Raw genomic sequence first — 144,179 nt, forward strand, 5'->3', positions numbered from 1 at the left:
TTATAAAACCTAAAACACCCACTTGCAATTTAGTTTTTGTCTTAAGTATATTTATACTTGGTATGCATCTCTAAGCAATTTTGTCAGGAATATATTTTTAGATTGCTGACAAAATCTCTTTCCTATGCTTAGTACAATTCAATATTCAAGTGACAAAAAAGAGAAACTTTGGAAACTAAGGATTTGTTTTAGACTAACATATTCTGTTGTACCCAAAACTGTCTGATGAAAATTTAAATTAATATTGATTGGTATTATACTGTTAGTTTCATTATCCTTGGAATAATGTAAAATTATTTGAAGTTTCATTTGAATAAGAAACATAGGTTTATGTATATATAAAAACATTAAATGATATTCTAAATGTGTGACAAATTTATGAAAAAATATGTAAAACATAGAGAGCAATTATGTATATTATAATGGTTATAATTTAAATTATTTATATATGGATATAAACACTAAACAATTTTTAGTGAAATATTTTTATTAGATATAGATGAGATTTTTAAATTTCAGATTAAATTACATGGCTTATAAAAACTCAGTGTAGGTCCCACTGTATAGCTCAGGGAACTATATTGAATATCCTGCTATAAATCATATAGAAAAGAATATGAAAAATAATATCTACATACGTATCATTGAATCACTTTCCTGTACAGTAGAAATTTACACATTATAAATCAACTATCCTTCAATAAAGTAAAATTTTAAAAATCTCAACATATACATAGTATTACATATTAATCAGTAAAGGCATTTGAAAAGTTCTGTTATATCAAGTTAGACAAATAAGATGCTTAAAATCCAAAATGAAAAACATGATATAGAAAAACTAATAAAATATAATTAATATAGGAGTGACAGGGGAGTTTGGATAGGGAAACTTTAAAATAAAAAAAAAAAACTGTTGGCAATGTATAACTACAAAATTGAAAACTATACAAATGCAGTTACTACATTTATAGGAACATGAGAGGAATATCTAAAGAAAATATAATCAAGAGATTAGACATAAAGGCATCACATGCTAATGCTTGCATGAGAAAGCATATCTTATTCTTCTTTTATTTCTAGAATTTACTGATCTGATGACTAAAAGAAAAGGTAATCAAAGGGTATCCTTTGATCAAAACAGGAATCCAGAGTTGACAGCTTGGATAATTCTAGATACTGGTACTGGTGCTCACGCATACATCACATCAGGGAAGCGTGCTTGCTGTGAGCATAGTGACATCATTTTGAATCAGATACTGAACAGTATCTAATTTGAGAAGTCAGGTAGGTAGAGACATGTACTGTTCTTGGAAAACAAGTCCAAGATACAGACAGACCTGGTAGTTATCAGAATATACAGAGATGAGAATGAATACAGAGGTAAAATGTCTCCCTTCTCACTACTTAATATGTGGTCCTTTGTTTACCAGCATTCATATCTGGGCTTCCCTGGTGGCTTAGAAGTTAAAGCATCTGCCTGGAATGCGGAAGACCCGGGTTCGATCCCTGGTTCGGGAAGATCCCCTGGAGAAGGAAATGGCAACCCACTCCAGTAGTCTTGCCTGGAGAATCCCATGGAGGGAGGAGCCTGGTAGGCTAGGCTATAGTCCATGGGGTCGCAAAGAGTCAGACATGACTGAGTGACTTCACACACACACATATCACTCAGGACAGAAAAGCAGAAACTGATCTCCTGGATCATAACTGTAGTTTAAGAAGTTCTACCAGTGTCCTGTATGCTCATTAAAATTTGAGAATCACCAGTCTAGAAAATAACATGAGAAATCAGGACTGTAGCTGAGGAAATATAGATTTTAAGAAGAGAGAGGAAAGAGATCACACATACCAATTTAAGGTATTCAGAGAAATTTAAAGAAGCAGACAGATGGGTTTAATAAACAAAAGGGAGGAAAGTTTTAAGGAAAGACCAACAATGCCCAGTGATTCAGAAGTGAAGTGAAAGTCACTCACTGTGACCCCACGGACTATAAAGTCCCTGGAATTCTCCCTTTCAGAATACTGGCGTGGGTAGCCATTCCCTTCTCAAGGGGATCTTCCCAACCCAGGTCTTTCATATTACAGGCAGATTCTTTACCAGCTGAGCTACCAGGGAAGCCCTGTGATTCATAAAAAGTCAGTAAGTAAACACTGATGTGTGTCTCTAAAACCTGTCCATCATGCAGTCATTAAGGATGTTTCTGGAACAATTTATATTGAATAATGTAGGAGGGAGTCAGATTTCTATGGCTTAGTTAAGTGGTTAGAATTGAGGGATTTAACAACGACAGCTAGAGAAGAGATCACATTAAATTCTTGTCAGTGAAGGCAGTGAAACATCTCACAGAAATGGGAGGAGTGGAGGAAGTTTTTTTCGTGTAGGAGAAGAAGTCAAAAAGGTGTAGGGAAAAGGAAACCCTCCAACACTACTGGTGGGAATGTAACCTGGTGCAGCCATTATGAAAAACAGTATTGACGTTCATTAAAAAAAAAAAAAAAAAAAAAAAAAACAACCTAAAAATAAAGCTACCATGAAAGTGAAAGTGTTGTTCACTCAGTCATGTCTGACTCTTTTCGACCCCATGGACTGTAGCCCATGAAGCTCCTCTGTCCATGGAATTCTCCACGCAAGAATATTGGAGTGGGTTGCTATTCTATTCTTGAGGAGATCTTCATGATCCAGGAATTAAACCCACATCTCCTGCATCTAATGCACTGAGGGTGAATTCTTGACCCACTGAACCACTGGGGAAGCCCTGAAACACTATTAGGCATTTTCTTATCATTTTAAGGACACGTTTATTCTATAACCCAGGAACTTCACTCTATAACCCAGGAATTTTTATTTTAATGAATAAAAATAGAAAATAAGAAGTTGAAGTAGAAGCAGCTGATTGCCAGACTGAAGGAACTGCAGAAGAACAGGAGCATAGAAACCGCAACTCATTTGTTCCTCCTGGCAAAGAGGACGACATCGCTTCCTGGGGATAGAAAAGAGGCATCGGAGATCGAGCGCCAACTGTGTGTGATTATGCAAAATATATCTGCCTTGCAAGAAGAAAAAAATAATAGAATAAGAATAATCCAGGAAATAAGAGACTTTCAATGAATTGTATTTATGCTTCTCTGAAAAAGAGTAAAATAAGTTTTGTGCTAAGAATTTGAACTCTAAAATCAGACTGCATAAGCTGAATTTCAGTTCTTCAAATTCAACTCAATCTCCTTTTTCTGTAGGATGGGAATCATAATCAAGTCTTTATATCAGAAGCAAACTACAGAAATTTTGCATAGGTGAATAAAGCAGAAACTGAGTTAAATAAAGGGAAGTGAACAGGTCAGAGGTTCCCAGAGGCTGGACAGCTGAGGTCAGATGGGCAAGATCAAAGGCAATCTAGTTAACAAGGCATTTCATCTTCTCCTCCACACCCTCTCCACCTCGTTCATTCATTCTCATGTCCCCTTTTGTTTCTGACCATGAAGGAGGTCAAAGAAATGGAGGAAAAGAAGAACCAGAGGCTGATGACCTGTAATATGTAAAAGCCTATGGTTAAGTAGCAACAGGAGAAATAGAGAAAGGTGGAACACAGATCATCAAGAGTATCAAATGTCTAAGAGGTCACATTAAATAAAGATAGTAGTAGTTTTGAGGGATGTCTATGGTCAGATGAAAAGAATAAATTTATATCTAAGATTTTGAGTGAAATTGCCTATTGTGGGCTGGAGTTTAGAATGTGAAACTCACATTCAAATGAATATGAATGTGTGTGTGTGTGTGTGTGTATATATGTTACAGCGGCTGAGGGACATGTAATTGGAAAATAGGGGGAAAAAAGTATTACCCATGCAGGTTAGGGCCTGATCACAAGGAATGCAAGTGCCACGCTAGGGAATTCTTATTTATTATGAGACATAAATTCTATAGAATTGGCAGTCAAATCTATAGAGGTCATCATTAAAGACACTGAAATAGGTAAATTCTCTGAGAGAAAATGCTTTTGATGCTTTTGAATTGTGGTATTGGAGAAGACTCTTGAGAGTCCCTTGGATTGCATGGAGATCAAACCAGTTAATCCTAAAGGAAATCAGTCCTGAATATTCATTGGAAGGACTGATGCTGAAGCTGAAACTCCAATACTTTGGCTACCTGATGCGAGGTACTGACTCCAAAAAACTCTGATGCTGGGAAAGTTTGAGGCTGAGAGGAGAAAGGGACAACAGAGGATGAGATAGTTGGATGGCATCACCAATTTGATGGACATGAGTTTGGGCAAGCTCCAGGAGTTGGTGATGACAAAGAAGACTGGCGTGCTGCAGTCCATAGGGTCACAAAGAGTCAGACATGACTGAGGAACTGAACTGAACTGAACTGAGAGAAAAAAAATGCCTCTTCCAAGAAGAATGAGGACCAAGCTTTCACAACTTACTCTTCTGAAAACGAATAATAAATATGAGACGGAATAAACAGCTGCCAGGAAAACATGTGGAGGGAAATCTCAGCACAACTGAGCATCTGTATTCCAGACTGTGCAGTGAGTTCTATGATTAACAATAGAAACATAAAGGAATGCCGAGCTGGTATGGTGTATAGATGCCAAAATGTCTATAGGAGGTTCACAGTCCTAAGAATTCTGTTGGCATTGGTGTTGCCAACTATAGAGAACAAACTGAGTGAAAATTCTTTTAACTAATAGTTGATATACAATATATGTTTCAGGTATTCAGCATCAGTTCAGTTTAGTTCAGTCATTCAGTCGTGTCGGACTCTTTGCGACCCCATGAATCGCAGCATGCCAGGCCTCCCTGTCCATCAGGGAGGTTCACTCAAACCCATGTCCATCGAGTCAGATGATGCCATCCAGCCATCTCATCCTCTGTCGTCCCCTTTTCCTCCTGCCCCCAATCTCTCCCAGCATCAGAGTCTTTTCCAATGAGTCAACTCTTCACATGAGGTGGCCAAAGTATTGGAGCTTCAGCTTTAGCATCATTCCCTCCGAAGAACACCCAGGGCTGATCTCCTTCAGAATGGACTGGTTGGATCTCCTAGCAGTCTAAGGGACTCTCAGGAGTCTTCTCAAACACCACAATTCAAAAGCATCAGTTCTTCGGTGCTCAGCTTTCTTCACAGTCCAACTCTCACATCCATACATGACCACGGGAAAAGCCATAGCCTTGACTAGACAGACCTTTGTTGGCAAAGTAATATCTCTGCTTTTCAATATGCTATCTAGATTGGTCATAACTTTCCTTCCAAGGAGTAAGCGTCTTTTGATTTCATGGCTGCAGCATAGTAGTTCAAATTTATGGAATGATCACCATGATAAGTCTAGTAACCATCTATCACCATACAAAGTTATCACAGAATTGTTGATTATATTCTCTACAGTATAAATTGTATACCCATGATTTATTTTATGTCTGGAAGTTTATACCTCTTAATTCCCTTTACTTACTATGTCAGTCTTCCCACCTCTGCAATACGGCAATAACCAGGTTGTTCTCTGAATGCATGAGTCTGCTTCTATTTTATGTTTGCTCACTTAATTTGTTTTTAGATTCCAAGTGCAATCATATGGTATTAATATTTGCACTTTTCTATCTAACATTTCATTTAGCATTTTACCCCCTAGATTATTCACACTGTTGCAATAGCAAGATCTCCTTTTTATGACTGAGTAGTATTCTATTACTGAGTGACTGAAATGAACTGAACTGAGTATTCCATTGTGTATATATATCAGTTCAATTCAGTCACTCAGTCGTGTCCAACTCTTTGCAACCCCATGGACTGCAGCATGCCAGACTTCCCTATCCATCACCAACTCCCAGAGCTTGCTCAAATTCTTGTTCATTGAGTTGGTGATGCCATCCAACCATCTCATCCTCTATCATCCCCTTCTCCTCCTGCCTTCAATCTTTCCCAGCATCAGGGTCTTTTCCAATGAGTCAGTTCTTTGCATCAGTCGGCCAAAGTATTGGAGTTTCTGCTTTAGTATCAGTTCTTCCAATGAATATTCAGGACTGATTTCTGTTAGGATTGACTGGTTGAACCTCCTTGCAGTCCAAGGGACTCTCAAGAGTCTTCTCCAACACCACAGTTCAAAAGCATCAATTCTTTGGCGCTTAGCCTTCTTTATAGCCCAATCCCATGAACAATGTGTATATATATACCACTTCTTCCTTATCCATCCATCTGTTGAACTTTTAGGTTGCTTCTGTGTCTTGAATATTGTAAATAATGTTGCAATGATGCATATATCTTTTTGAATTGGTGTTTACATTTCCTTTGGATAAATACCTAAAAGTGGAATTGCTGGATCATATGATAGTTCTTTTTTTAATTTTTTAAAGAGTCTTCATACTGTTTTCCATAGTGACTGTACCACTTTACACTCTCATCAACAGTGTACAGGGATTCCTTTTTTACCACAACCTCACCAACCCTTGTTATTTGTTATCCTCCTGCTAATAGCCATGGGTAGGAATTCTTAAGCTAATGTAGTATGCAAAGTGGGAGATATTCCTAGAATAGTGACTGTATTGTAGGTGGTGAAGTGATCAGTCAGAAAATTTATGCCAGCAGAAGAAATGCCAGTTAAAGAAACTTCAGGATGAAGATGCAGAAGAGACCAGGATATATCATTTTAGGCATGTAGCAGTGCTCCTTTATCCTACTATGGGGGGAGGTAGAAGTGTAAACAGAGGATTGCCTGTTACACATGTTGCTTTATTCCACTCCTCTCATGAATTGATCATGGTTTTCTTTCATTCTGCTAAGTCACTTCTTTCATGTCCGACTCTGTGCGACCCCATAGACGGTAGCCCACCAGGCTCCCCCGTCCCTGGGATTCTCCAGGCAAGAACATTGGAGTTGATTGCCTTTTCCTTCTCCAATGCATGAAAGTGAAAAATGAAAGTGAAGTCGCTCAGTCGTGTCTGACCCTCAGTGACCCTGTGACTGCAGCCTTCCAGGCTCTTCCATCCGTGGGATTTTCCGGCCAAGAGTCCAGACAAACCCTGGAATCTTTCTCCACTTAGTAAGCAATGCACACAATTTTTCTGTCAAAGGCAATTTGTCCACAAAATAAAACCTCATTGTTATTCATAGTTTGACTGTGAAAAATAATAAAATAACACAATAAAAAGTGGTCTGATAGATTTTACAAATATGGATAATTATATTAGGAAAGTTGCAAGGAGATAAATGTGCAGAGAGCCAAGCTGAGATGCTGAGATAATATAGGAAACAAGAAAGTAACAGAGGTAGGAGGAAAGCCATACGTGTGATGGTTTAAAGCATATTCACACCTTACTAGGTATTAGATAGTATAGGCTTAAGGGAATTCTTGTTTTACATTAGATTGGAAATGAAGAATTGCTAACTTGATCAAATTATGATGTGTTTGGTTTCTGAAAGATCGACTCCCTTTTTAGTGTGACAGATCACAAATCATTATCTTAGTAATTATTTGGCTTACGTTTGTTTTTTTGGTTTACATACAAATATCAGAAATTACTTTTTAAGAACACTTCCAATTTTCAAGGAACTTTTAACTCAAAGGTGTTGTGATAACATCTGCAACAAGAACATAAAACTAAAATTTACTATGAGAAAGTACTTCTCAAGGTCACTTTTAACATGATCAGAAGGAAAATCAAAATAAAGTCTCCCAAATCTCCCTTTTCAAACTAGAGAAGTTTTCTTTACACCTTTAAGCCTATTAATTGCATATCTAAGCCTTTTCCCCTGAAGTCCTTAATTATAACATAGGCTTTAGCTCCATTTCATCACATGGGGATATTTCTGAGACAATAGTCATATAATAATTTGGTTTTATTCTTAAAATAATTACAGGAATATATCAAATGCTATCAAATTACATAATAGAAGTGTAAGGACTAGTTGCAGATGATTAAAAAGAAAGATAGTTTCTAGAAAAAATATGATTATAAATTAGCCTTGAGGAAAAGAAAAAGGACAATAGCCTGGCCACATGGTGCTTTGTAATGGAATATCGCTTATGTGTGACAACTGGGGGAAAAGAAGGAAATGATGAGTAGATAAAGAAAAATATGCAAGTGAGCAACAAAACTCATATAATGGTCCAGGGTTTCACTCACTGTAAGATACAAGAAAGGTAATTCTGAATGTGATTTTATTTCTGTACCATTTTAGAAGAATAAAAATAAAAGCAGAGTGATTGATTTTATTATTGTATTCAAATTGGCCCTGTGCTACACCTAGCAAAATATATAAGATATAAAAACTGGCTGGCCAGAGGGAGAAGAGGAAGAGGCAGAAATTATATTTCTTAGGTAAGCAAACTTTCCCTAACCCCAAACACAACATTTATTATTAGTGACAACAGGGATACTGTAGGATGACATGACACAAGAGGTATACATTTTCTAAAATTCCAGGGAGGATTTTCCCTAAATCATTCCACCTGAGAAATATCTTCACTTAGCATTATACACACACACACACACACACACACACACACACACACACACACACGAGAAAATCAGTTGCTAAGAAACAGAAGGGAGAGAAAAACCATAACACTCCTACTCAAGATTTCTTGTAAAAATTAAGTTTTCTTTTAATTTCTTACAGCTTTAGCTGTATATGTATATATATTGGAATCAAGACTATATTTAGTGCAAAACAGTCATGACATTTCATGATAACGTCATAATTGAGAACTGTACTTCTATATGCAAACTTTTTTCATTTGAGTATAATTGCTTTACAATGCTGTGTTGCTGCTGCTAGTTTCTGCTATACAATGAAGTGAATCAGCCATATGTATAGATATACTCCCTCCCTCGTGGACCTCCCTCCCCACCCTTTAGGTCATCACAGAGCATCAAGCTGAGTTCCCTGTGTTAATTTCTGATTCCTACCAGCTATCTATTTTACACATTGTAGTGTATATATGTCAATCCTAACCTCCCAAGCAATGATGTCATAATTGAGAACTGTACTTCTATATGTAACCTCTTCTTTTTCTATCTCTTTATCACTTCTATTTAAAATTGTCTCTTTTATAACAGTGCTCTTAGAGACTCTGTGTTTTTGTTTTTGTCTTTAGGATGCATTTCACCTTAGGATTTTCCCCTACATGACTTTAACATTTTTGGAATGTGTAATTTGACTTTAGAAACTTTTTTTAAACTGAATTTATTACTAATCTGGTCTGCGTGTTTTGCCTTTTAATGCTCATTCACTAAACAAAAAGAATACTCTTTCTGTGTCAACCACTGTTTCAGTAGCTTGGGATACATCATGAATAAAACAAAATCCCTTCCCTCATGGAGTTTATGTTCTAGTGGGAAGAAGCAGATAATAAACATATAATATTTGAAGATTATTTTGGTATCAATAATATTTTGGGTATCTATAACTGGAAATGACAACCTACTCCAGTATTCTTGCCTGGAGAAGTCCACGGACAGAGGAGCCTGGCAGGCCACAGTTCATGGGATCGCAAGAGTCGGACATAATCTTAATCTTAATCTTTCTTTTCTTTCTTTACAACTGCTATGAAGAAACATAAATAGGGTAGAGAAAAGATGTGCATTTCACACAGGACACCACTGGAAAAAAGCCTTATGGGAAGTAGAGGAGGAACCTTCTAACTATCTGCTGAGAGAGTCCTCCGGGCCAAAGTTGCAGATGGGTGTGGACTTCCTACACAATCAAAGAAGCCAGAATGGGAAGGATAGAGCATGTGAGAGGAGAAATAGGAGAGGTCAGAAGAGCTGTGGGGTTCACACGGAGAAATAACTTGAGAACTTCCTTGGAGTAAGACAGAAGCTCCAAGGCAGAGAAGAACGGAATAGACTGGCATACTGAAGGTTACCTGGACTGCCCCATGGGGGTGGGAGAGGGAGAGCAAGGTCATTTATGAAGATGCTTACATTAACCCAGGTGAGATGGATGATAAATTGAACCAATGTGTTAGTGGACAAGATGGTGAGAAGTGGTTGAAATCTGAGTATGTTTCAAAAGGAAAGCTGTTGGGATTTGATCATTGATAGGATATATGAAAAACAAAGATCAAGACAGGGCAACTGGGACCATGGTTCGGAGAAAATATTTTCAAATCATATATCAGCTAAAGTATTAGTATCCAAGATAGATAGAGAATTCATATGTTAGTATCAACAATAATAACAACAATTTGATTTTAAAATGGGTGGAAAAACTAAAAGACATCCTTCCAAAGAAGACATCCAATGACCAATAAATACATGAAAAGATGCATCATATCACTAATAATTAGGAAAATGCAACTCAAAACCACAAGATATATTACCTCTCATCCAGTAGAAGAGCTATCACTGCAAAGATAGGAGTTAAAAAGTGTCAGAGGGGAGGTGGAGAAAAAGGAACTCTGTGTACTTTTTGTGTGAACGTAAAGTGGTTCAACCACTACGGAAAACAACATGAAGGTGCCCCCAAACATTAAAAGAGCTACCATTCATGTTGTTTAGTTGCTAAGTTGTGTCCAACTCTTTGTGACCCCATGGATTGCAGCAGTCCAGGCTTTCCTGTCCTTCACTATCTCCCAGTGTTTACTCAAACTCACGTCCATTGAATTGGTGATGCTATGCAACCATCTCCTTCTGTGTGGTCTCCTTCTCCGTGGTCTCCTTCTCCTCTTACCCTCAGTCTTTCCCAGCATCATTGTCATTCCAGTGAGTCAGCACTTCATATCAGGTGGCCCAAGTACTGGAGTTCAGCTTCAGCATCAGCTCTTCCAATGAATATTCAAGATTGATTTCCTTTAGGATTAACTGGTTTGATCTCCTTGCTGTCCAAGAGCTTTCTCCAGCACCACAGTTTGAAAGCACCAATTCTTCAGCATTCAGACTTCTAAATGGTCCAACTCTCACATCTGTACATGAGTAATGGAAAAACTATAGTTTTGACTTGATGGACCTTTGTTGGCAAGGTAATGTCTCTCCTTTTTAACACACTGTTTAGGTCGTCATAGGTATTCTTCCAAGGAGTAAGCATCTTTTAATTTTAAGGCTGCAGTCACCATCCACAGTGATTTTGTAGCCCAAGAAAATAAAGTCTGTCACTGTTTCCATTGTTTTCCCATCTACTTGCCATAAAGTGATGGGACTGGATGCCATTATCTTCATTTGGGAATGTTGACTTTTCAGCCAGCTTTTTCATTCTCCTCTTTTCACCCTCATAGTCTCTTTATTTCTTCTTTGCTTTCTGCCATTAAGGTAGTATCATCTACATTTCTGAGGTTGTTGATGTTTTTCCTGGAAATCTTGATTCCAGATTGTGATTATCCAGCCCAGCATTTCACATGATGCACTCTGCATAGAAGTTAAATAAGCAGGGTGACAATACACATCTTGACACATCCCTTTCCCAATTTTGAACCAGTCTGTTTTTCCATGTCTAGTTCTAACTATGGCTTCTTGACTTGCATGTAGGTTTCTCAGGAGACAAGTAAGGTGGCCTGGTATTCCCATCAATTTAAGAATTTTCCACGGTTTTTTTGTGATCCACACAGTCAAAGGCTTTGGTGTAGTCAATGAAGCAAGAGTAGATGTTCTTCTGGAATTCCCTTGCTTTCTCTACGATCCAACAGATGTTGGCAATTTAATTTCTGGTTCCCTGCCTTTTCTAAATCCAGCTTAAACATCTGGAAGTTCTCAGTTCATACACTATTGAAGCCTAGCTTGAAGGATTTGGGGATTAGCTTGTTGACATGAAATGAGCACAACTGAATGGCTGTTTGAACATTCTTTGGTATTTAATCCTATGTCTGGGAAGTCTTCCCCGGTGGCTCAGATGGTAAAGCATCTGCCTGCAATGCGGGAGACCCGGGTTTGATCCCTGGGTTGGGAAGATCTCCTGAAGAAGGAAATGGCAACCCACTCCAGTACTCTTGCCTGGAGAATCCCATGGACGGAGGAGCCTGGTAGGCTACAGTCCATGGGGTTGCAAAGAGTCGGACATGACTGAGCGACTTCACTTTCACTTTTCTGGGACTATATCCAAAGAAAAGAAAAATAGGGTATTAAAAAGATATTTGCACTCTCATGTTTATTGAAGCATTATACATGATAGCTAACATATGGAAACAATCTAAGAGTCTATATAGTAATTAATAAAGAAGCTATCATATCTTATACACATACACGTAGTGGAATATTATCCAACCAATGAAAGAAAAAGGAAATTTGTCATTTGTAACAATATGGATGAACCATGAGGCCAGCATGCTAATGAAATAAGCCAGACAAAGAAATACTGTATGATATTGTTTATACATGGCATCTAAATAGGCTGAACTTACAGAAACGAGTAGGATGGTAGTTACCAGGGCCTGGGTAGTAAGGAAATTGAAGAGATATTGTTAAAATGTGTAAATGTCCAGTTACAAAATAAATAATTTCTAGAGACCTAACATAGTCAACAGTACTGTATTATATACTTAAAAACTGTTAAGACACTAGATCTTAATGATAGTTGTATGACATGTTAGAGATGTTAACAAACACTAATATGGTGGTGATCATATTGCATACATAAATGTATCAAATCAATACATCAGTACTCTTGCCTGGAAAATCCCATGGACAGAGGAGCCTGATGGGCTGCCATCTATGGGGTCGCACAGAGTTGGACACGACTGAAGCGACTTAGCAGCAGCAGCAGCATACACATTAAACTTATACAATGTTTCATGTGCACTATATCTCAATTAAAATATCATAAAAATTAAAAGTTTGTGGAGTCTTCTTTGTCCACATGATTCTGACAAAGTTTCACTTGATGGGTTCTATTTTCATCCATAAACCATTTTTTCATAACCTGGCCATTCATATCTTCAATTCTGCATGAGTTTTGTAAAATATTTCCTTAATGATTTTCTCAACTCCATTTTCCTTTTAAAGTTATTAAAGAATTTTTACTCTCTGGCTATTGACCTTCTCTTTCAGCTTTCTTGTTGTTGATTGTAGTTTGCCTGTCTCCATTGCCTTGCTCTCCTTTCTGTAAGTTTCCCTCAAATTTACCTCCCAAACATCCTGAGTTTTTCATTTCTACTTTCCCTGTTGCAGTTTTCATGAGTTCACTTTTGTTCTATGATTTTTTTTTACAGTTTGTACTTGTTTAAATAATGCAGCATCTTTACTTATTTATGTGAAGCTATGATGCAAAATTGTTTGATGATTTCTCCTCCTACAGAACAAGAGCTCTGTTTTCTCAAAGTTACTTTTACTTACTTACTCATTTATCCTGTTCTCTTCTTCTTTTTTTTTTTTTTTTTTTGTTCTCTTCTTCTTAAAAGGGATTTTCCTCAGGTGTATGTTAATTTTCATTGTCTGCTAATGTTTAATATTTAAAAATGGTTATTGGAATCTTTGAGGATGTTGTGTCATTTAAATTAACTACATGGTGATTAGGTTAAAATTTTTGGCAGAAAATTCCCATGTTAGTAGGCAAATCAAGAATCTAAATACTTTTCAATGAATTTCAATGCATTCCTCTCTGTATTAATCCTGGTTTTCTAGGGACAACTGGAAGATGCCAGTTGCTGTGTTCTGTGAGAATTCTGTGGTGGATATAAAGCTAATTCTTTATCACACTATTGTTTATAGCTCAACTTCTACACAGTTATTAAAGCATTTATCAGTCATTCATTTGCTTTGTGGTGATCTTTTTTCTTTTCCAAAAATATCTGCTGTTCTTTCCATTCTTGTTTTTGAGTAATTATGGTTTTGTGTTTTTTAAAAATTGCCTAGTTTTAAATGTAGGTTTTAGAAATGGAGAAATGTTGTAGTGGATGGCCATTTTTAACTGGAATTCTTCTACAAATTCTAGTTCTACATGCGGTAAAACTTATGAAGTTTGAAAACATTATTTAACTTGTATTTCTCAAAATAATGAAGTAAAAATGAAATTGCAATCTTATGCCTTTCACATTTCATACACTCCATTCCACATTGCTCTACTCCCTCATTTTGGTGAATATGGTTAGTAAATAAAACGTGATGTTTGCTATGGGAATTATTACACTGATATGTTCATGTATTTCACAAAAAAATTCTACATTCAATATTTGGATTTTTATTTTAACTGGTTTTAAAATTTTGTTTAATTGAAAGATGACTACTTTACATTCTTTTTTACCTCATTATGGGTCTTTTAATAAGGCACGCCCATTTTTTAACTTAATTTCATCTGTCAACCTGGTAGAAGCCAACCTTCTGATTTTTAACAGAAACTCACAGGAATAGAATATTTCTTACTTTTATATTCACATATAAAAGACACCTTAGCTGAATATAAAATTATTGAGTCACTGTAATTTTTCTTGTTAAACTCATCAGACTTTCTCCATCATATTTTCACATTTAACTACTGTAGCAGAACAGTATTTGATTCATTTTCCTTAGTTTCTTGTAGATTCAGATATTATTCACCCTTTAATTTGGGCTTTCCTAGTGGCTCAGGCTTCCCAGGTGGTGCTATGTTAAAGAACCTGCCTGCCAATGCAAGTGGAGAAGGCAATGGCAGCCCACTCCAGTACTCTTGCCTGGAAAATCCCATGGATGGAGGAGCCTGGTAGGCTGCAGTCCATGGGGTCGCTAAGAGTCGGACACATCTGAGCGACTTCACTTTCACTTTTCACTTTCATGCATTGGAGAAGGAAATGGCAACCGACTCCAATGTTCTTGCCTGGAGAATCCCAGGGACGGAGGAGCCTGGTGAGTTGCCGTCTATGGGGTCGCACAGAGTCAGACACAACTGAAGCGATTTAGCAGCAGCAGCAGCAGCAGCCAATGCAAGAGACATAGTGAGATGCAAGTGAGATGCAGGCTCAGTCCCTGGGTCGGGAAGATCCCCTGGAGGAGGGCATGGCAACCCAGTCCAGTATTCTTGCCTAAGAATCCCATGTACAGTGGAGCCTGGAGGGCTACAGTCTATCAGGTCACATAGACGCAGACATTACTGAAGCAACTTAGCATGCAGAGTGGCTCAATGGTAAAGAATACGCCTACCAAAGCAAGAGACGTGGGGACAAGGGTTCAATCCCTGAGTCAGGAAGACCCCTGGAGAAGGAAATGGCAACCCACTTCAGTATTCTTGCCTGCAAAATCCCATGGACAGAGGAGCCTGGTGAGCTATGGTCCATGAGGTAACAAAGAATTGGACATGACTTAGCAAATAAAAAGAAAAACAAGCCTTTATTTATTTTTTGGTCTTCATGGATGAGTGAGTGACTGAGTGAAAGTCGTTCAGTTGTGCCTGACTCTTTGCGACCCCATGGACTATACAGTCCAAGGAATTCTCCAGGCAGAAGAGTGGGTAGCCTGGAGTGGGTAGCCTTTCCCTTCTCCAGGGGATCTTCCCAACCCAGGGATTGAACTCAGGTCTCCCGCATTGCAGGCAGTCTTTACAGATAATACTGTCCTAAGACCAGAGCAATAGGCATTCCTGCTTTAGATCCTTGTTCAGTGTAGAAAAAAAAAAAAATGATATTTGAAAGTTCCATAACGGGTAGAGTTTATGGGAATTATGAAAGAGAAATTGTTCATTTGAACAGGTCACTTCTGCCCGACTTTCTTTGTCCCTCATCAGCAGACCAGATCAAGTGGTGTTAAAAGCACCTTATTATGAGCAGAGGGGGGAAAAGGAAAAGATGGGAAAATGGATTTCTTTTTCTCTTTAAAACACACCACCACAAATCACCGAAAGTAGAAGCGTAGACAGACTGGGTCCACAGACAACAGTACTCCCTCCTGTCATCTCCTCATTGGTGTATTTAGGAGGTACTTGGAACTATCTGGGTGATCTCCAGACAGTGAAGTGGGGCTTGGGGAACAAGGAGCCTGTCTGACCTGGCTCACTGGGGAGCCTAACTTCCTTACGTGGGCCCCTCCCAAAAGAACTCTGCCCAAATCAGGTCACCAGGGGCAGGGCTTGCCTGGGGCTGAGTACACTTCCCTGGGCCTCCATATGACAAAAAACTTTCCCAGAGAACAAGCTGCCAAAGTTGGACTTTGGATATAGTTTGATTTATGACTTTTACATATTCAGACATATGATATGCAGTCTTTCTGCTCCGGGTGCTTCAAATGTTCAAAGAAAGACAGTTCATGAGTATCTTAGTTAACTGAACCTGTTATGAGGGCTACCAACCAAAGAGTATTTTAATGAACTAGTTCCAGAAATTTTGATATTTTTTGTTAAATGCTGCAAACATGCTTGCCACGATAAAGTAGAACAAGATACTCATTCTTTGAGTGCTATTTCACCTTTCCCTCTCATTCCTACCATACACCAACAATTTGGTGAATTCTTTCCATTCTTCTAAGAATTTAGTATCTAGATCATGTGACTTCTTCAAACTCTGAATGCTAGCTAATATTATGTTACACCAGTGTATATTTTTAAGATGAAATAATATAGCCCCTAAATTCTAACCCCATCTAATCCATTACCTCCTAAATCTACCCCTGGATTATATTATCTTCCACAATTATTCCTGCTCTAGAATCTTAAGTTTCAAATATGAGAATCTCTGAATGCTTTCCCCTACACTTTCAGTTTATTCTCACCCCAGTTCTCCTGCTCCTCCTCTCCTTCTCTCTTCCCCTTCTTTTCCCCCTTCCCCACTTTTCTCCCCTCTTCCTCTTTTTCCTCTTCCTCCCCTTTCTCCCCCTCTTCCTCTTTTTCCTCTTCCTCCCCTTTCTCCCCCTCTTCCTCTTTTTCCTCTTCCTCCCCTTTCTCCCCTTCTTCCTCTTTTTCCTCTTCCTCCTTCTCTCCTTCTTATTCTTCAATTTCAGCAAGGTATTTAGTTGGAAAAAAGCCTTTCTTTTCTTTCCCATTTTTGGCTTACTTTCATTCTCTATCCAATCTGAACAACAGGTAGGTAGTTTTGGCAGCTGAAATTCTGACAGGAGAGGCTTGTGGTGGAATCAAAAGCATAAAATTACAAGATCATCTAACAAAAAACATCAAGCAGAAAAGAGGAGTTGAGGGGAAGCAAACAGGTATGAAGCAATAGGACAGAAGACATCAGGGAAACTAAGACTAGAGATTCAAAGCCATAGAAAAGGTGGGAAGGGGTGAGCCTAGGTTTTTTTTGTTTTTTGTTTTTTGTTTTTTTCTCTTTCTTTTATTTTTTAAGGCATTTGCAGTCACGAGCATAGAGGGTAAGGGTAAGGTGGAAGTAAAATCCTAAATTCTGCTTCTATAGGGCTCTTTGCCTACTAGGAAAAGGGGATCCATAATCTTGAGGGACATGTTACCTAGGTATTACTAGATGAGCAAGTAATAACTTGCTTATATGTGTCATATGCTCATAGATTTAATGCAAGTAGTAATGGTAATCATATCATAGGCTTGTTGTTAACTAATTCAATTAAGTTTAAAGTGCCAGGAAAAGTTCTAGGCCTCATAAAGAGTGTTTAGAAGTGCTAATGTTTATTGTAATTATTATCCAAATTATGGTGAGTTCCTATGAACCATCCCTTTCCCACATAAAGTACACTCTGATGTTTGAGTATTTCTCTACATTTGATTAAGTACTAATATATACCTTGAAAGTGAAAATGAAGGGAAATCCCTTCCTGACATAGAAAATAATTTTGATCAGACTGTAAGTTTTATTCATAGTCAGGTAAGATGTCATAAGCTTTCTATGCTCATCCAAACTAGCCCCTCTTCTGACCTGGCAGACATTCTGACTTAGACTGACAGTGTATGTAGCCAAACTCATCCTCTCTGCCTTGATTTTATGCAAGATTCTTCTACATAACCTGGCAACATGGTGTGAATCACATGGTACAAGCCACATAGAAAAAGCAAAACATTATAAATGGAACCATACTTCAATTTGCTTAGTCATGTCTGACTATCTGCAACTCTGCGGACTATAGCTTCCAGGTTTCTGTTCATGGGATTATCTAGGCAAGAATACTGAGGTGAGTTGTCATTTCTTCCTCCAGGGGATCTTCCTGACTCAGGAATCGATGTCTCTTATGTCTCCTGCATTGACAGGGGGATTCTTTACCACTGAACTATCTGGGAAGCCCTACTTCAATTCAATGAATGTTAATTTATCAACATGTACTTAACTGTATTGAAATTCTCAAAAGAATTTTTTTCAGGGAAACTAAGAAAAACAAAATAGAACAACCCCCCCCCCACCCCCCCACCCAACACACACAGAATTTGGACCTCTACCTCCATGGTAGAAATGCATTTAAAAAATCTAAAAAGTATGATTAAAGTATTACATCTCACACAATGACTCCTACACACTATGTAAATATATTTTTTAAAAACCTAACAGAAAAATGGAGTGAAAATCAAAATTACAATGGAAAAAAGCCAAATGCAGCTAATTGAAGGTTATATAGAATTTTGTGTCATATACGGCATTATACTTCTCTGTTTGAATTTGAAAATGACATGGTAATAATATGAAAATATTAGATTTTCATGGAAGTTATTAACTTCAGTTTTTCAGTTTCTATCAATCTTGGTTTGCTAAAGGAAAAAAAAAATACCAAAAAATTGTATGATCACTTGCTTCAATGTGTTTTATTTCTCTTATATGTATGGAATATCTGTGCATAAAATTTTGCCTTCTCAAAGACCCTGTCTTTTTCCTGTTCTAAATACATGTCATATAAATATAATACACAAATAATCTAAATAGGTAAACATTTGCTTAACTAAAAGATCCAAAAGCAAATTGCAAGAATCCAGATGGATTTGTACATGCTATTCCCTGCATATTTCTGGTCAAGAAATAGAGAAATGCAAAGCTATCATTTCAACCACCCCAAAAAATTCATGCTATTGCTTTAAAATCTTCACTAAGCATGTATACTATTCACACACAAAACCACTGCTGATTATATTGAAAGAATCCTATGTATAAGATTATAAAATCAAATCATGTTCTGTGAAATCTTATAGAGCCTTTATTTAAGTCTGAGTCATAAAATTGCACCTGCATTTGAAATGGATTTTACCCATCATCCTAAGTACTCAGTTAAGTCAATGTGCGCATAATTGTATTGGTAACTGCAATACTGCATTTAGGAAAAAACCTGTCAGAATTGTAATGAGAAAACAATTTTCAGAAGTTTTCTGAGTTTGCTGTAAAGTAGCACATCATACTTGCTTGCATAGTTCATTTTATCTTACTCTAAAAATAAACCCATTATGAAATCTTAGGATATTTTCTCTTCATAGCGGTTATGTAGCTTGAGCACTATAACATACTTTTGCATAAAATATTAAAGTTTTATAGTTTTGTACTTTTATTTTGAATATGTCAAAAGTAAAGCACAAGTCCACTTCAAAGGAAGGTACTAATATACATCTATGACATTACAACTATATCATAAATACTACATTTAATTAATTTAAGGGCTTGAAAATCCACATATTTAATTACACCTATCATCTCTTTGGCTAGACAATCTTACCACTTCATATTATTGCCTGTCACAGGGATTAGTAACATAGAAAGTGGGTAAATAAAAAATATACAAATTGTCTGTTTACATCAATACGTAGATCATGGATAGACAGAAATCAGTAAGAAAACATTGGCTTTAAATGACCCATTAGATCGGATGGACTAAATGGATACCTATACAACATTCTATCTGCAACCAGTACAACATACATACTTTTCAAATGCACATACGTACTTTTCAAAGGCACATTCTCCAGGATAGATCACATACTAGGCTGAAAAAACAAACAAAAAAACCTATCAAAAAATTTTTAAAACTTGGGGGTTCATGTTTGGGAATGCATGTAAGAATTAAAGATTTTAAAATTTAAAAAAATAAAAAAATAAAAAATAAAATAAAAAATAAAAAAATAAAAATAAAAGTTTAAAAAAAATTGAAATTATGACAAGCATAACTTGCTTGTTATGCATAACAAGCATAATCATCAGGAAAATTAAAAAAAAAACATGTGATACTACCTCACACCTGTCAGAATAGCTATTATCAAAAGGCAACAAATAATAGGTAATGATGAATATGTGGAAAAAAGACAAACCTCTTGTACCATTGGTAGGAATGTAAATTTGTATAGTCACTGTAGAAAACACCATGAATGCTCCTCAAAAAATTAAAAATAGAAATACCATATGATCTAGCATTTTCACTTTTGGATATTTATCCAAATAAAGCAAAAACACTAATTCAAAAAGATATATGCACCCCAAGTTCATAGTAGCATTATTTACAATGATTGAGATATGGAAGCAACCTAAGTGCCCACTGACAAGTGAACTGATAAACAGTAAGACTGGTGGAATGTTACTCAGCCATTACAAAGAATGAAATTTTGACATTTGCAAAAACATGGGCAGATCTAAAAGGTATTATGCTTGGTGAATAAGTCAAACTGAGAAAGACAAAAATTGTATTTGTTCACTTGTATGTGGAATCTAAAGATAAAACCAAAATAAACTAACAAATAGAACAGAAATAGACTAACAAATATAGAAAACAGACTAATGTGTTGCAAGCAGGAGGGAGGCAGAGGAATGAATGACATAGTTGAAAGGGATTAAGAAGTACAAACTTCTACCTATAAAATAAATAAATCACAGGGATGTAATGTACAGCACAGGGAATACTGTCAATAATATCATATTTTTTAAAAACAATACAGATTAGAGCACCCAAAGGAAAAATAAAGATACACAATACCAAAGGAACATTAATATACATAACAAGCTTTGTTGGCTGTAGGTATACCAAACTTAGAGGATACTTTACAGTAATAAAAGTATATATTAAAAAGAGAAATATCCAAAATAAGGAATCTAGGAATTCATTTCAAAATATTAGAAAAAATAACAGAAAATTAAAACCAGTTAAAGTGGAAAGTAAACAATTTAAAATAAATCAACTAGACAACATATATAGGGGTCTTGTTTTTGTACCCATTCAGAAATAGAGACCAAAAGAAAGCAGGAGTAGCAATATTCATATCAGCTAAAATAGACTTTAAAACAAAGGCTGTGAAAAGATACAAAGAAGGACACTACATAATGATCAAAAGATCAATCCAAGAAGAAAATATAACAATTATAAATATATATGAACCCAACATAGGAGCACTGCAATATGTAAGACAAATACTAACAAGTATGAAAGTGGAAATTAACAATAACACAATAATAGTTGAAGACTTTAATACCCCATTCACACCTATGGATAGATCAACTAAACAGAAAATTAACAAGGAAACACAAACTTTAAATGATACAATAGACCAGTTAGACCTAATTGATATCTATAGGACATTTCACCCTAAAACAATGAATTTCACCTTTTTCTCAAGCACACATGGAACCTTCTCCAAGATAGATCACATCCTGGGACATAAATCTAGCCTTGGTAAATTCAAAAAAATTGAAATCATTCCAAGCATCTTTTCTGACCACAAAGCAGTAAGATTAGATCTCAATTACAGGAGAAAAACCATTAAAAATTCCAACATATGGAGGCTGAACAACACGCTGCTGAATAACCAACAAATCACAGAAGAAATCAAAAAAGAAATCAAAATATGCATAGAAATGAATGAAAATGAAAACACAACAACCCAAACCTGTGGGACACTGTAAAAGCAGTTCTAAGGGGAAGGTTCATAGCAATACAGGCATACGTCAAGAAACAAGAAAAAAGTCAAATAAATAACATAACTCTACACCTAAAGCAACTAGGAAAGGAAGAAATGAAGAACCCCAGAGTTAGTAGAAGGAAAGAAATCTTAAAAATTAGAGCAGAAATAAATGCAAAAGAAACAAAAGAGGCCATACCAAAAATCAACAAAGCCAAAAGCTGGTTCTTCGAAAGGATAAATAAAATTGACAAACCATTAGCCAGACTCATCAAGAAACAAAGAGAGAAAAATCAAATCAATAAAATTAGAAATGAAAATGGAGAGATCACAACAGACAACACAGAAATACAAAGGCTCATAAGAGACTACTATCAGTAATTATATGCCAAAAAAAAAAAGACAACATGGAAGAAAAGGACAAATTCTTAGAAAAGTACAACTTTCCAAAACTGAACCAGGAAGAAATAGAAAATATTAACAGACCCTTCACAAGCATGGAAATTGAAACTGTAATCAGAAATCTTCCAGCAAACAAAAGCCCAGGTCCAGACGGCTTCACAGCTGAATTCTACCAAAAATTTCGAGACGAGCTAACACCTATCCTACTCAAACTCTTCCAGAAAATTGCAGAGGAAGGTAAACTTCCAAACTCATTCTATGAGGCCACCATCACCCTAATACCAAAACCTAACAAAGATGGCACAAAAAAAGAAAACTACAGGCCAATATCACTGACGAACATATATGCAAAAATCCTTAACAAAATTCTAGCGATCAGAATCCAACAACACACCATGACCAAGTGGGCTTTATCCCAGGGATCCGAGGATTCTTCAATATCTGCAAATCAATCAATGTAATACATCACATTAACAAATTGAAAAATAAAAGGCATATGATTATCTCAATAGATGCAGAGAAAACTTTTGACAAAATTCAACATCCATTTATGATAAAAGCTCTCCAGAAAGCAGGAATAGAAGGAACATACCTCAACATAATAAAAGCTATATAAAACAAACCCACAGCAAACATTATCCTCAATGGTCAAAAATTGAAAGCATTTCCCCTAAAGTCAGGAACAAGACAAGGGTGCCCACTTTCACCACTACTATTCAACATAGCTTTTGAAGTTTTGGCCACAGCAATCAGAGCAGTAAAAGAAATAAAAGGAATCCAAACTGGAAAAGAAGAAGTAAAACTCTCACTGTTCGCAGATGACATGATCCTCTACATAGAAAACCCTAAAGACTCCACCAGAAAGTTACTAGAGCTAATCAATGAATATAGTAAAGTTGCAGGATATAAAATCAACATACAGAAATCCCTTGCATTCCTATACATTAATAATCAAAAAATAGAAAGAGAAATTAAGCAAACAATTCTATTCACCATTGCAATGAAAAGAATAAAATACTTAGGAATATATCTACCTAAAGAAACTAAAGATCTATATATAGAAAACTATAAAACCCTAGTGAAATAAATCAAAGAGGACACTAATAGATGGAGAAATATATCGTGTTCATGGATCAGAAGAATCAATATAGTGAAAACGAGTATACTACCCAAAGCAATCTATAGATTCAATACAATCCCTATCAAGCTACCAACGGTATTTTTCACAGAGCTAGAACAAATAATTTCACAATTTGTATGAAAATACAAAAAACCTCGAATAGCCAAAGCAATCTTGAGAAAGAATAATGGAACTGGAGGAATCAACCTGCCTGACTTCAGGCTCTACTACAAAGCCACAGTCATCAAAACAGTATGGTACTGGCACAAAGACAGAAATGTAGATAAATGGAAGAAAATAGAAAGTCCAGAGATAAATCCATGCATGTAAGGACACCTTATCTTTGACAAAGATGGCAAGAATATACAATGGATTAAAGACAATCTCTTTAACAAGTGGTGCTGGGAAAACTGGTCAACCACTTGTAAAAGAATGAAACTAGAACACTTTCTAACACCATACACAAAAATAAACTCAAAATGGATTAAAGATCTAAATGTAAGACCAGAAACTATAAAACTCCTAGAGGAGAACATAGACAAAACACTCTCTGACATACATCACAGCAGAATCCTCTATGACCCACCTCCCAGAATATTGGAAATAAAAGCAAAAATAAAGAAATGGAACCTAATTAAAAGCTTCTGCACAACAAAGGAAACTATAAGCAAGGTGAAAAGACAGCCTTCTGAATGGGAGAAAATAATAGCAAATGAAGCAACTGACAAACAACTAATCTAAAAAATATACAAGCAGCTCATGCAGCTCAATTCCAGAAAAATAAACGACCAAATCAAAAAATGGGACAAAGAGTTAAATAGGCATTTCCCCAAAGAAGACATAAAGATGTCTAACAAAACATGGAAAGATGCTCAACATCACTCATTATCAGAGAAATGAAAATCAAACCCACAATGAGGTACCATTTCACGCCAGTCAGAAGGGCTGCAATCCAAAAGCCTACAAGCAATAAATGCTGGAGAGGGTGTGGAGAAAAGGGAACCCTCCTACACTGTTGGTGGGAATGCAAACCAGTACAGCCACTATGGAGAACAGTGTGGAGATTCCTTAAAAACCTGGAAATAGAATTGCTTTATGACCCAGCAATCCCACTGCTGGGCATACACACCGAGGAAACCAGACACGTGTACCCCAATGTTCATTACAGCACTGTTTATAATAGCCAGGACATGGAAACAACCTAGATGTCCATCAGAAGATGAATGGATAAGAAAGCTGTGGTACATATTCACAATGGAGTATTACTCAGCCATTAAAAAGAATACATTTTAATCAGTTCTAATGAGGTGGATGAAACTGGAGCCTGTTATGCAGAGTCAAGTAAGCCAGAAAGAAAAACACCAATCCAGTATACTAACACATATATATGGAATTTAGAAAGATGGCAATGATAACCCTGTATGCAAGACAGCTAAAGAGACACAGATGTATAGAACAATCTTTTGGACTCTGTGGGAGAGGGAGAGGGTGGGATGATTTGGGAGAATGGCTTTGAAACATGTATAATATCATATATGAAATGAATCATCAGTCCACATTCGATGCATGATACACGATGCTTGGGGCTGGCACACTGGAATGATCCAGAGGGATGGTACGGGGAGAGAGGAGGGATGGGGGTTCAGGATGGGGAACACTTGTATACCTGTGGTGGATACATGTTGACATATGGCGAAACCAATACAATATTGTAAAGAAATTAACCTCTGATTAAAATTAATAAATTTATATTAAAAAATAATAAGAAATAAATAAAATAAAATAGCATCAAAAGAATAAAGTATAAAAAAATCAACTAAAATAGAAAATATACATAAAGAAAATGAACTAAGTCAAACCTGATGACTGAAAAACTCTAATAAAGCTGATAAATAACTGGCAATAAATATGTCTAAGAAAAATTTTTTTTTAATTTTCTAAAATGAGAAGTGAAAAAGAAGACATTGCTGGAGAACAGACATTAGGTTGTAAGAGGATATTGTGAAAGAAATATTGCCCATGAATTTGAAATCCTATAGAAAATATCTGTATTTCCTACAGAAAAAATATCTTCAAAGACTGTACTGTGTGGTCAGTCATGTCTGACTCTTTGCGACCCCATGGACTGAAGTCCCCCTCTCCATGGAATTTTCCAGGCAAGAACACTGGAATGGATTACCATTCCCTTCTCCAATCTACAAAGACCAGATTTACTAACACTAAAATATAAAGAAATAGTATGAAGAATGCCATATCAAAGAATATCCTATATCAATGAATAATTCTCTTCTAAAAATTGCGGTCAGTCCTAAATCTCTTCCTAAAAAGAAATTTCAGTTCTGGATGGCTTTACAGGTAAATGATTCTAGAATTTTAAAGAACAGCACCAATATTGCTAACATTTATCAGAGAATTAAACATCAGGCTCACTTCTAACTCTTTTTGTTAAATCAACACAACCTTGATACCAAACCTGACAAGGATATTCCAACAAAGAAAATTTTCAAACCAATATCTTTCATGAACATGGATGGCATACCCTAAATGAATTTCAGTAAAATGGATCTAGAGATATGAGGGAAAGAAATATAGTACATAAAAATCATGTTGGATTTTCTATGTGTGTGTGTGTTAGTCACTCAGTTGTGTTAGACTCTTTGTGATCCCATGGGCAGTAGCTCACCAGGCTCCTATATCCAGGAAATTCTGCAGAGAAAAACTGGAGTGGCTTGCCATTCCCTTCCTAGCAGATCTTCCTGACCCAGGATCAAACCCAAGTCTCCTGATTTTCAGGCAGATTCTTTACCAATTAAGCTACCAGGAGACCTAGGGTTAACTCTAGGAATCAAATTTTAGTTATCATTCAAAGATCAATAGTGAGTCATCATGGTTATAGAACAAGGAAAAAATAAAGCAATCATCACAATACATGCAAAAAAATTTGATAAAATTTAACACAAATTCCTTAGGATACATTTTTAAGCAAATAAGACTAGAAATACACTTTATCTAATTAAGAGTATCCACCTTAATTATACAGTGGAAGTGACAGATAGATTCAAGAAGCATCTGAATGCAGAGTTCCAAAGAATAGCAAGAAGAGATAAGAAAACCTTCTTCAGCAATCAATGCAAAGAAATAGAGGAAAAGAACAGAATTGGGAAGACTAGAGATCTCTTCAAGAAAATTAGAGATGCCAAGGGAACATTTCATGCAAAGATGGGCTCGATAAAGGACAGAAATGGTCTGAACCTAACAGAAGCAGAAGATATTAAGAAGAGGTGGCAAGAATACATGGAAGAACTGTACAAAAAAGATCTTCACGACCCAGATAATCATGATGACGTGATCACTAATCTAGAGCCAGACATCTTGGAATGTGAAGTCAAGTGGGCCTTAGAAAGCATCACTATGAACAAAGCTACTGGAGGTGATGGAATTCCAGTTGAGCTGTTTCAAATCCTGAAAGATGATGCTGTGAAAGTGCTGCACTCAATATGCCAACACATTTGGAAAACTCAGCAGTGGCCACAGGACTGCAAAAGGTCAGTTTTCATTCCAATCCCAAAGAAAGGCAATGCCAAAGAATGCTCAAACTACCTCACAATCGCACTCATCTCACATGCTAGTAAAGTAATGCTCAAAATTCTTCAAGCTAGGCTTCAGCAATACGTGAACCGTGAACTCCCTGCTGTTTAAGCTGGTTTTAGAAAAGGCAGAGGAACCAGAGATCAAATTGCCAACATCTGCTGGATCATGGAAAAAGCAAGAGAGTTCCAGAAAAACATCTATTTCTGCTTTCTTGACTATGCCAAAGCCTTTGACTGTGTGGATCACAATCAACTGTGGAAAATTCTGAAAGAGATGGGAACACCAGACCACCTGACCTGCCTCTTGAGAAATCTGTATGCAGGTCAGGAAGCAACAGTTAGAACTGGACGTGGAACAACAGACTGGATCCAAATAGGAAAAGGAGTACATCAAGGCTGTATATTGTCACCCTGCTTATTTAACTTAAATGCAGAGTACATCATGAGAAACGCTGGACTGGAAGAAACACAAGCTGGAATCAAGATTGCCGGGAAAAATATCAATAACCTCAGATATGCAGATGACAGCACCGTTATGGCAGAAAGTGAAGAGGAACTAAAAAGCCTCTTGATGAACGTGAAACAGGAGAGCGAAAAAGTTGGCTTAAAGCTCAACATTCAGAGAACGAAGATCATGGCATCTGGTCCCATCACTTCATGGGAAATAGATAGGGAAACAGTAGAAACAGTGTCAGACTTTATTTTTTGGGCTCCAAAATCCCTGCAGATGGTGACTGCAGCCATGAAATTAAAAGACGCTTACTCCTTGGAAGGAAAGCTATGATCAACCTACACAGCATATTCAAAAGCAGAGACCAAAAAAAAAACACACACACACACAAAAAAAAAGCAGAGACATTACTTTGCCAACTAAGGTCCATTTAGTCAAAGCTATTGTTTTCCCTGTGGTCATGTATGGATGTGAGAGTTAGACTGTGAAGAAGGCTGAGCGCTGAAGAATTGATGCTTTTGAACTGTGGTGTTGGAGAAGACTCTTGAGAGTTCCTTGGACTGCAAGGAGATCCAACCAGTCCATTCTGAAGGAGATCAGCCCTGGGATTTCTTTGGAAGGAATGATGCTATAGCTGAAGCTCCAGTACTTTAGCCACCTCATGAGAAGAATTGACTCATTGGAAAAGACTCTGATGCTGGGAGGGATTGGGGGCAGGAGGAGAAGGGGACAACTGAGGATGAGATGGCTGGATGGCATCACGGACTCGATGGATGTGAGTCTGAGTGAACACTGGGAGATGGTGATGGACAGCGAGGCCTGGCGTGCTGCGATTCATGGGGTCGCAAAGAGTTGACACGACTGAGAGACTGAACTGAACTGAACTGAACTGAGATCTAATAGACAAAGTGCCTGAAGAACTATGGATGGAGGTTTGTGACACTGTATAGGAGGTGGTGATGAAAACCATTCCAAGAAAATAAATTCAAAATGGAAAAATGTCAGCCTGAGGAGGCCTTACAAATAGCTGAGATCAAAAGAGAAGCAAAAGGCAAAGGAGAAAAGAAAAGATACACCCATTTGAATGCAAAGTTCCAAAGAATAGCAAGGAGAGGTAAGAAAACCTTGCTATGTGAACAATGCAAACAGATAGAGGAAAACAAAGAATGGGAAAGACTAGAGATCTCTTCAAGAAAATTAGAGATACCAAGGAAATATTTCATGCAAAGATGGGCTCAATAAAGGACATAAATGGTATGGAACTAACAGAAGCAGAAGATATTAAGAAGAGGTGGCAACAACACGACAGAAGAACTGTACAAAAAAGATCTGAATGACCCAGATAACCACGATGGTGTGATCACTCACCTAGAGCCAGACATCCTCGAATATGAAGTCAAGTGGGCCTTAGGAAGCATCACTATGAACAAAGCTAGTGGAGGTGATGGAATTCCAGTTGAGCTATTTCAAGTCCTAAAATGTTATGCTGTGAAAGTGCTGCATTCATTATGCCAGCAAATTGGAAAACTCAGCAGTGGCCATAGGACTGGAAAAGGTCAGTTTTCATCCCAATCACAATGAAGCGCAATGCCAAATAATGCTCAAACTCCCGCATAATTGCATTCATCTCACGCGCTACCAAAATAATGCTCAAAATTCTCCAACCGAGGTTTCAACAGTACGTATACCGAGAACTTCCAAATGTTCAAGCTAGTTTTAGAAAAGGCAGAGGAACCAGAGATCAAATTGCCAACATCCGTTGGATCACAGAAAAGGCAAGAGAATTCCAGAAAAACATCTATTTCTGCTTCATTGATTATGCTAAAGCCTTTGACTGTGTCAGGAAGATCTACAGGAGAAGGGGTAGGCTACCCACTCCAGTTTTCTTGGGCATCCCTTGTGGCACAGCTGGTAAGAATCTACCTGCAATGTGGGAGACCTGGGTTCAATCCCTAGGTTAGGAAGATTCCCTGGAGAAGGGAAAAGCTACTCATTCCAGTATTCTGGCCTGGAGAATTTCGTGGACTAAGTCCATGAGGTCACAAAGAGTCTGACCTGACTGAGCGACTTTCACTTTCACTTTGACTGTGTGGATCACAACAAACTGAAAAATTCTTAAAGAGATGGAATACCAGACCACCTTACCTGCCTACTGAGAAATCTCTATGCAGGTCAAGAAGCAACATTTAGAGCCAGAAATGGAACAATGAACCTGTTCAAAATTGGGAAAGGAGTACATCAAGGCTGTATACTGTCACTCTGCTTGTTTTTGCAGAGTGAAATGCCATCATGTGAAATGCCAGGCTGGATGAAGCACAAGCTGGAATCAAGATTGCCAGGAGAAATATCAATAACATCAGATATGCAGATGACACCACCCTATGGCAGAAAGCCAAGAGGAACTAAAGAGCGTCTTGATGAAGGTGAAAGAGGAGAGTGAAAAGTTGGCTTAAAACTCAACATTCAGAAAACTAAGACCATGGAATCCGGTTCCATCATTTCATGGCAGATAAATGGGGAAACAATGGAAACAGTGACAGACTTTATTTTCTTGGGCTCCAAAATCACTGCAAATGGTGACTACAGCCATGAAATTAAAGATGCTTGCTCCTTGGAAGAAAAGCTATGACAAACCTAGACAGTATATTAAAAAGCAGAGACATCACTTTGTCAATAAAGTTCTGGATACTCAAGGCTATGATTTTTCCAGTAGTCATATATGGATGTGAGAGTTGGACCATAAAGAAGTCTGAATGCAAATAACTGATGCTTTTGCACCACGGTGTTGAGAAGACTTTTGAAAATCTCCTGGTCATCAAGGAGATCAAGCAAGTCAATCCCAAAAGAAATCAACCTTGAATATTCATTGGAAGGACTGATGCTGAAGCTGAAGCTCCAATACTTTGGCCACCTGAGGCAAAGAGCCAACTCATTAGAAAAGACCATGATGCTGGGAAACATTGAAGAAAGGAGGACAAGGGGACTACAAAGGATGAGAAGGTTGGATGGTATCACCGACTCAATGGACAGAGTTCGAGAAAGCTCTGGGAATTGGTGAAAGAGAAGGAAGCCTGGCATGCTGCAATCCATGGGATCGCAAAGAGTTGGACATGAATGATACACTGAATGACTGAACAACAACAACAACAGCAAGCAACTATTGTACACATGAAATGTTTAATGTTTTACCCGAAGAACAAAGATGTCTATTATCACACTTTAAATGCAGTATTATAGTGGAACTCCTCATTAGTGCAAAAGTGCAAGTAAATAAAATTGATAAAAAACACAAGTATCAGAAAAAAATAAAATTGTCATTACTTGCAGGTAACTTAATAGGGTATATAAACAATCAAAAGTAAACTACTGATATGACTTATAACTAAGTTGATCTCAAAACATAGATAAATATGATATATTTAATCTACCAACACCATTTCAAAAGTGAATATTAAATATTAAATTTACAGAAGCATTACGGCTCAAATGTAAGGTCAAGTCATGTAAAAACATACAAGTTCTTTATAACAAAATAATAAATCTAATTAGTAAAATTGAAGAGACCTAAAGAGATGGTGATATGTATTATGTTTGTAGGTTTGAAAGCTCAGTTCCCAAATGCAGCTTAAGTCAAAAAATTCCTACAATCATTTCATAATGAATATTCAGGAAAAGATAATTTCTGGCATACACAGGGCAAGGATAGCTAAGATAATCTCAAAGAAAAGGGGAAAAGATGTTATATTACTCTCTCCTTGATGGCTATGGCTTCTTATACACAATTTGGAAAATGTAGTTGATTGCAAGCATCAGTTCAGTTCAGTTAACTCACTCAGTCGTGTCTGACTCTTTATGACCCCATGAATCGCAGAATGCCAGGCCTCCATGTGCATCACCAACTCCCGGAGTTCACTCAGACTCACGTCCATCGAGTCCTTGATGCCATCCAGCCATCTCATCCTCGGTTGTCCCCTTCTCCTGTCCCCAATCCCTTCCAGCAACAGAGTCTTTTCCAGTGAGTCAACTCTTCGAATGGGGTGGCCAAGGTACTGGAGTTTCAGATTCAGCATCATTCCTTCCAAAGAGTTGCCAGGGCTGATCTCTTTCAGAATGGACTGGTTGGATCTCCTTGCAGTCCAAGGGACTCTCATCAGTCTTCTCCAACACCACAGTTCAAAAGCATCAATTCTTCAGTGCTCAGCCTTCTTCACAGTCCAACTCTCACATCCATACATGACTACAGAAAAAACCATAGCCTTGACTAGATGGACCTTAGTCGGCAAAGTAATGTCTCTGCTTTTGAATATACTATATAGGTTGGTCATAACTTTTCTTCCAAGGAATAAGCATCTTTTAATTTCATGGCTGCAATCACCATCTGCAGTGATTTTGGAGCCCAAAAAAATAAAGTCTGACACTGTTTCCACAGTATCCCCATCTATTTCCCATGAAGTGATGGGGCCAGATGCCATGATCTTTGTTTTCTGAATGTTGAGCTTTAAGCCAACTTTTTCACTCTCCTCTATTACTTTCATCAAGAGGCTTTTTAGTTCCTCTTCACTTTCTGCCATAACGATGCTGTCATCTGCATATCTGAGGTTATTGATATTTTTCCCAGCAATCTTGATTCCAGCTTGTGCTTCTTCCAGTCCAGCGTTTCTCATGATGTACTCTGCATAGAAGTTAAATAAGCAGGGTGACAATATACAGCCTTGACGTACTCCTTTTCCTATTTGGATCCAGTCTGTTGTTCCACGTCCAGTTCTAACTGTTGCTTCCTGACCTGCATACAGATTTCTCAAGAGGCAGGTCAGGTGGTCTGGTATTCCCATCTGTCTCAGAATATTCCACAGTTTATTGTGATCCACATAGTCAAAGGTTTTGGCATAGTCAAGAAAGCAGAAATAGATGTTTTTCTGGAACTCTCTTGCTTTTTCCATGATCCAGCAGATGCTGGTAATTTGATTTCTGGTTCCTTTGCCTTTTCTAAAACCAGCTTGAACATCTGGAAGTTCATGGTTCATGTATTGCTGAAGCCTAGCTTGGAGAATTTTGAGCATTACTTTACTAGCATGTGAGATGAGTGCGATTGTGAGGTAGTTTGAGCATTCTTTGGCATTGCCTTTCTTTGGGATTGGAATGAAAACTGACCTTTTCCAGTCCTGTGGCCACTGCTGAGTTTTCCAAATGTGCTGGCATATTGAGTGCAGCACTTTCACAGGATCATCTTACAGGATTTGAAATAGCTCCACTGGAATTCCATCACCTCCAGTAGCTTTGTTCGTAGTGATGCTTTCTAAAGCCCACTTGACTTCACATTCCATGATGTCTGGCTCTAGATTAGTGATCACACCTCATGATTATGTGGGCCGTGAAGATCTTTTTTGTACAATTCTGTGTATTCTTGCCACCTCTTCTTAATATCTTCTGCTTCTGTTATGTCTAGACCATTTCTGTCCTTTATTGAGCCCATCTTTGCATGAAATGTTCACTTGGTATCTCTAATTTTCTTGAAGAAATCTCTAGTCTTTCCCATTCTGTTCTTTTCCTCTATTTCTTTGCATTGATCATTGAAGAAGGCTTTCTTATCTCTTCTTGCTATTCTTTGGAACTCTGCATTCAGATACTTATATCCTTCCTTTGCTCCCTTGCTTTTCACCTCTCTTCTTTTCACAGCTATTTGTAAGGCCTCCCCAGACAGCCATTTTGCTTTTTTGCTCTTCTTTTCCATGGGGATGGTCTTGATCCCTGTCTCCTCTACAATGTCACGAACCTCATTCCATAGTTCATCAGGCACACTATCTATCAGATCTAGGCCCTTAAATCTATTTCTCACTTCCACTGGATAATCATAAGGGATTTGATTGAGGTCATATCTGAATGGTCTAGCGGTTTTCCCTATTTTCTTCAATTTCAGGCTGAATTTGGTAATAAGGAGTTCATGATCTGAGCCACAGCCAGCTCCTGGTTTTGTTTTTGTTGACTGTATAGAGCTTCTCCATCTTTGGCTGCAAAGATTATAATCAATCTGATTTCGGTGTTGACCATCTGGTGATGTCCATGTGTAGAGTCTTCTCTTGTGTTGTTGGAAAAGGGTGTTTGCTATGACCAGTGCATTTTCTTGGCAAAACTCTATTAGTCTTTGCCCTGCTTCATTCTGCATTCCAAGGCAAAATTTGCCTGTTACTCCAGGTGTTTCTTGACTTCCTACTTTTGCACTCCAGTCCCCTATAATAAAAAGGACATCTTTTGGGGGTGTTAGTTCTAAAAGGTCTTGCAGGTCTTCATAAAACCGTTCAACTTCAGCTTCGTCAGCATTACTGGTTGGGGCATAGACTTGGATAACTGTGATATTGAATGGTTTGCCTTGGAGACTAACAGAGATCATTCTGTCATTTTTAAGATTGCATCCAAGTACTGCATTTCAGACTCTTTTTCTGACCATGATGGCTACTCCATTTCTTTTGAGGGATTCCTGCCCGCAGTAGTAGATATAATGGTCATCTGAGTTAAATTCACCCATTCCAGTCCATCTTAGTTCGCTGATTCCTAGAATGTCGACATTCACTCTTGCCATCTCTTGTTTGACCACTTCCAATTTGCCTTGATTCATGGACCTGACATTCCAGGTTCCTATGCAATATTGCTCTTGACAGCATGGGACCTTCCTACTATCACCACTCACATCCACAGTTGGGTATTGTTTTTGCTTTGGCTCCATCCCTTCATTCTTTCTGGAGTTATTTCTCCACTGATCTCCAGTAGCATATTGGGCACCTACTGACCTGGGGAGTTCCTCTTTCAGTAGCCTATCATTTTGCCTTTTCATACTGTTCATGGGGTTCTCAAGGCAAGAATACTGAAGTGGTTTGCCATTCCCTTCTCCAGTGGACCACATTCTGTCAGACCTCTCTACCATGACCCACTCATCTTGGCTTGCCACACGGGCATGGCTTAGTTTCATTGAGTTAGACAAGACTGTAGTCCTAGTATGATTAGATTGACTAGTTTTCTTTGAGTATGGTTTCAGTGTGTCTGAAGCATAGTGTATTGCAAGCATAGACACATAGAAAAAAGGAACAAGTAGAGAACCACATATGCACTGACAACTGATTTTGAAAAAAAGGTGCACTAGAGCATTGGCAAATTGATTAGCAGTAACTATACCCAAAATCACTGCAGATGGTGATTGCAGCCATGAAATTAAAAGACACTTACTCCTTGAAAGGAAAGTTGTGACCAACCTAGATAGCATATTCAAAAGCAAAGACATTACTTTGCCAAAAAAGGTCCGTCTAGTCAGGGCTATGGTTTTTCCAGTGGTCATGTATGGATGTGAGAATTGGACTGTGAAGAAGGCTGAGCGCTGAAGAATTGATGCTTTTGAACTGTGGTGTTGGAGGAGAGTCTTGAGAGTCCCTTGGACTGCAAGGAGATCCAAGCAGTCCATTCTAAAGGAGATCAGTCCTAGGTATTCTTTGGAAGGACTGATGCTAAAGCTGAAACTCCAACACTTTGGCCACCTAATGTGAAGAGTTGACTCATTGGAAAAGACTCTGATGCTGGGAGGGATTGGGGGCAGGAGGAGAAGGGGACGACAGAGGAAGAGATGGCTGGATGGCATCACCGACTCAATGCACATGAGTTTGAGTGATCTCTGGGAGCTGGTGATGGACAGGGAGGCCTGGCGTGCTGCAATTCATGGGGTCACAAAGAGTCGGACATGACTGAGCGACTGAACTGAACTGACTGATACCTAGGGCTGCTGGATATAAGTGTCTTCCCTAACCTGGACTCGTCTACTTCAAATCGTGTGCTTCCCAGGTGATGTTAGTGGTTAAGAATCTACTTACATATGCAGAATACACAAGAGACATGGTTCAACCCTGGGTCAGGAAGATCCCCTGGATTTGGAAATAGCAACCCATTCTAGAATTTTTTCCTGGAGAATTTCATGGATAGAGGAGCCTGCTGGGCTATTGTCCATGGGGCAAAAAAGTCAGACACATCTGAATGACAACATATTAAACATAAAGAGATGGACACATAAAGAGTCCACAAAGAGTTGGACACGACTGAATGACAATATATTTAAGACAGCATATTAAAAAGCAGAGATATCACTTTGCTGACAAAGGTCCATATAATCAAAGCTATAGTTTTTCCAGTAGTCATGGACTGATGTGAGAGCTGGACCATAAAGAAGGCTAAGTGCCAAAGAATTGATGCCTTTGAACTGTGGTGCTAGGGAAGACTCTTCAGAGTCCTTTGGACAGCAAGGAGAGCACACCAGTCCATCCTAAAGGAAATCAACTCTGGATATACATTGGAAAGACTGATCCTGAAGCTGAAGTTCTAATACTTTGGCCATCTGATGAGAAAAGCCAACTCTTTGGAAAAGACCCTGATGCTGGGAAAGAGTGAAGGCAAAAGTAGGATGGGGTGGCAGAAGATGAAATTGTTCGATAGTATCCCTGACTAGAAAAACATGAATCTGAGCAAACTTTAGGAGACAGTGAAGGACAGGGAAGCCTGCAGTCCATGGGGTCACAAAGAGTTGTGCATGACTTTAGTGACTGAAAAACAACAACTTCCAATCATATCCATTCCCTTCTCCAGGGTATCTTCGAGACCTAGGGATCAAATCTGGGTCCCTGCATTTCAGGCAGATTCTTCACCATCTCAGCCACCAGGGAAGTCCTCAAATCATATACAAAAATCAATTACAAGTAGATTGTAAATATAAACATGTAAGGAAAATGACTTAAGCCATTACAGCAAGGGATGCCAAGCTATGACCTATAGGGCAAACCCAGCTCACAACATCTGTTTGTATGGCCTGTGAGCTAACAATGCATTTTATCTTTCTCTTTTTTTAAATGGGAAACAAAAACCACATTTTCTGATATGGGAAAATTACATAAAATTCAAGTTTTAGTAAACTTGAATTTTAGTTTTTATAAACACTTCTTGGAACATACTTCTACCCATTAGTTAAAGTATAGTTTATGGCTAATTTTGTGCTACAACAGTAATAGTGAGCAGGTTACAGAAAGATCATTTAGCCTGTGAAGCCAAAAATATTTACTACCTGAATCTCTAAGGAAAGTCTTCATCTACCTTGGAAGTAGAGGATACTGTATGAAAATATCTATTAGCTTTGTGCTAAGGAAACTACTAAACAGGAAATAGGAAGCACTAACCAAAAAGAAAAAAAGAAAGAAAAGATAGACCAATCACTCCATGTTAAATTTAAAAGTTCTGTTAATCAAAGTTTTCAGGTTTTGTTTTTGTTTTTTTGCAATTCTGAATTCTTTAATATACACAACAGAATCAACAAGTTGTTTTTCTTTGGAAAAACGTCACCTGTTTGAGCATTTCTCTCCTGCCGTTAAACGATGGATAAAGCTTGCTAAAGGAGTAAAGAAGCATTAAATAGATGCCTACTTCTGAAAGCAATCAACTTTATTGAAATTTAAGGCTTAGTTCTGCAAACTGCAGACCTCTGCTAAACCTCTTCAGAAAGGACCCTAGCACACTTCACGCAATATCCTAAGAATTGGTAAATTAGCAAACTGCACAAGAGATTGCAAATTTGCCATCAGTCCCTTGAAGTGCTGTTAAAGCTGGAGAGCCCAGATACCTGGGAGGGTCAGTCAATTCCCAATGTCAGCTCGAGCTTGCAGGACAAGCAGGGGCTATGTAAATTTCTATAGAATACTGGCTTCTGTGATTTGAGCTTACTGTTTTACATCCCTTACACTAGAGTCGGTTGGGTGCCTCTGAACGGCACATAAACCAATCCCTCCTCAAGGGTACACTTCACAGAGAACAAAATTACCATAAAGCAAGTGTAAGGATTGGCTTTCTTTCATTATTTTTTCAAACCCAATACACTTGTGATCCAGGTTAAAATAACAAAGACAAAAATAACTACAGAAGATTGTTGGATTCCCGGTAATAATCATTGCCCCTTTTTCCTTAGTTTGAATACTTGGGTTCAAACTACAAATCCAAATTCTTAATGGAATTTCCCTGATGGTCCAGTGGCAAAGACTCCATGCTCCCAATGCAGAGGGCCAAGGTTCAATCCCTGGTGAGGGAACTAGAGCCCACATGCCACAACTCAGACCTAGCATAGCTAAATAAATAAAATAAACAATGATAACATGAACCAGAAGAAAATTAACATTTCACAAAATAATCTTAATGAACAGATAAACGGCACAGTTTGAGAAGGTATTTGCAACATATGGTATTGAAAAATGCTTAATAATCAGAACATATACATAGAACAGAGCTTTCCTGGTGACTCAGACAGTAAAGAATCCGCCTGCAATGCAGGGGTCCCAGGTTTGATTCCTGGATTGGGAATATTCCCTGGACAAGGGATTGGCTACCCACTACAGTATTCTTGCCTGGGAAATCCCATGGACAGAGGAGCCTGGTAGGCTTCAGTCTATGGGGTCACAAAGAGTTGGACACTACTGAGCATCTAACACACACACACACACACACACACACACACACACACACAAAGAATCTTATCCCACACACACCCCCAAAAAAGAAAACTAACAATAGAAAGGGATACAGATGGGCAAACTTAAATGAATGATATTCAAACAGCCAGTAAACATATGAAAAGGTGTTCAATCACATAAGACATCAGGAAAAAATCAAATTATGATAACAATGAAATAATATAGCAACCACACTAAACGACTTAAGTCAGTAAGGCTGACAGCAATTATTATCAAGAATATACACAAATAAAAATTAGATCTTTTACACATTCCTGTTGTGAAGATAAATTTATACAATCACTTTGAAAAACTTTTTTATTATTATCCAGTACATGTTGAAAGTGAAAGTGTTTGTCACTCAGTTATGTCCGACTCTTTGTGCCCCCATGGACTCCATGGCATTCTCCAGGCAAGAATATTAGAGTGGGTAGCCATGCCCTTCTCCAGGGGATCTTCCAAACCCATGGATAGAACCCAGTTCTCCTATATTGCAGGCAGATTCTTTACCATCTGAGCCACCAGGAAAGCTCACATTATCCAGTAACCCCACTCCTAATGGCAACATAGGTCAAAAAATGCATTACCAAGAGTACATTACAGGTCACCTTCTTTTCTGCTCCCAACCATCACTCCTTATATCTCAAAGCCTAATCCCTAACAAGATGAGTTTTGTCAGTGTTTGGATTTTGTGCTGATGAAATGATACAGAATATACCCTGTGTCCAGTTTCTTTCATTCAATATTACACCCATTTGACTTATCCAGGTTAACATATTTTTTTGCTAAGTCACTTCAGTCGTGTCTGACTCTGTGCAACCCCATAGATGGCAGCCCACTAGGCTCCCCCCATCCCTGGGATTCTCCAGGCAAGAACACTGGAGTGGGTTGCCATTTCCTTCTCCAATGCATGAAAGTGAAAGGTGAAAGTGAAGTCACTCAGTCATGTCCGACTTAGTGACCCCATGGACTGCAGCCTACCAGGCCCCTCCATCCATGGGATTTTCCAGGCAAGAGTACTGGAGTGGGGTGCCATTGCCTTCTCCTCAGGTTAACATATGAAACAGTAATTTATTTTCACTACTACTTCGTATTCCATCGAGGGATTACCCTACAACCTAACTATCACATATCTAGCTGGTGAGCATTTAGGTTGTTCCCATATTGGTAATATTATATTTAACTCTGCCGTGTACAGTATTTTGAACTTGTGATCTGGATATATATTTAAGATCATTATTTATTTCCTTCAATTTCTCTTGGTTTAGTTAGCTTAATTCAAAAGATTACTTAGCTCAATTTTATTTTTTCTTCAGCTGGAATCATGAATTATCAGTTTAAGTCTATTCCATTTTTGTAATATAAGCATTTAACGTTATCAATTCCTTCTAAGCACCATATCCCACATATTTTCTTAGGTTGTATTTTTATTTTCATTCGATTCAAAATATTTTCTAACTTCTCTTTGAACTTCTCCCTGCCTTCAGCCTCCTTCTTACCTCCAATCTTTCTCATGGGAACCAAATAGAAGTCCTTAAAAGAGGATTTACTAAAAGGTAGATATTTCATTGTGTCTGTGTCTCCCATGGCTGCTATGCTATTATGCTAGCCCACAACTGAATAGAGCAATTATTTAAGATGTTGCCAAATTATTTTTGACCTCTGTATGTTAGACACATCTTTCCTTTTATCTCTTACAGGTGAAAAAGTCTATATGTCTTGTCTCTGGAAGAAAGGAAACCCTTATTAAGTTTCAGGCTATCTGCCCAGCAACCTAAGCTCTCCAATGGGTTCAAGTTATTATTTTTTAATTTATCCAGCTTTCTCTCTTAGGGTAGATAAAATTATATTCCTAGTTTTTTTTTTCTTTTTATATCTTAGAAATGGGATCTCAGGATAAGAACTGAAATTAAGCAAAACAACTCTCAAAGTCCTGAAGAAGGGTATTTAAAACATGAATCAGAAACATGTAGTAATAGAAAGAACTGCTAATATTTGATGTAAAATATATAAATGTTGAAGTAGTATTTGTTGGCTTTAAATAGCAGAAAATACTAATAAAGATTAATTTGTAAATAGGAGATTCAAGATATTGAGTTCTAGAACAGGTTATGAAATAGGAACAAAGACGAATTAAGATTATGAGAAAATTTAGGAGATTTGTAGGGTAGAAATAGAAATATCAATATTAATCTAGAAATAAACCCAGAAGGACAAAAAGGAATATAGAGGAAAGATTTTTTTTAATTACCATAAACTAGAATTACAGAAGATACAAAATTTTGAATTGAAAGTGCATTTGCAACATAACAAAGGAAAACACAGAGAGATACATATACACATACACACACTGTGATAAAATTTAAAGATGTTAAACAAAGAGAAAGAACTACTAATTTTTTCAGAAAGTAAAAAGGAATCAGCTCCATGAAAGTAAGAATCATATACAGATCAGATTTCTCAATGGCAATGAGAAATGTTAAACAATGCAGTGCTTTTTATCGCAGAATACGAGTTCACAAAAGTCTTCCACCTTATATATGATGATGTGGTAGGAAGAAAAATGACCTCCCTTGAAATGTTCATTCCTGAATTCCTAAAATTTATGAGTATGTTACGTTACAGTTCAAATTAAACTTCACAGGTATTTTCATGGTTAAGAATATTCAGATGAGAAAACTACATGGATTATCCAGATTCAGTTCAGTTCAGTTCAGTTGCTCAGTCGTGTCCGACTCTTTGCGACCCCATGAATCGCACTAGGCCAGGCCTCTCTGTCCATCACCAACTCCCGGAGTTCACTCAGACTCACGTGCATTGAGTCAGTGATGCCATCCAGCCATCTCATCCTCTGTCGTCCCCTTCTCCTCCTGCCCCCAATCCCTCCCAGCATCAGAGTCTTTTCCAATGAGTCAACTCTTCGCATGAGGTAGCCAAAGTACTGGAGTTTCAGCTTCAGCATCATTCCCTCCAAAGAAATCCCAGGGCTGATCTCCTTCAGAATGGACTGGTTGGATCTCCTTGCAGTCCAAGGGACTCTCAAGAGTCTTCTCCAACACCACAGTTCAAAAGCATCAATTCTTCAGCGCTCAGCTTTGGCTAGATCTAATCACGTGCATCCTTAAGAGTGGAGGTAGGCAGAAAGATGGGTCATAGGGATGCAGCGTGAAGAGGATCCTCTGTACTGCTGGCTTGAAGATGAAAGAAAGGAGTCATAAAACAAGGAATGGTGGCCACTAGAAACTGGAATAACCCTCAGCTTGCTACCAGAAAGAAAACAGGGACCTCAGATCTACAAACACAAGGAACTGAATCCTACCAATAACCATAGGAAGTGAATTCTATCAGAAACAGGTTTCCTCCTTCTGAAAGCCTCCAGAAAGGAGTGTATCTTGCCACCATCTTGATTTTAGTTCAATGAGATCTAAATGTATTGCATTTTTTATCTTAGAAACTGTAAGATAATAAACTTGGGGTCCTTGAAAGCTGTTATATTTAATTTTGTCATCACAGCAATAGAAAACTAATACAATTTTTTCACTGATGATCAGTATAAAGTTTGAGATTAATTCTTTGTATATAAAATGTTAATCATTTTAAGATCTATTTCTATACTGTTATTATTAACCTTTATTGATCTTATATGCTGCAAATAATGTCTCCAAGTTTATTTTTTCATTCATTAACTTTATAGATGATGCCTTTAATCTTCTATACAAGGTTTGTTTTGTTTTGGATTATTTCAACCTCTATCATGACTTTAAAAAAATTATTAGATTATGGTTAGTTTACAATGTCGTGTTAGTTTCAGGTGTACAACAAAGTGATTCCATTATACATATATATATATATACTCATTTTCTTCAGATTCCTTTCCCATATAGATTGTTAAAGTGTATTGACTAGAGTTTCCTCATAACTTTTAATGCATTCTCAATCTTAAAACTTGTCTAAGGAAGAGTCTAATTAAATATACACGTGTGTGTACGTATGGAGAAGGCAATGGCACCCCACTCCAGTACTCTTGCCTGGAAAATCCGATGGATGGAGAAGCCTGGTAGGCTACAGTCCCTGGGGTTGCGAAGAGTGGGACACGACTGAGTGACTTCACTTTCACTTTTCACTTTCATGCATTGGAGAAGGAAATGGCAACCCACTCCACTGTTCTTGCCTGGAGAATCCCAGGGACGAGGGAACCTGGTGGGCTGCCGCCTATGGGGTCACACAGAGTCGAACACGACTGAAGTGACTTAGCAGTTTGTATGTATATTAACAATTTCATGCGCTAATTTTCAAATGTTTAAATTTTTAAAATATTTTCATGCAGTATGTATATTTATTTGGGAGTGCTCTCAGGATTAACATCTTTACCAGGAAGGAAAGAAAACAGGATTGGACAAAGGGAAAAGCTGGACTGCAACACGGTCACACTAAGAGGACAGTCAACCCCAAAGGGAGCTCTGAGGGCGAGACTGCCCTTCAGAGAGGCCAGAGTTGGGCCAAGGAGGCCGAATATCTATACCCACAAATAGACCAGTCTTTGGAAAACAACAGGATATCCTAGGGTAATTTTTTAAAGTCCAATTTCTATCTGGCCTTTGCTAAGCATCTTGTCTACTATTGTCTACTATTATTTCTGTTGTTGTTCTTTAATCACTAAGTGTGTCTGACTCTTTGTGACTCGATGAACTGTAGCCCACCAGGCTCCTCTGTCCATGGGATTTCTCAGGCAAGAATACGGGAGTGAGTGCCATTTCCTCCTCCCAGGGATCTTCCTGACCCAGGGATGGATCCATGTTTGCTGAGTTTCCTTCAATGCAAGCTGATTCTTTACCACTGAACCACCAGGAGGCCCATACTATTACTTTCTACCCTGGTTTAAAAACGACTGGGTCATATAGCTGGCTGGCAGCTTTAGGAGGGTTGCAGGGATTGAGAGACTCTCTGAGGAAGTCGGCGTCCAGTTTATCAGCCAGATCAGGGGTGATCAGGTCAAGTCATACCTGGTCCATGATGAATCACCCCCTTCTTCCTTTTCCCCACCCACTTTTATTATTAAGCACAACAGAATATATGCATATTGGTAGCCTCAAGAGTCTATGAGTCACAACGACATTTGACATTATTTATACCCCAAAGTAGAAGAAATTTTAACAAAATTACTCTTGTTTCCTCAAGAGACAAATGATCACATTTTAAGACAGGCCTCTATGTCAACTCAGGAAGTATGTGTTTACATTTCCTGGGGTTATGGGGTCTGTGATCATTATAAACAGGAGACTGAGATTGCACAATACCCAGAGAAAACAATTTACATTCTGAAAAGGTTAAGTTTTCAAGAAGACTCAAGAGAGAAAGAAAAGGCAGCTGTCTCTTCCCCCTTTATAAGCAAAGAAAATTCATTTAATTTGTTTATTTTTATTTATTTTTTGATGTGGATCATTTAAAATTCATTTAAAAATTATTTTTATGAAAATGTTAGAGTTCTGTTTCTTCTTTTGTTGCTCCTTCTGACTCTCATGGTAGCTCACTTTCTTTCTTTTTAAAGTTAAATTGAGATTGTGAGCTCATAACTTGCTGATATTAAACAGCCAAAACCATGAATGACCTGGCTGGGAAATGTGACTCTCCAGAAAATGACTTGTATGAGCTTTTCCTAAGTGTCCTGGAGAACAAGGCACCATCAAACTGATTCCAGGTTTTTCTGAATGTTTCTACTTGGAGTTCCCCAAATTGGCTTAAAAATGATTGAGAAGGAAACATATTTTCCAATTTCCACATGTAGACCATATATCATTTTTCTTGTTGATATTTTTACTGTAGGCAGGAGACATTTGCTAACAGTGAACTCTTTCCCTGATGTTTATTAAGGTCTTAACTCTGTGTCTGTAAAAGGATAAATATCAGCTCCTGCCTTATTCAGGTTCATGGTGAAGTCTTCTATTTTCCATGAGGATAGTACAGTCTGGTATCTGTACAACACACTAGGTCATTTACAGATTCAGTGCTTCCTAAACAAGCACTGTGCAAACTGAAATTTCCCTCTTTTCTTTCCCTCTCCCCTTCCATCCCTCCTTCTCTCTCTTTCTCTTTCTTCCTTCCTTTATTTCTTTCTTTTTTCCCTTCCTTTCTTCCTTCCTCCCTGTGCTTCTTCGTCACACATTTTTTTCATATCCATGAATTTTCTTTTCATTTTTTGGCTATACAGAGATTTTTATTTTAAAATACAGTGGTTGTGGGACTCCCCTAGTGATCCAGTGGTTGGGAGTCTGCCTTCCAGTTCAAGGGTTGAGAGCTCAATTCCTGATCAGGCAACTAAGATCCCACATACCACAGGACAACTAAGCCTATGGAGCAACTAAGGCCACAACTACTGAGCCTGCGTGTTGCAACTAAGATTCATGCAGCCAAAAATAAATAAACAAATATTGAAATAAACTAATTAAGTTAAATATAGTGGTTGTACTTTATCCAGCAATTCTAGATTTTGTACAAGGGGAACATCTATTATACGTTCATAAGCCACCTTAATCACTTCTTTTATAGTTCTAGAAAATCTCTCGTACTTATCAAATTTTGGAAATGAGAAAGAATGCAATTTAATCAATGAATACTTACCCCTATAACTCTAAGTATAGACAAAGTTTCTTGAGTAACCCTCAAACCAAATTTAAGAAGTCTTAAATTCATGTAGATAAAATAATACCCCATTTTTCAAATTTTGAGCCATGTGGGGATCAAAATAAATGTGTGTGTGCTCAGTCATGTACAACTCTTTGCAACCTCCTGGATTGTAGCCCATGAGGTTCCTCTGTCCATGGAATTTTCCAGGCAAGAATACTGGAATGGGCTAACATTTCCTACTCTGGGGGCTCTTTCTGACCCAAGAATCAAAATTGCTTCCCAGCGGCTCAGTGTAAAGAATCCACCTGCCAACAAAAGAGACCCTATGGATCAAACCTGCATCTCCAGGGAAGAGGCCCTGGAGGAGGCAATGGCAACCCACCCCAGTATTCTTACTTGGGAAATCCCATAGACAGAGGAGCCTGGCAAGCTACTGTCTATGGGATTGCAAAAAGTTGGACGCAACTTCAAAACTGAGCACACACAGCGATCAAAATAAAGCAAAATGTATTTGCTTATAATAATTTTACTAGTTTATTTATTATTTCCATGCTACAAATATGTACAGAATTACTTTGAAAAAATTTATTTGAATGTGTGTTTCACCAACAAGAGAGTAAAGTATATAAGGGTTGTGGGAATATGTGTGTGTGTGTGTGTGTTGGAAATAAAGGTTTGATAACCAGGGTTTCCAGAATTGGTAAAAGAAAAGTAAGAGCAAATTTAGTAGAAATGGGAGTACTAAAATGAGCTAGGATACCAATAGTGACAATACACAAACAATGATATGAAAGAAGCACGTATATCTGATAGGTACTCTCATGGCTAATTTTATTGTTATGTTTTCTAATATAAAAGAACACCTTTTGCAGCATCTCTTCCCCCCAGGAAGTTATAATATCTAAGAAATATTGCTTCATTTATGGTCTAATAAATTCCTCCACCCACGGCTACTGTTCATATGATTCAACTGTAACTTGAGGAACAAGTCAGAATTCCAGTTTGGATTCTGTTTCATCAAATTCTGCATCTGCTTAGAAAAGTCATAATGCTGATCTGTTTCCAGTCTGGTTCTTTATTAAACTTCATACCCAGTTTCTTTCTACAAAATCTGGGTCCTGGCTTCATTGGGTAGGGGACTACAATATCACAACACTATGCCTCCATTCTATTTCAGTCGTAAAAGTTTGACTATAAAAATGAGTGACTGTTCTATACATCTGTGTCTCTTTTGCTGTCTTTCATACAGGGTTATTGTTACCATCTTTCTAAATTCCATATGTATGCATTAGTATACTGTATTGGTGTTTTTCTTTCTGGCTTACTTTACTCTGTATAATAGGCACCAGTTTCATCCACCTCATTAGGACTGATTCAAATGTATTCTTTTTAATGGCTGACACAGGATGCCTGGGGCTGGTGCACTGGGATGACCCAGAGGGATGGTATGGAGAGGGAGGTGGGAGGGGGGTTCAGGATTGGGAACATGTGTACACCCGTGGTGGATTCATGTTGAAGTATGGCAAAACCAATACAGTATTGTAAAGTAAAAAAAATAATTTAAAAAATGAATGAACATTTTGAACAACACCTCTAGAAAAATTTAGTTTAAAATGTCATCAATTAATATGACACACACCAAGTTTTTTTTTTTAAGTTGATTGTTAGATGAATTATTCACTCAGTGCACTCGATATGATGACACAAGAAGTACTGTTCTAGTCACCCACTCAAAGTCCTTGTTTTTGTCTCATACAGGCATTTAAATCCTAGGGATATGGGTTTTAAAAAGACAATTCAAGTTACCTGTGATTTGATGGTATAACAGAAGCACCTACAAGGAAGAGGAACAGTACAAAAAGGGTACAGGGGAACACAAAGACACTACAGTCACAAAATGGCAAGGAGGGAGAATTTGTTGTTGTTGTTGTTGTTGAGTCACTAAGTGATGTCCGACTCTTTGTGACCCCACGGACTATAGCCCACTAGGCTCCTCTGTCCATAAGATTTTCCAGGAAGAATACTAGAATGGGTTTCCATTTCCTTCTCCAGGGGATCATCCCAACTCAGGGATCAAACTCTTATCTCCTGCATTGGCAGGCAGATTCTTCACTGCTGAGCCACCAGGAAAATCCAGTGAAAATTTATTTCATCCTTATTCTATACCAGATAAGACTGAGAAAATATGATAGCTGCCAGAGAAACAGAAATTAGCCTAATTTACTATTTTAATACAAGCCTCAGTAAACTATTAGTCTTATATGAATATAGCAAATAAAATCTTTGTGATAGGAATATGCTTTTAATTTCACATTGCAAATAAAAATTTTAAATACAATTATTTATTTACAGATATTGGTATGTTAGTAGTTTTAATATATAATTTTTAGCTTTCTACAAACTGTTAAAGCTCCTAAAAAGATTTTTGATATACTATTCTCCCAGGAGCACTCCAATTGTTATAATTCAGATTGGCAACACTTATTAGCACATGCTTTCTATACACTATGTAGATATATATTATAGATATACAATTATATATATCCAATCTGAATTATATAAAGATATAATGATTATATGTATACAGTATATATACAAAGTATATATAAAGTCTTAAAGTTCAGCTTATGCCATCTGTCATTGGGACATGGTTGTCATTTAAACATATCATCTTCTTTATCAATGTGTGTTAGCAAAAAGATATCACAGATAACAGAGGCAAAAATCAGGTTTATAGTGAAGACTTCATTGAGACTATTTCATTCAATGTAGCTTGTGACACACAATGGGAATTGCACCATGATGTGCAGATACTCGACAGGAATCAGATATAGTAAAGGAAAAACAAGAATGAACTTATATAAGTGGGAAGGGTTGAAAATAAGCTGGGACCATAGTGACAACACATAAATACTGATATAAGGATAAAAGGAGCAGGTACATCTGGGAGCTAATTTTATTGTTATGTTTAGTAAGATAAAAAAGAGCTTTTGGAGCATCCTTCCTTCAAGGAAGTTATGCTATCCTAAAACGATGGCCTGATCACAACCCATCATGAGGACAGCCACCTTGTCCTCTAGAGGACTTGACAGCAGTGGTGCTGGGGAACCTGCACTTCTTCCTCTCCCCTCCCCAACTTTGTCACCCTCAGACTTTGAAGATCTTCCTATCCAAACTGAACTGCAACTCCGTCTGCCAGGATGGAATCAGGACACTCAATGGTTGAAGTTACTTTTTTCTCGGAATCTTTTTTATTTTTATTTTTAATTGGAGGAAAATTGTTTTACAATGTTGGGTAGGTCTCTTCCATACAACAAGGCGAATCAGCCCTAAGAATATTCATGTCTCCTGTCTTGAACTCCCTCTCAACCTCCACCCCAGCCCACCCCTCTAGGTCATCACAGAACATGGGTTGGGCTCCCTGCGCTATGCAGCATCTTCCCACTAGCTACTTACTTTACACATGGTAGTATGTATATATCAGTGCTCTTTGGGGAATCTTAATAGCCCTTCAGGGTCTTCAGCTTTAATTGTTAGAGTTATACCTAATATTTGCTTAATTTCTTTTATATCTGTGACTGTACATATTGTTATGACTCATCTTGTATACCTAGATTCTCTTTCAGTGGCAGTCTAAAAAATTACTTAACTATTAATTTGTGATTTCCAAAGAAACCATTTTACCTTCTTCCTGCTATATCTTAGTTTTCTGCTTTATTTATTTTAGATTGTATATCGACTGACTTTCTTTTCCACCATTCTTTTGGCTATTTTGTTATTCTCCCTCATAAAATGAACTTCAGGTTACATTTCTTGAGAGGGGCAATAAAGAATTTTCTTTCTTAATAATGAAGATATGCAGGTATAGGGCCTTTTTGTTCTTATGTGTCTCTCAGATTTTATATATACACTAGAGATTATACAATTTGACTCTAGGCTTTTTCTTTGACGCAATATTGCCTAGGAATTATTTAAAATTTCCAAATAAAATTTAATTTTTGGCTAACTTTCAATTTTATTTTTCTGATCTTTATTGGATTATGATTATAGACTTTCATATCTTTACTTATTAAAGTGATTTAATTATATTTGTGGTCAAATATATAATTGATTTTGGAAGAAACTTAATTATCATAAAATAATATATCTCTACTAATTTGAAATGTATCTATATCTAACTAAATGTGCTGTCCTTATCATTTCTATTGACTTTCTCCAAATCTGAGCTTTATTGCAATTTCTTAGTAGATTTATATTTATTCCACTTTCTAGTTGCATATTTTTTGCTTATAAAACTAGTAGACTGAAAAATATTACTTTTAATTAATGTTCAGTTCAGTTCAGTCGCTCAGTCATGTCCGACTCTTTGTGACCCCATGAATTGCAGCACGCCAGGCCTCCTTGTCCATCACCAACTGCCGGAGTTCACTCAGACTCACATCTATCGAGTCGGTGATGCCATCCAGCCATCTCATCCTCTGTCTTCCCCTTTTCCTCTTGCCCCCAATCCCTCCCAGCATCAGAGTCTTTCCCAAAGGGTCAACGCTTCGCGTGAGGTGATCAAAGTACTGGAGTTTCAGCTTTAACATCAGTCCTTCCAAAGAATACCCAGGGCTGATCTCCTTTAGAATGGACTGGTTGGAGCTCCTTACAGGCCAAGGGACTCAAGAGTCTTCTCCAACACCACAGTTCAAAAGCATCAATTCTTCAGTGCTCAGCTTTCTTCACAGTCCAACTCTCACATCCATACATGACCACAGGAAAAACCATAGCCCTGACTAGACGGACCTTTGTTGGCAAAATAATGTTTCTGCTTTTTAATATGCTATCTAGATTGGTCATAACTTTTCTTCATAATGCAAATTCTGATTTTGTGCAATTGAATGTTTGCCTCATTTATTTTATCATTTTCCTATATATATACACATATATATGTTACTTGCTTCTCAGCTTTATTTTTTTCTCAATCTGTGGTTTTTACTGGTTGATTTATTATTTGGTCTCAGTCCTTGCTTGAGTATTTTCTCAGATATGAGTGATAATGTAGCTCACTTCTATCTTATTCAAAAATACCGCTCATTTATCTACAGTAATGAATGACATCTGGGATAAATATAAAACAAGTACTGACTTACTTTTTCCTCAACTCAAATAAATGTTCTTCTATTATTTGTTCATCATTTAATTTCTGCAATCTACTTTTTTTTCTTATTCTGGACTTCAATCAAAAGGAGCTACCCCAAGACTTTCATGATTTTCATAGTTTTGTAGTTTTGTATTTTTACTCTGCAACTAGTGAAGTGTTATTATCATTTTTCCAATCTACCAACTATGCAGTGACTGGCCTATATTGCATTTTGTTTCATTTTTAAAAAATTATCTTATTTGTCCTTTTTTCAAAAAATGTTTAAGTAACTCTATTTGATTGAATTCTCTTTTTGTCAGCACTAGCTAGAATTCTCTTTTACACCTATTTCACTTCAGGTGTTCTGTTATTTCTTTGTCTATTTTTGAGATCAAATTCTAGGTGTAAACTGCAAGGTTTAATAGATCTGTGAGTGATGTTAGGGAAAGCGTTCTCTGCAGTGTGCGTGACTTTAAGTAACTAACCAGCATTCAGCCTCCCATCCCAGAAAAGGGAGGCTGTTTTCCCAGTCTCTAAATTTTGCAAGTAGAGAAAACAGCTCACCTTTTTAGCTCCCCTTGGATGTTTGGGACCAGAGGGACAAGGTACTCTCAAAAGGCCTGATGTCAACCTTCCTACTGAAAGGTCTACAGATCTCTGTGAACTGAGATCTCCCCTGAGTGCCCTGGGTTCTCATTCCCATATTACAGCAAGCTGACCCCGTGGCCAGCCTCTCCACTGAGGAGACCCAACCCATAGCTTCCCCTCAGTCTGGAGGCAGGGAGTATCCCAGGCCTGATTCCGCCAACCTGCTGATCCCAGCAGTAGCTGGTCCAGAGAGGGACGTTTGTTGCTGTTGATATCAATAGCAGACAATCAACCAATTCATTTTTATACAGTTCCACAAAGCAGAGAAGAATTTCCTCATTCATCAGAAAGAAAAGTTTCTTACACAGTCACAACTTAAATAACTTTAAAACAAGAAATGCATTAGCATCTTTATTACAAACGTAATTGGTTTTCTTTTCTTTTTCTTCATAGGGATAGGGTCACTAACTAAAATACACCACTGTAAAATCTGCAATTTAAATTTCATTTCATGCTGCATTGTAGAAATAGTTTACATAAATAGTGTCCATTAATCACTTAAAACAAAGGTTAAATGTAAATTAGAACCCTGCTACATATTTCTATGATTATTTATGGTTTTCTGGTAAAGTTTTATTTTTTAAGGGTGAAGGGATTAGTGTTTTTGAAAGTAAAATATCTTTAAACTAAAATTGATAACTTCCAGAAATCAATTGACCTGGAGAGAGTGCTGTAACATCAGAAACAGCATTTGAAGTTAAAAAGCATGCTAGCTCTTGGTCACCATCTTAATTATGTCATAATTTAATCATTAAATCTCTTTCTTTGTGAGACTTGTCTGCCACATTAAGTAGTGACATTGAATACAATTCAATGAAAAGTGATATCATTCAGGTGGCTGTAATTTTTTGAAGAGAGAATATTGGTTTCTCAGTTTATTTAAAAACACCAAAAAAAGTCATAAAAGGAATAACATTCATATTAAAACTAGTTCAAACTGCATTGACCAAAGGACAAGATACCTAGAAAAACACTTTTGGTCCTGTGGTTAGTAAAATCATTATTTATTCCTTTTTAAGGAAATACCTGTGTAATTGATCAACCTTTCACTCATCATTCTAAACTACTGTTCTGTCAGCACTATTAATTTATTTCATATATTTATATTCTTTAATTTGAATCTGATTTTACTCTTTTATCACAGCTTTGATACAGTAACATGTCAAGAATGACAATCTGAACTTTAGGAAACAAGAGAAATAAATAATTAGACATTTTATCATTCTACTAAATTCCAAATGAAAGTATTGAAGGTGTTACCTGAATTAAAGTTATTTAGAAGAAATAATATTTTGATGCATAATAACCCAGAAATAGTACAGATTACAGTCACTGGGGGAAAAAAGCAAAACAGCGAAAAAAAAAAAAAAAAAACCTGTGTTTATTTCAGCACTAGCTAGTATCATATTTTATTGCATCATATTCTTTACATAGGTTGTTAGGGATACCATTAGCAGTGCCATTTATGTAATGGTTCCTAACCTGAACCTAAAACAAAGAACGCATTATCCTGATGAACTATATCACTGTGGCTCTATGTCGTTATCTCATTTATTCCCCTGGATATTTTTGAGCAACAAGATTTTGAGAAAAAAAGTGAAGTTATAAAAGGAAGAATTCTAAATCTTTTATAATACAACAATAGCGTCTATAATGTTGAATGAGAATTTTTAAGATATTGCAATATTTTTAATAAACTACTGTTATAATATTCATCCAGAGATTATTTAGTTAACTAGAATGCTAATTGGATATGTCTGAAGCAAAATTCAAGTAATTGTTTCCAATAAACTATCTTAATGGCTTTTCATTCATATTATTTCCAGAGCACGTTATCCAAGGTTGGTTATATGTAAATACAACAGTTTGGAGCTCGTTGTCTCAAGCAAAAATTACACTTCAATTATGCTCTAAACATATTTCATGTTGCTCTTTACTAGACCAAGAAAGCAATTACACTTTAGCTCTCCCTTTCTGATGAAATAATAATCAGAATGCACTAACATATTTAAAAGGATAGATCACTAAGTGCAATGTCATTTAGACATTTAGAGAATGGGAATTAATGAGTCAGGTTCAGAAAATTAGTTTCAGTATTTTGATAATAGTAAGACCTCTGACTGTGAATAAATCTAGAAATTTTGGTTTAAAATCTAGGTTTCCACTAGTATTTCTACAGACAACATGGCTTGGAAGTGATCCTCCACAATTTAACCTTTAAAATAAGCAAAATCTATTTTAATATCTCCTGTGCACATGAAGCGTTGTGAATAGCAAGCACACAGGGGAAACTTTATAAATTAATTTACATTGAGAACAAATGTCATGCAAAGTACATTTTGATATGATCCTGAAAGGACAAACATCAGCCCTTGAACACCATATGTGGGCTGCATTATGGCTTCCTGGCACCAATCCATAATCTATTTCCAGCAGCCACCATTTCAAAAATTTATGAGGACCTGGAAAGCACAGAAGGGCTAAAGAAGCTACTCGAGTTCTGCTTATTAGCATACTCATTAAGCCTAATCAATAATTGATGAACCATTTGTGAAAAGCATATGGATTAAATTACATCTTGGCTTAGACCATTCAGAAAAGAGTCATAAGTATTTTGCCCTATTGTTTGCTATGTAAACATGATGTCAAAACTGATTCTACATAGATAACTAAAAATACTTGGGCTTTCTTTTCTCTACAGACCAAAATTACAATGTAGTATGCCATATTTTAAAAATGTTTTAGAAGAATTTACTACAGAAGCTATTGGAATGTAAAATTAGTGGGATATAGTAAGAACTTTAATTTTCTTTTAATTGCCCCTGCAAGTGATAGAGAGAAAAACAATCATAGGCACCTATAAGGAAATATGAAGACTTAAAAACACTAGGTTATGGGACTTCCCTGGTAGTCCAGTGGTTAAAAATCCACTTAATGATACTGGTTTGATCACTGATTGGGGAACTAACACTTAACACATAGATTTGACTAAATAGTTTGTTTTAGCTCATGAAGTTGTGTCTGACTATTTTGTGACCCTATGGACTGCTAGGTCCCTCTGTCTATGGAATTTCCCTGGAAAGAATGCCGGAGTGGGTTGCCATTTCTTTCTCCAAGGGATCTTCTTGACCCGGGGATAGAACCCAGGTCTCCTGTATTTCCTATTCTTTACCATCTGAGCCACAAGGCAGGGAAGCCCTGGGAATTCTTATGTATGAGAAGTATCCTCCCACACTTATTTATTCAATCATTTGTGTCTATTATGTCTATTAGTACAGACTCAGAATATTTATTTCATACTTTGGCTTATAATCTGCTGCTACTATAATAGAATACTGTTATATTTATTTTACTTCGCTTGTCTGGTTTTGGCCTCATAAAATTAATTTGGAAGCATTTCCTCCTCTTCTACTATTTGGAAGATATTGAGAAGGATTGTCATTAGTTCCTCCAGCAATGTTGGGTAGAATTCACCAGTGAAACCATCTGGTCTCAGACTTTTTTGTTTATGGGAGGTTTTTGCCTACTTTCAATTGGGTTGCTTGTATTTTATTGTTGAATTTTAAGAGTTCTTTGTAAGTTTTGGGTACAAATCCTTCATCAGATATTGTTTTGTAAATATTTTCTCCCTGTCACTAACTTGTGTCTTCTTAATTTAGAAAATTCAACTTGTAAATTTTTCCTTTCTTCGATTGCGCTTTTTGTGTTCTCCGTCCTGGATGTTCTTTGGAAGGACTGATGCTAAAGCTGAAACTCCAAAAAAAAAATAAATAAATAAAAGCTCATAACCTAATCCAAGGTAATTTGGGTCAGATAATTTCCTCTAGAAATTTTACCATATCACAATATACATTTAGCTTTATGATTCATTTTAAATTAATTTGGGGGAAAGATGTAGTATAATGTCTGTGTTTAAGCTATTTTTAGGTGGTGGTGGTGGCTGCTGCTGTTGCTTTGCCTATTAACATATGTTTGATCACTGTTGTTAAGAAAAAATTATACTTTTCCATTGTATTGCTTTTGTTCCATTTTCAAGGACTGTATGTGTATGATTCTAGCTAGCTCTCTATTCATTTCCATTGATCCATGTGTTTATTCTTTTGCTAATACTATCTTGATTTCTATAGTTTTATATTTACTCCTGAAATTGTAGAATGTAAGTCCAATTTTTTTCCTTCTTCAGTACTCAATTGGCAATCCTAGATCTTGTGGCTTTTCACATAAGCTGTAAAATTTGCTTGTTAACATCTACAAAGTAGTTTATTGGGATCTTGAATGGAATTGTGCTAAATCTATTTATCAAATTTGGAACAATTGAAATCTTAACAATATTGAATGTTCCAAACCATGAACATGAACATTTATCCATTTATTTAAAACTTTAATTTATCAAAGTTTTATAGTATATTGCTTACCCTTCCTAAACATATTCTGTTAATGTTACAGCTAAGGACTTTTTTGGTGATTTATAAAATGGCATTATTTTTAAAATTTAAAATTCTAATTGTTTATTACATTTTTTAAAAAAGACTTCTACTATTCCTGTGTCCTTGCTAGACTCAAATTTGAGTTTCAGGAGTTTTTCGTTGATTCTTAAATTTTCTGTATGGACAATCAAGTCACCTATAAGTGAAGACAGTTTTAGTACTTGCTCTCCAATCTATATCTTTAATTTCCTTTCCTTTTCTTTCCTTATGCAAAAAGCTATGACTTCCAATACAATGATGAACAGCAGCAATGAGAGAGGATTTTTGCATTGTTCCTGATCTTAAGTAAAAAGCATCCAGTTTAATCACCATTTAATCATATTAGCTATAGGGTTTTTGTAGATAATATGGCATACTTTTTCTATAACACTCAGAAAATCATAGTAATCATTTTTTGGCTTCCATCATGAATGTGTATATACTTCTCTATTTTATTATTAATTGCCCCTTATCAGAAAATACTTTTCTAATGCTAACATAGAGAAACATAATTTACCCTTAGGTAATAGTTGGCAGAGACCCAGTTATTAAATTTAAGCTCTATAGGATTCTAAAACCCACTAAAAAAATAGACATGTGGCTAGGGCATTTTGCAAATGCAAAATGAACTGGCATAAATAACCAAAGGAAAATGTTCAGAATAGTCGTGTAACAAGTAAGTGAAATTATGTAATGCTGAAAGAGGGATAATCTAGGAAATATTCTGTGATTGGCATCCACATAGAGAAACTTAGAACACAGAAGACAGCAAAACAGAAGATCCTTTATAATTTCTATTTTCTTCTGATTCTGTCTCTAATAATAATTTTTAATCACCAGTAAGCTTTATTCCAGACACCAGCAGTTAGAGGATGAAAAGTTAGATTTTATTAGAATAAAATACACGAAAATAACTGTTCAAGGAAACACAGGGCCACTTCATCATTTACTCTAAAATTTAAAAAAAAATGCTCTTGTGGAACATAATTTTTTTTCTGTATTAATGTCAGTAACTCTTAACAGACTCTGAATAGAGTGTTCTTTGAAAAAAGAATTATGCTAGGGTTGAGACTCTTAATGCTGGTTCCCATAGTATCTAAGTACTACTTAAGAATAGTAATCATAGGACTCAATATCATGAAATTGAACTATTCAAAAAGTGTACTATTAAGGGATAATTTTTTTTTAAAAAGCTAAAATCATAATTCCCATAAGGTATAAAATAGACATAACTATAGGTAACCCAAAATGCTTTTCGAGACAATGTATAGTTTTTTGTGTAAAGACATTTTTGTTTTTACATTTTCATTTGTTGATTAATTCTGCAGTTTGCATTGTATAATTAATTCATGACAACTAGTTCTACTTGTCATCTTTCACATTTTTAATTATTTAAAAACCTGAATATTGAGATACCACTTTTCAGTCCAGCATGTAAGAAGCTTGGAAGTTACCTCTTCGTCATGAAAAATTAAAAGCTGACCAAACTAGTCAACTTACACTCAGTTGTAAGTATATATTACAAACTCTATATTACCATGAAAAATAAAAAGGGAGTACAACTGTTGTATTAAGAAAGGAGAGAAAAATCAAATCACATAAGATATTCAGTTAAAATCACAAAACACGGTAAAAGTGCGGAGGACAAAAACAGTGTTGAACAAAGAACAAGGCATCAAATAGAAAATGGTTACAAATATGGTAGATATTAATCCAACAATACAAGAATCACAATGAAAATCAACAGTCCAAATGCACTAATTAAAAAAGTGATTGACAGAGTGGATCCAAATAAAATGTCAATTTATGTAATCTACCAAAAAAAATGTACATTAAAGGCATATAAAGATTAAAAGCAAATGGATGGAGAACACTAAAAAGAGGAAGTGGGAGTAAAGATATTAATTTGAAACAAAACAGACTTCAGAGAAAGGAAAATTATCAGGATAAAAGAGAGACACTACATAAAAATAAAAGGGTCAATTCTACAAGATATAAGAATTTTTAACATGAATTTATCACATAATAGATTGCCAAAATACATGAAGCAGATACTCAGAGAACAGCAAGAAGAAATTGATGAATCTACAATAATCTTAAGAGAGTTCACAGTAGGTAAAGAATCTGCCTGCAATGAAGGAGAACCCAGTTCGATTCCTGGCTTGGGAAGACCCACTGGAGAAGGGATAAACTACCAAGTCCCATATTCTTGGGCTTCACTGGTGGCTCAGCTGGTAAAGAGTCTGCCTGCAATGTGGGAGACCTGGGTTTGATCCCTGGGTTGAGAAGATCCCTTGGAGAAGGAAAAAGCTACACACTCCTATATTTTGGCCTGGAGAATTTCATGGACTGTAAGGTCCATGGGGTCGCAGAGTCTGACAAGACTGAGCAACTCTCACTTAAGAGGAGTTCAACACCTGTATGTCAGCAATGGAGAGATTCAGCAGGCAGAAAATCAGTAGCAGTTGAATGTAACATTATCACTGATCAAGTGGATTTTATGGGCACCCACAAATTATTTCATCCAACAATAGTAGAATAAACATTCTTCTCAAGCTTACATAGAACATTCACCAGAACAGAACATTCTGTGGGCCACAAAGTACAATTAACACTTTTAAAAGAATAGAAATCATACAATATCTGTTCTCTGAACAAGAGGGAATTAATTAGAAATTAATGACATAAACCTAACTGGGAAATCCCCAAATATTCAGAAATTAAACAACATATTTCAAAATTACATGAGTCAAAGAAGAAATCTCAGAAAATTTTAAAATATTTAGAATAAAATGAAAATGAAGATAAAGCTAATTAAAACATGTGGAATGCAGATAAAGTAGGGCTTAGAAATTTACAGTATTGAAATGCATATATAAGTAAAGAAGAATTATCTAAGATTAATTATCTAAACTTCTCCCTAAGAAAACTAGAAAAAAAAAAAGCAAATTACCTCCAAAGTGAGCAGAAGAAATGAAACAAAAATTAGAGAACAGATCAATGAAACTGAAAACTGAAAAACTGATAGAGAAAATCAGCAAAACCAAAAGCTCACTCTTTGACAGCATCAATGATATCAATTAAGTCCCTAGGCAGACTAAAAAGAAAAAAGAAAGGACACAAATTGTTAACATCAGAAATGAAAGGCTGGATTTTATTTCAGATCCCATGTACACTAAAAGAATAACAAATAAATAGTATCAACAACTCTATAGCTACAAATTTGACAACCTTGGTGAAACGAACAAATTCTTTGAAAGACACAGCTGCCAAAACTCACACAAGAAGAAACAGACAACGTGAATAGGCCTACACTACTAAGAAATTGATTTAATAATTAATAATCCTCTAAATGGTGGCTCAGATGGTAAAGAATCCATCTGCAATGCAGGAGACTTGGGTTCAATCACTGGATTGGGAAGATCCCCTGGAGGAGGACATAGCAACCCACTCCAGTATTCTTGCCTGTAGAATCCCCATGGACAGAGGAGCCCAGGTGGGATACAGTCCATGGGGTGGCAAAGAGTTGGACATGATTGAGCGACTAAGCATAGCATAGCAGCAATCTTCTAAAATGGGCCCAGATGGGTTTACTTGTTAATTCTCCCAAACATTTAATAAGAAAGAAACTATGCTGATTCTCTACAGTCTATTTTAAAAGATAGGATTAGAGACAATATTTCCTAACTCATCTATGAGAACAGCATTAGCATAATACCAAAATCAGACAAAGAGATTAGAAGAAACAACAGATAAATATCTGTCATGAACATAGATGCAAAAATCCTCGATGAAATATTAGCAAAGTGAATCAAACAGTATATTATATAAAAAGCAAGAACTTTTCACCATGACCAAGTAAGATGTATCTCAGCTATGCAAGACTGTTTCAGCATTTGAAAATCAGTTAATGCAATTCATCATATCAACAAATGAAAGGAGAATATCACATGGTCATATCAGTAAATTATAGACAAAGCATTTGCCAAATCCAAAACCTATCTGTGATAACAGTTTCTCAGAAAACTAGGGAAAAAAAGGAACTTGATAAGATTATTTCATCAAAAAACCTAACATTACATTTAATTATGAAAAGACCAAATCTTTCCCACTAAGATCAAGTACAAAGCAATTATATCTCCTGTCATCATTGCTTTTAGCATCATACTGGAAGCCCTAAGTAATACAATAATAAAAGAAAAGGGATTAAGAAGTATATAGATTGGAAATAAAGACATACAAGTATCTTTGTTAGCAGATGGCACAATCATCTATGCAGTAGATTTGAAACAATCAACAAAAACACCTCTGATGATAGCAAAAATGAAAGATAAAAGGTTAACATGTCAAAACAAATTGCCTTCCTATATACCCACAATGAACAGCGGAACTTAATTTTCTAAAAAAAAAAATGCCATTTTCTTTAGCACCTTAAAAATGAAATATTTACATAAAACTCTAAGAAAGTATGTACAACAGCTGAGAAAAATTGCAAAACTGATTAAAGGATTCAAAGAAGAACTATATTAGTGGAGAGATATTTCATGTTCATGGATAACAAAACTCTAAAGTATTATCAAGATGGCAGTTTTGCTTAAGTTGATCTATAGATTCTGGTAATCCCTGTCAAATCCCAGCAAATTGTTTCATGGATATTGATAAACTGATTCTAAAGTTTATATGGACAATATAAAGATCCAGAATAACCAACATAATATTCAAAGACACACAAAAATGGAAGACTGACACTATCTGATTTCAAGGCTAGTATAAAATTATAAAATTACAATAATCAAGACACTGCAATAATGGTGAAAGAATAGACAAATAGTTCAATAGCATAGATTAGAGAGCCCAGAAATAGACCCACATAAAAACTGTGGAATGATCTTGAACAAAGGAGAAAGTTAATTCAATGGAGAAACATTCTTTTCAAAAAGGCTGTTTGTTGAAAAAAGAGTTTGGCACAACTAGACATCAACATGCAAAAAAGTGAATCCAGACACAGACTGTACACTCTTCAGAAAAATTAACTCAAGATGGCCCATAGGCCCAAATGTAAAACATAAAACTATTAAACTCCTAGAACATAATACAGTAGGAAAATCTAGATGACCTTGGGTTTGCACTTTTTTTAAACATGTAACACATAGGAACTATCCATGAAAGAATAATTAATACACAATGAATTATTATTCAGCCATTAAAAAGAATACATTTGAATCAATTCTAATGAGATGGATGAAACTGGAGCCGATTATAGAAGTAAGCCAAAAAGAAAAACACCAATACAGTGTACTAACACATATATATGGAATTTAGAAAGATGGTAATGATAACCCTGTATGGGAGACAGCAAAAGAGACACAGATGTATAGCACGGACTTTTGGACTCTGAGGGAGAGGGAGAGGGTGGGATGATTTGGGAGAATGGCACTGAAACATGTATATTATCATGTAAGAAATGAACTGCCAGTCTATGTTCGATGCAGGATACAGGATGCTTGGGGCTGGTGCACAGGGATGATCCAGAGAGATGATATGGGGTGGGAGGTGGGAGGGGGGTTCAGGATTGGGAACTCATGTACACCTGTGGATGATTCATGTCAATGTATGGCAAAAGCAATACAATATTGTAAAGTAAAATAAAGTAAGAATAAAAATTTTAAAAAATAATTAATAATAGAACTTCATTAAAATTAAAAACTTCTGATCTACAGAAAACATCATAAAGAGAATGAAAAGACTAGCCACAGACTGTGAGAAAATATTTGCAAAGACATACTTATTGAAGGATTATTGTTCAAAATATACAAAGAACCCTTAGAACTCAACAATAAGAAAACAAAAACATAAATGGATGTTGAATTTTGTCAAAGGCTTTCTCTGCATCTATTGAGATAATCACGTGGCTTTTATTTTTCAATTTGTTAATGTGGTGAATTACATTGATTGATTTGTGGATACTGAAGAATCCTTGCATCCCTGGGATAAAGCCCACTTGGTCATGGTGTATGATCTTTTTAATGTGTTGCTGGATTCTGACGGCTAGAATTTTGTTAAGGATTTTTGCATCTATGTTCATCAGTGATATTGGTCTGTAGTTTTCTTTTTTTGTGGCATCTTTGTCAGGTTTTGGTATTAGGGTGATGGTGGCCTCAGGAGGTGGGAGGGGGGTTCAGGATTGGGAACACGTGTACACCCGTGGCGGATTCATGTTGATGTATGGCAAAACCAATACAATATTGTAAAGCAAAAAAATAAATAAATAAGATTGAATTTAAAAAAATAGTAAATGACCACTCATCAGCTACCCCTTGATAAAATATTATTTCTAAATTTTTAGCATTATAGAAGGTGCAGAGGAGACGAACAGGATATATTATGTGACCCCATGCTTATTATATAATTTTAAAAGAATTTTTTAAAAAATAAATGATAATGATTTCAGTGACAAAAAGAAGAAAACAAAAACACTCAATTTAAATATAGGCCAAAGCCCTTAAAAGACACCTTGTCAAAGACGATATACCAATGACAAATAAGCACATGAAAAGAGATTCCACATTGTATATCGTCAGGGACAATCAAATTAAAATAACAATTATTCTAAGGTCATATAATTAACTCTCATGTATATCATAGAGCTTTGGCATCTATACCAGAGTCCTGATACTCTTGGTCAGAGGTTGTAAACCTGGACACATGAAGTTTAAGAAAGATATTGGCTGTGGTAGACTGCATTATTAGGCCCAATTTGTCACCCTTCCATTATCCTCATTCTTTGCTGATCTATTGAAGAGGCAAAGTCTATTCTCCACTCCTTCAATTTTAACTCAATTATATAAATCGCTTTTATCAAATGCAGAAGTTGCAGCTTGACAGCTCTGATCCTAGGTTGTAAGAGACAACATCTGCTTCTGCATGTTTTTGAATTTTCACTTGTAATGTTGTCTTTACCATGAGAAAGCACTAGCCCACTAGCCCACTGTTTCCAGAGGAGAAGAGACCCTCTGTGGAAAAGCAAACCGACCCAGATGAGTCCAGACAAGATCAGCCAATACTGTAACCTTGAGAAATGCTTAATTACCTACAGAGACATTACTTTGCCAACAAAGGTCCGTCTAGTCAAGGCTATGGTTTTTCCTGTGGTCATGTATGGATGTGAGAGTTGGACTGTGAAGAAAGCTGAGCACCAAAGAATTGATGCTTTTGGACTGTGGTGTTGGAGAAGACTCTTGAGAGTCCCTTGGACTGTAAGGAGATCCAACTAGTCCATTCTGAAGGAGATCAGCCCTGGGATTTCTTTGGAAGGAATGATGCTAAAGCTGAAAGTCCAGTACTTTGGCCACCAAATGTAAGAGTTGACTCATTGAAAAAGATTCTGATGCTGGGAGGGGTTGGGGGCAGGAGGAGAAGGGACAACAGAGGATGAGACGGCTGGATGGCATGACCAACTCTATGGACAAGAGTTTGGGTGAACTTCTGGAGTTGGTGATGGACAGGGAGGCCTGGCATGCTGCATGCAATTCATGGGGTCGCAAAGAGTCAGACACGACTGAGTGACCGAACTGAACTGAACTGAATTGAAGGTTTCCTGGTTGTTAAGCAGTATCATGGCAATAGATAGCTTACATATGGGTCTTCTTCCTATGCATGTGCGAGCGTGTCAAGTTGCTTCACTCATATCCAACTCTCTGCAATCCAATAGACTGTAGCCCTCCAGGCTCCTCTGTCCATGAGATTCTCCAGGCAAGAATGCTGGAGTGGGTTGCCATTTCCTTCTAGAGGGGATCTTCTCGACTCAGGGGTTGAACTTGCATCTCTTATGTCTCCTGCATTGGCAGGAGGCTTCTTTACCTCTAGTGACACCTGGAAAGCCCCTCCTATGCTCCGTGTGTGTGTGTGTGTGTGTGTGTGTGTGTGTGTGTGTGTGTGTAAGTGACTTAGTCATGTTCAACTCTTTGGACCCCATGGACTGTAGTCAGATCTCCTGCATTGCAGACAGATTTTTTACCATTTTGAGCTACCCAGGAAGCCCTCTTCTTACACATATGTATATTAACTACTCATGTATTCTCAGAGAGCAAGTCTTGTTTTTCAACCAACTGAATATCAAATTAACCGAGTAAACCAGATATTTGTAGGTTGCTTGCAGCTTTATTTTCTCTATGAAATGTTTTTTCCAAAACCCAGTCTCCCTGGGATATTTTAAACACAGTAAGCCCTTTGGCAAATTTTCTCTTGCAGCCATTTTTTCTAATCTTCCATGATCCAATGTTTTCACCACATTTTGAAAAATTCTATTAGTTTAGACTGTATAGTGGTTCTTCTTTTAGAGAGTTTTATTTGAATAAAGCATGTTCTACAAATATCTTCAATTCTGTTTATATTCACAATAAGCAATCAGGTGCTCAGTTATCTGTTCAGGCCAATTCCATATTCCATTATTGTAAGCAAAATCCTTATTAGATACCCATGGTTCTAGTTACTACTTTCTATTTACTTTTACCAAGGATTTCATTTAGCTTTATAGAGTAAAAATATTTTTCAAATAGCATATAAAACATCTGTTCTACAATGAACATTAATTCATAACTACAATTAGTAAGTTATAATAGTCCATATACCTATCCAGCTCTAGATTAGGTAGTTATACCAGCCAAGGAGAGTAGGTGCTATAGCTCCTGACCTTAGAATCTCCTGGTGAGACAAGAGAGGACTTAAATGCTCTCACCAAATATTTATGTTAAAATATATGAGGCAATGGATATATTAATTCACCAGATAAAAGGAATACTTTCACAATGCGCATCAAATTCTCTGAAAGCACACTTGAAATATCTTATAATTGTGTAATTATACCTCAACAAAACTGAAAAAAGAAAACATAGTACAAAATATAGGGAAAGTCAGTTATTAATACGTAAGACTGCATGTATCTTTGTGAGCCTGTTTTACAAAGAGAAGTAAGTCAGAAAGAGAAAAACAAATACTGCATATTGAAGCACAAATATGGAATCTAGAAAAAAAAGGTACTGATGAACCTATTTGCAGGGCAGCAATAGAGAAACAGGAATAGAAAATAGAATGTGGACACCGCAGGGGAAGGAGAGGGCGGGATGAACTGAGAGTAGCATGGACGCATATGCATTACCTTATGTAAAATAGATAGCAAATGGGAAATTGCTTATAACAGAGGGAGCTCAACCTGGTGCTCTGTGGCAGCCTGGAGGGGTGGTATGGGATAGGGGATTGGGGGGAGGTTCAAGAGGTGGGGGCATAGGCATACTTTTGGATGATTCACATTGTTGTTTGGAAGAGGCCAACACCATATTGTAAAACAGTTATTCTCCAGTTAAAAATAAATTTTAAAATGGATAGAGTATTATTGGGGTACTCAAGGAAAACTAATAAAAATCTAGTTGAGAGAGAGCTACCATCTCCTTCAGCACATAGACAGCATCATCAGTTACTGAATGTTCCCTACAGTTGGGGAGAATTGCTTAAATATTCTCAGTCTGGTTGTCTTGTTGATATACAAAAGTTCTCTAGGCATTTATTTTAAGATTTCTTGGATGGAGTATTTTTATATCATTTTTTAAGTTCCTTTTGGACTGATGTTTCTTCTAGTGGACCCCAAAGAGACTGGGTATCCCTTTGAATTGTACTGGATAGCACTCCAGGGAGATTTTCAAAGTTAGTCAAAACCTTAAGAAGAAGGCAAAAGATATGAACAATTAATTGACAAAGGCAGAAATCAAAATGACTCAGAATTATTTAAGTACTCTACAAAGTCGAAAATAATCAATGGTCTTGGTAGTTGCTGGAAACTTGAGTTTTGTTCATTCATTAATGAATATTAATAAAGCATTATTCTTTCCAGTTATTATCATAGGTGCTGGGATACAGTGATGAAGAAATAGTCTTATGTTAATGGAGATTATATTTTAACACAGGCATCTATACTGAGCTATAATAATTATTTGTCTCTATACATATTGTATATATTATATATTAAAAATATAAAACGTTTAGTGGAGTATATAACTACTGAAAATTAATAATCAGTTACTTAGAATCAGTTAGTGTATTTCTGAGAATATTATTTAATGAAGAGCTTTTACTGAAAACAATAAATTTTAAAACCATTCTAATGTGTTGACCAAGTAATTCAAATTCTAAGATTAACATGAAGTAATCAAAGAAACAGTAAACAATTATGCATAAGAATGTTTGTGTGCAGATCTATTTACAATGGAAAAAACTTATAAACAGCTTTAATGTAAAGAAGTAGAGGCCTGGTAAACATATTATGGTATATTGATTTGATCATACATTATGCCGCAATTAAATTTCAACTTTACAAAATTTGAATGTTAAGAAGAAATGTCCATAAAACATTAAGTAGAAAAATGAAATATGTAAATATATATATTACATATATATAGTAGGATCATCTCATTTGATTGTTTTTTATTTTTTATGTATTATCTGAATTAAAGCTCTAAAAATATTTTTAAGATATAAAAAAATTTACTTTTCAGTGGTTAGGACTTAAATTATTCTTTGTTTAATTTTCCTTCTATCTCAGGAAACTTCTTTAACCAGCCCTTCAATTATTCACATAAAAATCAAGTATATATTCCTTATTTAGAAGAAAAAACTGAAAAGAAACCATTAACTCAAATGAAATATTTTAGAGATAGAACTCAAATATTCTATGTAGAATCCATTTTATCTATATGTTTTTATGAGATATTTCCTTCTGCAGAAATTGGTGGTTTTAAGATCTGTACTTCTTGTTCTAAACATGGAGTGTGATGGTTCTGTGCTGCACTTTTTCCCTTATTTTGGTGACACTGTCTTCTCTTTTCAGTAGTTACTCTTTGCATCTCTTTTCAGAAGATGCAAAGCTGAGACAAAAGAGCTTGAAAAAAGATGTGTGGACCTGACCCTCATCTCACACTTTGGGAGAGGGTCATAAAAAGTGGTCCAGATAAACTCATTTTGGACTGAACTGTTACTGATGATTGTATCCATAATCTACTGTTGAGTTACACATCAAGCCAAAACTCAATGGCTTCCAACAACCTGCATTAATTAAGGTTCACAATTCAGCAGATGAGCTGGAAGTTGGCTAAATGTGGCTGGACATTTCTGTGTTAGGAAGCAGCAGCTGGGATGGTACTACTTCCTAAGCAGGCCTATTGATCACTTAGGGCAATGCTGCTCTCTCTCCACGGACACATGGGCCAACTGAGCACAGTTTTCTCCAGGCATTTGTAGAGGTGGAAGGGGAACAGGCGAACTTCTTAAATTTAGGTTCTGCACTGGTGTACGGTCACTTCTGACTACACATCATTGGTCAAGCAAGCCAGATGGCCAAGCATAAAGTGAAGATATGAGGACAAACACTGTACCACTGGACCTGCAGTGAAGCCAATGATGCAATCTGTTACAATGATGGCATCCAAGCACATAACACCTTGATTGTGGAAAATGTACCAACGTTGGGATATACTGTTTTCTAATGTGACTCACTATAATTAGTGTATGAAGTGACGTTCTTGGCTGTTCGTTCTTCTTTAAAGGATGTGGACATTTCCAAATGTTAATCATCGTTAACAGTCATGTCCAACTCTTTTGCAACCCCATGGACTGTAGCCTATCAGGCTCCTCTGTCCATGGGATTTTCCAGGCAATAGTACTGTAGTGGATTGCCATTTCCTTCTCCAGGGGATCTTTCCAACCCAGAGATCAAACCAGGGTCTCCCGCATGGTAGACAGACACTTCAGCGTCTGAGCCACCAGGGAAGTCCATTAATCATTGTAAGATATTGTGAATTTGTGATTCAGTGACTCAATATAATAAGCTGGGGTATTCTTCTCCATGTCTTGCTCATATTGTCTTTTTAATGCAAACAAGGACTATGATTTTAAAGATTCCAGGTGGCACTAGTAACTAGTAAAGAACCTACCTGCCAATGAAAGAGATGTAAGAGATGCACTTTTGATCCCTGAACCTAGATCCCCTGGAGTAGGAAATGGCAACTCGCTCCAGTATTCTTCCCTGAAAAATTCCTTGGACAGAGGAACCTGGTGGGCTACAGTCTATGGGGCTGCAAAGAATCAGACACAACTGAGCAGATTCTTTCTTTTTTTCTCAAAAATGATGTCGAAGTTTTTGTGTATAACATCCATCCATGACCTAAGTTTAATGCACTATTTTTTTGTTTCTTTGAAGTGTGGCCTTCCCTGTAGAGCTGAACTTTTAGCAGAAGTTCCTTGGATCTATTTCACCTACTGGTAAACTCCAGGCTTAATCTTTAAAGAGATGAATAGGCCAAACTTAATTATAGTCTTCATGACTAACCATCTGGATCATTTAAATTAAACATTTGTAACACTAAGTCTCTTAATGTGAGAATCATTTTACTTGAGGACAGGTTGGTAAGTGAAACAAAATGGAGCAACTCAGTCCAAGAGTAGAATAATTTTCATGTGATGCTATCTGGGGCTTGTGAATCCTTTACTGAGAAAAAGTGGAGGGCAATCTCTTACCAAGAATGATCCTTCATGCATGACATTGCCAAATCTCAGCTTCAATCTCAAGAAAGCATCAAGGCCTGGATTAGATCTCATTTGGCATCCATCTCAAGAGTTGACTCTGCTAATTCATCAGAAGACAGCCAAGCCTTTTGATGTATTGGTTCCGTTTTACCTGGGACACCTAACCCTGCTTCAATACTGGTCCCACAAGAATCTGGAGCTAAATGTACTTAAGGAATGTACTGGTTCTTTAGGATGGTGCCTGAGTATTACACCCATTAGCGAATTCTATCATTCTCTACTTGATGAAGATTCTGTCTCTAGTATTCTTTCTCCAAAAAAATTTTGACATATAATACATCTTTAAAGCATATAATTAGGCTAACATAAATTTTATAAATTTGATTTCCCCATTCCTCATATACCCAATCTAAACATTTTTATGCAAGAGAATTATTTTCTTCCACTTGGCTGATATAAAACATCCTGGATCACTGAAATGATAGTGACTAGTTAATGTTCCACTAACACTTCTTGCACACACTAAGATATCATTGTATGACACATATTGTATAAACAGGGAAACATATCTGAAGAATTACCACTTTATTTTATAAGTGCTAGCAATAAAAACAGAGGACAACTGCTAAAGAGGGTAGAGCTGGAGAATCTGGGATCTTTATTTGCAACAGATGGAACTTGAAAAGATTATGAATTAGTTAAAAAATTACAAAGCAAAAAAATAAAAAAGAGCTATTCACTAAAAAGATTCTTAAAAGAAAACAAAAAGAATGAGTTGGCATTAATTAATTAATTACTTGGTATTAATGTTACCTTTGGAAGGAAGGTAAAGCTAAAACTGAAGCTAAAGCTGAAACTCCAGTACTTTGGCCACCTCACGCGAAGAGTTGACTCATTGGAAAAGACTCTGATGCTGGGAGGGATTGGGGGCAGGAGGAGAAGGGGATGACAGAGGATGAGATGGCTGGATGGCATCACTGACTCGATGGACATGAATCTGAGTGAACTCCGGGGGTTGGTGATGGACAGGGAGGCCTGGCATGCTGCGAGTCATGGGGTCGCAAAGAGTCGGACACGACTGAGCGACTGAACTGAACTGAACTGTGTGTTAAGTTGCTTCAGCCATGTCTGACTCTTCACAACCCTATGAACAATAGTCCACCAGCCTCCTCTATCCATGCTATTCTCCAGGCAAGAATACTGGAGTGGGTTGCCATGCCTTCCTCCAGGGGATCTTCCTGACCAGGGATTGAAACTGCATCTCTTATGTCTCTTGCATTAGCAGATGAGTTCTTTACCACTGGTGCCACCTGGAAGCCCCAATGTTATCTCATTTGTACTCACATGTGGGAAAGTCCCATTGGAGCAAAGTACTCAAAAATGTCACAAATCATTTTAAAAATAACAGCAAGAACAATAACAAAGATTACTGTCTCTGTTACAAATATAAGGTAGAGTGGGTGCCCCTGAATTGCTGTGGTAAAAGGTATAATCATTAATGTGGTCCCTTCCTTCTTTCTGTGGCATCTCACAGTCCAAGAATATAAACTGGGAGATCCAGGAGGGCATGGCAACAGCTGTGGGTATTAAGGTAAATGAGAACCACATGAAATTTATGGCTAATTGCCTTGATGACATTAAAGATGGCAAAGGAGGTCACTAATGGACCTAGAATTCTCACCTACCTGTAGCAACTCACTCTCATCAAAAGAGAGATCATGGATGCAAAACACCAATACATGTAAATATTCATTGAAGGACTTTTTTCTACTTGTGTGTTTATGTACTGTGATGCATAGAAGGCAATGGCACCCCACTCCAGTACTCTTGCCTGGAAAATCCCATGGGTGGAGGAGCCTGGTGGGCTGGAGTCCATGGGGTCGTGAAGAGTCAGACATGACTGAGCGACTTCACTTTCACTTTTTACTTTCATGCATTGGAGAAGGAAATGGCAACCCACTCCAGTGTTTTGCCTGGAGAATCCCAGGGGCGGGGGAGCCTGGTGAGCTGCCATCTATGGGGTCACACAGAGTCAGACACGACTGAAGTGGCTTAGCAGCAGCAGCAGCAGCAGTACTGTGATGAGCACAGGATTGAACTGCAAATTATCCTAGAAAACTGGGCCATTGCTATGTTATCAAATACAATAGTGAAAAGACAAAGGTTAAAATGATATCAAATATCACTAAAAGAATGAGAATAGCCCACATTTCTTTCTTGTTCACAGTGACCCAACCAGGCAAATTTGCCTTTACAAAACAAAAAGTGTTCTGTAACATTTTCTAGCTTCAACTGAAGCTCTACTATACTTTCTGAATAGCCTTTTGCTGCTTATCACAATACTGCAAATGACTTGTGGAAAAAAAGCATGTTTCAAATGCAGAATGAAAGCTTTATACAGAAGATGGAGAATCTTCAAGAAAATTATATAATATGATCTGACTGTTATTCCGGGAATTAATTTGCACTGAATTATTAGCACCAAGGAATGAAATGTTTCTGAAAGATGATTTAATTTTCCCAAGAGTTATTGGTCCATATCTGGAAATGAATAGTTGAGTTCTTCCTTGATGATTAATTAGAATGTGATGAATAGTGTCAGATAAAAGAGTAGTACTTGGCATATATTAATGATATTGGAACTTAGGTATCTGTTCCACATTACAAACACCAGTGATGTCTTAACAAAAAGAACAGAATGTAAATGCATGCTATAAGCCCTGTTTATGATACATATGGGCTTCCCTGGTAGCTCGGATGGTAAAGAATCCACCTGCAATGCAGGAGACCTGGATTCGATCCCTGGGTTGGGAAGATCCCCTGGAGGAGAGCATGGCAAGCCACTCCAGCATTCTTGCCCGGATGATTCCCATGGACAGAGGAGCCTGGGGGATTACAGTCCATGGGGTGGGAGAGTCAGACATGACTGAGTGACTAAGCACACAGCAGGATATATACACTTAAATATGATGTTTTGCCTTGGGTATAGCTAGTAAATATTTTAATCACTTAAATATGTTTATATTTATTATATTGTGCAAATTTTTAGTTTTTCCTCTGCTGCTACCCATGTACTTCTGCCTTAATGCCTTAAGTTTATGAATCTAAACACATAAATGCACCAGAATTTTCAATACCAAAACTGAAATAACCCTTAAATATCAAATATTGAAGAAAAAATTTTAAACAATTTAAGTCCCAAAACATAAGTAAAAGATCCTTAGATACAGTCTTCAATATGAAAAGTCCTGTTACTTAAGGTGGTTTCCCTTGGGGCTCAGTGGTAAAGAAGCCAACTGCCAATACAGGAAATGTGTGTTCGATTCCTGGGTCAGGAAGATCCCCCAGAGAAGGAAAAGGCAACTCACTTCAGTATTCTTGCCTGGGAAATCCCAGGGACAGAGGAGACTGGTGAGCTACAATCCATGGGGCTGTAAAAGAGTTGGACCTGACTTAGCAAGTAAATAACATTTAGTTCAGTTCAGTCGCTCAATCCTGTCCAACTCTGTGACTCGATGAATCACAGCATGCCAGGCCTCCCTGTCCATCCCCAGCTCCCAGAGTTCACTCAAACTCATGTCCATCAAGTCAGTGATGCCATCCAGCCATCTCATCCTCTGTCATCCCCTTCTCCTCCTGTCCCCAATCCCTCCCAGCATCAGAGTCTTCTCTAATGAGTCAACTCTTTTCATGTGGTGGCCAAAGTATTGCAGTTTCAGCTTTAGCATCAGTCCTTCCAATGAACAACCAAGACTGATGTCCTTTAGAATAGACTGGTTGGATCTTCTTGCAGTCCAAAGGACTCTCAAGAATCTTCTCTGACACTACAGTTCAAAAGCATCAATTCTTCGGAGCTCAGCTTTCTTCACAGTCCAACTCTCACATCTATACATGACCACTGGAAAAACCATAGCCTTGACTAGACAGACCTTTGTTGGCCAAGTAATGTCTCTGCTTTTTAATATTCTGTCTAGGTTGGTCATAAGTTTCCTTCCAAGGAGTAAGCGCCTTTTAATTTCATGGCTGCAATCACCCTCTGCAGTGATTTTGGAGCCCAAGAAAATAAAGTCTGACACTGTTTCCACTGTTTCCCCATCTATTTCCCATGAAGTGATGGTACCAGATGCCATGACCTTAGTTTTCTGAATGTTGAGCTTTAAATCAACTTTTTCACTCTCCTCTTTAACTTTCATCAAGAGGCTTTTTAGTTCCTCTTCACTTTCTGCCATAAGGGTGCTGTCATCTGCATATCTGAGGTTATTGATATTTTTCTCCCAGCAATCTTGATTCCAGCTTGTGCTTCTTCCAGTCCAGCATTTTTCATGATGTACTCTGCATGTAAGTTAAATAAGCAGGGTTCCAATATACAGCCTTGATGTACTCTTTTACCTATTTGGAACCAGTCTGTTGTTCCATGTCCAGTTCTAACTGTTGCTTCCTGACCTGTATACAGATTTCTCAAGAGGCAGGTCAAGTGGTCTGGGATTCCCATCTCTTTCAGAATTTTCCACAGTTTATTGTAATCGACACAGTCAAATGCTTTGGCATAGTCAATAAAGCAGAAGTAGATGTTTTTCTGGGACTCTCTTGGTTTTTCCATGATCCAGTGGATGTTGGCAATTTGATCTCTGGTTCCCCTGCCTTTCCTAAAACCAGCTTGAACATCTGGAATTTCACAGTTCACATATTGCTGAAGCCTGGCTTGGAGAATTATGAGCATTACTTTACTAGTGTGTGAGATGAGTGCAATTGTGCGATAGTTTGAGCATTTTTTGGCATTGCCTTTCTTTGGGATTGGAATGATAGCTGACCTTTTCCAGTCCTGTGGCCACTGCTGAGTTTTCCAAATGTGTTGGCTTATTGAGTGCAGCACTTTCACAGCATTGTCCTTCAGGATTTGAAATAGCTCAACTGGAATTCCATCACCTCCACTAGCTTTGTTCATAGTGATGCTCATTAACTAAGTACAAATTGGATGTTTCACAATGATGATACAATTTTTTCTTCAAACACAAATGATACCTACGTAGTAGTTAGCTCTAATCTCTTTGAAATAAAATGTAATAACACTCCTGTAATATTAATTCTGGTTAGATATTTTGTCTAAAATAGTAAAACCAATTCTTTGAAATGCAGTCAAACTCGCTATGAAAATGTATGATCAAAAAAGTATGATATGTAGAATTAATTTGGATCTTCATCTTTATATAGAATATGTTAGGTTTATATTGTTCACAGTTTATTTGATTAGAATTGAATTCTATTCCAAAAGTTCATTTGAAATTCATATACCAAAACCTGACAAAGATGCCACAAAAAAAGAAAACTACAGGCCAATATCACTGATGAACATAGATGCAAAAATCCTCAACAAAATTCTAGCAATCAGAATCCAACAACACATTAAAAAGATCATACACCATGACCAAGTGGGCTTTATCCCAGGGATGCAAGGATTCTTCAATATCCACAAATCAATCAATGTAATTCACCACATTAACAAATTGAAAAATAAAAGCCATATGATTATCTCAATAGATGCAGAGAAGGCCTTTGACAAAATTCAACATCCATTCATGATAAAAACTCTCAGAAAGCAGGAATAGAAGGAACATACCTCAACATAATAAAAGCTATATATGACAAACCCACAGAAAACACCCTCAATGGTGAAAAATTGAAGCATTTCCCCTAAAGTCAGGAACAAGACAAGGGTGCCCACTTTCACCGCTACTATTCAACATAGTTCTGGAAGTTTTGGCCACAGCAATCAGAGCAGAAAAAGAAATAAAAGGAATCCAAACTGGAAAAGAAGAAGTACAACTCTCACTGTTTGCAGATGACATGATCCTCTACATAGAAAACCCTAAAGACTCCACCAGAAAGTTACTAGAGCTAATCAATGAATATAGTAAAGTTGCAAGATATAAAATCAACACACAGAAATCCCTTGCATTCCTATACATTAATAATGAGAAAGTACAAAAAGAAACTAAGGAGACAATTCCATTCACCATTTCACTGAAAAGAATAAAATACTTAGGAATATACCTACCTAAAGAAACTAAAGACCTATATATAGAAAATTATAAAACACTGATGAAAGAAATCAAAGAGGACACTAATAGATGGAGAAATATACCATGTTCATGGATTGAAAGAATCAATATAGTGAAAATGAGTATACTACCCAAAGCAATCTACAGATTCAATGCAATCCCTGTCAAGCTACCGGGATATTTTTCACAGAGCTAGAACAAATAATTTCACAATTTGTGTGAAAATACAAAAAAACCTCGAATAGCCAAAGCTATCTTGAGAAAGAAGAATGGAACTGGAGGAATCAACCTGCCTGACTTCAGGCTCTACTACAAAGCCACAGTCATCAAGACAGTATGGTACTGGGACAAAGACAGAAATATAGATCAATGGAACAAAATAGAATGCCCAGAGATAAATCCACGTACCTATGGATAACTTATCTTTGACAAAGGAGGCAAGAATATACAATGGAGAACAGACAATCTCTTTAACAAGTGGTGCTGGGAAAACTGGTCAACCACTCATAAAAGAATGAAACTAGATCACTTTCTAACACCACACACAAAAATAAACTCAAAATGGATTAAAGGTCTAAATGTAAGAGCAGAAACTATAAAACTCCTAGTGGAGAACGTAGGCAAAACACTCTCAGACATAAATCACAGCAGGATCCTCTATGATCCACCTCCCAGAATTCTGGAAATAAAAGCAAAAATAAACAAATGGGATCTAATTAAAATTAAAAGCTTCTCCACAACAAAGGAAAATATAAGCAAGGTGAAAAGACAGCCTTCTGAATGGGAGAAAATAATAGCAAATGAAGCAACTGACCAACAACTAATCTCAAAAATATACAAGCAACACCTACAGCTCAAGTCCAGAAAAGTAAATGACCCAATCAAAAAATGGGACAAAGAACTAAATAGAAATTTCTCCAAAAAAGACATACAATGGCTAACAAACACATGAAAAGATGCTCAACATCACTCATTATCAAAGAAATGCAAATCAAAACCACAATGAGGTACCATTTCACACCAGTCAGAATGGCAGAGATCCAAAAGTCTGCAAGCAATAATTGCTGGAGAGGGTGTGGAGAAAAGGGAACCCTCCTACAGTGTTGGTGGGAACGCAAACTAGTACAGCCACTATGGAGAACAGTGTGGAGATTCCTTAAAAAATTGCAAATAGAACTGCCTTATGACCCAGCAACCCCACTGCTGGGCATACACACCGAGGAAACCAGAATTGAAAGAGACACGTGTACCCCAATGTTCATCGCAGCACTGTTTATAATAGCCAGGACATGGAAGCAACCTAGATGTCCATCAGCAGACGAATGGATAAGAAAGCTGTGGTACATATACACAATGGAGTATTACTCAGCCAGTAAAAAGAATACATTTGAATCAATTCTAATGAGGTGGATGAAACTGGAGCCGATTATGCAGAATGAAGTAAGCTAGAAAGAAAAACACCAATACAGTACACTAAAGCATATATATGGAATTTAGAAAGATGGTAATGATAACTCTGTAGCGAAACAGCAAAAGAGACACAGATGTATAGAATGGACTTTTAGACTCTGTGGGAGAGGGAGAGGGTGGGATGATTTGGGAGAATGGCATTGAAACATGTATACTATCAGGTAAGAAATGAATCACCAGTCTATGTTCGATACAGGATACAGGATGCTTGGGGCTGGTGCACGGGGATGATCCAGAGAGATGATATGGGGTGGGAGGTGGGAGAGGGGTTCAGGATTGGGAACTCATGTACACCCGTGGCTGATTCATGTCAATATATGGCAAAACCAATACAGTATTGTAAAGCAAAATAAAGTAAAAATAAAAATTAAAAAAATTTTTAAAAAGAAATTCGTCAATTATTTCATTTACACTAGTACATCAGTGATAGCACACTGGGTCTAAAATAGTATACTAAAAGTGGGGATAATTTATTAAACAGAGTACACATTTTTCATAACCTCTTGATGCTTACAGTGTAGCAGGAGGTAATACATATTAAAAATAAAATGATTAGAAGAAAAAGAGAGAAAAAGGCAGAGGAGAATATATAGGACTCTGAAAGTAAGGATAGGTAAAATAAACCTATTCTGTGAAGTGAAACAAAAACACATCAAACACCCGTGGCTGATTCATGTTAATGTATGGCAAAAACCAATACAGTATTGTAAAGCAAAATAGAGTAAAAATTAAAATTAAAAAAAAAACGAACACAAAAAGATGTTTAAGCTAAAATCTGAAAAGCAAATATAATTCAGCTGAAAAGAAGAGTTGGGGGAAGGTTGAGAGTAAAGTGGGGTGGAGGGTGGAATCAGGGGAGTGTGGCCCCAAAGGTGGCCAGTTTGTGGTCCATTCCAGGAGCTACAAGAAGAACATAGCTGGAAGACAAAACTGAAGCCAAATACAGCAGGAGAGAATTTAGGGTGAGGCTAGATGAGGTACAACTTTATAGACCATCATATAAAATGTTGCCCTTATCTGAGGAACAACTACAAAAGGGACAACTACCATTTGTACAACTACCAAAATGTTTTAACCAAGGAAGTGAGAAGACAAATCTGAGTTTCACAGTGGTGTCTTGGACTTTGGAGCATAGAGACTATAGCCAGAGGAAGGGTTTCAGAAGGCTATTGCACTTATCTAGGAAAGAGAAGGGGGTTCAGCTGTGACGGCCATGTTGGAGATGCAAAGAACTAAAACAATTTGAAAGATGATCAAGATGTACAAATTATGCCAGTTGATGAATGGCTGCATACAGGGAGTAAACAAAAAGGTTGAATCAAAGATGACCCCCAGATTTCTGGTTGCAAGAGTAAATGATGGTGAGTGCAGTAAAATACTGCACAGAGATTGAATCTGAAATGAAGAGAAATGTGCTCAGCTATGGACAATGAATATGAGGTATTTGTAAATTATCTTAGGTAGAGAGTTCAAGAAAACAATTGTACATACAGGTGATCAGAAGAGAATGTTTCAAACATGCATTATCACACTTCATTCAGTTATTCAACAACAATAACAAGACTTAGAGCCTGTTATTCTAGACACTATTTTGCATTAGGGATTTAGAAGTGAACAGGGTGTTCAACATATCTGCATGTGGGATTTTATTTGGGGATAGGAGTAATACGTAGTCAGAAAAAAAAAAAAGCCTACCAAATAAAATAAATTCATTCATGAGGATTCAATCAGAATTAAATTTGATATTTCATTATTATATTATAAAATGTGCGATTATTTACTGAGATGGGATTTATTTAAAAATAGTATCATTGAACACACTAAGATATAATAATAGGTCTACAGCCATACCACCCTGAACACGCGTGGTCTTGTCAGATCATGGAAGCTAAACAGGGTCGGGCCTGGTTAGTACTTGGATGGGAAGATATAATAACAGGAACATATGCCTACTGTTTATCAGCACTATTTTCAAAATTTATTAGCTATAATTTTTTGTCTGTCCCTACAAGCATGATGAGAGGAGCTTCCTGCTAATTGTGCCACCATGTGAACAAATTATGCAAATAAGGGTGACGGAAAACTTGAGTTACAGTGAATTTATACATGAGCCTACTTTGAGGGTTGAAGTGGGAAAGGAGTAGCAGAATGTTTAGTTTAAAAAGTCATTTATGTGGCTCTTTTCTTCTTCAAACTACCGAATACTAACCTTAAGTATTCTACTCTTTGGTTGAGTGAGAAATATAGCAAATATAAGTTAAAGAAATTTTTAAAGGATGAAAAATATTATAAATTTAGTGTCTATCACTTTCAGAACATTTCAAATGTATGTGATGAATGACAAAGGAGGGACATCACAAAGAAGTTGATTATATGAAATATATCAGAATAGTTTTCAAATTTTACTGGTGTATGCTTTAAGCCCTTATGATTTGCAGTTTAGCATTTTAAGTCCCATTAATTGTAGAATAAAATCATGCTTCATTTTTGACAATTAAATACAATTTTATTGGAAGGGAGAAAGAACTCTGAATTGGACTCAAAGGAGAAATCTTCTTTAAAGGTCACCCTTATTAAATAGCATGACAATTTGATTATGCCATTCATACTCAATGCCACAGTCTATTCCCAACACTGTGGCTGGAGTGATGTTTTTTGAAAATGAAAGTCAGATTATATTACTCTCTACTCAATACCCTACTGTGCCTCTTCATATCTCTCTGAATAAAATCTGAAGTCTATTCCAGAGCATCCCAGGATATATATAATCTGTTGCCCATCACCCACACCCCTGACACCACTCCCTCTTCCCCTACCCACTCTGCCGCAGCCACACTGGCCTCCTTGAGCCCACACACATACCAACCTTGCACCTGCCTCAGGGCTTTCTTTTTTTTTGTAAAACTGGAATTTAATTGCTTCATAATGTTGTGTTAGTTTTTGCTGCACAGCAAATTGAATCAAGTATACAAATACATATAAAGGGGGGACTTTATATGTATTATTTATATGTATATTACATGCATTGTATATCAACTATACAGATACAAATAAAGAGGGGACTGTTTGCCATCACAGAGTGTTGAGTTTTTGTGCTATACAGTATGTTTCCATTAGTTACCTATTTTATGCACAGTAGTTTATATATATTAATCTCAGTTTCCCAATTCATTCCTTCCTCTGTTTCCCACCTTGGTTTCCATATGATTATTTTCTACATCTGTTAACTGTTTCTGCTTTGCAAATAGGTTCATCTGTACCATTTTTTCTAGATTCCACATATATGCATTAATATACAATATGTGTTTTTCTTCACTCTATATGACAATCTTTAGCTCCAGCCTCATCTCTGCAAATGATTCAATTTTATTCCTTTTTATGATTGCGTAATATTCCATTGTGGACCTGTGTGACATCTTTACCCATTCCTCTGCTGATGGACATTTCGTTTGCTTCCATGTCTTGGCTATTGTAAACAGTGCTGCAATGAACACTGAAGTGCATGTGTCTTTTTGAATTAATTGCTTTCTAAGGATATATACCCAGGGGTGGGATTGCCAAATCATATGGTAGACCTATTTTTAGTTTTTTAAGGAACCTCCAAACTATTCTCCATAGTGGCTGTACCAGTTTCCGTTCCTACCAACATTTAGAAGGTTCCCATTTCCCCATAACCTCTCCAGCATTTACTGTCTGTTGATTTTCCTTAGGGCTTTTTATACTGGATATTCCTGCCTCCTGGAAATGCTGTTTCTCCCTCCCAAATATTCAGTGAGTAAATGAACTATTTCTCCTTCAAGTCTTTAATCTAACTATACCTTCTCAGCAAGGTATCTCCTGACTACATCATTAAAAATGGAAGCCAAGCCCTAATGATACTTCTGATCCCCTACTCTTGGCCATTTTATCTCTTTTTTCCCATATCATTTAACAACTTATAAAATACTATAAAATGTATGTACATACCTTGCTTATTTATTTTCTGTCCTCCCTTCCCCACTGAGAATATGAGCTCCAAAATCCTAATGATGCTGTTTGTTTTATTCACTGCTGCTTCCCAAAATGTATCTCCCACAGAGAAGTGGTCCATAAACATTTATTGAGTGACTGAATGTTTATTCAATCTTATCCTTACAGAAGAATTTTAAAACTTTTGTTGTGGATAAACACTAAGAAGGAAACTGATTTTCTTAGGGCTTTAACTTAGGATGTAGAAAGTTGGAAAGTGCATTGTTTTTAAACTAAAAACAAGGAAATATCAGAAAATCTGCAAATTCACAACTGTTTTTGAATCCATTAGAGATCAACAATCTAATTCTGAATTGAAGGAAAAACAGGTGTCTGGAGAGAGATAGCAAGCCAGCAGTTTCTTACCTGAGACTGATTCTGCTGAACACATCCAAAAGAATTCAGCTAAAATGGTTAAAAATTAACAAAGGTTAAATATGGGTTACCAAGAGAAAATGGAACATGTAGGGGAGGGGCAGCTGATAAAGGGGAAAACTGATCCATTAGGAAGATCTTCTAAGGCCTCAAAGATACTCACAAATAAGACTGGGAAGGTCCTGAGGAATGGTATTTCTTGGTAAGGGCCCATTGAACAAAAATGCCAACCATAGAGGAGACACAAAACCTCAAACTGATTCTTCATTCTTCTCTATGGAATAAAAGCCTTAAAGTGCTGGGGAAAAAGCAATAAATACTGCCACTTGTAGGTCATTGGTGAAAACACATTTCAGTTGGAAGAAAACACAAGCATATTCTCTGCTCCAGGACAGGAATACATGCTTGTTCCAGAACGAGAACTAGACAAAAGCAGGATTCTGAGGATGCCAGATCTCTAAGATCCAGGGACACAGTATCTGCCTGGGACAAAGGCATAATAAGAAAAGCAAGTGATGTCTACTTGATCTCAACTTCAGGCTAATATGTTGAGTGCTGAGTATTGTTGGAATACTGCTAGAAAAAGAGTGAGTGTGGAGAGACACCCTCTCAAAACAGCAGTGCAAGTTGATGAACTGAAACTGAAGGTGAAATCAACACTTAGAAAACCATATAGCAAGTTAACCTCAACCTTAATGCAAGATAACACAAAAGGCATTTTTAGTCTATGATTCTCAAAGGATAACTACAGCAACAACAAATCTCAAGTTTAGTTCACACCTGTATAGATTTTCTAGAATGACTCATTCCTTTACAGTAAAGGCCTATCAGAAGGAAAGACACGCCCACTTGCAGACATATGCACACAAACGCTCATCAAAAATTTATAATTTTCAACAACAAAATTATATGGTATTCAAAAAGTAAAGAAAAGCAATAAACTGTATAAAGTAAACCAAATAATAAAGCTAGACTTATATACATGTTTGAAGTATAAAACAAGGACTGAAAAATAACTGATTAATAAGTTAGAGGTCATAATATAAAAAGTGGACAACATACAAGAGAAGAGAGGAAATTTCAACAAAGAGAGAGGGAAACCATAAGAAAGTTTTGAGTGGAAATTTTAGAAATGAGAAAAAAAGTCTTCAACTGGACTAGTAGTAGTTTCAATAAAGCCAACCTAAAAAGTAGTGAACTCAAATAGGTCAATACAAATTACCCAAGCTGAAACACAGAAAGAAAAAAAGTGAAAAAAAAAATGCAGGAGCAGGAAATGTGGGACAATACCAAATGGTCTAAATCATGCATAATTTGAAACCTAATTATGAAGGTGAAGGAGAAGACAACAAAAAAGAACCGAATAAATATTTCAAGAAACAATAGCTGAGAATTTTCCAAAATGATTGACACCAAACCACAGATCAAAGCAGCACAAAAAATATCAGATTCAACAATAACAAAAAAAAACAAACAAAAATGGCTGGATATATCATATTCAAACTTCATAAAATCAAAGACAAAAAGAAAAAAAGACGGCTAAAGAGAAAAAGATGTATTACACAGAGAAATCAACTAAAAGACATAGATCATCAGATTTATTTTTAAGAAACTCAATGACAAACTATATCATGTCAATAAGATATCCATTTAAATATACAGATGTAGATAGTTTTTAAAAAGGATAGAAAAAGACACACCCTACAAAGACTATCCAAAAGAAAGCTATAAGTAGTTCTATTTCCATTTGACATAGTAGACTTAGTAGACTTAGTAGATAAAAAAAGATGATTTGGAGAAAAGGTCCAACTTGCAAGAAATCCTAATAATTTTAAAGGCATATTTACCTAACAACAGAGCTTCAAAATACATGAACCAAAAACTTATAGAATTGAAAGAAGAAACAGACAAATTCGTATTTACAGTTGCAGATATCATTGTTCCTCTGTCAGAAATTGGTAGCATAAGAAAACATAATAAAAACATAGAAGGCCTGAATAACGCTGTCAACCAATATGATATGACATTTAGTGAACCCTTTACTGAGCCATACCAGGAATGCCGTTTTCAAGTACAAGTGGAGCATTCATTAGAACATGCCATACTTTGTGCAATAAAATATTAAATGTAAATAATTTCATGCAATATACTTTGATCATATACTGTTAATGACCACATACTCTTATGCTCACATATTCATACAATGCTTATGACATAACAAAATTAAACCAGAAATTGATCATGAAATGATATCCGGAAATATTAGTACTCAAATATTTAATCAAAGGAGCAGTCACTCAAAATGTAAGTTTCTGTGGAAGTTTAAAACATTTTGAACTAAATGGAAATGAAAATGTAATGTATCAAAACTGAGGGGTAGAGCTAAAGAAATACAGAGAGGAAAATTTATATCATTAATGTTTATATTAAAAATAAATAAATATGTTATTAATAAGCTTACGCTTCTGATTTAAAATAGTAAAATGAATCCATCTCAAGCAGAAAGAAGGAACTAAGAAAGATAAGTGCAGAAATCAATGAAATTAAAAATAGAAAATGTGTACATAAAATCAATAAAGTGCACAGCTAGTATTTGAAAAGGCAATATAATTAACATACCTCTATTTTGGCTGGTCAACCAGTGACAGGAAAAGAGAGAAAAAGAAGATGTGAAGTACTGACACCAGGAGGAAAGGAAGAGGGAACATCACTACAGACACAAAGATGTTAGAAAGTTTATAAAGGAACATTATTTATCCTATGCCCAACTAATTCAAAATTTAGATGAAACGGACAAATTCCCTGAAAGAAATAAAACTACCAAATCACACACAAGAACAAATATCAACAGATAGTTCAACGTCTCTTAAACAAATTGAATTCTTAGTTAAATACCTTCCAACAAAGGAAATGACAAGCCCAGTTTACTTCAAAGTGCTAGCAGGAAAGGCAGTCCTGCTCTAAACTTTAAGAGTTATCAGAGAATAAAGATGTGATAAATGAGATACATGTAATATATGTACTCAGCCATAGAAAGAAACAAAATAATGCCATTTGCAGCAACATGGGTGGACCTAGAGATTCTCATACTCAGTGAAGTAAGTCAGAGAAGGACAAGTATCATAAGATATCACATATATATGGAATCTAATAAAAATGATACAAATGAGCTTATGTAAAAAAACAGAAACATACTCACAGATCTTAAAATAAAACTTATGGTTACCAAAGGGGATAAGTGGGGGGAAGTGACAAATTAGGAAATGCGAATAACACATACACACTAATATACGTAAAATGGATAACTAGTAGAGACACAGTACAGGAACTCTACTCAATATTCTGTATTAATCTATATGGGAAAAGAATCTGAGAAAGAATGTGGGTTCATATGTATAACTGCTTCACTTTGCTGTACACCTGAAACTAACACAATATTGTATGCTCCAATAAAAATTTTTAAAGAAAGAGTTATTGGAATATTCCCATCCTTTCAGTTAAGATAAAGTAATTGTTGGAACATGAATGTTTCAGACAAAGTATACAGGCTTATGGAGCATCAGATAAATGAATTTGACATGACTACATCCAAGAAACAGGCAACTTTCACAGATGCTTAATATTTTCAGAAACCACTCCTGTAACAGGAAAAAAATTATAGATACACTTGAGCTTATTTGGAATCTTTAGCTTACTTTACTTGTTAAAAAGGCAATTCCCTGAAGTTGAAGCTGATACTGGGGAGGCAGGGTGACTGATAGAATTTCAATGTGAGAAAGAGTAGCTGATTTCATATGTACCAATGTGGGCCAGAAGTGGGAGAAAAGAATTTTAATTTGTATGATTTTAACCTACTACTAAAGTCCAAAATCACTGCAGATGGTGACTGCAGCCATGAAATTAAAAGACGCTTACTCCTTGGAAGAAAAGTTATGACCAACCTAGATAGCATATTCAAAAGCAGAGACATTACTTTGCCGACTAAGGTCCGTCTAGTCAAGGCTATGGTTTTTCCAGTGGTCATGTATGGATGTGAGAGTTGGACTGTGAAGAAAGCTGAGCGCTGAAGAATTGATGCTTTTGAACTGTGGTGTTGGAGAAGACTCTTGAGAGTCCCTTGGACTGCAAGGAGATCCAACCAGTCCATTCTGAAGGAGATCAACCCTGGGATTTCTTTGGAAGGAATGATGCTAAAACTGAAACTCCAGTACTTTGGCCACCTCATGCAAGGAGTTGACTCATTGGAAAAGACTCTGATGCTGGGAGGGATTGAGGGGAGGAGAAGAAGGGGACGACTGAGGATGAGATGGCTGGATGGCATCACTGACTCGATGAATGCGAGTCTGAGTGAACTCTGGGAGCTGGTGATGGACGGGGAGGCTTGGTGTGCTGCGATTCGCGGGGTCGCAAAGAGTCGGACACGACTGAGCGACTGAAGAACTGAACTGAAAATCCCTTAGGGATGCAGGCCTTGGAGGAGAAGTGATGGCCATTAACAGGAAATCCACAAATTCTTAGATGTCCAAGTCAAAAAAGTGTGACAGTATTTGAGTAGGAATTGTATAATGTGAATCAGGTATCAGTATGCAAATGTTTATTTCTTACTGCCTACAGACAGGAAGAATGGGAGTGGTCTCTTCACCAGGTCTTAAGTTGAAAGAACATGTGCAAGAGTCCTTATAACAAAGTTTTACCTAGAGTACATTTGGAGAGTGAAACCAACATGCAGAAAATCACTATGGGAATGAAATATTTATTCCTGGAGAAATATAAACTTCCCAAGACTCTAGGGGATACATACACATATGGGGATTGCATAAATGAGAAACTTGAAGATTACTCTACAATATGACCTCTAAATCCCAATGGTACTGAGTTTTTTGTTTTCATTCCCTGGAGCATCCATTATAAAAAAAATCATGTCTTTGTGCATCCTTTATCCAAGTGTTTGAAACAAATCTGAGGATAGCTATTTTATTAAATATTTCAGCTCACTTACTAGGAAACAATAGAAATGTGGGGAAGGCAGGAAGAAGAATTATAAGAATGTATAATATATGCCTGTAAAGATTAAACTAGTAGTAGTTGAGCAGGTGGAGTTTGCTTCTTCTTCATAGAGCAAATTTTTCAGTATTCTTCCCTTTAAATTCATCAGTAAAATCATCCTCTCTAAAAACGTATGGGACACATTATAATTGAAAGTATCTTTCCATCAAAGCTATTTGATCCCATAAAAATTATATCTTATTTTGCACCATAATTTATTTTATACAGTCTTGAAAGATAACAAAGCCCACATATGAACAATAATTTAATGTCTTATGTTTAAGTAAAAGCTATTAATTTTACTTAGTTCATAACTAAGGGACACTAATATCCTATACAACATTTCATATTACTATCATATTCTCAATATTCTTTGAATTAGAAGAGTATTTAATTTGACTGAATTTCCTCAAGTCCTATTTTCAAAGGTTTAAACTTTATACACAAGGGTTTTAAAAATCTTATTAATGATGCTTCATGAAAAAAATGCAAGCAGTATATTCTTTCAGTTGGCACTGTGTTCATATAGCTGTTTTGAGCAGTATTAGAAATTTGAAAAAATAAACCAAATGTCTTTATTAAAAGAACAACGTGTAGAAATTTACTTGCAGAAGTAAATATCACAAAACCAAAGCATCTGACAAAATTAAGGTACTTAATTTGAGGATCATTACCATCAAGTGTCTGATACTAAACAAATAACCTCCCAAGAATGTAAATTCATCTACAGGTCATTGTATCATGTAATGACAGTTTCATTGGCCTGTTTTGACCGATTTCCACCAACCATTCTCTTCCTCAATTTAGTGCTTGTTACCCTGGCCTGTCTGCATGGCTCTTTCTAAGTGACTCAGCCCTTTCCCATTTTTCACCACATTTCTCAGTATTTGACATTTCTTGGCAATTCTACTTGTGCCAAGTGATTTTTCTTACAAAGGAAAAATGCCTCTATAAAGTTATATTTTAAAAAGAAAGAATATGTTTAAAAGCCAAACAAGAATTTTAGGAGACTATTGACTATTCCATAAGTGAGGAATTAGTGTTTAAACTTGTCCATGTTCTAGTCACAGGTTTATTTAAAGATTTGTCTGATAGGAGGTAAGTTTTCACTTGTTTTGGATTTTGTATTTGATGGTATATGTGGAATAGAGTATTTTATATTCAGCATTCTGCTACTATAACATTAAGGAAAATTATCAATAGTCTCCAGCTATCTAAATTGCAATGATTCTGTTTTCTTAGCACCTTTCATTTGAATCTAGATTTTTCCATCCTTAATTTAGCACTGCCTTCTGAAATTAAGCTGCATTATTTTATTGATTTTCAGAGATGCTAAAAAAGAAAAATAAACACAAGTGGGAAAGTTTATTGCTAATTATAGCTGTGTGAAAATGAGATCATATATTGTCTCATGTTTGCTATGAAAATAAGAGCGAATTCAGCAAAAATATAAAAACTATGATATTATATCAAAAATAATGTGTGCATACACACATATACATAGTTTGATGGAAAAGTATTTTACCTATAATATAGAAATGGAAATAATTTTGAATATAGAAAGGTAGATAGCTGGCTAACAAGCTAGACACATAGAGTTAGATGTTACATATAGATAATATAGATATATGGATAAGTGTAACAGTTGAAATATCAAAGAGATAATCATTTTCTCTTATCAATTACCTTTTCACTTATCAATTACCTTTTCTCTTTTATTTTAACAAAAGTTAACCTCAGTTACAAAATTCATAGAATACATACTTCTGTATTATGTTCTACAGAAATCAGAAATAAAAATATTCATCTATGGGTAAAAAAAAAAACTGATATAAGTTTATAGTAATCAGCATTACAATATGCTTTTACCACTTTCAATCACACTACAAAACACTATATTTCTTGAGTAATATACCCTAGGAATCTTTGTGATATATTCTTTTCATTTATTAAAAATCAGAGTGTTTTAGAACCCGACTTCCTTTTTCTTATTTCTAGGATGTAAAACAATAAAAAGTTGAATTTCAATGAAAATTCCAAGGTTTATGGAATAATCTACTTTTTAAATTTAGTTTGAATTAGCATCCAAACTTAAAATTCAATGGACAAATGTTGCAGTTTTAAGACTAAAATTGTGCTAAACTAGTCCAGTTTCAACAACCTTTCCTTTCAACGTCTATTCTTCTTACCTGAGAAAACCTTTTCAAAACTCTTACATTTTTCCTTAGCCAAATGCAAGCTCTGAAAGAATTCAAGAACAGTTATTTAGATGCTGTAGATAGATGTGGTGAGGAAAGTGGATTATGAGATCTCAGAGATGCAATAAAAAGTGATGCTAATGAGGAGATTTTGAAATTCAAGGAAATCTGAATATTTAAATGTTGACTACATTTCAAAGTTTAAATTATATAAGATAGCTATCAGTCCTGACTTTGAGCTCAAACAAATTACCACTTCCAAAATAACTTTACCTAAATATACAAATCAACCAAACATCACACATAATAACTTTTTCAAGATGCAGGATAACTAGGATGCATTGCCACCTGCTAAAAGGCAAATGTCCCTATAATTCCTGAGGAAAACACCCAGACCTCAGCTGGCACTAAAAAGAAATGACAGCATAGTTTGTCATCACAATAATGTTGCTGTATTCTGTTCATTATGTCTGACTCCCTATTATTGAACAGAACTGGATGATCTTTATTTCGTTTACTTTAATCAGAGGGTTCTTCTAAAATGCTTCTGGTTAATATTTGGTTTGAATGAGACACTTTATTAAAACTGCTGGATGTTTCCACTTAACATAGCCTGAATAGCTGAAAGGGAAATAGTAGCGCAAGCATAAAATGGCATAATAAATCAAAGGATACCCTTTTCCTTCTAAACACTTCCAAGGTTAGTTTTCATCTTAATAGAATTGCTGATCTGTCAACTGATCAATGGTAGATATGCCCGTGACTTGTTTCAATGGAAAGAGGGATGTCAAAAATAATGAGAAATAACCCTTGGAGCCTTGTCTAAAAGCATTTCTGTTTTGCAGCACATACTTTGTGTGCACTGAAAAATCTTTTCCCTTCCACTGAGTAAAATTCCAGTTGATTAAAAACAAAAGAACTTAGCTGGTTCCTATTTCTAAGTGTCATGGAGCAACAGATCATTGTGGTAAATACCATTTTCAGGATAGACTTTAAATGAACGATGGTAGCAACAGTTAATTAGAAATCTCCAGCTCCATCTGGGACCATGAGGTGTTACTAGCATTTGAAAGATTAGAAAACTATGTAATCTGAAGAAAGAACATTGCCTCTATAGCAATTACAGACCTGTTGATCATCCCTATCTCCTCTGAATAATGAGGGAGAGATCTTTTCTCACCTTCTTATATATACTCTGGACGACCAGTTACACCTCCACAGATAAGAAGTTTTAAATCCCTCAGACAGGGTGATAGTTACATGACAACTTCACTTAATTCCAAGAAAAGATAAAGAGACTCTAAAGAGGGTAAGAAATTCTGGTTGTGTCACATTGTATCACCCAGAATAAAGTCTTTAAACAGGAAAGTGAACAACAGAAAGGTATTCCAATCAGTTTTACAATGACAACATAGTACGCAGAGGACATGGCTCACGGTTAAGTGAAGGTCCCTCCCTGCTGCCTTCAGATCAGAGTTTTAGTTTGATCTCTGGGGCTCCTTTTTGGCCAGGCAGGGCTTACCATCCAGGCTTGCTGAATATACTCCTATATTAGAAACTCTCTGCTAAAATGATCTGCCTGTGCTTCTCCAGATGAAAATCAAATTTTAGGCATAAAACAATCCTAGTGTCTATCATGGGATCTGTAAGACAGTGACACTGCCTGCCAATTGGGAGTCAGAAGAGATGTGGGTTCCATCCCTGGGTCAGAAATATCGCCTGGAGGAGGAAATGGCAACTCACTCCAGTATTCCTGCCTGAAGAACCCCATGGACAGAGGAGCCTGGCAGGCTACAGTCCATGGGGTTGCAAATTATCAGACACAACTGAGGGATTAACATACACATGGTGTCTATTAAGGAGAAAGCATTCAATAAATCTTTGTTGTACCTGATGAATGTGTCCATTTGACTTCATCAGCCATCAGATTTCAAGTTCCTCTCATGTAGAGTCTAAGCCAGAATTTTCCTCTCCTTCTCTTTAATGAATGCATGTAGCAAGGTAAGACTGACAGTGCTAGGAAGGGCAATTGTTATCATTCAGTTCAGTTCAGTTCAGTCGCTCAGTTGTTCCCAGCTATTTGCGACCCCATGAATGGCAGCACGCCAAGCCTCCCTGGACAACACCAACTCCCGGAGTCCACCCAAACTCATGCCCATAGAGTCGGTGATGCCATCCAACCACCTCATCCTCTGTCATCCCCTTCTCCTCCTGCCCTCAATCTTTCCCAGCATCAATGTCTTTTCAAGTGAATCAACTCTTCACATCAGGCGGCCAAAGTATTGGAGTTTCAGCTTCAACATCAGTCCTTCCATGAACACCCAGGACTGACTCCTTTAGGATGGACTGGTTGGATCTCCTTGGAGTCCAACGGACTTTCAAGAGTCTTCTCCAACACCACAGTTCTAAAGCCTCAGTTCTTCAGTGCTCAGCTTTCTTCACAGTCCAACTCTCACATCCATACATGATCACTGGAAAAACCATAGCCTCAACTAGAAGGACCTTTGTTGGGAGAGTAATGTCTCTGCTTTTTAATATGGTATCAAGGGTGGTCATAACTTTCCTTCCAAAGAGTAAGTGTCTTTTAATTTCATGGCTGCAATCACCATCTGCAGTGATTTCAGAGCCCAGAAGAATAAAGTCAGCCAGTTTCCAGTGTTTCCCATCTATTTCACATGAAGTGATGGGACCGGATGCCATGATCTTAGTTTTCTGAATGTTGAGCTTTAAGCCAACTTTTTCACTCTCTTCTTTCACTTTCATCAAGAGGCTCTTTAGTTCTTCTTCACTTTCTGCCATAAGGGTGGTGTCATCTGCATATCTGAGGTTATTGAGATTTCTCCCGGCAATCTTGATTTCAGCTTGTGCTTCCTCCAGCCCAGCGTTTCTCATAATATACTCTGCATATAAGTTAAATAAGCAGGGTGACAATATATTGCCTTGATGTACTCCTTTTCCTATTTGAAATCAGTCTCTTTTTCCATGTCCAGTTCTAACTGTTGCTTCCTGACCTGCATACAGATTTCTCAAGAGGCAGGTCAGGTGGTCTGGGATTCCCATCTCTTTCAGAATTTTAGTTTGTTGTGACCCACACAGTCAAATGCTTTGCCATAGTGAATAAAGCAGAAATAGATGTTTTTCTGGAACTCTCTTGCTTTCTCCATGATCCAATGGATGTTGGCAATTTGATCTCTGTTTCCTCTGCCTTTTCTAAAACCAGCTTGCACATCTGGAAGGTCACGGTTCACATATTACTGAAGCCTGGCTTGGAGAATTTTGAGCATTACTTTACTAGCATGTGAGATGAGTGCAACTGTGCAGTAGTTTGAGCATTCTTTGGCATTGCCTTTCTTTGGGATTGGAATGAAAACTGACCTTTTCCAGTCCTGTGGCCACTGCTGAGTTTTCCAAATGTGCTGGCATATTGAGTGCAGCACTTTCACAGCATCATCTTTCAGAACTGAAATAGCTCCACTGGAGTTCCATCACCTCCACTAGCTTTGTTCGTAGTGATGCTTTCTAAGGCCCACTTGGCTTCACATTCCAGGATGTCTGGCTCTAGGTGAGTGATCACACCATCGTGATTATCTGGGTCAAGAAGATCTTTTTTGTACAGTTCTTCTGTGTATCCTTGCCACCTTTTCTTAATATCTTCGGCTTCTGTTAGGTCCATACCATTTCCGTCCTTTATCTAGCCCATCTTTGCATGAAATGTTCCCCGGGTATCTCCAATTTTCTTGAAGAGATCTCTAGTCTTTCCCATTCTGTTGGTTTCCTCTATTTTTTTGCATTGATCGCTGAGGAAGGCTTTTTAATATCTCCTTGCTATTCTTTGGAGTTCTGCATTCAGATGCTTATATCTTTCCTTTTGTCCTTTGCTTTTCGCTTCCCTTCTTTTCACAGCTATTTTTAAGGCCTCCTCAAACAGCATTTTTGCCTTTTTGCATCTTTTTCTTGGTGATGGTCTTGATTCCTGTCTCCTGTACAATGTCATGGACCTCCGTCCATAGTTCATCAGGCACTCTGTCTATCAGATCTAGTCCCTTAAATCTATTTCTCACTTCCACTGTGTAGTCATATGGGATTTGATTTAGGTCATACCTGAATGGGCTGGTGGTTTTCTCCACTTTCTTCAATTTCAGTCTGAATTTGTCAATAAGGAGTTCATGATCAGAGCCACAGTCAGCTCCCAGTCTTATTTTTGCTGACTGTATAGAGCTTCTCCATCTTTAACTGCAAAGAATATAATCAATCTGATTTTGGTGTTGACCATCTGGTGATGTCCACGTGTAGAGTCTTCTCTTGTGTTGTTGGAAAGGGGTGTTTGCTATGACCAGTGCATTCGCTTGGCAGAACTCTATTAGCCTTGGCCCTGCTTCATTCTGTACTCCAAGGCCAAATTTGCCTGTTACTCCAGGTGTTATTCTGTACTCCAAGGCCAAATTTGCCTGTTACTCCAGGTGTTTCTTGACTTCCTACTTTTGCATTCCAGTCCCCTATAATTAAAATGACATCTTTTGGGGGTGTTAGTTCTAGAAGGTCTTGTAGTTCTTCATAGAACTGTTCAACTTCAGCTTCTTCAGCGTTACTGGCCGGGGCAGACTTGGATTACCATGATATTGAATGATTTGCCTTGGAAACAAACAGAGATCACTTTCACTCACCCCCAAATCCTGACAGGTGGAAGCACATATTTTGTTCTGGATGAACATGCACTCAATAAGGGGAATTCATTTAGAAATCATTCAAGCTGATGTAGAAAAGGAAGAGGAACCAGAGATCAAATTATCAACATCTGCTGGCTCAGAGAAAAAGCAAGAGAATTCTAGGAATACATTTATTTCTGTTTCACTGACTATGCTAAAGCCTATGACTGTGTGGATCATGACAAATGTGGAAAATTCTTAAAGAGATGGGAATACCATACCACCTTACCTGCCTCCTCTGAAACCTGTGTGCAGGAAAAGAAGCAACAATTAGAACCTGACATGGCACAATGGACTGGTTCCAAACTGGAAAAGGAGTACATCAAGGCTGTCACCCTGCTTATTTAACTTCTATGCAGAGTACATCATGAGAAATGTCAGGCTGGATGAAGCACAAGCTGGAATCAAGATTGCCAGGAAAAATATCAAAAACCTCAGATACACAGATGACATCACCCTTATGTAAGAAAGTAAAGAGATACAAAAGAGCCTCTTGATGAAAGTGAAAGAGAAGAGCGAAAAAGCTGCCTTAAAACTCAACATCCAAAAAATGAAGATCTTGGCATCTGATCCCATCACTTCATGACAAATAGATGGGGAAATAGTGGAAACAGTGACAGACTTTATTTTCTTGTGCTTGAAAATCACTGTAGATGGTGACTGCAGCCATGAAATTAAAAGATGCTTGCTCCTTGGAACAAAAGTTATGACCAACCTAGACAGCAGATTAAAAAGCATAGACATTACTTTGCCAACAAAGTTCTGTCTAGTCAAAGCTATGGTTTTCCTAGTAGTCATGTATGAATATGAAAGTTAGACTATAAAGAAAGTTAAACACTGAAGAATTGATGCTTTTGAGCTGTGGTGTTCTCAAGAGTCTTGAAGACTCTTGAGAGTCCCTTGGACTCCAAGGAGATCCAATCAGTCCATCTTAAAGGCAATCAGTCCTGAATATTCACTGGAAGGACTGATGCTGGAGCTGAAACTTCAATTTGGCCACCTGTTGCAAAGAGCCAACTTATTAGAAAAGACCCTGATGCTGGGAAAGACTGAAAGCAGGAGGAGAAGATGACAACAGAGGACAAAATGGCTGGATGGCATCACTGACTCAGTGGACATGAGTTTGAGTAGCTCCAGGAGATGGTGGGGTCAGGGAGGCCTGGCGTACTGCAGTCCGTGGGGTTGCAAAGAGTCAGACATGACTGAGTGACTGAACAACACTTAGAAATTGTATCCAGCATTTCATTTAGATGTATTCTCTGATGCTTTCCAAGTGCAGTAAGGTATATTTTGAGCTTTAACTTGGGGTAAAGCACAAAGAAGAGGGGGGTTCATGTTTGGGAACGCATGTAAGAATTAAAGATTTTAAAATTTAAAAAATAAATTAAAAAAGAAAAAAAAATAAAATAAAATAAAATAAATTCCCTATAGTCATGAGACTAAATGTTTTAGTCTGAGCACTTAAAAAAAGATTTTCTTAAGAAAAAAAAAGTAGAAAATAATACATTTGATATACAAGCAAAGATCAAAGAAACACAACACAGGCACATACACACCCTTTGAAGAAAAAACTTCAAAATACCTACTATAAGCTTTATTCCCAGTAACTTAAGAAAAATTGCTATAATACCTTTTTCATGGCTCAGGGAGAAAATAATAAGATTTTCAGATAAGTCTTAACTTTCATTTATCTCTATTACCCATGCCATTCATTTTTTTTTAATCGGGTGTATAGTTGCTTTACAATGTTGTCTTGTTTACTGCTGTACAACGAAGTGAAACAGCCACACATGTACACATATACCCTCCATCTTGGACCTCCCTCCCAACCTCCCATTCCATCTGTCTGGTTATAACAGAACACCAAGCTGAGCTCTCTGTGCTATACAAGAGATTCCCACTATCTATTTTACATATGATAGTGTGTGTGTGTGTGTGTGTGTGTGTATTAATACCCATCTCCCAATTTATCCCACTGCCCCTTCCCATCCCCATATCCACACTTCCAGTTTCTGCATTTATATTCCTGCCTTGCAAACAGGTTTATCTGTACTATTTTTTAGATTATATATATATGCATTTATATGATATTTGTTTTCCTCTTTCTGACTTACTTCACTCTATATGATAGACTTAGGTCCATCCACATCTCTACAAATGACCAAACTTCCGTCTTTTTTATGGCTGAGTAATATTCCATTATGTATATGTACCATATCTTCTTTACACTTTCATCTGTCAGTGGACATTTAAGTTGCTCCCATGTCTGTGTCCTGGTTATTGTAAATAGTGCTGTATTGAACACTGGGGCACACGTGTCTTTTTGAATTATGGTTTTGACAGGGTATATGCCCTGGAATGGCATTGCTGGGTCATATGGTAGTTCTACTTTTAGATTTTTAAGGAACCTCCATACTATTCTCCATACTGGCTGTATCAATTTACATCCTCCCGAAGAGTACAGGAGTGTTTCCTTTTCTCTACACCCTCTCCAGGATTTATGGGACAGCTACAAGTAAAAGAATGAAATTAGAACACTCCCTAACACCAAACACACACACACACAAAAACACAAAATGGATTAAAAACCTAAATATAAGACCAGACACTATAAAACTCTTAGAGTATAACATAGACACAACACTTTGACATAAATCACAGCAAGATCTTTTTTGACCCATATCCTGAAGCAATGAAAATAAAACAAAAACAAACAAATGGGATCTAATCAAAATTAAAAGCTTTTGCACAGCAAAGGAAACCATAAACAAGACAAAAAGACAAGCCTCAGAATGGCAGAAGATATTTGTAAACAAAGAAACTGACAAAGGATTAATCTCCAAAATATACAAACAGCAGCTCCCTTTATACATAGATATAGATACATAGATATAGATATAAAATGAATGGCAGACCTAACTAGACATTTCTCCAAAGAATATGTACAGATAGCCAGTACATACAACTCACATTCTTATGTATTCCAAAGAATACAAATACATAACATGAAAAGATGCTCAAGATCACTAATTATTAGAGAAACGCAGATCAAATCACCATGATGGGTAGTACCAAAACATCTACAAAAAAATACATGCCATTCTTATAATTGCAGGACATTTAATTTCATTTTCATTCTAATCGTTTGATGGCAAAAATTGTGTTAACATCTGCACTGCTAAATTCAGCTTCTCAGATCTCATTAGTATTGCATCTTACAAAATACAAATACTTAAAGTTTTCCTCCATAAAGACATAAGTATGAGAAAGGAAAGTGAAAAGCTAGGGAGAAATATTCTCTTTCTACAAATACAGAGGCACAATCAATTCCTGCCTTCTACAGGAGAAGTTGGAAATTAAATGGTCTCATAGTGGGGTGGGGGGGGGGGGAAACGCTTGTAGATACAAAAGCAAAATTTACCTCACTATAAAAGTGATCACATAATTTTGTTGTTGTTGTTCAGTCGCTAAGTAATGTTCAGTTCTTTGTGAGAGCATGGACTGGAGCATGCCAGAATAATATATATGTAGCTCTCTGTTTAAAACATTAGTATGTGATATAATACCGTATTAATACAATCCTGTCTGTGCTATAATAAATACTGTGTTTCTTTTCATCTTTATGTTTTTTAGATAAAATAATAGCATTCTTTTAAACTCTACTACTGTTTTAAGCTATATATATGGTTCATAGTTTAAAGATAAATAGTTTTATAAATGTTTACAGTTTTAAACAATATATTTATACTATAATAGATTATAAATTTACAATTATATATAAATAATAATGGTCTAAGATCTAACAAGTGTTTCTCTTGTATCCACTTGACTGGGGTAAGGGCACCCAAAGAGCTGTTGAAACATTCTATCTGGATGTGTGTGAAGGTCTGTCCATAAGAGACGAGCATCTGATTCTACAGCCTGAATAAAGAAGATAGCTCTCATCCATGCAGACAGATGGCACCAATCTGTTCAGGTCCTGAATAGAACAAAAAGATGAAGGAAGAGCAAATTTGTTCTTTGCTTGAGCTGGGACAGTTACCTTTGTCTCAGAACATCAGCCTTCCTGGTTTTCAGGCCTTTGGACTCACACTAAATTATACCATTGTCTTTCCTGTGTCTCCAGCTTGCAGAAAGCATATTATGGGAATTCTCAGCCTCATTGCATGAGCCAATTCCTTAAAATAATGCTTGCTCTAGTGCTCTCTCTCTCCATATATATATATATATGTATATACACACAGACACATACACATATATATGTATTTATATATGTGTTTGTGTGTGTGTACATGCATTCACGCACACTCAGTCATGTCTGACTCATTGTGGCCCCAAGGACTATAGCCCATCAGCCTCCTATGTACATGGGATTTCCCAGGCAAGAATACTGGAATGGGTTACCATTTCCTTCTCCCCCCACCTCATATATATCCCTATCGATGTACTATTTGTTCCATTTCTCTGGAGAACCATCCCTGTCAACGATCATCTATTATAATTTAAGTAGTTTTCTTATTGGCTTATGAGTTCATTAAATACTAAAGCTGTTTGTAGAGATGTGGATGGACCTAGAGACTATCATCCAGAGTGAAGTAAGTCAGGAAGAGAAAAACAAATATTGTATAGCAACGAATATATGTAGGAGGAGAAAATGGCAACCCACTCCAGTATTCTTGCCTGAAACATTCCATGGATAGAGGAGCCTGGTGGGCTACAGTCCACAGGGTTCCAAAGAGTCTGACAGGCCTGAGCATGTCATATATGTGGAATCTAGAAAACTAGAGCAGAAGAACTTACTTACAGGGCAAGAATAGAGACACAGATTTAGAGAACAGTTGTGCGGACACAGGGAAGGGGGGCAAAGGTGGTAGGACGAATTGGGAGAAATGGGATTGACATGTATACAGTACCAGGTGTAGAATAGCAGGCTAGTGGGAAGCTGCTGCATAGCACAGGGAGCTCAGTGCTCTGTGATGACAGAGGGCGGGATGGAGGGGTGGCAGGGAGGCACCAGAGGGAGGGGATATATGTAAACATGATACTGATTCACTTTGTTGGTACAGCAGAAACTAACACAACATTGTAAAGCAACTCTATCCCAATAAAACATATTAGAGCTATAAAATCTCTGCAGTATTTCCAGTTTCTTCCCCCCAAAAAATACTATCATAATTCAAGTTGTCATAATTCAAATATTACCATAATTCAAATTTTAAAATGTTCTCAAAAACTGGAGAATGTGAAAACAATGCTCCAGATGGCATGACATGGAAATGATAGGAAGGTCTACATAAAAAGAGTCCCTCCACGGCAACCGCTATTCTACACGTGGAGGGCACCAAAGAAACTGGAATTTCACCAAGGGATGTGTTCACTCCTATCAGCCTTTCTTCTGACGATTTGCTACAGGTTATTTTCCTTTAAAGATACAATGTCTGATATAGACTTTAGTCAGATGTGTCGAGTAAGCTATGAATTTTCCATATTCAAATATTCTCTACCATTTCATAAATGAAGAAACTTTTGCCTAGAAAGCAAAATGCCGCAACACAAATTACTGAGGAGAAGGTTATTCTGACTTGTATGTTTATTTATAAGTGGTCTTTTCTATTAAATCTACATCCTTCTGCTTGAGGTCCTCAACCACGGAGACTTCCGCATGTTAGAAAGTACGATGGAGTTTTCATGGGTAAAGACTTTTTTAGAATTTCTTGAACTTCCAAATTGGAGTATATAATTTTCCCACTAGAATATATAGTAGATGAGAAGGGGAGAGTCATGAAGCCGCATCAAATGTGGACACTGACTAACTGGTAAGGCTCTCACGCTAGCTTACAGGTTTACCCACTGACACTATCTACCATCCCCAATGCACTATTCAAAGGTATAGGTCTGCCAGTTGACATCTAAATATGTACCTCATGCATTTAACAGACTCAAAGCTGTTAATGGGACTGGCACATACATACTACTACATACAAAATAGATTACTAATAAAGACCTACTCTATAGGAGAGGGAATTCTTCTCAGTACTCTGCAATGACCTACATGGGGAAAGAATCTACAAAAGAATGGATATATGTATATGTATAACAGATTCACTTTGCTGTACACATGAAACTATCACAATATTGTAAGTCAACTATATTCCAATAAAAATTAATTTAATAAGAATGCCTCATTTTTCTAAATGGTGAGTGAGGAGACAAAATTAAAAATAATGCAAAAGACAGGTACAAATTATAAAAGCAGTATTTTAAACATCAGTTTTCAATACATAAGATTTTGAGTCTTATAACATTTATTTTAGAAGTTAGAGCACAATAGCAAATATATCAATAGGTCAATCAATCTATAATTAACCACTGTTGTTCAGTTTGATTGACTTCAGTGAATAAACCAAAAAAGGAGCAAAATTACTGAAAAAAATCAAAAATAATAAAGAATGATACACATGCTAAGAAGACTTTTTTCCCTAAAGACTCGTTCTTGAAATTACATCTTTTCAAAATGCGAAGTAGAAAAGGAATGAGGAAATTAAAATTCGACTTCTGAAAGTGCAGCACCACTTGCTGAAAATAATTATTCAGTGACAGAAATAAATGGATCTAAGAGCATGTGAGTGTAATTATGTACCACAGGTAGTAAATATCATGTTATGTTTCAATGATTTTATGGATATCGAACTCATCTGTATGCTATTTCTAATAGCAATTTTATGACTAAAACTAATAAATATAGGAAACTGTTCTGATTTTTAATAATACATGGTTTCTTATGGTGATAGTTTATTTGGGCTGATGTAAAATGATAAATCTGAAGGCTAAGGTTAAAGCACTTCTTGGAAAATAAGTGAAAACATTAAATGCATTCCCTGTCCTAGATCTTTCTAAAGTCATTATTGCATTTTTTGAAAGTATACTTCAGGGGCTTCTTTTCCACTTCAAAGTTAAAGCCATTAAACTTACTGTTCCATGTAATAAATTAATAAACAAGAATAGATTAACCAAATGATATGGAGAATTACCTCTTCCAGTTCCTCTCATTCTCCTCGAGTTCATTGTTGTTTCTCTCTTGGGAAGCGGGGGAAAGTTCTATTTAAATTTAGATTGAATAAAGTGCTCAGTAAGATATTTCAGACTCCCAGAAGTGTGGTGTGTGACGGAGAGAAGAAATGGACTGGTTTTTTTCCTGGAGCTTTTCAATATTTTGGCCTGTGAGCAGCTCTGTTGAGTTGGCTGCCAAAATAACACTGGCAGTTCTTAAACTCCCACCACAGCTCAGAAAGCAACCCAGGAAGGATTTCCCCAAATACCAACTGTCCTTTATGTCTTGGTGAACTCTAATATTGAGTGTCCCCATACTCTTTACCTTTACCTTATAAGAATCCTGCAGTTTTACTACATGCTGAGGGGGAAAGACTAATAGTAGCAACCGCTGAACAGCCTTTTATGGTGGGTGAAACACATCCTGGGGTTTGACTGTTAGTGCGACTTCCACTCAAGGGGCCTCATCATGGCCAGGGTCTGTCTGCATGGGCTGAGACTGGGTTAAGATGGAAATAATCAATCTGGACACTTTGGAGAATGAAAGAGAGTCAAGCAACAATTACATCAGGGCAGTAGATATAAGTCTGAACTATCTAATAATACTAAATAATATCTAATAATACTAAACTAACATCTAAACTAACTAGTCTCCTATCTAATATGCACACAGAGTGTGCCAGCGGGGCAGTTCTTCAATTTATCACCAAAACACTTCCATCAATTTGAAAAAATTCCAATCATGCCACTTCCTTCTGTGTGAGCATTTGTGATCCATGAGCTAGTGAAGTTTGGACAACTTGTTGAGGTGGGGAGTATCTGGTTTACGTTAATATATATTACGTTCTTTCATTTAAGTTAAAATTTCTACAAGGCTGTTTAACTGATTAGAATGGAAAAGATCCTGATGTTGGGAGGGACTGGGGGCAGGAGGAGAAGAGGATGACAGAGGATGAGATGGCTGGATGGCATCACCGCCTCGATGGATATGAGTTTGAGTGAACTCCAGGAGTTGGTGATGGACAGGGAGGCCTGGCATGCTGCAATTCATGTTGTTGCAAAGAGTTGGACATGACTGAGTGACAGAATTGAACTGAACTGAACTGAATGATCTTATATGATTCAAACTGTCATCACTATGCTATATATCTCCAGTTAGATTTTCCTTTTCTACCTCTAAATTCACTTCCGTGAACACTCAAACTGGCCTATAACCATATCTCCTGTCCTTTTTGAGAACCACTAAGTTACGCCATAGTTAAGAAGCAAAGTTGTACTAATGCATAGAGAGGAACAGAGTTTAATGACTGATTAAGCAGATGATGGTGACATCATGAAAGAAGTATATTCTTGTCAACAAAGGAAAATGTTGACTCTTCTTGCATTTTATAAGTCCATTCTGACAAAAATCATTGATTCATGTAATACTCACATCAGCCAACAGACATAAAGGTGAGATCTTGACATTCCTTTTTTTCATTTTTAATTGTCTTCAAAGGCTCTTTTAACATCTTGCCTCTAAAACACAGTCCTGGAATGGTTGATTTTAGTTATTTATTTATGCTAATTTTTGCAAAATTGCTCTTTGTTAGTCTCAGGTTCACTCACTCAATATTTACTGAGTGCCTACAATAGGGCAGGTATGTTTTAGGCACTGGGGGAAATGTATTCAGGTTATAAAGAGCTTCTGATCTCAGGGGATTTATGTTCTATAACAGAGAGACAGAAAAATAAATCAGTAAAAAAAATACTAGTAGTGACAAATCATTCAAATAATTAGGCTGCTGCTGCTGCTAAGTTGCTTCAGTTGTGTCCGACTCTGCGCAACCCCATAGATAGCAGCCCACCAGGACCCTCTGTCCCTGGGATTCTCCAGGCAAGAACACTGGAGTGGGCTGCCATTTCCTTCTCCCATGCATGAAAGTGAAAAGTGAAAGTGAAGTTGCTCAGTTGCATCGGACTCTTCACGACCCCATGGACTGTAGCCCACCAGGCTTCTCTGTCCATGCGATTTTCCAGGCAAGAGTACTGGAGTGGATTGCCATTTCCTTCTCCAGATAATTAGGCTGATACTTAGCAATTGACTGAATCAGAACAAACCTTTCCGGAGGAGAGCTTAACTTTGCTAGAAAAGTCAACTTAATGCCTTTCCCAAATAAGTATGTCCCATTCTTATCTTTATCATGTTCTCTTCTACTGTTCTTCATATCTCTACAGCAGCTAGTTTTCTACCTGTTGATTTAGAACACAAAATTTTCCTGTTGTTTGAACTGGTAACACACCACAAATATCCTCGCTTGTGTAGGAGCACTTTTATACAATGACAGGATATATAAAGGTAAGAAAATCTCTTAACCACTCATCTTAAAGATGAATAAAGTAAAACTGGAAGATTTTAGTTCTTCAGTAGGTTTTGAACTACCTCAGAAGATCTTCAAAATTATTCCAGACAAACAGACCAATGGAATAGAGAATCCAGCAAGTTATCTAGATATGCGTGATTTACAATACAACTTAGGAGATAACTGAAGTACAGCAGGGAAGAAGATGGCATTTTCACTAAATAGTGCTGGGGGGATAGGGTAGACACACAGGGGGAAAGGTATATTGATTCCTACAGTTTGTCCATTTTTTATTTGCTTTCTATGAATGTCCTGTTCAAACATTTTGGCAATTCTTTTTTGGTATCTGTGTCATTTTACCATAGATGTGTAGGAGTTTTTTTTTTCTTTTTTTATATGTCGTAGGTTTATTGGATATATATATTACAACTATTTTCCCTTATTGTGTGGCTTGCCACCTTTCCTAACTTAAAGGTGCCTTTGGATAAATAGAATCTTTACAATTTTAATGCAATCTTTTAATTAATTTTATTTACAATTAACACTTTTTTATCTTCCTTAAGAAATTTTTGCTTTTGTTCCCACTCCCCAAAACCTTTGTTGTTTTACCATTCACATTTACCTGTAATACATTTAGAGTTGTTTTTCACATACAAAGCCCCCTCCAGTTCAGTTCAGTTGCTCAGCCATGTCCGACTCTTTGCAACCCCATGGACTGCAGCACACCAGGCTTCCTTGTCCCTCACCAACTTCCAGAGGCTGTTCAAACTCATGTGAATCAAGTTGGTGATGCCATCCAACCACCTCATCCTCCATCATCCCCAGATGTTCAAGCTGGTTTTAGAAAAGGCAGAGGAACCAGACATCAAATTGTCAACATCCATTGGATTATCAAAAAAGCAAGACAGTTCCAGAAAAACAACTTTTTCTGCTTTATTGACTATGCCAAAGCCTTTGTGTGGATTACACCACAAACTGTGGAAAGTTCTTAAAGAGATGGGAATACAAGACCACCTGACCTGCCTCCTCAGAAATCTGTATGAAGGACAGGAAGCAACAGTTAGAACTGGACATGGAACAACAGACTGGTTCCAAATAGGGAAAGGAGTATGTCAAGGCTGTATGTTTTCACCCTGCTTATTTAACTTACATGCAGAGTACATCATGAGAAATGCTGGGCTGGATGAAGCACAAGCTAGAGTCAAGATTGCTGGGAGAAATAGCAATATCCTCAGATATGCAGATGACACCACACTTATGAGTGAAAAAGTTGGCTTAAAGCTCAACATTCAGAAAATTAAGATCATGTCATCTGGTCCCATCACTTCATGGCAAAAAGATGGGGAAATAGTGACAGACTTCATTTTTTGAGCTCCAAAATCACTGCAGATGGTGACTGTAGCCATGAAATTAAAAGATGCTTACTCCTTGGAAGGAGAGTTATGACCACTTAGATGGCATATTAAAAAGCAGAGACCTTACTTTGCCAACAAAGGTCCGTCTAGTCAAGGTTATGGTTTTTCCAGTAGTCACGTATGGATGTGAGAGTTGGACTATAAAGAAAACTGAGCCCTGAAGAACTGATACTTTTGAACTGTGGTGTTGGAGAAGACTCTTGAGAGTCCCCTGGACTCCAAGGAGATCAAACCAGTCAATCCTGAAGGAAATCAGTCCTGAATATTCATTGGAAGGACTGATGTTGAAGCTGAAACTCCAATACTTTGGCCACCTGATACGAAGAACTGACTCACTGGAAAAGACCCTGATGTTAGGAAAGATTGAAGGTGGGAGGAAAAGGGGATGACAGAGGATAAGATGGTTGGATGGCATCACCAACTCAATGGACATAAACTTGAGTAAACTCCAGGAGTTCGTGTGACAGGGAGGACTGGCGTACTGCAGTCCATGTGGTCACAAAGAGTTGGACACAGCTGAGGAATTGAACTGAACTGAACTGAACTGAACAGATGTTGGCAATTTGATCTCCAGTTCCTCTGCCTTTTCTAAAACCAGCTTGAACATCTGGACATTCACAGTTCATGTACTGCTGGAGCCTGGCTTGGAGAATTTTGAGCATTACTTTGCTAGTGTGTGAGGTGAGTGCAAAAGTTTGAACATTCTTTGGCATTGCCCTTCTTTGGGACTGGAATTAAAACTGAACTTTTCCTGTACTGTGGCCACTGCTGAGTTTTCCAAATTTGCTGGCATATTGAGTGTAGCACTCTAACAGCATCATTTTTAGGATTTGAAATAGCTCAACTGAAAGTCCATCACCTCCCACTAGCTTTGTTCTCGGTGATGCTTCTTAAGGTCCACTTGACTTCGCATTCCAGGATGTCTGGCTCTAGGTGAGTAATCACACCATCATCATCACATGGGTCATGAAGATCTTTTCTGTATAGTTCTGTGTATTCTTGCCACCTCTTCTTAATATCTTCTGCTTCTGTTAGGTCCATACCATTTCTGCCCTTTATTGTGCCCATCTCTGCATGAAATGCCCTAATGTTCTTGAAGAGATCTCTAGTCTTTCCCATTCTGTTGTTTTCCTCTATTTCTTTGCATTGATAACTAAGGAAGGCTTTCTTATCTCTCCTTGCCCCCTATAGCTTGCACCATATATGAAAAGCAAGTCTAAATGTATTACAGGTAAAGGTGAATGGTAAAACAACAAATCTTTAAGGGGAGTGGGGACAAAAAGAAAGGATTTCTTTAGGAAGATAAAAAAATGCTAACTGTAAATAAAATTGATTAAAAGACTACATTAAAATGTTAAAGATTCTGTTCATCCAAAGACACATTTAAGAGAAAAATGACAAGCCATGGAACGAGGGAAAATATTTGTGTTATATATATATATATATATATATATATATATATATATATCCAATAAACCTACAATATATAAATGTCTCCTACAAGTCAATAGTAAAATGACATAGATGCCCAGAAAGAATTGGCAAAAGTTTTGAACAAGACATTCATAGAAAAAAAATTAAAATTGACTACTGATGTAAGAAAAAGTATTTAGCTTCATAAGTCAATTATGAAATAAATACTAAAACCGCATGGAATACCATGCACCTATACTTGATTGGTTAAAATTTAGAAGGAAAATGATACATATTCTCAACTATTAGCAAGGATGTGGAATCAATGTAAAAATATAACTTGGTACAATTACTTTAGAAACATCTGGCAGAACCCAGTAAATAGGATAGACAAATACCTTAATGACTAGAAGTTCTATGTCCTTCTCCCACAGATGCGCATATCAAAGACATGTATAATAATGTTCATATTTACACTATTCTTTTTTTTTTTCACTGTTTGCATTCTGGTTTATTTATTCTCAGTCTCTGATCTTATCTTTCTTTCTTTCTTTCACTTTATTGTTTTGGAGGCTAACTACTTTACAATATTGTATTTGTTTTGTCATACATTGACATGAATCCACCATGGTGTTCATGTATTCCCCACTATTCTTAAAAGGCAAAAACCAGAAGCGAATGTCTATCCCGAGTAGAACAAATAAAGTGTGATATATTCGTATCATTGAATGCCATGCGGCAAGGACTAACCAACTATGGGCTTTGGGTTAGTTCTGATATGAAGTCTGTTTTTGTAAGGCTTGAAAACCTAGCTTCTATATTCTTAAGGGATTGGTAAAACACCCGCAGAGATAAGAACATGTCACAGTTCTAAATGTGGCCTCATGCTTGTGCTCAGTTGTTCAGTCGTGTCCGACTCTTTGCAGCCCATGGACTGTAGCCCGCCAGGCTCCTCCATCCATGGGATTTTCCAGGCAAGGGAACTAGAGTGGGGTGCCATTGTCGCTCAGTCATATCCAACTCTTTTGTGAAGCCATGGACTATAGCCCTCCAGGCTCCTCTGTCCATGGGATTCTCCAGGCAAGAATACTGGAGTGGGTTGCCATTCCCTCCTCTGGGAGATCTTCTCAACCTAAGGATTGAACCTATGTCTTCTGGGTCTCCTGCTTTGGCAGGTGAATTCTTTATCACTGAGCCATTGGATGTGTCCTGCAAAGCCTAAAATATTTTGTATCGGCTCCTTTAAGGAACATATCTTCAGGCCCCTGTTACACATCAGTGAGACAACAGTGGGGACAGATAACTTAAGACACGTTGCTGAGAGGAAGATGCCAGACGTGAGAGAGAATACAAAACGTGACTCCCTTCAAAACAGTTCAAAAGCAAGCAAAACTCATATATGAGGTCAGAAGTTAAGCTAGTATTTTCCTTGGAGGGTGAGGAGCTACTAGAAAGGGTCCAGGCAAGTTCCTGGGGTTGGACTAGTTCTTTTTCCTTGTTATGTTCCGTATACACAGCTGGACTCACTGGTGGACATCTCTTGAGTGTATACTCACAGGAATGGACACTTTTCTGTGTTTAAGTTCTATCTCTACTTTAACAAAATTTAAGGAAAAATAAATAAATCTCCATGGTAATTAACATGTATATCCATATTTTCAAGGATGTTCACCATAGAATTATTTAAGATAGATAAAAGGGAGAATAAGTCTAACAGTCCAACAACAGATTTGGTTAAAAAAATTTTGAATTATCCACACAGCGAACTCCTAAGTAACCACAAAGCAATAAAATGATGAAAGAACACTTGACAATAAACCTGTGAACGAATATTTATTTGTATGGAAACATGCAAATGACATATCTTAAATGAAAAGATTAGAAAGAGTATATGCCCAATGAGTCTTTTGTAAAGGCACAAACACATATCAGGATCTCTGTCTAGAGGATTATTTCCAAAGAACGCATGGTACGTTCTTCCAGGTGTGGAATTAAAGGTGCCTTCACTTTGTTATAGTTTTTGTTTGTTTACTCCTATTTCCTGATAATTATAAAAGAAAATATTTTTGCAGGGAAAACATCTATTTTAAAACATAATCATTTAAAATACTTTTGGAAAAATTGGCAACCGGCACAGTGATTTGAAAGCCGGTTGCACCGGCTGATTATCAATCTGGAAGATGGTGTGAGGAAACATAGAAAGATCTATGGTCAGCTGTAGGAGCTGTAGGGACACTCTATAAATATGCTGCTTCTATTCGGGTCTCTTAGTACAAGATCTCAACCTCAAAGAGATCTAAGGCTTTACAGTATTAGAAGTGTCACACTGACATCGCCACCACTCTTCATTTCTAAGCACCGTAAGCCCCTGGGGGTGATAGACGACTTCTCTCTCATGCTGATAAATAGATGCTGACATGGCTGTATTATCTCCTCAAGGTTAAAAATCAATGGTTTACCCGTGAAAACATCTGTTTGTAAGCTTGTCTTTGCTTCTCTCATGGGCCACATTTACATGCTGGGCTTTAAGCACGCCAGAAATGAGAAGCTTAAGTTTCGTTTGGCCTGATTTTTTCTTCAACATGCCAAGACAGCTCTCTGTGAGAGGAAGGGGGTGGAGGTGGGACTGGAACAGCAATGTAAGCCCGCACTCATCCATTTGTAATGTGAACAAGTTAAATTTCACCTGTTAAAAATTAATGAATAGCCTCTCTGAGCAGGTGACTAGAGACGTGAGCACTGATTTTAGATCAAGTGATGGATGTGGAGTATATGCCAGCCAAGAGGATTCAAATAAGTAGAACTTTGTTGTTGCTGCTGTTGGTGTTAGGCTGATGAAAAAATGGGTTCCATTATCTCATAGAGGGAGTGGAGGAATGTTCATATTTAATTTGACTCTTCTTCATCAAAAACAACATGAAAAAGTTTATTGGACAATGAAGGACTTTCATCCAGAAAGGATTTAGCTTAAAAAACAAACAAGCAAACAAACAAAAACACTGGCACCAGTGTCATTTATTCTGCAAGAGCTGGTTCATGAGTGTTTTCTGAAAATAAACTCTTTTCTAGAATTTCTAGACTTTCTCAGTGCTCTACAGAAAGCATCTGAAATTCCACACAAACACTGAGCTTCTCTCTCTCTTGCTACCCCTAATTTAACTCTTTCTTGGCATCTTTATCTCTGTTCATGACAGGTCCACCCCCCCACTTTGCTCAGGCCCCAAACCTTGGTATTGCCCTTGATGCCTTTTTCAAAACCCCACACCCTGTAGCCCCTGTGCCAGCAACTCCTGCTAGATTTAACTACAAATATGCCCATAAATCTACTTCCTCTCACCACCCACACTGCTGTTCTCCTGATCCAAGCCACCTGATATCTTATATGGATTTTTGCACAGTCGCTCAAATGGCCTTCCGACTGTTTCTTGTCCCCTGGAGTCAACGCCCCAAACTAACACCCAGAATCACTTTGTTAAAAAGCAAGTGAGCTCACAGGATTCTTTTGGTCATTTTCCTTCAGTGGCCCCCATCTCACCCAGAGAAAATGCTAAGTTCTCAAGACCCTATCAAAGTATAACCTTTCACCCCTTTGCAACATCTGGGAGCAAAACTTCACTGATTCTGTGACTTCTAACTTCTACTAGAAGGGTTGTTTGTTTTTTTTTTAATTCTAATTAAGCAAAGCTTCATAGATTCTAACTCCTATTTTAATGTTGCTTTCTATTTTTTGATGTTTTCTACATAGTTTAAAGTGATAACTTCAATTCTCTTTTGTCAGATCTTCTCTTAATTTCAGGGCTTTACATGTATAACAGCTACCAGACAGTATTTAAAGAATTAGTCATGCTTATAAAGATGTTTCTCCACACCCACAAACAAAGACTAGTGGTTGACAAAGAGAGACTGAATGGGATTTGGGGATTAGCAGATACAGATTATTATATACATAGAATGGATAAACAATAAGTTTCTACTCTATAGCACAAAGAACTATATTCAATATCCTATGATAAACCATAAAGGAGAAGAATATGGAAAATAATATATTTATGTATAACTGAATCACTTCACTGTATAATACAAATTAACATAACATTGTAAATCAACTATACCTGAAAAAGGTAAAAAAATAAAAATAAAACCTAAAAGATGAAACTAAAAGTGAAAAAATGAAGATACATCTCTCATAAATGATACTGTATCATGTAGAAGAAGAATCATATACCTATAAAAAGATCAATACATAAAACTTGCTGCTGCAGCTGATTAACTGCTTCAGTCATGTGTGACTCTGTGTGACCCTATGGACTGCAGTCCACCACACTCCTCTGTCCATGGGATTCTCTAGACAAGAGTACTGGAGTGGGTCGCCATGGCCTCCTCCAGGGGATCTTCTTGACCCAGGGGTGGAACCCAGGTCTCCTGCATTGCAGGCAGATTCTTTACCACTGAGCCACCAAGGAAGTTCACATAAAGCTTAAAAGAATTCATATGTTTACTTTAAATATCTGTCATCTTTAATTTAATATGCCATTACTAAATAAGGCAACATCCACCAGCTCTCAAGGAAAACATACAAAATTATATTACTGATGTTACTGAACTGGAGTCAACATGAATGACTGAGGGTTATTTCCATTTTGAATAAGAAAAGTGGCAACACTTTTATATGCATTTTTTAGAAGATCAATAGCCTTGTTGCTCTTGAACTGACAATTTCAAGATGTACAAACTGGGTTTCAAAGAGACAGAGGAACTAGAGATCAAATTGGATCACATTCACTGAATCATGGAAAAAGCAAAGGAATTCCAGAACTATGTCTACTTCTGCTTCACTGACTACATTAAAGCCTTTAACTGTGTGGATCACAACAAACTGTGGAAAATTCTTAAAGAGATGGGAATACCAGACCACCTTACTTGCTTCCTGAGAAACCTGTGTGCAGATAAAGAAGTGACAGTTAAATGGGACATGGAATAGCTGACAGATTCAAATTGTGAAAGGAGTACAAGGCTGTACATTGTCACTCTGCATATTTAATTTTTATGCAGAGTACATCAAGTGAAATGCTGGGCTGGATGAAGCATAAGCTGGAATGGGCTGGATGAAGCATAAGCAGGAATCAAGATTGCTGGGAGAGATATCAACAACCTCAGATGTTCAGATGATACCACGCTAATGACAGAAAGTGAAGAGGAAGCAAAGAGCCTCTTGATAAGGGTAAAAAAGGAGACTGAAAAAGCTGGCTTGAAACTCAACATTCAAAAAAATACGATCACGGCATCTTGTTCCATTACTTCATGGCAAATAGATGGGGAAAAATGGGAGCAGTGATAGAATTTACTTCCTTGGGCTCCAAAATCACTGATGATGGAGACTGCAGTCACGAAATTAAAAGACACTTGCTCCTTGGAAGAAAAGATATGAAAAACCTAGCATATTAAAAAGCAGAGACATTACTTTGCTAACAAATGGCCCTACAGTCAAAGCTATGGTTTTTCCAGGAGTCATGTATGGATGTGAGAGATGGACCATAAAGAAGGCTGTTCAGTTCAGTTCAGACACTCAGTCATGTCCAACTCTTTGAGACCCCATGAAATACAGCACACCAGGCCTCCTTGTCCATCACCAACTCCCAGAGTCCACCCAAACCCATGTCCATCGAGTCAGTGATGCCATCCAACCATCTCATCCTTTGTCATCCCCTTCTTCTCCTGCCCCCAGTCTTTCCTAGCATCAGGGTCTTTTCAAGTGAGTCAGCTCTTCACATCAGGTGGCCAAAGTATTGGACTTTCAGCTTCAACATCAGTCCTTCCAATGAACACCCAGGGCTGATCTCCTTTAGGATGGACTGGTTGGATCTCCTTGCAGTCCAAGGGACTCTCAAGCATCTTCTCCAACTTCACAGTTCAAAAGCATCAATTCTTCGGCACTCAGCTTTCTTTATAGTCCAACTCTCACATCCATACATGACTACTGGAAAAACCATAGCCTTGACTAGACGGACCTTAGTTGGGGAAGTAATGTCTCTGCTTTTGAATATGCTATCTAGGTTGGTCATAACTTTCCTTCCAAGGAATAAGCATCTTTTAATTTCATGGCTGCAATCACCATCTGCTCTAACTGGAGCCAAAAAAAGAGAAAAAAAAAAAAAAAAAAACGGTTAGTCACCGTTTCCACTGTCTCCTCATCTATTTGCCATGAAGTGATGGGACTCAATGCCATGATCTTAGTTTTCTGAATGTTGAGCTTTAAGCCAAATTTTTCGCTCTCCTCTTTCACTTTCATCAAGAGGCTCTTTAGTTCTTCTTCACTTTCTGCCATAAGGGTGGGTGATGTCATCTGCATATTGGAGGTTAATGATATTTCTCCCAGCAATCTTGATTCCAGCTTGTGCTTCCTCCACCCCAGCGTTTCTCGTGATGTACTCTGCATTAAGTTAAATAAGCAGGGTGACAATATACAGCCTTGATGTACTCTTTTTCCTGTTTGAAACCAGTCTGTTGTTCCCTGTCCAGTTCTAACTATTGCTTCCTGACCTGCATACAGATTTCTCAGGAGTCAGGTCAGGTGGTCTGGTATTCCCATCTCTTTCAGATGAGCAAATACCCTCTATGGACAGAGGGTGAAATAAGGCTGAGTGCTGAAGATTTGATGCTTTTGAACTGTAGTATTAGAGAAGACTCTTGAGAGTCCCTTGGACAGTAAACAGGTCAAACCAGTCAATCCTAAAGGAAATCAAACCTATATATTCATTGGAAGGACTGATGCTGAAACTAGCTCCAGTACTTTGGCCATGTGATGTGAAGAGCCAACTCACTGGAAAAAATCCTTATGTTGGAAAAGACTGAAGGCCAAAGGAGAAGGAGGATGCAGAGGATGAGATGGTCGGATGGCATCACCAACTCAGTGGACATGACTCTGAGCAAACTCTGGGAGATACTGGAGGACAGAGGAGCCTGGAATGCTGCAGTCCATGAGGTTGCAAATAGTTGGAGACAAATTAACAACTGAACAACAACAATAGCCCTAGCTGTACTGATTAATTGGTTAAATCAAATGCTTGGAAGGAATATTTTCAAGGCAAGAACTTAGTCTAAAGAAAGAGATGAGTAGAGGCAGAGCTGGATAATCCTCACACAAAGTTCAGTTTGCTAGCATTTATAACTTTGTAAACAGGCAAGAGAAGGGTCTGATTTAACATTAATATGATTGACTTCTCCTCCTGATTGCCAGTGAAAACAGTAGCATGTTTTAAGACGCACTTTTATTTCATCACAGACTTTAAAAATATTTATAGACACTTTCAAAGCATAGATGGTTTACCTTCACCCCTTGCCTAGAAATAAAACTGTGCTTTAATCAATCAGAAAATGGAGTTTAAAACTGTAGCCTCTGGGCTGGGTTATTTTGATGGCCATCTCTAACACAGATAAACCTTAACCATAGACAAGTCATTTAACCATTGGTTTCCTCTGTTTCTTCCTTGAAAAATTATTATTAAAAAAGTACCAATAAAATATGAATGTTGTGAGATATTGATACATATGAAACATATATTCTCTATGACTTTCAAAGCATTATCTGCTACTTTTTACTAACAGCTGCTACTGCCTATCTACTCTATAAATTTAAATAAGCAACTAAAGCTTTTAGTAAGCTTATTTTATGCTAGGATTTCCCTTATACTATGTACATTTGAATTATCTTTGGCATTGCCTTTCTTTTGGATTGGAATAAAAACTGACCTTTTCCAGTACTGTGGCCACGGCTGTTTTCCAAATTTGCTGGCATATTGATGCAGCACTTTCACAGCATCATCTTTCAGGATTTGAAACAGCTCAGGTGGAATTTCATCATCTCCACTAGCTTTGATCATAGTGATGCTTCCTAAGGCCTACTTGACTTTGGACTCCAAGATGTCTGGCTCTAGATGAGTGAGTACACCAGCATGGTTATCTGGGTCATTAAGATCTTTTTTGTACAGTTCTTTTGTGTATATTTGCCACCTTTTCTTAATATCTTCTGCTTCTATTAGGTCCATACTGCTTCTGTCCTTTATTGTACCCATCTTTGCATGAAATGTTCCCTTGGTATCTCTAATTTTCTTGAAGAGATCTCTAGTGTTTCCCATTCTGTTCTTTTCCTCTATGTCTTTGCACTGATCACTTAGGAAGTCTTTCTTATCTCCTCTTGCTATTCTTTGGAACTCTGCATTCAGATGTTTATATCTTTCCTTGTCTCCTTTGCCTTTCGCTTCTCTTTTCTTAGCTATTTGTAAGCCCTCCTCAGGTAACCATTTTGCCTTTTTGCATTTCTTTTTCTTGGGGCTGGTTTTGACCACCACCACCTATACAATATTACAAACCTTCATCCATAGTTCTTCAGGCACTCTGTCTATAGATCTAATCCCTTGAATCTATCTGTCACTTCCCCTGAATAATTGTAAGGGATTTGATTTAGGTCATACCTGAATGGTCTAATGATTTTCCCTACTTTCTTTAATTTAAGTCTGAATTTGACTCTAAGGAATTCGTGGTCTGAGCCACAGTCAGCTCCCAGTCTTTTTTTTTTGCTGACTGTATACAGCTTCTCCATCTTTGGCCGCAAAGAGTATGACCAATCTGATTTCTGTACGGACCATCTGGTGATGTCCATATGTAGAATTATCTCTCTTGTTATTGGAAGAGGATGTTTGCTATGATCACTGTGTTATCTTGGCAAAACTCTTGTTAGCCTTTGTCTTGCTTCATTCTCTACTCCAAGGCCAAACATTCCTGTTACTCCAGGTATCTCTTGACTTCCTACTTTTGCATTCCAGTCCCCTATAATGAAACAGACATCTTTTTTAGGTGTTAGTTCTAGAAAGTCTTATATGTCCTCCTAAAAGGATCTCCAGCTTCTTCAACTTCAGCTCCTTTGGCAACTTCAGATTCCTCAGCATTAGTGGTTGGGGCATAGACTTGGATTACTATAATACTGAATGATCTGCCTTGGAAACAAACAGATCATTTTGTCACTTTTGAGATTATACCCAAGCACTGTATTTCAGACTCTCTTGTTGACTGTGAGGGCTACTCCATTTCTTCTAAGGGATTCTTGTCCCCAGTAGTAGATATAATGATCATCTGAATTAAATTTCCACATTCCTATCCATTTTAGTTCATTGATTCTTAAAATGTTGATGTTCCTTCTTGCCATCTCCTATGTGACTGCTTCCAATTTACCTTGATTCATGGACCTAACAGTCCAGTTTCCTATGCAATATTGTTCTTTACAGCATTGGACTTTACTTCCATCACCAGTCACATCCACAACTGGGCATTGTTTCTGCTTCTATTCAGCCTCTTCATTCTTTCTGGAGCTATTTCACCAGTTTTCATTCCAATCCCAAAGAAAGGCAATGCCAAAGAATGTTCAGACTACCTCACAATTGCACTCATCTCACATGCTAGCAAAGTAACACTCAAAATTCTCCAAGCTAGGCTTCCACAGTATGTGAACTGAGAACTTCAAGATGTTCAACATGGATTTAGAAAAGGTAGACAAACCAGAAATCAAATTGCCAAAATTCATTGGATCATAGAAAAAGCAAGAGAATTCTCAAAAAATAACTACTTCTGTTTCGTTGACTATCCAAATCCTTTGATTATGGATCACAACAAACTGGAAAATTCTTCAAGAGATGGGAATACCAGACCACCTTACCTGCCTCCTGAGATATCAATATGCAAGCCAAGAAGCAACAGTTAGAAAAGGACATGGAAAAATGGACTGGTTCCAAATTGGGAAAGGAGTACATCAAGGCAGTGTATTGTCACCCTGCTTATTTAACTTATATGCAGAAGAATGAAGAAGAATTGATGCTTTTGAACTGTGGTGTTGGAGAAGACTTTTGAAAGTCCCTTGGACTGCAAGGAGATCCAACCAGTCCATCCTAAAGGAAATCAGTCCTGGATATTCATTGGAAAGACTGATGCTGAGGCTGAAGCTCCAATACTTTGGCCACCTGATGGGAAGGACTGATTAGAAAAGACCCTGATGCAGGGAAAGACTGAAGGCAGGAGGAGTAGGGTATGATAGTGGATGAAATGGTTGGATGGCATCACAGAAATGATGGGCATGAGTTTGAGCAAAGTCCGGGAGTTTGGATGATGATGGACAGGGAAGCCTGGTATGTTGCAGTCCATAGGGTCACAAAGAGCTGGAGAGGACCGAGCAACTGAACTGAAATGAAATTTGAGTATTTATGAACTTTGTAATGATTCAGGAAAACTAAAGACAAATTCAACATTAAAATGCTGTTTTTCAGTTCAACAGTGCCTTTTCCATGGCAATGTGTTTTGAGGGAGGAACAAGCATTGGGTCTTTACTTGGCTTCCCCCAGAACTGGACTTTACTCCAAGGATTTAAGTACGGATCATTTATTTGGAGTGATACTAAGAATCTTCATGAGGAGAGCAGGAAAGTGAGACAGGGGAGATAAGAAAGCCCAAAATAAGTCTTTTATCAAGCAAGTTACCACCATGATGAATGCAGCTTAATCACACTGGTAAAATCTGGGAGTGAGAGGAGAATGCAAACCTGTTATCCCATCTGAGCAGTAAGAGAACAGAAGCATTTATCCACCAACATCTAACAATCATTGGTTAAATGCTACCTCTTTTGAATGCTTTAAAAGTGTTAAATGCTTTCATAATTCTTTGGTACTTCCAGTCTGCATCAGTAAACAGGTGGCTCACAGGGCCAAGAGTGTCCTCAGAAAGAGTCACAGATTCTAGCAGCTGGAAATAGTATCAGTATGCATGGAAATGGTAATCGTCAAGGACCAATCGACAGGGCAGTGGCAGCAACTGCTATAGAGTACACAGAGAAAGAAAACATATCAGAACTAGAATAGCAGTTATAAATTTCTGTAAGTGTGAAATCCACATAGAATGTGTAGGTTTCCTATTCTGAAAGAGGAAAATAATCTTAAAATTCAATCCTGGAGTCATTTTAGAGAAAAGGGGATTTGAGGGTAGTTTCAATTTAAAAATTCCCCTAGGAAATACCTAAAGATTTCATTACAGTTGTAGAATGGAATAGAAACAGGAAGAGCAAAAGAATAATATGGGTTTTCAAAGACATTTAGTGCTCTCCCAAATTCTCACATAATGATAAATTTTATTGCATCATAATTCTTATTTATTAAAATTTCTTGTGTTTTAACAGCTCCAATGAGATGCAACTATTTGTTTTTATGTTGGTCCAGGGAGCATTAGAGGACACTGCACTACTCATATAACATATTAAGTACACCATCACTTGCACATCAAACTCTAATAAATTCCTGTATTTTGTGATTTAAAAGAAATGCAAGGCCCTGAAAGTTGAGAACACATCACAGTCTTAAATTTCCAAGTGGGGAACCCCATTTCTGTACAACTGGTAAAGAGTTTGAACATTAGGTTTTAACTAGGTATGCTTGCGGAAACATTATCCAGGCTAACTTCTTGCAAATTATTGTTTTTAATTGGCCCTTACATGAAGGACATGTGGATTTATTGGTTTAAAAAAAAAAACCTATCAAACAATTATGGATGGTGGAATGCAGCATTAAAAGAAAATAATAAAATATTCATTGGAACCTAAAGGCAGATCAGTTATGAGTCCCAGCTTTGAAGTTGACTAAGACAGTTTCTCTTCTGGCATGAAGAGCTAGGTTAGGTAAAAACAACTAGTATATAAGATAAACAAATATTTTCATGAATATTAAAGCACAGAAGAGAAGATAGTGAAATACTGCTGAACCAAATTCTGAGGAATAAAAAATAAATCTGGAGCAGGGAGTTATCAGAGTGCTAAAACTGCTTTTACCTTGAGGGTATCTGTCTGTCAATCTGACAAATTTGGACTCTGGTCTGCAGCCTCATTGAGCTACTCTAGGTAAACAGCTATAGAGAGGACACTGCCTTACAATTTGTAGAAACTCTTCTAAATCTTCTTCAACTTTTATTTTATACTGGACACTTGTTAGTTTACAATGTTATATTAGTTTCAGGTATACACTAAAGTGATTTAGTTAGAAACATACATACATTTCTTCTTTTTCAAATTCTTTTCCTATTTAGGTTATTAAAGGATTCCTCTAAATCTACACCGTCAGAAGAAAGTGAGCCAGAACTGGCACTCCACACTACTACCACTGATTCTGGTGCAGGACAGGCCAACATCTGACTGGGTTCTAGAAACAGTGTCAGACTTTATTTTGGGGGGCTCCAAAATCACTGCAGATGGTGATTGCAGCCATGAAATTAAAAGATGCTTACTGCTTGGAAGGAAAGTTATGACCAACCTGGATAGCATATTCAAAAGCAGAAAGGTCCACCTAGTCAAGAGTATGGTTTTTCCAGTGGTCATGTATGGATGTGAGAGTTGGACTGTGAAGAAAGCTGAGTGCCAAAGAATTGATGCTTTTGAGCTGTGGTGTTGGAGAAGACTCTTGAGAGTCCCTTGAACTGCAAGGAGATCCAACCAGTCCATCCTAAAGGAGATCAGTCCTGGGTGTTCTTTGGAAGAAATGATGCTAAAACTGAAACTCCAGTACTTTGGCCACCTCATGCAAAGAGTTGACTCATTGGAAAAGACTCTGATGCTGGGAGGGATTGAGGGCAGGAGGAGAAGGGGACGATAGAGGATGAGATGGCTGGATGGCATCACCGACTCTATGGACAAGAGTTTGGGTGGACTCCGGGAGTTGGTGAGGGACAGGAAGGCCTGGCGTGCTGCAATTCATGGGGTTGCAAAGAGTCGGACACGACTGAGAGACTGAACTGAACTGAACTGAAAACAGTACGGAAAGCCAAAGGAAACACAACAAACAAAAAATGTGCTTGATAAACTGCACCAGCAGAGTGTACTACAGAGAAGTGCAGCTAAGATACCCAAGGCTACGTGAACCAGGGAAATAAGAGCTTTGAATCTGCCTTAGGGGGGTTTCTTCTGTCTTGGTGCACCCCCTTACTGACTGAAGAATTCCCACAAACATCTTCCCCAAAGCAAATATTAGCACACCAAAGGGAACCATGCCCTCAAGGCACCATGAGGAAGAAGAAATACAAAAATGCAACTTAGAAACAGAATCACACCAAGCTTAGGTATAAGAACTATCAAGCATTACAAAACAATCATCTTATTTTCTTTAAATAAATAACACAATTGGAATTATAAACAGGTAACAGGAAACTCTAAATGATAGCTGATCTGAAAAAGAAAAAACATGATTTCTAGAAATAAAACGTACAACAATCAGTATTAAACATACTGAACATAGATGGTAGCAAATGGAAAAAGAGGAGTTTTTAATTAGAAACAGTTTAGTAGAAATGAACCAAGATAAATTGTAAAGAAATAAAAAAGATAGAAATATAAACAGAGGGCAAGAGATAGGGACTACATGGTGAGAAGTCCTAACATTATGTTTAAACTGGAATTCAAAAAGAAAAGAGAAACTTGGTTTCAGGCAGTATTTCATGAGATAATTCATAAGAATTTTAGAATGTATGAAATATACCAACTTAGATTCAAAGACAGAATATTCATTATTCATTTCCACTGAGTAGTTTTGTGAGCTTAGGCAAGTTATTCCTACTTTTCGACTCAGTTTCCTCACTTATAAAAAGATAAATCCCTAATAGATTAGGGTTTTCATAGAAAAAGAGTGAGAATATAAAAACATCTTTCACGTAACTATCGTACGTTTAGGGACTCCTCTTTCCTCAAATCATAAGGAAAGATTCTATAGCAATTTCATGTCCACAGGCTACCAAACATCCTACTCAGGAATGTCCTACTTAGAGTCAATAAAACTCTAAGACATAGCAACAGAGGATTTCTATGAACTGTTGATTTATACCAAGTGCTCGCCAATAATATGTTTAGGACTTAAATCTCCTTCAGTCTGAAGAGTCCATAAATATCCAGAATGATTGAATCAGTTCAAAACATTTCTAAGAAAATAGTCATCAAAGAAGCTAAACTGTATAAAACAGAAGATGAAAAGGTAAGGGTCGAGAGGAAGTCATTCCAAAGTGTGGTTATTAGTTAGTAAAAGTCATACATGCAAGAATAGCCAATGGGCCAGCAAAGGTATAACAAATGTCATAGAAAATTGTGAACAACTACAGATATACTATGATATTCAAGAGTCAGTTTGTGGCTATATATAGTTTAATCTTACTTTCCTCATAACCTATCCTTCTGAATTGAAATTATCTATTATCTGTATCTTAGACATGTCTATAATCTTCTTTAGGACAAGAAGTAGTTTTTAGAGCTTGACCCTCTAGTACATTCCCCCGAAAGAGTGAGGACCAAGTGTATTAAAGAACTGCTGACTAAAAGAGGCAATGATGTGAAAAATATTTGCATAGCATGTTAACTGAAAAAGCAATCATATTACATAAAATAAAAATTCCATATACAAATAAATTACAATAATATTTTAATTCATGCACAAAAATAGGAAAAAATATCAAAATGGTGCTATCAATGATTATAATTATATACTAAAAAACCTTTTTTCAATTTTTATGCTCCTTTTCAATTTTAAGAGGTTCTTGAAAGAATATGCATTACTGCTGTATTAGAAAAATAAGAAAATCTGAAAATATAGATATAATCTTATCAACACAATTTCTAACACATAATATAATCTCTGATACATTTATCATAAAACTCAACATCAGATGTGTCACTGATATATTCCTTCATCTCATTTCCATGTCAAGTTAAATCAATATATATTAGCTAAACACCGGTTTAGACAAGTGCAAGATGGGATTTCTTTCTTCAGAGAAATTTTTGAGGGCAAAAACTGTCCTATTATTTTTCTGTGTCTTTTATGGTGCCTACCACAGTATCAGGCAATGAAATGCACATACAGTAAATATTGATGACATAAAGGAAATTTAACATTTTGGCTTAAGGAGGTTAAAAAATTAGGTGTTTCTCCAGAAAGGGGAATGTATTTTCAACTATAGAGAAGGGAAGATAAGCACAGAGCATGTGAAATCTAGTAGGTATTAAAGATGATACTGGAGGCTGAAAAAGAACATTCTTTCTAAAAATTTATTGCAGACAGCACCCATTTATCTTATGACCCCCAATGGGAAAGAGGGGATAACCTTCAAAATTTTATCTTTCAGGGCTTTGATACTTTCAAGTATCACCAGAATTAGTTACCCAGGAAAAAGACAAGGAATGAGGAGTATGTGAGCTTTTAATCAGAAGCTTAATTATTTCTCTTTATTAGGTGCTATTTTTAGAATGAAAACTTTATATCCTGTTTTCAGCATTTAATGCAAGAATATTAGACTCCAGTGATATAGGTGACATCAAGTTCTGATTGCAACCTAACATTTATATAATGATTTTTTCACTTAAACTATTCTCTGTAATTATACCACCCACACAAGGATGAACAGTAATGCCCTTGGATCCCAACAGCAGGTTATTTATAAAAAGAAGAAAGCAAAAGAGTCCAAAAATACTCTCAGATTTACGAAACCTATCTGTTTTTTGCAATCTGATTTACATCTCCAAATTGCCACTTGTTTGTGCCTTTTCTATGAGCTATTTTTAAATTCGTTTGAGAACAACAAGACATCTTAATATGTAAAGTTTACTTAGAAAAAAAAACCCACAATTAAGTAGTTCAAACCCCCCTAGTGAGATAATTAAAGTTATCCCCATCAACTGTGTTGGGTATTTTATCTAGTCACCTTCCTGTGTCATTGATAACTCTCGGAGGCAAACTATGTCATAAATGTTAAGTCATCCCTTGGACAAAGGGGTTAGGGCAATAAAATCTTGTCATTTTTTATGACAGAAACCAGGATAAGCATGCATTCTACAGAAACCTTGAAATAGTTGGTACATAAATGTTGTCAAATACCTTTGGTCCGTTTTATAAAGTTTCTTTTGACAAAATCTGAATTCTTACATGTATTAATGATTTTAGCATTTCTGATAATTTTGTCTCCATGAGTTTCAAGTTCTGTTGGGAGTTTGTCCATTCAGTTCTGGAGGTACATTCTTAATTATTAAGGTAGGAATATAACAGAGGAGCCTGGCAGACTACAGTCCATAGGGTTGCAAAGAGTTGGACACAACTGAAGCAACTTAGCATGCATGCACGCATAAATAATTTATACACAATAATACTTCCCTCGTGGATCAGTGGTAAATGACCTACCTACAATGCAGGAGATACGGGTTCAATCCCTGGGTCGGGGAAGAACCCCTGGAGAAGGAAATGGCAACCCATTCCAGTATTCTTACCTGGAGAATTCCATGGACAGAGGGAATCCCATGAACTGGCAGGCTACAGTTCACAAGAATGACTTGGCAACTAAACCACCATCACCACATCCAATAATAAGAAATATCCTATAACAGTGATACCTGAGCTGTGTTTTAGAAATAAGCAGGTTAAACTAGGAAGGGCTCTTCATTACCTATTCTGATTCGATTTTAAGCAGTTAAGTTTTAATTTTTACTCTTATTTTGTTTTTAATTTTATTGAAGTATGATTGATTTACAATGTTGTGTTAAGTTCTGACATACAGCAAAGTGATTCAGTTCTGCATGTATATACGTTGTTTTTCACATTCTTTTCCATTATGGTTTATCACAGAATACCAAATATAATGCCTGTGCTATACAGTAGGACCTTGTTGTTTATTCATCTTATATACATCAGTATGCATCTGCTAATCCCAGACTCCCAAACCTTTGCCTCCCTCACTACCCTCCCCCTTGGTCACCACAAATCTGCTCTCTATGTCTCTATGTCTTAAGCAGTTAAGTTTTAAATTTTCTTGGTAGATTTCTTAGTGTTATCTGAGAATGTGTTTTACTGCAATTAAAAAATATGAATACTTACAGTTAATCCTGTTATAGTTACAAAGTAACTTCAAAGAAATTAGGTGATGATTCACAGAATAACCTGTGAGTTTGATTAAGTATTAAGATCACTGTTTTCCTTTATTAACAAATGAGACTGATAGGTTAAGTAATTTTCTCCCAGGGTCTCAGAACTAAGACATAGTGGAGTCAGTCTGAACATTGGAAACTGAGGGCAAGAACCACAACTTCTCTTGTTTGCTTCTGCATCCTAGTGCCTGCAAAAGGTAGCTCAGTGGTAAAGACTCCACCTGCCAATGCAGGAGACACATGTTCGATCCCTGGGTCAGGAAGATCCCCTTGAGAAAGGAATGGCTATCCACTCCAATATTCTTGCCTGGAGAATCCCAGGGACAGAGGAGCCTGGTGGGCTACTGTCCATGCAAAGAGTCAGACATGATTGAGCAACTGAGCACACACGCCTCCCAAAACGTTTGCACATAGTAGGTGCTCAGGACAAGATGTAAAGGCATAATTTACCTTTCCTATAAGTTACAGAATGTCTTTGTGATACATCTTGCTACTGCTAAGTCACTTCAGTCGTGTCCGACTCTGTGCGACCCCATAGACGGCAGCCCACCAGGCTCCCATCCCTGGGATTCTCCCGGCAAGAACACTGGAGTGGGTTGCCATTTCCTTCTCCAATGCATGAAAGTGAAAAGTGAAAGTGAAGTCGCTCAGTCGTATTCAACTCTTAACAACCCCATAGACTGCAGCCTACCAGGCTCCTCCGTCCATAGGATTTTCTAGGCAAGAGTACTGGAGTGGGGTGCCATTGCCTTCTCTGGTGATACATCTTAGGAAATACCAAAAGGCCTGGGTGAACAAATTCCTCTCATAGGCGTAAAACTGAGGCTTGAAAAACTGCTCTGAAAATACCGTAAAGGAACTAGTCTTGCTAAAGCTGAAAGATCTCTTATTGTGAATGTGAAAGTTGCTCAGTTGTGTCTGACTCTTCACAACCCCATGGACTATACAGTACATGAAATTCTCCAGGCCAGAATACTGGAGTGGGTAACCTTCCCCTTCTCCAGGGGATCTTCCCAACCCAGGGATCGAATCCAGGTGTCCTGCATTGCAGGTGGATTATTTACCACACGAGCCACAAGGGAAGCCCAAGAATGCTGGAGTAGGTAGCCTATCCCTTCTCCAGCGGATCTTCCCAACCCAAGAATCTAACTGGGGTCTCCTGCATTGCAGGTGGATTCTTTACCAACTGAGCTATCAGGGAAGCCCTAGACTTCTCATTGGAGCGATGTATTTAACCAGTGACCATCCTGTGTAACTTCTTACAAGTGTAACTTCATATTGGAACATGTGTAGTCTGTTTCTTTAAAGTTTATACCCAATACCAAAACTTCTTTGAAACATTTCTGTTTGGGTAAGATACAGAAATGGATTTAAAGAAAAATGTGGAGTAGAGAGATTAGACAAGAAGCACTGGTTCTTAGAGATTGGAAAACCTAGTCTCTTGTGAAGGTAGTGAGAGAGAAGCTGTGAAACTGAAGAAGAGCCTGACTCAGTGACCAGGAAGCAACTCAGGGAAGGGGTGCCTGTGAGTGACCATCAGGGATCAATAACTGGACGAGAGGAACAATCTCAACATAAGGTTTCATGTTTAACTCTCAGGGCAGAATTCTGCTGGCTGGTGTGAGTATAAGTGGCTGATGCTTTCAGAAAGTAATTAACCATTGAACTTTCACTCACAGTGTAACTAGGATCATTAACACACATGTGCAAAACCAACCCTTCCCAAGAATGAAACTATCGCTCACACCCCAAATCACCCAGACTCTCCCAAGCTCTGACGGTTCTTCAGTCACAAACCAAGTTTCCTGGAGGGATAGTCTTGGTGGAACCTGGATACGGAGGGTAAAGTCAGCCTTGTATACCCTTGATACAAATATAAAAGCAAAGTATTGAAAGATTCTTATGGCCAGGGATCTGTTTTCATCTCAGTTATAATTCTAGCACTTAGAATAATGTCTGTTTATACATAAACACAGAATTTTGTTGTTGAGAGTTATTTCACAGATCCCATTCAAAATCTTAACCAGATGAAAGCAGATCAGAATTGGCAATGAAAATCAAACCAATTGAGATGAGGCACTGAGAAAAGGCCCTTAGGGAAAATTCTATAAAAATAAAGAAGGAACATTAAGACAAACCCCAGTAAAATCTCTACCTTTTGCCAGGAGTCAGACCTGCTTATGTGTACATCTATAAACTGAGCTTTAGGTGATGACAAGCAAGAGTAAGAAGACACAGTGTTTTTTGTTTTTTTTTTACTTTATTTAACTTTACAATACTGTATTGGTTTTGCCATACATCAACACATAGTGGTCTTAAATGTGATAGGTAATTTAAGATTCAAGGAGGTATATGATGTAAAAATTTGACTCCAGATAAAATCTTAAGTGGTGAAATAAAATATTCAAATACTGAATTTGGGAATTGAATTTGTATTCAGCTACATTAAAATAAAAAAATTTTAAAATACAAATTATTCCTAGTTGTAAGAATCACTATATAATATTTGAGAAGCATAAATCTACTGTCTTTTAGGAAGGTAAGTGAAATTATTAACAAGAAATAATTAGGAAAGAGTGATAAAAGATATGGGACACATAAGTACTAAAGGAAAGCAGAGAAAAATCAATATGAAAGGAGAAAATTAAGTTAAAAATCTATATCTTAAATTAATTTTATATGATCTTTTATTTTCCCAATAAACAGAACATCATGATACCAGATATCCACAATTGGATTTAACAGATGTTACTGTTTTGCCATATTTGTTTTGGAACTTCTTTCAAATAAATAAAGCTGGTTTATGTTATTCCCAAGTAAATTTTATTATTTTATCTACATAACTGTATAACATCAGGGATCTTGGGGAAACGTAACTCCTTTAGTTAAACACAGGATAAACCAATAACATTTATTTAAAGTTTTAAAGTGTGCTATGAAGGAGGAAAAGATATATATCACACAGTACAGGAATTTCTCTGTGGATGTCTGTGCCTCTGAGAGCAATAAGAATTTCAAAATGTTTCCCTGAAGCTTAGGAACTTAACCTACAAAAAAAAAGATGCTTCATTTATATAAGTGATTATACCTTGAATATTATTGAATGACTATTAAACAGACATTCTTTTTTTAGGAAAATAGCGTGTTTTATTAAGATGATGTTTTAAGTCATGAAGTTCAATAGAATAATGTGCACAGTTAATACCTACCTCAAAAAAAGAAAAAAAAAAAACCCTCCTAAGCGTGATTTTTAAAAGTCCCTGATGTCTTTTGAAGATTCATTTATGACTGAGATAATAATAAGTCATGAGTTTTGCATCAAGGTTGAAAGGCAGACACACCTAAAAGTGAACTCTGACTAAAACCAACTCCCAGGTGAAACATTAAATATGACAAGAATGTTAACAGCCAATAAAAAAACTAGAAAGATCTTGTCATGCCTCAGTTCCATAAAGTGTTTATGACATAGTAATTGGATCTGCTCAAATACTTCAAGAAACACAATACAGTTATGGTTTCAAGTGAATACTGACATTGAATCTTTCTTATCAAACATTGAAAAGAAAATCTACAGTGTCAAAGAAACCAAACTATTTCACTAATATTAACATAGTAGTTAATCTTGCACAAGAAACTTCCCAATTGTAGTTACACAAACTTAAGAGTCGGTCTGTGCCAAAGCAGAGAATTTTCTACTTCTTGGAGCCAATGAGCCTCTCAAAATCGATCATTGCTCTCAAAACAACTAACAAAAAGTGACCATAATAAAAGCTTCTGTTCCTCTTCATGTTCCTTACAATAAACTATCATTATTCCTCACATGGCTCCTAATGTATTTCACTCTTTTTCTTTTGTTTAAATTTATTTTTTTAGTATAATTGATGAATAGGAAGACATCCTGCATCATAATTCAAATATTTCAGACCTTAGTAGAATTCCCGTCCTTACTACTCACTTCTTAACCTTGTCCCTGTCCCTGTTAATTCATGGGCCATAGTTTCCTAATATTTGTAAATTACAAGGTTACCTTATAACCTAATAAGAGCACTTCCTCATACTATCAGTTTATAATACCATGTTCTGCATTAACACTGCAAAACTTCCCAGTATGAGATTCCAAGTTCAGTATTTCCAAAGAAAATGTCCTTAGTCTGCCTCTTCCCTAAATCAATAGTGTCTGCTGAGACTTTTTTTAACAAGTCGGGATAAACAGGAAATTAACAATTACCTGGATAAGTCAAAGCATCGTGAATGCTATTGTTGTTGGGCTGCTAAGTTGTGTCTAACTCTCAGTGTGACCCCATGGACTGCAGGGCACCAGGCTCCCCTGTCATCCACTATCTCGCAGAGTTTGCTCAGACTCAGTTCATTTAGTTGGTGATGCTAACCATCTTACTCACTGCTGCCCCTTCTCCTTTGGCCTTCAATCTTTCAACTCATTATCTTTTTCTGAATTGATAAGGTAATATACAATTTCCCATTATTGTGGCCTGTCTGACTCATTATCATACAAAGCAATTCAAGTCTTCAGCACATTCAGAAAACAGTATCTTATGTCCTACAAATAGACTGTACCTTTGACTGTACTTGTATGATGAGGTACCTCGAATAGTCAAATGCATAGATTCAGAAAGTACCTTGGTAGATGCCAAGCGCTGGGAGGTGAGTGGCAAGGAGAAATGGGGACTTATTGTTTAATGGGGACAGTTTCAGTTTAGGAAGCTGAAAATGCAGGAATGGATGATGATGAGAATTGCACAACAATGTGAGGTACCTGGTGCCACTGAACTGTAGTTAAATAGAATTAAAATAGTTTTATATTCTGTGACTTTCACCACAATAAGAAAACACATTAAAAAAAAATAAAGCAATGTCTTATATGCTTGATGCCAATTGTGTCTACACCAGCGCAGTGGAAATCTCAGCAACTGCCTGGCAATCTGGATAAGATGGGCCAGAAATGCTTAAAACATTCTTCCTCTTTATTAAGGGAGTTTTGCGTGTTCTATCACATTGGATGATGGGAATAAAATTACTGTTAATGACTGAAGGAAGCAGTATTCTGTAGCTCTGAAGACTTGGAGCTCTTCGAGTCTCACTGGCCACAATTTCTGAAATTCTAATTAGATGTTGATGTTGGAAAATTACTTTAAACTCTAGTGTTCCATTTTATCCACTTTAAATTATAGCATTTAAAGTCCATAAATTAAACCATCCAGAGACTTTAACCATTCCAGGTAGATAGTAAATATTTAATAAATGTTGTTATTGCCCCAACTTACTATATGCTTTGTGGTAATAAAAATCCCACAATATCCAAATAGGTCAATTTGCAGCAATATATTATCTTTATTATATTATAAAAAGCTTCCCTCCTCAAAAAAAAAGGAACCAAGAGATTGCATATTCAAATTCATCATCATTATAACTCCCTAGACTTCTATGTAAAATACAGATCCATTTATAAGACAACTATTAAGAATTTGGGGCAACTGTTGTGTTTGTACATACCCTCTCTCTCAAAAACTGATGGGTTGAACACGTTTTGCCCTAATATATGTATCATCCAGAGTACCAAGAAAAAAAAAAAGTCACGGTAAACCAGGAAGTATACTCAAAATGAATCAACAAAAGAAATAGCCTCTCAAGCATTTATCAAGGTAAAATAGCAATAAATTCTAATCAACGGTGTGTCAGTTCCCATTAGAAAAAACTAGAGCTGTGAGCCCATTTACTTTCTGACATGAGGTTTTCACCTGTAAGAAGTGAACTGCAAAATTTCACCTGAATACCTGAATTTAATAAGCGGATGCTAGCTGTCATCACTACGATCAAAGCTAGTAGAAGTGATGGAATTCCAGTGGAGCTGTTTCAAATCCTGAAAGATGATGCTGTGGAAGTGCTGCACTCAATATGCCAGCAAATTTGGAAAACTCAGCAGTGGCCACTGGACTGGAAAATGTCAGTTTTCATTTCAATCCCAAAAAAAGGCAATGCCAAAGAATGCTCAAACTACCACACGATTGCACTCATCTCACACACTAGTACAGCAATGCTCAAAATTCTCCAATCCAGGCTTCAGCAATACGTGAACCATGAACTTCCAGATGTTCAAGCTGGTTTTAGAAAAGGCAGAGGAACCAGAGATCAAATTGCCAACATTTGCTGGATCATGGAAAAAGCAAGAGAGTCCCAGAAAAACATCTATTTCTGCTTTATTGACTATGCCAAAGCCTTCGACTGTGTAGATCACAATAAACTGCAGAAAATTCTGAAAGAGATGGGAATACCAGACCACCTGACCTGCCTCCTGAGAAACCTGTATGCAGGTCAGGAAGCAACAGTTAGAACTGGACATGGAACAACAGACTGATTCCAAATAGGAAAAGGAGTACATCAAGGCTGTATATTGTCACCCTGCTTATTTAACTTCTATGCAGAGTGCAAAATGAGAAACGCTGGGCTGGAAGAAGCACAAGCTGGAATCAAGATTGCCAGGAGAAATATCAATAACTCAGATATGCAGATTGCACCACCTTTATGGCAGAAAGTGAAGAGGAACTAAAAAGCCTCTTGATGAAAGTGAAACAGGAGAGTGAACAAGTTGACTTAAAGCTCAACATTCAGAAAACGAAGATCATGGCATCTGGTCCCATCCCTTCATGGGAAATAGATGGAGAAACAGTGGAAACAGTGTGAGACTTTATTTGGGGGGGCTCTCAAATCACTGCAGATGGTGATTGCAGCCATGAAATTAAAACATGCTTACTGCTTGGAAGGAAAGTTATGACCAACCTAGATAGCATATTAAAAAGCAGAGACATTACTTTGCCAACAAAGGTCCATCTAGTCAAGGCTACGGTTTTTCCAGTGGTCATGTATGGATGTGAGAGTTGGACTGTGAAGAAAGCTGAGTGCCGAAGAATTGATGCTTTTGAACTGTGGTGTTGGAGAAGACTCTTGAGAGTCCCTTGGACTGCAAGGAGATCCAACCAGTCCATTCTAAAGGAGATCAGTCCTAGGTATTCTTAGGAAGGAATGATGCTAAAGCTGAAACTCCAGTACATGGCCACCTCATGCGAAGAGTTGACTCATTGGAAAAGACTCTGATGCTGGGAGGGATTGGGGGCAGGAGGAGAAGGGGAGGACAGAGGTAGAGATGGCTGGATGGCATCACCGACTTGATGGACATGAGTTTGAGTGAACTCCGGGAGTTGATGGACAGGGAGGCCTGGAGTGCTGCAATTCATGGGGTCACAAAGAGTCGGACACGACTGAGCGACTGAACTGAACTGAACTGAACTGAGCTGTCTGGAAACACAATTTTTAACATAGCAAAACAAACTTTTCTAATGATTCTAACAAGAAAAGATGTTGTATAATAGTAATAATAATGTAAGAGCATAGCTATCCCTTTGAAGTGAGAAACTTTCATAAATCAAAAGATTTTCTGGAGGAAAGAGATTTATGTTTGAATGGGTACTATGTTTTCAAACCACACTACTTTCATCTATGTTAACCATATTACCTTGAGTGAGGTGATGGGGCCAGAAATAAATCATGACTGAGAAGCAGAGCTTCCTGGTGGCTCCACTGGTAAAGAATCCACCAGCCAATGCAGGAGACAGATTCAATCCCTGACCCGGGAACATCCCACAAGCCTCGGAGCAACTAAGGCTGTGTGCTACAGTTGTTGAACCAGGGCTCTAGAACCTGGGAACCACAACTACTGAGGCCAAGTGCTGCAGCTACTGAGGCCTGTGTTCTCTAGAGCCTATGCTCGGCAACAAGAGAAGCCTGCACACCATAATTAGAGAGGATCCCACATTTGCTGCAACTAGAAAAAGCCCAAACAGCAACAAAGACCCAGCACAGCCAAAAATGAATAAATAAATATATTTTTTTAATAAAGAGACTTGCTCTGGGACAACCAGAGGGATGGGGTGGGGAGGGTGGTGCGAGGTTGGTCCAGGATTGGGGGGGACACGTGGCTGATTCATGTTGATATATGGCAAAAACCATTACAATATTGTAATTATCCTCCAATTAAAATCAATAAATTTAAAAAAAATGGACACAGCAACAAAAGAGTAAGAAACCAGAGTTCTATAGTTCTGCTACATTATTGGCTCCTTGGGGAAAATACAGCAGCCATGCAGGGCAGTCAAGCGAAGTCCCAAGGTCTCTGATGAGGCAAGAGGAGAAAGTGCACTGGGGGGGCGGGGGGGCACTTTTACTGTCATTTCTAGGGGAAGCGACGGGCCAGGCTGGTGGTTTAGGAGTGGCTAGCTAGGGATCCCTCAGAGTCGGACACAACTGAAGTGACTTAGCGGCAGCAGCAGCTAGGTTTGAAAGTGGGACCCTGTAAAGTTCATGTTCATCATTACTGTTAAAGCCTATGTTTGGGGGCCATCTAAAGGCTCCAGATATTTTGGGGTGAGCCAAGATCTACATGGCTATGGCTGAGGCAGGAGACAGATGGACCCCCAGGGCAAACAGTAGGATTTGGTTCTCTCTGAACCTATACTCCAAGGCGAAAACAGGACAATTGAGGCAGGACGCTGGGCCCTGCCAGACCTTCCACACAAGAGCAAAAAGGCTCCTTGGAGATCAAAAAGGGCAGGGGCATCACCCCATATTAAAGATGCTAAGTACCCACAGGGCTCCTCGCCAGAATCTGTCTAGGTTAAAAGCTGCACATGCACAGATGAAAGTACCCCGAGATATTCCACGTATGGACTGTGAACCAGGCAAATCAAAGTGACTGGGCAAAGGAAAACTGAAAGAAATGCCCTGTAAAAGTGATTTAAACTGCCGCAAGCATGCAGCTCTCTCTGAGCCTGCCCATGTGTCTATCCACACACACTGCTCTCTTTCCTCCTAATATACACTTTACTTGTTTCAGTACTTCCCATCCTTGAGGGAATTCTGTTCTGCAAAGCCAAAGGGCCAGGACCTCATAACTGACCACTGGTCTAGTGGCTAGGATTTGGTGCTCTCACCGCCGTGACCCTTACTCAATCTCTAGCCGGGAACTGAAGCCCTGCTTCAAGGTGCTACAGGTCAAAGCCGCCCGAGATTACAGCCACTGGCCATTGGGGAGATGTTACAGTATTACTTTACAAAAATTGAAAATATAATCAATGCAATGTGGGAAGGCTATTCAGTTATGCAAATATTATTTGTTCTTGATCTTCAAACAACAAAATGTAAAAGAATGACAATTCAACAAAACATATGAGATATATTCAATGTACTCCCCACCCCCCGCCAGCCATTTCTCTATTTCATTCATATTTTAATGAACACTAACCTCAGGATATGTAATTTATTTTCTAATCCTTCCCCTCCTGGTGTCAATGGGATGAATCCATTAGATTAAAATAAGAGAAAATTAATCTATTAACCTCTCTTGAGTAATGATTGCATTTAACAAGCAGGTGTAGGGCAGAGATTCTAAAACTAGACTATACAATAGAATCACCTATGGAGCTGGAAAAATTACTGCTAAGAGGGGGCCACTTATAGAAACTCTAATTTCATTGTCACAGGTGTAGCCTAAATACTTGGATTTTTTTAAACACTCCCCAGATAATTCTAATGTGCAATCAAGGTTATAAATCGTTAGCTCAGTCAGTATTTCCATGCTTTTTCTTGTATTTGTCATCAAATGATGTCCCAAATTTTGAAAATATATAAATACAAGTCCCCTTGGAGTCTGTGTGGTACATTTTTTTGAGGATCAAAGGACAAAGGAAAGAACAATGTTTAATAGAACCAACGCACTACCAGTGATGGTATTTGGGGCACCGCTGAGAGCAATTTCTTCTCCGATGCCCTCCAGACCAGACCATGGAGGCCGCTCATGAGGCTGCTTCGGTTTATTTTTGTTTTGATAAAAAGATATATGGGGCCCGAGCGCTCCTTCCTAGAGCGAGGCCTTGTGAGACAGCCTTGTATTGGAACCTGCTGCTGCTACTTGGAAGGGCTGTTGAAAACTGCTCCTGTCTCACTCAACTAGCATTAATACAGGGCCCCAATATTCACTGCCCTGTGATGTGGGCAGGGCTGTGATGTGCATTAAAAATGCCACCTGCCATATCTGTAAACAAAGGATGTCTTGGCCATCAGCTACTCACACTCCCACCCCACACACATACATTGCACTCTGGTGGGATCCAGGATGAAGGAAAACAGTATCCTGACCCCAGATAGCTGAAATGCATCCCAAAGGAATGATTTCAGTGAGCCCAGACTCTAGCATCTTCCCATATATAGAAAAATGTCACATTCTTTAACTTGAGATATCTGGTTTTCTTTAATTAACAGTAATATTTCGATGTTGCTACTAGCTGGTCTTTGTTGCAAAAACTCCTATATATCCTGGCTCCTCTCTGCCTTTCTCAGAAGAGCTCCTCAGAGCAATCTGAGAGGCAGTACCCGGGGCTCAAGTCCTCAGTTTCGTCCACCATATAAAACACAATTCTCAAGTTTTAGGCTGTGCATTTTTTTCAGTCAACAGTTATATATCTTAGAAGGTTAATAAAATAAATATAAAGATAGCCTCTTCTCTTTAAGACTTTACAACCAATGGTTAAAAATGGTATATGGTAATTAAACCATTAATCAAGAATAAGTGGAGAAAAATAAATGGGTCAAAATGAATAATTCAGAAAATAAGTATTTTAGATCCAAGTATTTAGAGGCTGGTTAATAAAAATCCATAGATGTTTAATTGAGATAAAGTGAAAGTGAAAGTGAAGTTGTGTCCAATAAAGGGAAGCAAAATAAACAAAGATTTTACCCTTTAACAGTTATCAGCAAACTATGACCAGTGGATTAAACTTGGCTAGCTGCCTATTTCATACAGTCTGTGAAATAAGAATGATATTTACATCTTTAAGTGACTGAAAAGAAAAAATAAATAAATAAAAAGAAGACAATTTCTAGACACAAGAAAATGACCTAGAATTCAAATGTGTTTCCACGAATAAAATGTTTTCACTTAACAACAACTTTCAAATGACCACAGTAAAACTAAGTATTTGTAACGGAGACCGTGTTGCTGGAAAGCCCCGAATGGTGACTCCTCTTTCCAGAAAAAGGCTGCCCAAGTTTATTTCACAAATGAAAAAAGAAAAGAAAAGGCTTACCTAGGTACAGGTAAGGATGAAGTTTGTGAAGCTGGCAATAATGAGACCATTATATGGTGGCTGGGAAAGAAGGAACCTGGTTTGAATAAAGCTGGTTTGGTTTAAGGTGCGTGGAAGCTAAGGTAAGATACAGGTAGTAACAAATGTGCTTCAGGTGTTCACTTTGCTTTACAGGATTTGTTAAGTTCTCTAAGTGTTCAAAACAAAAAAACGGTTTCGTGTTACTTACACCTTTAAAGGGAGATATATGTGTATTCAATCAATTTAATATATATTTGTTGGATTCATATACACTGAGCACCTGTTTAAAAACTGGAAGCTAGTATCTACTGACATCTGACTCCTCCCCCAGCACACACACTTCTTATCTTTCTTTATCTTTCAGCTCAGGCCCATTTACTCTGACGTTCATTTCCTTACCACTCGGACAACTTACACTAGCTTCCTTGGTCTGGTTTGCATATCAATCCTTAAGATGTGTTCATGACAGCCATTCTTGGTTCATGAGTAACTATGAAAAGGATTATATGAAGGCACTCTATAATCCTTTTACTATTAGAATACTTTATAACTTCCTTTCTTGATTAATGTAAAATACTAGAATCTGAACACTCCCTCATACTTTGTCATATGAGATTTATGTAAATGTTATGCCCATGTCATTCTGATGCATTCTGGAAAATAATTTAAGTGGTTTCTGTGATGTTAAAGTTTCAAAGCCTTACAGATCAATCTGGGAAGCTTTTAAAGAGCAAATTGATGGATGGTGAAAAATCAGAAGAGCTCACAAAATGGAGATAAGAATACTGAAACATAGTAAAAGCATTTCCAATCCCTTTTTCTTGATAAAAGCTCTCTTTGCCTAGTACAGAAGCAGAAGGGCTGAATTAAGAGGAAAGAGGAAGCAATGTTATAATATGGAAAAGGACCAACTCTACCTAGGCTTCTGGAAATCCTTACATCATTTAAGTGATATATTTCCATTTGGAGACATTTCCATTTTACTCTCTTGCTAACAGCTGACATTTCATGAAAGAGAGACCCTCCTAGGAATCCACAAGTAAAATTGACTTTTATCTTCATCAAATCAAACCCCAAGGTGATCATATCAATGGGAATATGGGAGAGGGAGGTGGTAATAGGAAATGATGAAGTCAGAGACATGGTTCAGAATAAAAAATCAACACTTTGTTTATCACAGCACAGAACAGAAGAGCTGAGAAATGTCTCACACAAGAAGAGAAACTTGAGTAGCTCTGCTTATTACAGCTAATCCCTGAGAAAGTTACTTAACTAACACTCAGACCTTTCACCATAAATCATGACAAAATGAATTCACAGAGCTCTTGTGAGAAACAGGACAGGTACATAGAATGAGAGGTCCAGACAGAGAAGCAATCAATAGATGCGAGACCTGGATAGACCTCATGAAAGAGTTCAAACAGTCAAAGATGACTGGGCATTTGAACCCAGGATGAAGAGAGAATGGTGGCACAATTAAGGTGGCTTGTTGAGCCCTTTTAAAGAGATTAACTCGACCCATTAAGCACAACTCTGCTGCTATGGTTTCATACCAGGCCACAGGATATGAGGTTGTTTTCCAGCGAATCCCAGTTTAAGCCATTTTCTGTCCTTACAGCATTTGATAACCTCACTTCATCTAATATACGACAGCTCCTTAGAAACCTGCTGTTATTTTGTTCAACCTGAAATCGGTACAGTCAACTTGGGCTGCACATCTCTTCAGTGATGGAAAACAGGCTGCATCCTCGGACTCTGTTGATGTGCTCTTTGTCTTTGATCTCTGGATGCTTTGGACGGGCTCAGAGGTGGCTTTTAGGTGGCACTGACACCAGAAACTGAGGTGTGATCTCCATGGCGAGTCTCCTGTTACTGCCCAGGGAGCTTCTGTGCTTTACAGGACTTTTAATTTGGTTTAAAGCTACATATCACAGTGACACAATACTCAGTCTGCTAAAGGACATATCGGACACACTTTGATTTATTTCTTGTTCCTTTCCCGACTATGGTTAATAAGGAATGACTCTAATTGAGCATAGCTCTTTGATCTCTTGAAGCATATTGCTTTGAAAGAGTTTATTACAGCTGTTAAAAAGAAGCTATAAAGATACAGCTCCTAATAAAACATCTTATTTGGTTAAACATTAGGGCAGGAGTTGTACAACAGCTGTTAATACTTGTTTTCGGCATAAAGTTATTACTGGATCTCAGATTTCACAGGACGGAGCCAAATTACTATAAGAGAAATTATGGGTAGGGAGCATTTGACACCAGCGTTATGACTGGGAAAGGCAAGGAATGAGATGCCTCAGCTTCAAATGCCGGTAATGAATGTGTACGCAGTGCCTCAAAATACAGCCAATATCGATTTTATTCAAATAGTTGAAAATGGGGTAGAACAAGATAAAATAGCAAGGTGTTGCAATGGGCACATGAAACATATATTCAAAATGTTCAAACTGGAAGCAAGCAGAGAGGAGGTAATTTGGAGGGATCAGTGCTGGTGGTTAGGCATCTACTATGGGAAAGGATTTTAAGGAAAGGACTAGAGCCCTCAGGGGAGAGATAGAAAAAATTCATTGAATGGGATGAAAAGTTCATTTCAGTTTTTTACAAGACTGCACGGAAAAACCCAAACGAACTTTCTGGCCAACCCAATATGTAAGTAACTGTGATACTAGAGGGCTTAAACAGAAATTCAAGAAAGCGAATTTGGAAAAGATCTGAAACATATATGGATGAGCAACATGGACAAGAAAGTACTCAGGTCAAGAACCTGGGAGAAGGAACAATGTGAAAGAAACAGGGCACATGGGGATGGCTGTATTATATATTATTTACTCTCATTATTGAAGCTTCATCCCTACAAGGTTAGAAAGAAAATAATAAGAATGCTGTCATCCCCCACCTTTTCAACATGGTAGACATTGCTAGTCATGTGATCTTCCCCACGAATCCTGCATGCAGCCTCATAATTCTTCTCCATACATTCCTCTGGAAGGCCACCAAGAACTTTGTTATACAAGGTGATGTCGTTTTTCCTATTCCTAATACATATATGCATACATACATCTAGAGAGGGATGAATGGTATATTCTTCAGTGTCACAAAAATTTAATAATCAAACTTGAGCCTTTTGAAAGAACATTAACTGCTGTTTGCTGTTTTAAAATTTCTTTTCCAAGTTTGTTATCATTTTCTACATAACCAGACAATAAAATAACTAGAGACACTCTTGACTCATTTTCCTCTTTATCCCACAATTTCATTACTAACCACGTTCTACTGATCCTCCTTTAGAAGGTTCTTACTGCCTGCATCTGGGTTATTTTAAGAGACTCTGTTCTTATACTCCTCCTACCTGGTTCTACCCCAGCCTCCTAATTTCTGTTAGACAAATTTACTTAAAAATCAATTTTAAACAGATCCCTCATTTCTCTAAAGTGTTCATTGACTCTTGTTCTCAAACAGGTAAAATATAAACTCATCACCATAAAAACTTCTCAGTATAACCCCCAATCTATCTTTCTGCCTAACCAAACTCTCTAGCTTTCACATGTAAAGCAGTAGTTGATGGTTGTAGTTTATCAGGTATTGATAAATCTAAATTGTGAATGAGAATATACAACTGATATTGCCGTGACCATCCAATCAACCTTATTCTGTGGATGGCCTTGGGTGTGTGTGTGCTCAGTCGTTCAGTCATGTCTCACTCTTTATGAGCCCCTGGACTGTGGCCCACAAGTTCCTCTGTCCATGGGATTTGCCCTGTTTCCTCCTCCAGGGAATTTTCCTGACCCAGGGATGGAACCCACATCTCCTGCATTGCATGTGGATGCTTTACCACTGAGCCACCAGGGAAGCCCCTATGAATGACTTGGAGTGATTCCCCATTGTCTGTCTGTATCACCAAGGCTTATGAAAGCACCAGGCACAGAGCATATAATCAGTAAAAGTAAGTATATAAACACAAAGAAATATGTGGGTATATGAGCAGCATCTATTACTAGGTACCAGGATCTCTGAACATCAAATAAGAGTAACTGGACCCTATGTTTCTAAGTGTAGAACAGAAACTTGTTAAGTCTTCTATTCTTAAAATCTGTGATAATTCTAGAAACTTGGAACAGAGCAATCCTGAAAGCAGAGAATCCCACAGGGAAGAGGATGACAGATGGTCCAGTCTCACTATTTTTACCTTACTCAGAAAGCAAGCTTATTTCTCTCTCTCCTCTACCTGCTACCCCAATTTTAACTGCATCAATCAACCAAACTTCAAAGTAGGGGTATTTCTAAACTCCATTTTAGATATTATGTCAGTTTATTTCAGTCAGTTTATTTAAACCAAAATTACCACTTATGCTGTTTATTCTGTGACTCTTTATTTTGTGACTGCTGATTTAAGGAGCAGAAACTGTGATAGGGGCCTAAAATAACAGGAATTGCCCTTACCCTTAGGAATCAATTCAGTGGAGGGTCAGATGATGGGTTTCAGAGCCAGAGAACCCTACAATCAAAGGCTTACTCTAATGTTTGATATTCTGGAGTGATGGAAAAGCCACTTATCTCTACCCACTGCTTAAATCTTTATCCCTGAGAGTAATTTAGCTTAAATAATAATAACAATTTTATTATCCTGAAACTTTATTTTCAGATACATTTTAATAAAGAAAATATCTTATTTTATATCATTCATAATTATCCCAAAGAGAAGAACATGGAGCAGAGATCATTCAGTTCTCATTTAGGTAAGAAAAAAATATATATATGTGTATTCAAAATTAAAATTGACATCAGTTCAGTTCAGCTCATTCGCTCAGTTGTGTCTGACTCTTTGCGATCCCATGAATTGCAGCATGCCAGGCCTCCCTGTCCATCACCAACTCCCAGAGTTCACTCAGACTCACGTCTGTCAAGTCAGTGATGCCATCCAGCCATCTCATCCTCTGTTGTCCCCTTCTCTTCCTGCCCCCAACCCCTCCCAGCATCTGAGTCTTTTCCAGTGACTCAACTCTTCGCATGAGGTGGCCAAAGTATTGGAGTTTCAGCCTCAGCATCAGTCCTTCAAATGAACACCCAGGACTGGTCTCCTTTAGGATGGACTGCTTGGACTTCCTTGCAGTCCAAGGGACTCTCAAGAGTTTTCTCCAACACAACAGTTCAAAAACATCAATTCTTCGGCACTCAGCTTTCTTCACAGTCCGACTCTCACATCCATACTTGACCACAGGAAAAACATAGCCTTGACTAGACAGACCTTTGCTGGCAAAGTAATGTCTCTGCTTTTGAATATGCTATCTAGGTTGGTCATAACTTTCCTTCCAAGAGGTAAGCATCTTTTAATTTCATGGCTGCAGTCACCATCTGCAGTGATTTTGGAGCCCCAAAAAATAAAGTCTGACACAGTTTTCACTGTTTCCCCATCTATTTACCATGAAGTGATGGGACCAGATGCCATGATATTCGTTTTCTGTAAGTTGAGGTTTAACCCAACTTTTTCACTCTCCTCTTTCACTTTCATCAAGAGGCTTTTTAGTTCCTCTTCACTTTCTGCCATAAGGGTGGTGTCATCTGCATATCTGAGGTTATTGATATTTTTCCCGGCAATCTTGATTCCAGCTTGTGCTTCTTCCAGCCGAGCGTTTCTCATGATGCACTCTGCATAGAAGTTAAATAAGCAGGGTGACAATATGCAGCCTTGATGTACTACTCCTTTTCCTATTTGGAACCAGTCTGTTGTTCCATGTCCAGTTCTAACTGTTGCTTCCTGACCTGCATACAGGTTTCTCAAGAGGCAGGTCAGGTGGTCTTGTATTCCCATCTCTTTCAGAATTTTCCACAGTTTATTGTGATCCACACAGTCAAAGGCTTTGGCATAGTCAATAAAGTGGAAATAGACGTTTTTCTGGAACTCTCTTGCTTTTTCCATGATCCAGCAGATGTTGGCAATTTGATCTCTGGTTCCTCTGCCTTTTCTAAAACCAGCTTGAACATCTGGAAGTTCACGGTTCATGTATTGCTGAAACCTGGCTTGGAGAATTTTGAGCATTACTTTACTAACGTGTGAGATGAATGCAATTGTGTGGTAGTTTGAGCATTCTTTGGCATTGCCCTTCTTTGGGATTGGAATGAAAACTGACCTTTTGCAGTCCTGTGGCCACTGCTGAGTTTTCCCAATTTGCTGGCATACTGAGTGCAGCACTTCCACAGCATCATCTTTCAGGATTTGAAACAGCTCCGCTGGAATTCCGTCACCTCCACTAGCTTTGTTCATAGTGATGCTTTCTAAGGCCCACTTGACTTCACATTCCAGGACATCTGGCTCTAGGTGAGTGATCACACCATCATGATTATCTGGGTCATGAAGATCTATTTTGTACAGTTCTTCTAAGTATTCTTGCCACCTCTTCTTAATATCTTCTGCTTCTGTTAGGTCCCTACAATTTCAGTCCTTTATCGAACCCATCTTTGCATGAAATGTTCCCTTGGTATCTCTAATTTTCTTGAAGAGATCTCTAGTCTTTCCCATTCTGTTCTTTTCCTCTATTTCCTTGCATTGATCGCTGAGGAAGGCTTTCTTATCTCTCCTTGCTCTTCTTTGGAAATCTGCATTCAGATGCTTATATCTTTCCTTTTCTCCTTTGCTTTTTGCTTCTCTTCTTTTCACAGCTATTTGTAAGGCCTCCTCAAACAGCATTTTTGCCTTTTTGCATTTCTTTTTCTTGGGGATGGTCTTGATCCCTGTCTCCTGTACAATGTCATGAACCTCCATCCCTAGTTCATCATGTACTCTGTCTATCAGATCTAGTCCCTTAAATCTATTTCTTACTTCTACTGTATAATCATAAGGGATTTGATTGAGGTCATACCTGAATGGTCTAGTGGTTTTCCCTACTTTCTTCAATTTCAGTCTGAATTTGGCAATAAGGAGTTCATGATCTGAGCCACAGTCAGCTCCCAGTCTTATTTTGCTGACTGTATAGAGCTTCTCCATCTTTGGCTGCAAAGCATATAATCAATCTGATTTCAGTGTTGACCACATGGTGATGTCCATGTGTAGAGTCTTTTCTTGTGTTGTTGGAAGAGGGTGTTTGCTATGACTAGTGCGTTCTCTCAGCAAAACTCTATTAGCCTTTGCCCTGCTTCATTCCATATTCTAAGGCCAAATTTGCCTGTTACTCCAGGTAGTTCTTGACTTCCTAGTTTTGCATTCCAGTCCCCTATAATGAAAAGCAGAGCTTTTTTGGGTGTTAGTTCTAAAAGGTCTTGTAGGTTTTCATAGAACCGTTCAACTTCAGCTTCTTCAGCATTACTGGTCATGGCATAGACTTGGATTACTGTGACTCTGAATGGTTTGCCTTGGAAATGAAATTGACATACATATTAATTAATTTATAAATTTAACACTAGAGCTTGCCAGACTTTTTAAAATGCTTATAAAGTGACTTAAAGTATCTTCTGATATTTACTTTCTTGTCAATCCAAAGAAATGTTTGGCATATGTACATCCCTATAGATGTATATAATTTGAAAAAATATTAACACTTCTGTTTCTTATTTTGCAAAATAACTACCATGTTTGGACACATCCCCAAATCAATCCAGAAAAGAGGATGATTGTCATCACTACAGCTAAATTGTTCTACTTTTGTTCAGTTCTCTGTGGTGTCTGACTATTTGTGACTCCATGATTTGTAGCCTGCCAGGCTCCTCTGTCCCTGAGATTTCCCAGGCAAGAATACAGGAGTGGGTTGCCATTTCCATCTCCAGGGGATCTTCCAGACCCAGGGATCAAACCCAGGTCTCCTGCTTGGCAGGTGGATTCTTTACCACTAAGCCACTCAGGAAGCCCAAAATTGCTTCCCTCATGGCTCAAAGGATAAACCATCTGCCTGCAATGCAGGAGACCCAAGTTCAATCCCTGGGTTGGGAAGATCCCCTGGAGAAGGAAATGGCCACCCACTCCAGTATTCTTGCCTGGAGAATCCCATGGACAGAGGAGCCTGGCGGGCTACAGTCCACGGGGTCACAAAGAGTCGGACATGACTGAGTGACTTCACACACCTAGGTCTTAATTATTACATTCAAAATAGAAACAACAAACTTTACTTTGCACGTGAAGTAAAGTTACCTGTCGTCTGATCGCCTGATCCAACTACCTAACCCATAAGTTATTTGGTTTTTTTGCATGATTATATACATTTATATATTGTTCAAAATGATGAAATGTTCTATTCTTATTGGAGACACTTCAACCTTCGTATCTTCCTGACATCGCTATAGCACTAAAATTTTACTTGGGAGGCAGACCATTACCTAATAACCATCCATTCTAAATTTTTCCTTTTCTGCTGTCTTCTGTTTACACTTCCTTCGGCAAATATTTATTGAGGTACTATGGTTAATGCATTCCATTGTCCTGTGACCAAAGTATGTTGTAGAAGAAGGAACAGTTCATGAAAGTAATGTTTGAACATACCACATCATGTTAATGTCTTCTAAAAAATCTTGTTACTAAAAATGTAACTCCATGGGCCCTTCAATCAGCATTACGATGGAAATTCATTGATCTAAATGGGCCTATGATGCAGAAACTCTTGTACCTACTGTCTACTACTACATACAGTAGTATCTACTGTCCCAACAGACAGTGCATCTCCACAAAGTTTTAGTCACTATTTACAGAGATAAGTTATAACCACTGTGTAACAGTGAAGGTGTTATGCCCTAGACAGATTTTCTCCAGATGTACTGCATGAAATTGACATTTTAAAGTTTCTTCAGCAGGATATAAAGATTTTTATATAAATGGAAATTTTCTATTTCATAAGTGACATTCTAAAGTGCTATAACTGGCTTATAGAGATACCAGACAAAAACTTATTCATTCTTACTCAAGATACATGCAAGGAATTATGTTATAATAAAACTTCTAATTTTGGTGGTTTTGTCTATTCATTAAAAAGAATCCTTTCTTGATTAAATATGCAAATTTACAAACATTCTTCTATCTCTTTCTTTCCTGTCCCCTTTTCCCAGCCATCAGAACAGTGTAACAAACTAAATTAACTGGATGAGGCTCAAGTCAGAAGCTTGAGCAAATAGCATAAGAAAAACATCAAAGAAGAAACTTCTGGCATGATTTGCTAGCAATGTATATGCTTTCTTTTAGAGCATCTAGCAACTGTTCCTAATTATTTTGCAAATAGTATTAATAGGAAACAATTCATAGAATGAATGGCATTAGCCTCCTCTTCATTATATGGTGGAACTAACACACCACTGTTTCTCTTTCAATGAACCCCCTTCTCTGGGGAGGCTGTGATACACAAGGCCTGTTGGTGCCAGTGGTCCTTCTCCTCTGATCACAGCATAACTGGTTCATCCAGGAGTAGATGCCTGGTCCAAGCCAGGAAAATCATGTTTTCTTCGATATGTGAATCTGGAAAAAGAGAGGAAAAAGACAGAGAAAATCTGAGGAATCTCAGAAAGGAGAGGATTTCGGACACATTAAAGGCCACATGATAGAAGTCAGGTCCATGCATCCCCATTCCGGAGACACGCAGGGCTATCCTAGTACTGCTGTGCATCCAGCAGGAGCACTCAGGTCTTCCCTACAGTTGGCACCCCAACTCCCAGAAGCCACTCCACACTGATTTTCACTCAAATTGTTTCACATACTAAGAATAAATTCCCACTGCCAGCTACCAAAAAAGAATATTTAGCCTTTAAACATCAAGGACAAAAATATTTCATTTTAAGCCACTTTGTTTTTCACTATGGGGTTAATACTGCCAAAAGATGTCTACAGGAAGAGAGAAACCACACAATGCCTAGGTACCATTTTGTAGGATCTGGCATCATCCAAATGCTTGTTTTAATAACACTCTATAGTCGACATATTGGAGAAGGCAATGGCACCCCACTCCAGTAATGTTGCCTGGAAAATCCCATGGACAGAAGGGCCTGGTAGGCTGCAGTCCATGGGATCGCTAAGAGTCGGACATGACTGAGCAAACTCACTTTCACTTTTTGCTTTCATGCATTGGAGAAGGAAATGGCAACCCACTCCAGTATCTTGCCTGGAGAATCCCAGGGACGGGGGAGCCTGGTGGGCTGCCGTATATGGGGTTGCACAGAGTCGGACACGACTGAAGCAACTTAGCAGCAGTTAGCAGTCTACATATAAATACAAATTTTTCAATCATTTAAACTCAAAATATATTTCCCTGTGAACCTACTGGGTTTTCCTTCTTGTCACTGTAATTGACTTTTTTTTTTTTTTGACAATTTCAAATCAAGAAAAGTGCTAGTTGCTCAGTCATGTCTGATTCTTTGCAACCCCAAGGACTCAGCACCCCAGGCTCCTCTGTCCACGGGATTCTCCAAGCAAGAATACTGGAGTGGGTTACCATTCCCTTCTCCAGGGGATCTTCCTGACCCAGGGATTGAACTTGGGTCCCCTGCACCAAAGGCAGATTCTTTACTGTCTGAGCCACAGGAAAGCCTAGGAACTATACTATTATTATTTTATACAAATTTCCTGATTTCCATGGAGTATGGCTGAGCTAGAATCATCTCACTTTAGCATAATTTCTGGATATAAGACGCTGTCACAGGAAAATCCAAATGAACATTTTGGCCAACCAATAACCTAGGCATTACTGTTTTAACAGTATATATTTATTTAACATGATATAGTAATAGTATTATTAAAATTATTAACATGGGAAGCAAGCAATAACCCTCTCTCCAGATCAATAAGCTTAGCTGATATTCAATCTCTCTCTCCTTCCCTTAGTTCAACTCTTCTTTAATTTGGCTCATTTCTAAAGACTCAGAAAGTAACTTCATCACTAGCAAACAAAAAATCTTTCTTTGCTCATATCTCGATTTCTCCCTTTCTCTTTGCCAGAATATCTCTTCCAGAAATCTCTGACGACTTTTATCTTATGCACTAAATCTTCAGACAACTTTTATTATAGCATCTCTCAAAATTCAGAGTTGTGGGATTTAGCTTATTGAATTCTTAAAATCATCTTGGATTATGCAAGTGATAGAGGATCACTGTAAAACATCTGAAAAATGGAAAGATGACAAAATATATAAATGGATGAAGTCCAGATAAATCATAGAAAATGAGAATTATACAGGGTTCCCCCACCAAAGGGAAAAATTATTAATATTTCATGTGATTTTTATTCACAGTAACTCAATATTGTTCTTTATGATGACTTACTATCAATCAGATTTCCACCAACTTCACCTCCACTTTCTTTAGTAACAGAATTCCCATATTTTAGCTGGTCAGATGACCATCTACCTAAAGATTGCAAGCTCCTTACAATTGGGTAGCCAGGGTTCAACAGTACGTGAACAGTGAACTTCCAGATGTTCAGGCTATATTTAGAAAAGGCAGGGAAACCAGAGATCAAATTGCCAACATCCGCTGAATCATCAAAAAAGCAAGAGAATTTCAGAAAAACATCTACCTCTGCTTTATTGACTATGCTAAAGCCTTTGACTGTGTGTATCACAACAAACTGTGGAAAATTCTTAAAGAGGTGGAAATACCAGACCACCTGACTTGCCTCCTGAGAAATCTGTATGCAGGTCAGGAAGCAACAGTTAGAACTGGACATGGAAAAAGAGACTGATTTCAAATAGGAAAGGAGTACATCAAGGCTGTATATTATCACCCTGCTTATTTAACTTCTATGCAGAGTGCATCATGAGAAATGCTAAGCTGGATGAAGCACAAGCTGAAATCAAGATTGCTGGGAGAAATATCAATAACCTCAGATATGCAGATGACACCACCCTTATGGCAGAAAGTGAAGAAGAACTAAAGAGCCTCTTGATGAAAGTCAAAGAGGAGAGTGAAAAAGTTGGCTTAAAACTCAACTGTCAGAAAACTAAGATCATGGCATCTGGTCCCATCACTTCATGGCAAATAGATGGGGAAACAGTGGAAAAAGTGGTAGACTTTATGTTGGGGGGCTCCAAGTGACTGCAGCCATGAAATTTAAAGATGCTTGCTCCTTGGAGAAAAGTCATGACCAACCTAGATACCATATTAAAAAGGAGAGACATTACTTTGCCAACAAAGGTCCATCTAGTCAAAGCTATTGTTTTCCAGCAGTTATGCATGGATGTAAGAGTCAGCCTATAAAGAAAGCTAAGTGCTAAAGAATTGATGCTTTTGAACTGTGGTGTTGGAGAAGACTCTTGAGAGTCCCTTGGGCTACAAGGAGACCCAACCAGTCCATCCTAAAGGAAATCAATCCTGAATATTCATTGAAACAGCTGATGCTGAAGCTGAAACTCCAATATTTTGGCCACCTGATGTGAAGAACTGACTCATTGGAAAAGACCCTGATGCTGGGAAAGAGTGAAGGCAGGAAGAGAAGGGGATGACAGAGGATGAGATGGTTGGATGGCATCACCAACTCAACGGACATGATTTTGAGTAAACTCTGGGAATTGATGATGGACAGGGAAGCCTAGAGTGCTGCAGTTCATGGGGTCACAAAGAGTCGGACACGACTGAGTGACTGAACTGAACTACAGTTGTGTGGGGTCATGTGACTACTGTGATGGGAGAAGTGCTTCTTTGTCCCCTGCAGGGTGGCATTTTATTCTCTCTTGTTTTCAATACCTAGTGCAGGCTCCTTGCACACAGTGGGCCCTCAGCTAATATTTGGTGCTGCTGCTGCTGCTGCTAAATCGCTTCAGTCATGTCCAATTCTGTGCGACCTCATAGACGGCAGCCCA

Source organism: Capra hircus, chromosome 16, assembly GCF_001704415.2.
Source record: "Capra hircus breed San Clemente chromosome 16, ASM170441v1, whole genome shotgun sequence".
NCBI lineage: Eukaryota > Metazoa > Chordata > Mammalia > Artiodactyla > Bovidae > Capra > Capra hircus.